Source organism: Toxotes jaculatrix, chromosome 6, assembly GCF_017976425.1.
Source record: "Toxotes jaculatrix isolate fToxJac2 chromosome 6, fToxJac2.pri, whole genome shotgun sequence".
Lineage (NCBI taxonomy): Eukaryota > Metazoa > Chordata > Actinopteri > Toxotidae > Toxotes > Toxotes jaculatrix.
Window position 1 is genome coordinate 13,997,569 of NC_054399.1, and position 144,179 is coordinate 14,141,747.

The 144,179-nt window shown below is 37.6% G+C and overlaps 6 protein-coding genes and 3 non-coding genes across 18 annotated transcripts; 2 read left to right on the forward strand and 7 right to left on the reverse strand.

Moving 5' to 3' along the window:
* Positions 1–40,612: 40,612 nt before the first annotated feature.
* On the reverse strand, positions 40,613–49,183 carry mfsd8l1 (major facilitator superfamily domain containing 8-like 1). Its single transcript, XM_041040562.1, has 11 exons — positions 48,872–49,183; positions 47,263–47,448; positions 46,997–47,059; positions 46,432–46,551; positions 46,097–46,176; positions 45,647–46,004; positions 45,014–45,087; positions 44,585–44,798; positions 44,267–44,389; positions 43,879–44,009; positions 40,613–42,283 (listed from the first exon to the last, which is right to left on the reverse strand). Exons 1-11 carry the CDS (start codon positions 48,945–48,947, stop codon positions 42,203–42,205), a joined length of 1,506 nt encoding a protein of 501 aa, XP_040896496.1. The 5' UTR covers positions 48,948–49,183; the 3' UTR covers positions 40,613–42,202.
* Positions 49,184–51,782: 2,599 nt separating this feature from the next.
* polr2h (RNA polymerase II, I and III subunit H) lies at positions 51,783–55,319 on the reverse strand. The gene is made up of 6 exons (XM_041040487.1): positions 55,127–55,319; positions 53,952–54,043; positions 53,588–53,671; positions 53,008–53,101; positions 52,757–52,840; positions 51,783–52,206 (listed from the first exon to the last, which is right to left on the reverse strand). The coding sequence occupies exons 2-6, from the start codon at positions 54,022–54,024 to the stop codon at positions 52,089–52,091; spliced, it is 453 nt and encodes a 150-aa protein (XP_040896421.1). The 5' UTR covers positions 54,025–54,043; positions 55,127–55,319; the 3' UTR covers positions 51,783–52,088.
* A 281-nt stretch (positions 55,320–55,600) lies between these two features.
* LOC121183846 (lisH domain-containing protein ARMC9) lies at positions 55,601–79,858 on the forward strand. 5 transcript variants are annotated; one of them, XM_041041131.1, is made up of 26 exons: positions 55,601–55,776; positions 56,074–56,236; positions 56,493–56,618; positions 57,058–57,228; positions 57,680–57,835; positions 57,971–58,063; positions 59,815–59,839; positions 60,214–60,371; positions 60,731–60,829; positions 61,656–61,691; positions 63,645–63,679; positions 63,789–63,900; positions 64,346–64,438; positions 66,445–66,535; positions 66,937–67,060; positions 67,693–67,832; positions 68,473–68,549; positions 69,102–69,176; positions 69,705–69,795; positions 70,082–70,134; positions 70,978–71,076; positions 71,826–71,941; positions 72,748–72,917; positions 73,515–73,620; positions 76,244–76,434; positions 79,145–79,858. In XM_041041131.1, exons 2-26 carry the CDS (start codon positions 56,162–56,164, stop codon positions 79,165–79,167), a joined length of 2,535 nt encoding a protein of 844 aa, XP_040897065.1. In that variant the 5' UTR covers positions 55,601–55,776; positions 56,074–56,161; the 3' UTR covers positions 79,168–79,858. The 5 variants fall into 5 exon arrangements, with proteins under 5 accessions (XP_040897065.1, XP_040897064.1, XP_040897067.1 ...); XM_041041130.1 differs by having other exon boundaries at positions 79,149–79,858; XM_041041133.1 differs by lacking the exon at positions 76,244–76,434.
* A 7,775-nt stretch (positions 79,859–87,633) lies between these two features.
* b3gnt7 (UDP-GlcNAc:betaGal beta-1,3-N-acetylglucosaminyltransferase 7) lies at positions 87,634–91,762 on the forward strand. Its single transcript, XM_041039521.1, has 2 exons — positions 87,634–87,893; positions 89,329–91,762. Coding segments are annotated over exons 1-2 (1,257 nt in total). The 5' UTR covers positions 87,634–87,891; the 3' UTR covers positions 90,584–91,762.
* A 6,505-nt stretch (positions 91,763–98,267) lies between these two features.
* ncl (nucleolin) lies at positions 98,268–106,794 on the reverse strand. Of its 6 annotated transcripts, none has more exons than XM_041040453.1 (16): positions 106,647–106,794; positions 105,486–105,584; positions 105,279–105,399; positions 104,610–104,713; positions 103,947–103,959; positions 103,706–103,855; positions 103,369–103,455; positions 103,059–103,182; positions 102,420–102,556; positions 102,134–102,260; positions 101,673–101,809; positions 100,955–101,084; positions 100,392–100,534; positions 100,002–100,128; positions 99,321–99,607; positions 98,268–99,020 (listed from the first exon to the last, which is right to left on the reverse strand). In XM_041040453.1, the coding sequence occupies exons 1-16, from the start codon at positions 106,662–106,664 to the stop codon at positions 98,956–98,958; spliced, it is 1,869 nt and encodes a 622-aa protein (XP_040896387.1). In that variant the 5' UTR covers positions 106,665–106,794; the 3' UTR covers positions 98,268–98,955. The 6 variants fall into 6 exon arrangements, with proteins under 6 accessions (XP_040896387.1, XP_040896386.1, XP_040896384.1 ...); XM_041040452.1 differs by having other exon boundaries at positions 103,947–103,962; XM_041040450.1 differs by having other exon boundaries at positions 103,369–103,452; positions 103,947–104,207; positions 104,609–104,713.
* On the reverse strand, positions 100,711–100,844 carry LOC121183986. Its single transcript, XR_005894259.1, has one exon. It is a non-coding gene; the product is annotated as a small nucleolar RNA SNORA75 (small nucleolar RNA).
* On the reverse strand, positions 103,261–103,327 carry LOC121183988. The gene has a single exon (XR_005894261.1). It is a non-coding gene; the product is annotated as a small nucleolar RNA SNORD82 (small nucleolar RNA).
* Positions 104,309–104,446, reverse strand: LOC121183976. Its single transcript, XR_005894249.1, has one exon. It is a non-coding gene; the product is annotated as a small nucleolar RNA SNORA57 (small nucleolar RNA).
* A 4,616-nt stretch (positions 106,795–111,410) lies between the features above and the next one.
* Positions 111,411–115,062, reverse strand: nppc (natriuretic peptide C). The gene is made up of 3 exons (XM_041040761.1): positions 114,847–115,062; positions 113,440–113,733; positions 111,411–111,889 (listed from the first exon to the last, which is right to left on the reverse strand). The coding sequence occupies exons 1-2, from the start codon at positions 114,937–114,939 to the stop codon at positions 113,461–113,463; spliced, it is 366 nt and encodes a 121-aa protein (XP_040896695.1). The 5' UTR covers positions 114,940–115,062; the 3' UTR covers positions 111,411–111,889; positions 113,440–113,460.
* Between the last annotated feature and the right edge of the window lie 29,117 nt (positions 115,063–144,179).

Below are 144,179 nucleotides of genomic sequence, written 5' to 3' on the forward strand. Positions count from 1 at the left end.
CTCAAAATGTCATAAAAAACGTCATAGTATAGTATGGCGTTTTTTTCGGGCAAAAAAAGTCAAAATTTTTTTTGACCTCAAAATATCATAAAAAACGTCATAGTATAATAAGGCGTCAAAATCGGCCAAAAAAAGTCAAATTTTTTTTTGACCTCAAAATGTCATAAAAAACGTCATAGTATAGTATGGCGTTTTTTCGGGCAAAAAAAGTCAAAATATTTTTTGACCTCAAAATGTCATAAAAAACGTCATAGTATAGTAAGGCGTCAAAATCGGCCAAAAAAAGTCAAAATTTTTTTTGACCTCAAAATGTCATAAAAAACGTCATAGTATAGTAAGGCGTCAAAATCGGCCAAAAAAAGTCAAAATTTTTTTTGACCTCAAAATGTCATAAAAAACGTCATAGTATAGTATGGCGTTTTTTTCGGGCAAAAAAAGTCAAAATTTTTTTTGACCTCAAAATGTCATAAAAAACGTCATAGTATAGTATGGCGTTTTTTTCGGGCAAAAAAAGTCACAATTTTTTTTTACCTCAAAATGTCATAAAAACGTCATAGTATAGTATGGCGTTTTTTTCGGGCAAAAAAAGTCAAAATTTTTTTTGACCTCAAAATGTCATAAAAACCGTCATAGTATAGTAAGGCGTCAAAATCGGCCAAAAAAAGTCAAAAATTTTTTTGACCTCAAAATGTCATAAAAAACGTCATAGTATAGTATGGCGTTTTTTTCGGGCAAAAAAAGTCAAAATTTTTTTTGACCTCAAAATGTCATAAAAAACGTCATAGTATAGTATGGCGTTTTTTTCGGGCAAAAAAAGTCAAAATATTTTTTGACCTCAAAATGTCATAAAAAACGTCATAGTATAGTAAGGCGTCAAAATCGGGCAAAAAAAGTCAAAAATTTTTTTGACCTCAAAATGTCATAAAAAACGTCATAGTATAGTAAGGCGTCAAAATCGGCCAAAAAAAGTCAAAATTTTTTTTGACCTCAAAATGTCATAAAAAACGTCATAGTATAGTATGGCGTTTTTTTCGGGCAAAAAAAGTCAAAATTTTTTTTGACCTCAAAATGTCATAAAAAACGTCATAGTATAGTAAGGCGTCAAAATCGGCCAAAAAAAGTCAAAATTTTTTTTGACCTCAAAATGTCATAAAAAACGTCATAGTATAGTAAGGCGTCAAAATCGGCCAAAAAAAGTCAAAATTTTTTTTTACCTCACAATGTCATAAAAAACGTCATAGTATAGTATGGCGTTTTTTTCGGGCAAAAAAAGTCAAAATTTTTTTTGACCTCAAAATGTCATAAAAAACGTCATAGTATAGTATGGCGTTTTTTTCGGGCAAAAAAAAGTCAAAAATTTTTTTTGACCTCAAAATGTCATAAAAAACGTCATAGTATAGTATGGCGTTTTTTTCGGGCAAAAAAAGTCAAAATATTTTTTGACCTCAAAATGTCATAAAAAACGTCATAGTATAGTAAGGCGTCAAAATCGGGCAAAAAAAGTGAAAAATTTTTTTGACCTCAAAATGTCATAAAAAACGTCATAGTATAGTAAGGCGTCAAAATCGGCCAAAAAAAGTCAAAATTTTTTTTGACCTCAAAATGTCATAAAAAACGTCATAGTATAGTATGGCGTCAAAATCGGGCAAAAAAAGTCAAAATTTTTTTTGACCTCAAAATGTCATAAAAAACGTCATAGTATAGTATGGCGTTTTTTTCGGGCAAAAAAAGTCAAAATATTTTTTGACCTCAAAATGTCATAAAAACGTCATAGTATAGTATGGCGTTTTTTTCGGGCAAAAAAAAGTCAAAATTTTTTTGGACCTCAAAATGTCATAAAAAACGTCATAGTATAGTAAGGCGTCAAAATCGGCCAAAAAAGTCAAATTTTTTTTTGACCTCAAAATGTCATAAAAAACGTCATAGTATAGTATGGCGTTTTTTTCGGGCAAAAAAAGGCAAATTTTTTTTTTGACCTCAAAATGTCATAAAAAAACGTCATAGTATAGTATGGCGTTTTTTTCGGGCAAAAAAAGTCAAAATTTTTTTTGACCTCAAAATGTCATAAAAAACGTCATAGTATAGTTTGGCGTTTTTTTCGGGCAAAAAAAGTCAAAATATTTTTTGACCTCAAAATGTCATAAAAGACGTCATAGTATAGTAAGGCGTCAAAATCGGGCAAAAAAAGTCAAAAATTTTTTTGACCTCAAAATGTCATAAAAAACGTCATAGTATAGTAAGGCGTCAAAATCGGCCAAAAAAAGTCAAAATTTTTTTTGACCTCAAAATGTCATAAAAAACGTCATAGTATAGTATGGCGTCAAAATCGGGCAAAAAAAGTCAAAATTTTTTTTGACCTCAAAATGTCATTAAAAACGTCATAGTATAGTAAGGCGTCAAAATCGGCCAAAAAAAGTCAAAATTTTTTTTGACCTCAAAATGTCATAAAAAACGTCATAGTATAGTAAGGCGTCAAAATCGGCCAAAAAAAGTCAAAATTTTTTTTGACCTCAAAATGTCATAAAAAACGTCATAGTATAGTATGGCGTTTTTTTCGGGCAAAAAAATTCAAAATATTTTTTGACCTCAAAATGTCATAAAAAACGTCATAGTATAGTAAGGCGTCAAAATCGGGCAAAAAAAGTCAAAATTTTTTTTTGACCTCAAAATGTCATAAAAAACGTCATAGTATAGTATGGCGTTTTTTTTCGGGCAAAAAAAGTCAAAATTTTTTTTGACCTCAAAATGTCATAAAAAACGTCATAGTATAGTATGGCGTTTTTTTTCGGCCAAAAAAAGTCAAAATATTTTTTGACCTCAAAATGTCATAAAAAACGTCATAGTATAGTAAGGCGTCAAAATCGGGCAAAAAAAGTCAAAAATTTTTTTGACCTCAAAATGTCATAAAAAACGTCATAGTATAGTAAGGCGTCAAAATCGGCCAAAAAAAGTCAAAAATTTTTTTGACCTCAAAATGTCATAAAAAACGTCATAGTATAGTATGGCGTCAAAATCGGGCAAAAAAAGTCAAAATTTTTTTTGACCTCAAAATGTCATAAAAAACGTCATAGGCGTTTTTTTCGGGCAAAAAAAGTCAAAAATTTTTTTGACCTCAAAATGTCATAAAAAACGTCATAGTATAGTATGGCGTTTTTTCCGGGCAAAAAAAGTCAAAATTTTTTTTGACCTCAAAATGTCATAAAAACCGTCATAGTATAGTAAGGCGTCAAAATCGGCCAAAAAAAGTCAAAAATTTTTTTTGACCTCAAAATGTCATAAAAAACGTCATAGTATAGTATGGCGTTTTTTTCGGGCAAAAAAAGTCAAAATTTTTTTTGACCTCAAAATGTCATAAAAAACGTCATAGTATAGTATGGCGTTTTTTTCGGGCAAAAAAAGTCAAAATATTTTTTGACCTCAAAATGTCATAAAAAACGTCATAGTATAGTAAGGCGTCAAAATCGGCCAAAAAAAGTCAAAATTTTTTTTGACCTCAAAATGTCATAAAAAACGTCATAGTATAGTAAGGCGTCAAAATCGGCCAAAAAAAGTCAAATTTTTTATGACCTCAAAATGTCATAAAAAACGTCATAGTATAGTATGGCGTTTTTTTCGGGCAAAAAAAGTCAAAATTTTTTTTGACCTCAAAATGTCATAAAAAACGTAATAGTATAGTATGGCGTTTTTTTCGGGCAAAAAAAGTCAAAATTTTTTTTGACCTCAAAATGTCATAAAAAACATCATAGTATAGTATGGCGTTTCTTTCGGGCAAAAAAAGTCAAAATTTTTTTTGACCTCAAAATGTCATAAAAAACGTCATAGTATAGTATGGCGTTTTTTTCGGGCAAAAAAAGTCACAATTTTTTTTGACCTCAAAATGTCATAAAAAACGTCATAGTATAGTATGGCGTCAAAATCGGCCAAAAAAAGGCAAATTTTTTTTTGACCTCAAAATGTCATAAAAAACGTCATAGTATAGTATGGCGTCAAAATCGGCCAAAAAAAGGCAAATTTTTTTTTGACCTCAAAATGTCATAAAAAACGTCATAGTATAGTATGGCGTTTTTTTCGGGCAAAAAAAGTCACAATTTTTTTTGACCTCAAAATGTCATAAAAAACGTCATAGTATAGTATGGCGTTTTTTTCGGGCAAAAAAAGTCAAAATATTTTTTGACCTCAAAATGTCATAAAAAACGTCATAGTATAGTATGGCGTTTTTTTCGGGCAAAAAAAGTCAAAATTTTTTTTGACCTCAAAATGTCATGAAAAACGTCATAGTATAGTAAGGCGTCAAAATCGGCCAAAAAAAGTCAAAATTTTTTTTTGACCTCAAAATGTCATAAAAAACGTCATAGTATAGTAAGGCGTCAAAATCGGCCATAAATAATGAAAAAAATTTTTGACCTCAAAATGTCATGAAAAACGTCATAGTATAGTAAGGCGTCAAAATCGGCCAAAAAAAGTCAAAATTTTTTTTGACCTCAAAATGTCATAAAAAACGTCATAGTATAGTAAGGCGTCAAAATCGGCCAAAAAAAGTCAAAATTTTTTTTGACCTCAAAATGTCATAAAAAACGTCATAGTATAGTAAGGCGTCAAAATCGGCCAAAAAAAGTCAAATTTTTTTTTGACCTCAAAATGTCATAAAAACCGTCATAGTATAGTAAGGCGTCAAAATCGGCCAAAAAAAGTCAAAAAAATTTTTGACCTCAAAATGTCATGAAAAACGTCATAGTATAGTAAGGCGTCAAAATCGGCCAAAAACAGTCAAAATTTTTTTTGACCTCAAAATGTCATAAAAAACGTCATAGTATAGTATGGCGTTTTTTTCGGGCAAAAAATGTCAAAATATTTTTTGACCTCAAAATGTCATAAAAAACGTCATAGTATAGTAAGGCGTCAAAATCGGCCAAAAAAAGTCAAAATTTTTTTTGACCTCAAAATGTCATAAAAAACGTCATAGTATAGTATGGCGTCAAAATCGGGCAAAAAAAGTCAAAATTTTTTTTGACCTCAAAATGTCATAAAAAACGTCATAGTATAGTATGGCGTTTTTTTCGGGCAAAAAAAGTCAAAATATTTTTTGACCTCAAAATGTCATAAAAACGTCATAGTATAGTATGGCGTTTTTTTCGGGCAAAAAAAAGTCAAAATTTTTTTGGACCTCAAAATGTCATAAAAAACGTCATAGTATAGTAAGGCGTCAAAATCGGCCAAAAAAGTCAAATTTTTTTTTGACCTCAAAATGTCATAAAAAACGTCATAGTATAGTATGGCGTTTTTTTCGGGCAAAAAAAGGCAAATTTTTTTTTGACCTCAAAATGTCATAAAAAACGTCATAGTATAGTATGGCGTTTTTTTCGGGCAAAAAAAGTCAAAATTTTTTTTGACCTCAAAATGTCATAAAAAACGTCATAGTATAGTTTGGCGTTTTTTTCGGGCAAAAAAAAGTCAAAATATTTTTTGACCTCAAAATGTCATAAAAGACGTCATAGTATAGTAAGGCGTCAAAATCGGGCAAAAAAAGTCAAAAATTTTTTTGACCTCAAAATGTCATAAAAAACGTCATAGTATAGTAAGGCGTCAAAATCGGCCAAAAAAAGTCAAAATTTTTTTTGACCTCAAAATGTCATAAAAAACGTCATAGTATAGTATGGCGTCAAAATCGGGCAAAAAAAGTCAAAATTTTTTTTGACCTCAAAATGTCATTAAAAACGTCATAGTATAGTAAGGCGTCAAAATCGGCCAAAAAAAGTCAAAATTTTTTTTGACCTCAAAATGTCATAAAAAACGTCATAGTATAGTAAGGCGTCAAAATCGGCCAAAAAAAGTCAAAATTTTTTTTGACCTCAAAATGTCATAAAAAACGTCATAGTATAGTATGGCGTTTTTTTCGGGCAAAAAAATTCAAAATATTTTTTGACCTCAAAATGTCATAAAAAACGTCATAGTATAGTAAGGCGTCAAAATCGGGCAAAAAAAGTCAAAATTTTTTTTTGACCTCAAAATGTCATAAAAAACGTCATAGTATAGTATGGCGTTTTTTTCGGGCAAAAAAAGTCAAAATTTTTTTTGACCTCAAAATGTCATAAAAAACGTCATAGTATAGTATGGCGTTTTTTTTCGGCCAAAAAAAAAAGTCAAAATATTTTTTGACCTCAAAATGTCATAAAAAACGTCATAGTATAGTAAGGCGTCAAAATCGGGCAAAAAAAGTCAAAAATTTTTTTGACCTCAAAATGTCATAAAAAACGTCATAGTATAGTAAGGCGTCAAAATCGGCCAAAAAAAGTCAAAAATTTTTTTTGACCTCAAAATGTCATAAAAAACGTCATAGTATAGTTATGGCGTCAAATCGGGCAAAAAAAGTCAAAATTTTTTTTGACCTCAAAATGTCATAAAAAACGTCATAGTATAGTAAGGCGTCAAAATCGGCAAAAAAAGTCAAAATTTTTTTTTGACCTCAAAATGTCATAAAAAACGTCATAGGCGTTTTTTTCGGGCAAAAAAAGTCAAAAATTTTTTTGACCTCAAAATGTCATAAAAAAACGTCATAGTATAGTATGGCGTTTTTTCCGGGCAAAAAAAGTCAAAATTTTTTTTGACCTCAAAATGTCATAAAAACCGTCATAGTATAGTAAGGCGTCAAAATCGGCCAAAAAAAGTCAAAAATTTTTTTGACCTCAAAATGTCATAAAAAACGTCATAGTATAGTATGGCGTTTTTTTTCGGGCAAAAAAAGTCAAAATTTTTTTTGACCTCAAAATGTCATAAAAAACGTCATAGTATAGTATGGCGTTTTTTTCGGGCAAAAAAAGTCAAAATATTTTTTGACCTCAAAATGTCATAAAAAACGTCATAGTATAGTAAGGCGTCAAAATCGGCCAAAAAAGTCAAAATTTTTTTTGACCTCAAAATGTCATAAAAAACGTCATAGTATAGTAAGGCGTCAAAATCGGCCAAAAAAAGTCAAATTTTTTTATGACCTCAAAATGTCATAAAAAACGTCATAGTATAGTATGGCGTTTTTTTTCGGGCAAAAAAAGTCAAAATTTTTTTTGACCTCAAAATGTCATAAAAAACGTAATAGTATAGTATGGCGTTTTTTTCGGGCAAAAAAAGTCAAAATTTTTTTTGACCTCAAAATGTCATAAAAAACATCATAGTATAGTATGGCGTTTCTTTCGGGCAAAAAAAGTCAAAATTTTTTTTGACCTCAAAATGTCATAAAAAACGTCATAGTATAGTATGGCGTTTTTTTCGGGCAAAAAAAGTCCACAATTTTTTTTGACCTCAAAATGTCATAAAAACGTCATAGTATAGTATGGCGTCAAAATCGGCCAAAAAAAAGGCAAATTTTTTTTTGACCTCAAAATGTCATAAAAAACGTCATAGTATAGTATGGCGTCAAAATCGGCCAAAAAAAGGCAAATTTTTTTTTGACCTCAAAATGTCATAAAAAACGTCATAGTATAGTATGGCGTTTTTTTTCGGCAAAAAAAGTCACAATTTTTTTTGACCTCAAAATGTCATAAAAAACGTCATAGTATAGTATGGCGTTTTTTTTCGGGCAAAAAAAGTCAAAATATTTTTTGACCTCAAAATGTCATAAAAAACGTCATAGTATAGTATGGCGTTTTTTTCGGGCAAAAAAAGTCAAAATTTTTTTTGACCTCAAAATGTCATGAAAAACGTCATAGTATAGTAAGGCGTCAAAATCGGCCAAAAAAAGTCAAAATTTTTTTTTGACCTCAAAATGTCATAAAAAACGTCATAGTATAGTAAGGCGTCAAAATCGGCCATAAATAATGAAAAAAAATTTTTGACCTCAAAATGTCATGAAAAACGTCATAGTATAGTATGGCGTCAAAATCGGCAAAAAAAGTCAAATTTTTTTTGACCTCAAAATGTCATAAAAAACGTCATAGTATAGTAAGGCGTCAAAATCGGCCAAAAAAAGTCAAAATTTTTTTTGGACCTCAAAATGTCATAAAAAACGTCATAGTATAGTAAGGCGTCAAAATCGGCCAAAAAAAGTCAAATTTTTTTTTGACCTCAAAATGTCATAAAAACCGTCATAGTATAGTAAGGCGTCAAAATCGGCCAAAAAAAGTCAAAAAAATTTTTGACCTCAAAATGTCATGAAAAACGTCATAGTATAGTAAGGCGTCAAAATCGGCCAAAAACAGTCAAAATTTTTTTTGACCTCAAAATGTCATAAAAAACGTCATAGTATAGTATGGCGTTTTTTTCGGGCAAAAAATGTCAAAATATTTTTTGACCTCAAAATGTCATAAAAAACGTCATAGTATAGTATGGCGTTTTTTTCGGGCAAAAAAAGTCACAATTTTTTTTTGACCTCAAAATGTCATAAAAAACGTCATAGTATAGTATGGCGTCAAAATCGGCCAAAAAAGGCAAATTTTTTTTTGACCTCAAAATGTCATAAAAAACGTCATAGTATAGTATGGCGTCAAAATCGGCCAAAAAAAGGCAAATTTTTTTTTGACCTCAAAATGTCATAAAAAACGTCATAGTATAGTAAGGCGTCAAAATCGGCCAAAAAAAGTCAAAATTTTTTTTGACCTCAAAATGTCATAAAAAACGTCATAGTATAGTATGGCGTTTTTTTCGGGCAAAAAAATTCAAAATATTTTTTGACCTCAAAATGTCATAAAAAACGTCATAGTATAGTAAGGCGTCAAAATCGGGCAAAAAAAGTCAAAATTTTTTTTTGACCTCAAAATGTCATAAAAAACGTCATAGTATAGTATGGCGTTTTTTTCGGGCAAAAAAAGTCAAAATTTTTTTTTGACCTCAAAATGTCATAAAAAACGTCATAGTATAGTATGGCGTTTTTTTTTCGGCTAAAAAAAGTCAAAATATTTTTTGACCTCAAAATGTCATAAAAAACGTCATAGTATAGTAAGGCGTCAAAATCGGGCAAAAAAAAGTCAAAAATTTTTTTGACCTCAAAATGTCATAAAAAACGTCATAGTATAGTAAGGCGTCAAAATCGGCCAAAAAAGTCAAAAATTTTTTTGACCTCAAAATGTCATAAAAAACGTCATAGTATAGTATGGCGTCAAAATCGGGCAAAAAAAGTCAAAATTTTTTTTTGACCTCAAATGTCATAAAAAACGTCATAGTATAGTAAGGCGTCAAAATCGGCCAAAAAAAGTCAAAATTTTTTTTTGACCTCAAAATGTCATAAAAAACGTCATAGGCGTTTTTTTCGGGCAAAAAAAGTCAAAAATTTTTTTGACCTCAAAATGTCATAAAAAACGTCATAGTATAGTATGGCGTTTTTTCTCGGGCAAAAAAAGTCAAAATTTTTTTTGAACCTCAAAATGTCATAAAAACCGTCATAGTATAGTAAGGCGTCAAAATCGGCCAAAAAAAGTCAAAAATTTTTTTGACCTCAAAATGTCATAAAAAACGTCATAGTATAGTATGGCGTTTTTTTCGGGCAAAAAAAGTCAAAATTTTTTTTGACCTCAAAATGTCATAAAAAACGTCATAGTATAGTATGGCGTTTTTTTCGGGCAAAAAAAGTCAAAATATTTTTTGACCTCAAAATGTCATAAAAAACGTTCATAGTATAGTAAGGCGTCAAAATCGGCCAAAAAAAGTCAAAATTTTTTTTGACCTCAAAATGTCATAAAAAACGTCATAGTATAGTAAGGCGTCAAAATCGGCCAAAAAAAGTCAAATTTTTTATGACCTCAAAATGTCATAAAAAAACGTCCATAGTATAGTATGGCGTTTTTTTCGGGCAAAAAAAGTCAAAATTTTTTTTGACCTCAAAATGTCATAAAAAACGTAATAGTATAGTATGGCGTTTTTTTCGGGCAAAAAAAGTCAAAATTTTTTTTGACCTCAAAATGTCATAAAAAACATCATAGTATAGTATGGCGTTTCTTTCGGGCAAAAAAAGTCAAAATTTTTTTTGACCTCAAAATGTCATAAAAAACGTCATAGTATAGTATGGCGTTTTTTTTCGGGCAAAAAAAGTCACAATTTTTTTTGACCTCAAAATGTCATAAAAACGTCATAGTATAGTATGGCGTCAAAATCGCCAAAAAAGCAAATTTTTTTTTGACCTCAAAATGTCATAAAAAACGTCATAGTATAGTATGGCGTCAAAATCGGCCAAAAAAAGGCAAATTTTTTTTTGACCTCAAAATGTCATAAAAAAACGTCATAGTATAGTATGGCGTTTTTTTTCGGGCAAAAAAAGTCACAATTTTTTTTGACCTCAAAATGTCATAAAAAACGTCATAGTATAGTATGGCGTTTTTTTTCGGGGCAAAAAAGTCAAAATATTTTTTTGACCTCAAAATGTCATAAAAAACCGTCATAGTATAGTATGGCGTTTTTTTCGGGCAAAAAAAGTCAAAATTTTTTTTGACCTCAAAATGTCATGAAAAACGTCATAGTATAGTAAGGCGTCAAAATCGGCCAAAAAAAGTCAAAATTTTTTTTTTGACCTCAAAATGTCATAAAAAACGTCATAGTATAGTAAGGCGTCAAAATCGGCCATAAATAATGAAAAAAAATTTTTGACCTCAAAATGTCATGAAAAACGTCATAGTATAGTATTGGCGTCAAAATCGGGCAAAAAAAGTCAAAATTTTTTTTGACCTCAAAATTTCATAAAAAACGTCATAGTATAGTAAGGCGTCAAAATCGGCCAAAAAAGTCAAAATTTTTTTTGACCTCAAAATGTCATAAAAAACGTCATAGTATAGTATTGGCGTTTTTTTCGGGCAAAAAAAGTCAAAATATTTTTTGACCTCAAAATGTCATAAAAAACGTCATAGTATAGTATGGCGTTTTTTTCGGGCAAAAAAAGTCAAAATTTTTTTTGACCTCAAAATATCATAAAAACGTCATAGTATAGTAAGGCGTCAAAATCGGCCAAAAAAAGTCAAATTTTTTTTTGACCTCAAAATGTCATAAAAACGTCATAGTATAGTATGGCGTTTTTTCGGGCAAAAAAAGTCAAAATATTTTTTGACCTCAAAATGTCATAAAAACGTCATAGTATAGTAAGGCGTCAAAATCGGCCAATAAAAGTCAAAAATTTTTTTGACCTCAAAATGTCATAAAAAACGTCCATAGTATAGTATGTTTTTTTTTTCGGGGCAAAAAAAGGCAAATTTTTTTTTTGACCTCAAAATGTCATAAATAACGTCATAGTATAGTAAGGCGTCAAAATCGGCCAAAAAAAGGCAAATTTTTTTTTTGACCTCAAAATTTCATAAAAAACGTCATAGTATAGTAAGGCGTCAAAATCGGCCAAAAAAAGTCAAAATTTTTTTTGACCTCAAAATGTCATAAAAAACGTCATAGTATAGTATGCGTTTTTTTCGGGCAAAAAAAGTCAAAATATTTTTTGACCTCAAAATGTCATAAAAAACGTCATAGTATAGTATGGCGTTTTTTTCGGGCAAAAAAAAGTCAAAATTTTTTTTGACCTCAAAATATCATAAAAAACGCTCATAGTATAATAAGGCGCCAAAAAAAGTCAAATTTTTTTTTGACCTCAAAATGTCATAAAAAACGTCATAGTATAGTATGGCGTTTTTTCGGGCAAAAAAAGTCAAAATATTTTTTGACCTCAAAATGTCATAAAAAACGTCATAGTATAGTAAGGCGTCAAAATCGGCCAAAAAAAGTCAAAATTTTTTTTGACCTCAAAATGTCATAAAAAACGTCATAGTATAGTAAGGCGTCAAAATCGGCCAAAAAAAGTCAAAATTTTTTTTGACCTCAAAATGTCATAAAAAACGTCATAGTATAGTATGGCGTTTTTTTCGGGCAAAAAAAGTCAAAATTTTTTTTGACCTCAAAATGTCATAAAAAACGTCATAGTATAGTATGGCGTTTTTTTCGGGCAAAAAAAGTCACAATTTTTTTTTACCTCAAAATGTCATAAAAACGTCATAGTATAGTATGGCGTTTTTTTCGGGCAAAAAAAGTCAAAATTTTTTTTGACCTCAAAATGTCATAAAAACCGTCATAGTATAGTAAGGCGTCAAAATCGGCCAAAAAAAGTCAAAAATTTTTTTGACCTCAAAATGTCATAAAAAACGTCATAGTATAGTATGGCGTTTTTTTCGGGCAAAAAAAGTCAAAATTTTTTTTGACCTCAAAATGTCATAAAAAACGTCATAGTATAGTATGGCGTTTTTTTCGGGCAAAAAAAGTCAAAATATTTTTTGACCTCAAAATGTCATAAAAAACGTCATAGTATAGTAAGGCGTCAAAATCGGGCAAAAAAAGTCAAAAATTTTTTTGACCTCAAAATGTCATAAAAAACGTCATAGTATAGTAAGGCGTCAAAATCGGCCAAAAAAAGTCAAAATTTTTTTTGACCTCAAAATGTCATAAAAAACGTCATAGTATAGTATGGCGTTTTTTTCGGGCAAAAAAAGTCAAAATTTTTTTTGACCTCAAAATGTCATAAAAAACGTCATAGTATAGTAAGGCGTCAAAATCGGCCAAAAAAAGTCAAAATTTTTTTTGACCTCAAAATGTCATAAAAAACGTCATAGTATAGTAAGGCGTCAAAATCGGCCAAAAAAAGTCAAAATTTTTTTTTACCTCACAATGTCATAAAAAACGTCATAGTATAGTATGGCGTTTTTTTCGGGCAAAAAAAGTCAAAATTTTTTTTGACCTCAAAATGTCATAAAAAACGTCATAGTATAGTATGGCGTTTTTTTCGGGCAAAAAAAGTCAAAAATTTTTTTTGACCTCAAAATGTCATAAAAAACGTCATAGTATAGTATGGCGTTTTTTTCGGGCAAAAAAAGTCAAAATATTTTTTGACCTCAAAATGTCATAAAAAACGTCATAGTATAGTAAGGCGTCAAAATCGGGCAAAAAAAGTGAAAAATTTTTTTGACCTCAAAATGTCATAAAAAACGTCATAGTATAGTAAGGCGTCAAAATCGGCCAAAAAAAGTCAAAATTTTTTTTGACCTCAAAATGTCATAAAAAACGTCATAGTATAGTATGGCGTCAAAATCGGGCAAAAAAAGTCAAAATTTTTTTTGACCTCAAAATGTCATAAAAAACGTCATAGTATAGTATGGCGTTTTTTTCGGGCAAAAAAAGTCAAAATATTTTTTGACCTCAAAATGTCATAAAAACGTCATAGTATAGTATGGCGTTTTTTTCGGGCAAAAAAAAGTCAAAATTTTTTTGGACCTCAAAATGTCATAAAAAACGTCATAGTATAGTAAGGCGTCAAAATCGGCCAAAAAAGTCAAATTTTTTTTTGACCTCAAAATGTCATAAAAAACGTCATAGTATAGTATGGCGTTTTTTTCGGGCAAAAAAAGGCAAATTTTTTTTTTGACCTCAAAATGTCATAAAAAACGTCATAGTATAGTATGGCGTTTTTTTCGGGCAAAAAAAGTCAAAATTTTTTTTGACCTCAAAATGTCATAAAAAACGTCATAGTATAGTTTGGCGTTTTTTTTCGGGCAAAAAAAGTCAAAATATATTTTGACCTCAAAATGTCATAAAAGACGTCATAGTATAGTAAGGCGTCAAAATCGGGCAAAAAAAGTCAAAAATTTTTTTGACCTCAAAATGTCATAAAAAACGTCATAGTATAGTAAGGCGTCAAAATCGGCCAAAAAAAGTCAAAATTTTTTTTGACCTCAAAATGTCATAAAAAACGTCATAGTATAGTATGGCGTCAAAATCGGGCAAAAAAAGTCAAAATTTTTTTTGACCTCAAAATGTCATTAAAAACGTCATAGTATAGTAAGGCGTCAAAATCGGCCAAAAAAAGTCAAAATTTTTTTTGACCTCAAAATGTCATAAAAAACGTCATAGTATAGTAAGGCGTCAAAATCGGCCAAAAAAAGTCAAAATTTTTTTTGACCTCAAAATGTCATAAAAAACGTCATAGTATAGTATGGCGTTTTTTTCGGGCAAAAAAATTCAAAATATTTTTTGACCTCAAAATGTCATAAAAAACGTCATAGTATAGTAAGGCGTCAAAATCGGGCAAAAAAAGTCAAAATTTTTTTTTGACCTCAAAATGTCATAAAAAACGTCATAGTATAGTATGGCGTTTTTTTTCGGGCAAAAAAAGTCAAAATTTTTTTTGACCTCAAAATGTCATAAAAAACGTCATAGTATAGTATGGCGTTTTTTTTCGGCCAAAAAAAGTCAAAATATTTTTTGACCTCAAAATGTCATAAAAAACGTCATAGTATAGTAAGGCGTCAAAATCGGGCAAAAAAAGTCAAAAATTTTTTTGACCTCAAAATGTCATAAAAAACGTCATAGTATAGTAAGGCGTCAAAATCGGCCAAAAAAAGTCAAAAATTTTTTTGACCTCAAAATGTCATAAAAAACGTCATAGTATAGTATGGCGTCAAAATCGGGCAAAAAAAGTCAAAATTTTTTTTGACCTCAAAATGTCATAAAAAACGTCATAGTATAGTAAGGCGTCAAAATCGGCCAAAAAAAGTCAAAATTTTTTTTTGACCTCAAAATGTCATAAAAAACGTCATAGGCGTTTTTTTCGGGCAAAAAAAGTCAAAAATTTTTTTGACCTCAAAATGTCATAAAAAACGTCATAGTATAGTATGGCGTTTTTTCCGGGCAAAAAAAGTCAAAATTTTTTTTGACCTCAAAATGTCATAAAAACCGTCATAGTATAGTAAGGCGTCAAAATCGGCCAAAAAAAGTCAAAAATTTTTTTGACCTCAAAATGTCATAAAAAACGTCATAGTATAGTATGGCGTTTTTTTCGGGCAAAAAAAGTCAAAATTTTTTTTGACCTCAAAATGTCATAAAAAACGTCATAGTATAGTATGGCGTTTTTTTCGGGCAAAAAAAGTCAAAATATTTTTTGACCTCAAAATGTCATAAAAAACGTCATAGTATAGTAAGGCGTCAAAATCGGCCAAAAAAAGTCAAAATTTTTTTTGACCTCAAAATGTCATAAAAAACGTCATAGTATAGTAAGGCGTCAAAATCGGCCAAAAAAAGTCAAATTTTTTATGACCTCAAAATGTCATAAAAAACGTCATAGTATAGTATGGCGTTTTTTTCGGGCAAAAAAAGTCAAAATTTTTTTTGACCTCAAAATGTCATAAAAAACGTAATAGTATAGTATGGCTTTTTTTCGGGCAAAAAAAGTCAAAATTTTTTTTGACCTCAAAATGTCATAAAAAACATCATAGTATAGTATGGCGTTTCTTTCGGGCAAAAAAAGTCAAAATTTTTTTTGACCTCAAAATGTCATAAAAAACGTCATAGTATAGTATGGCGTTTTTTTCGGGCAAAAAAAGTCACAATTTTTTTTGACCTCAAAATGTCATAAAAAACGTCATAGTATAGTATGGCGTCAAAATCGGCCAAAAAAAGGCAAATTTTTTTTTGACCTCAAAATGTCATAAAAAACGTCATAGTATAGTATGGCGTCAAAATCGGCCAAAAAAAGGCAAATTTTTTTTTGACCTCAAAATGTCATAAAAAACGTCATAGTATAGTATGGCGTTTTTTTCGGGCAAAAAAAGTCACAATTTTTTTTGACCTCAAAATGTCATAAAAAACGTCATAGTATAGTATGGCGTTTTTTTCGGGCAAAAAAAGTCAAAATATTTTTTGACCTCAAAATGTCATAAAAAACGTCATAGTATAGTATGGCGTTTTTTTCGGGCAAAAAAAGTCAAAATTTTTTTTGACCTCAAAATGTCATGAAAAACGTCATAGTATAGTAAGGCGTCAAAATCGGCCAAAAAAAGTCAAAATTTTTTTTTGACCTCAAAATGTCATAAAAAACGTCATAGTATAGTAAGGCGTCAAAATCGGCCATAAATAATGAAAAAAATTTTTGACCTCAAAATGTCATGAAAAACGTCATAGTATAGTATGGCGTCAAAATCGGGCAAAAAAAGTCAAAATTTTTTTTGACCTCAAAATGTCATAAAAAACGTCATAGTATAGTAAGGCGTCAAAATCGGCCAAAAAAAGTCAAAATTTTTTTTGACCTCAAAATGTCATAAAAAACGTCATAGTATAGTAAGGCGTCAAAATCGGCCAAAAAAAGTCAAATTTTTTTTTGACCTCAAAATGTCATAAAAACCGTCATAGTATAGTAAGGCGTCAAAATCGGCCAAAAAAAGTCAAAAAAATTTTTGACCTCAAAATGTCATGAAAAACGTCATAGTATAGTAAGGCGTCAAAATCGGCCAAAAACAGTCAAAATTTTTTTTGACCTCAAAATGTCATAAAAAACGTCATAGTATAGTATGGCGTTTTTTTCGGGCAAAAAATGTCAAAATATTTTTTGACCTCAAAATGTCATAAAAAACGTCATAGTATAGTATGGCGTTTTTTTCGGGCAAAAAAAGTCACAATTTTTTTTGACCTCAAAATGTCATAAAAAACGTCATAGTATAGTATGGCGTCAAAATCGGCCAAAAAAAGGCAAATTTTTTTTTGACCTCAAAATGTCATAAAAAACGTCATAGTATAGTATGGCGTCAAAATCGGCCAAAAAAAGGCAAATTTTTTTTTGACCTCAAAATGTCATAAAAAACGTCATAGTATAGTAAGGCGTCAAAATCGGCCAAAAAAAGTCAAAATTTTTTTTGACCTCAAAATGTCATAAAAAACGTCATAGTATAGTATGGCGTTTTTTTCGGGCAAAAAAATTCAAAATATTTTTTGACCTCAAAATGTCATAAAAAACGTCATAGTATAGTAAGGCGTCAAAATCGGGCAAAAAAAGTCAAAATTTTTTTTTGACCTCAAAATGTCATAAAAAACGTCATAGTATAGTATGGCGTTTTTTTCGGGCAAAAAAAGTCAAAATTTTTTTTGACCTCAAAATGTCATAAAAAACGTCATAGTATAGTATGGCGTTTTTTTTCGGCCAAAAAAAGTCAAAATATTTTTTGACCTCAAAATGTCATAAAAAACGTCATAGTATAGTAAGGCGTCAAAATCGGGCAAAAAAAGTCAAAAATTTTTTTGACCTCAAAATGTCATAAAAAACGTCATAGTATAGTAAGGCGTCAAAATCGGCCAAAAAAAGTCAAAAATTTTTTTGACCTCAAAATGTCATAAAAAACGTCATAGTATAGTATGGCGTCAAAATCGGGCAAAAAAAGTCAAAATTTTTTTTGACCTCAAAATGTCATAAAAAACGTCATAGTATAGTAAGGCGTCAAAATCGGCCAAAAAAAGTCAAAATTTTTTTTTGACCTCAAAATGTCATAAAAAACGTCATAGGCGTTTTTTTCGGGCAAAAAAAGTCAAAAATTTTTTTGACCTCAAAATGTCATAAAAAACGTCATAGTATAGTATGGCGTTTTTTCCGGGCAAAAAAAGTCAAAATTTTTTTTGACCTCAAAATGTCATAAAAACCGTCATAGTATAGTAAGGCGTCAAAATCGGCCAAAAAAAGTCAAAAATTTTTTTGACCTCAAAATGTCATAAAAAACGTCATAGTATAGTATGGCGTTTTTTTCGGGCAAAAAAAGTCAAAATTTTTTTTGACCTCAAAATGTCATAAAAAACGTCATAGTATAGTATGGCGTTTTTTTCGGGCAAAAAAAGTCAAAATATTTTTTGACCTCAAAATGTCATAAAAAACGTCATAGTATAGTAAGGCGTCAAAATCGGCCAAAAAAAGTCAAAATTTTTTTTGACCTCAAAATGTCATAAAAAACGTCATAGTATAGTAAGGCGTCAAAATCGGCCAAAAAAAGTCAAATTTTTTATGACCTCAAAATGTCATAAAAAACGTCATAGTATAGTATGGCGTTTTTTTCGGGCAAAAAAAGTCAAAATTTTTTTTGACCTCAAAATGTCATAAAAAACGTAATAGTATAGTATGGCGTTTTTTTCGGGCAAAAAAAGTCAAAATTTTTTTTGACCTCAAAATGTCATAAAAAACATCATAGTATAGTATGGCGTTTCTTTCGGGCAAAAAAAGTCAAAATTTTTTTTGACCTCAAAATGTCATAAAAAACGTCATAGTATAGTATGGCGTTTTTTTTCGGGCAAAAAAAGTCACAATTTTTTTTGACCTCAAAATGTCATAAAAAACGTCATAGTATAGTATGGCGTCAAAATCGGCCAAAAAAAGGCAAATTTTTTTTTGACCTCAAAATGTCATAAAAAACGTCATAGTATAGTATGGCGTCAAAATCGGCCAAAAAAAGGCAAATTTTTTTTTGACCTCAAAATGTCATAAAAAACGTCATAGTATAGTATGGCGTTTTTTTCGGGCAAAAAAAGTCACAATTTTTTTTGACCTCAAAATGTCATAAAAAACGTCATAGTATAGTATGGCGTATTTTTCGGGCAAAAAAAGTCAAAATATTTTTTGACCTCAAAATGTCATAAAAAAACGTCATAGTATAGTATGGCGTTTTTTTCGGGCAAAAAAAGTCAAAATTTTTTTTTGACCTCAAAATGTCATGAAAAACGTCATAGTATAGTAAGGCGTCAAAATCGGCCAAAAAAAGTCAAAATTTTTTTTTGACCTCAAAATGTCATAAAAAACGTCATAGTATAGTAAGGCGTCAAAATCGGCCATAAATAATGAAAAAAATTTTTGACCTCAAAATGTCATGAAAAACGTCATAGTATAGTATGGCGTCAAAATCGGGCAAAAAAAGTCAAAATTTTTTTTGACCTCAAAATGTCATAAAAAACGTCATAGTATAGTAAGGCGTCAAAATCGGCCAAAAAAAGTCAAAATTTTTTTTGACCTCAAAATGTCATAAAAAACGTCATAGTATAGTAAGGCGTCAAAATCGGCCAAAAAAAGTCAAATTTTTTTTTGACCTCAAAATGTCATAAAAACCGTCATAGTATAGTAAGGCGTCAAAATCGGCCAAAAAAAGTCAAAAAAATTTTTGACCTCAAAATGTCATGAAAAACGTCATAGTATAGTAAGGCGTCAAAATCGGCCAAAAACAGTCAAAATTTTTTTTGACCTCAAAATGTCATAAAAAACGTCATAGTATAGTATGGCGTTTTTTTCGGGCAAAAAATGTCAAAATATTTTTTGACCTCAAAATGTCATAAAAAACGTCATAGTATAGTATGGCGTTTTTTTCGGGCAAAAAAAGTCACAATTTTTTTTGACCTCAAAATGTCATAAAAAACGTCATAGTATAGTATGGCGTCAAAATCGGCCAAAAAAAGGCAAATTTTTTTTTGACCTCAAAATGTCATAAAAAACGTCATAGTATAGTATGGCGTCAAAATCGGCCAAAAAAAGGCAAATTTTTTTTTGACCTCAAAATGTCATAAAAAACGTCATAGTATAGTATGGCGTTTTTTTCGGGCAAAAAAAGTCACAATTTTTTTTGACCTCAAAATGTCATAAAAAACGTCATAGTATAGTATGGCGTTTTTTTCGGGCAAAAAAAGTCAAAATATTTTTTGACCTCAAAATGTCATAAAAAACGTCATAGTATAGTATGGCGTTTTTTTCGGGCAAAAAAAGTCAAAATTTTTTTTGACCTCAAAATGTCATGAAAAACGTCATAGTATAGTAAGGCGTCAAAATCGGCCAAAAAAAGTCAAAATTTTTTTTTGACCTCAAAATGTCATAAAAAACGTCATAGTATAGTAAGGCGTCAAAATCGGCCAAAAAAAGTCAAAATTTTTTTTGACCTCACAATGTCATAAAAAACGTCATAGTATAGTATGGCGTTTTTTTCGGGCAAAAAAAGTCAAAATTTTTTTTGACCTCAAAATGTCATAAAAAACGTCATAGTATAGTATGGCGTTTTTTTCGGGCAAAAAAAGTCACAATTTTTTTTGACCTCAAAATGTCATAAAAAACGTCATAGTATAGTAAGGCGTCAAAATCGGCCAAAAAAAGTCAAAATTTTTTTTGACCTCAAAATGTCATAAAAAACGTCATAGTATAGTAAGGCGTCAAAATCGGCCAAAAAAAGTCACATTTTTTTTTGACCTCAAAATGTCATAAAAAACGTCATAGTATAGTATGGCGTTTTTTTCGGGCAAAAAAAGTCAAAATTTTTTTTGACCTCAAAATGTCATAAAAAACGTCATAGTATAGTATGGCGTTTTTTTTTCGGGCAAAAAAAGTCAAATTTTTTTTTGACCTCAAAATGTCATAAAAAACGTCATAGTATAGTAAGGCGTCAAAATCGGCCAAAAAAAGTTAAAATTTTTTATGACCTCAAAATGTCATAAAAAACGTCATAGTATAGTATGGCGTTTTTTTCGGGCAAAAAAAGTCAAAATTTTTTTTGACCTCAAAATGTCATAAAAAACGTCATAGTATAGTATGGCGTTTTTTTTTCGGGCAAAAAAAGTCAAATTTTTTTTTGACCTCAAAATGTCATAAAAAACGTCATAGTATAGTAAGGCGTCAAAATCGGCCAAAAAAAGTCAAAAATTTTTTTGACCTCAAAATGTCATAAAAAACATCATAGTATAGTATGGCGTTTTTTTCGGGCAAAAAAAGTCAAAATTTTTTTTGACCTCAAAATGTCATAAAAAACGTAATAGTATAGTATGGCGTTTTTTTCGGGCAAAAAAAGTCAAAATTTTTTTTGACCTCAAAATGTCATAAAAAACGTCATAGTATAGTATGGCGTTTTTTTCGGGCAAAAAAAGTCAAAATTTTTTTTGACCTCAAAATGTCATAAAAAACGTCATAGTATAGTAAGGCGTCAAAATCGGCCAAAAAAAGTCACATTTTTTTTTGACCTCAAAATGTCATAAAAAACGTCATAGTATAGTATGGCGTTTTTTTCGGGCAAAAAAAGTCAAAATTTTTTTTGACCTCAAAATGTCATAAAAAACGTCATAGTATAGTAAGGCGTCAAAATCGGCCAAAAAAAGTCAAAATTTTTTTTGACCTCAAAATGTCATAAAAAACGTCATAGTATAGTATGGCGTTTTTTTCGGGCAAAAAAAGTCAAAATTTTTTTTGACCTCAAAATGTCATAAAAAACGTCATAGTATAGTATGGCGTTTTTTTCGGGCAAAAAAAGTCAAAATTTTTTTTGACCTCAAAATGTCATAAAAAACGTCATAGTATAGTAAGGCGTCAAAATCGGCCATAAATAATGAAAAAAATTTTTGACCTCAAAATGTCATGAAAAACGTCATAGTATAGTATGGCGTCAAAATCGGGCAAAAAAAGTCAAAATTTTTTTTGACCTCAAAATGTCATAAAAAACGTCATAGTATAGTAAGGCGTCAAAATCGGCCAAAAAAAGTCAAATTTTTTTTTGACCTCAAAATGTCATAAAAACCGTCATAGTATAGTAAGGCGTCAAAATCGGCCAAAAAAAGTCAAAAAAATTTTTGACCTCAAAATGTCATGAAAAACGTCATAGTATAGTAAGGCGTCAAAATCGGCCAAAAACAGTCAAAATTTTTTTTGACCTCAAAATGTCATAAAAAACGTCATAGTATAGTATGGCGTTTTTTTCGGGCAAAAAAAGTCAAAATATTTTTTGACCTCAAAATGTCATAAAAAACGTCATAGTATAGTATGGCGTTTTTTTCGGGCAAAAAAAGTCAAAATTTTTTTTGACCTCAAAATGTCATAAAAAACGTCATAGTATAGTATGGCGTTTTTTTCGGGCAAAAAAAGTCAAAATATTTTTTGACCTCAAAATGTCATAAAAAACGTCATAGTATAGTAAGGCGTCAAAATCGGGCAAAAAAAGTCAAAAATTTTTTTGACCTCAAAGTGTCATAAAAAACGTCATAGTATAGTAAGGCGTCAAAATCGGCCAAAAAAAGTCAAAATTTTTTTTGACCTCAAAATGTCATAAAAAACGTCATAGTATAGTATGGCGTCAAAATCGGGCAAAAAAAGTCAAAATTTTTTTTGACCTCAAAATGTCATAAAAAACGTCATAGTATAGTAAGGCGTCAAAATCGGCCAAAAAAAGTCAAAATTTTTTTTGACCTCAAAATGTCATAAAAAACGTCATAGTATAGTAAGGCGTCAAAATCGGCCAAAAAAAGTCAAATTTTTTTTTGACCTCAAAATGTCATAAAAACCGTCATAGTATAGTAAGGCGTCAAAATCGGCCAAAAAAAGTCAAAAAAATTTTTGACCTCAAAATGTCATGAAAAACGTCATAGTATAGTAAGGCGTCAAAATCGGCCAAAAACAGTCAAAATTTTTTTTGACCTCAAAATGTCATAAAAAACGTCATAGTATAGTATGGCGTTTTTTTCGGGCAAAAAATGTCAAAATATTTTTTGACCTCAAAATGTCATAAAAAACGTCATAGTATAGTATGGCGTTTTTTTCGGGCAAAAAAAGTCAAAATTTTTTTGGACCTCAAAATGTCATAAAAAACGTCATAGTATAGTAAGGCGTCAAAATCGGCCAAAAAAGTCAAATTTTTTTTTGACCTCAAAATGTCATAAAAAACGTCATAGTATAGTATGGCGTTTTTTTCGGGCAAAAAAAGGCAAATTTTTTTTTGACCTCAAAATGTCATAAAAAACGTCATAGTATAGTATGGCGTTTTTTTCGGGCAAAAAAAGTCAAAATATTTTTTGACCTCAAAATGTCATAAAAAACGTCATAGTATAGTAAGGCGTCAAAATCGGGCAAAAAAAGTCAAAAATTTTTTTGACCTCTAAATGTCATAAAAAACGTCATAGTATAGTAAGGCGTCAAAATCGGGCAAAAAAAGTCAAAATTTTTTTTGACCTCAAAATGTCATAAAAAACGTCATAGTATAGTAAGGCGTCAAAATCGGGCAAAAAAAGTCAAAATTTTTTTTGACCTCAAAATGTCATAAAAAACGTCATAGTATAGTATGGCGTTTTTTTCGGGCAAAAAAAGTCAAAATTTTTTTTGACCTCAAAATGTCATAAAAAACGTCATAGTATAGTAAGGCGTCAAAATCGGCGATAAATAATGAAAAAATTTTTTGACCTCAAAATGTCATGAAAAACGTCATAGTATAGTAAGGCGTCAAAATCGGCCAAAAAAAGTAAAAATTTTTTTTTGACCTCAAAATGTCATAAAAAACGTCATAGTATAGTAAGGCGTCAAAATCGGCCATAAATAATGAAAAAAATTTTTGACCTCAAAATGTCATGAAAAACGTCATAGTATAGTATGGCGTCAAAATCGGGCAAAAAAAGTCAAAATTTTTTTTGACCTCAAAATGTCATAAAAAACGTCATAGTATAGTAAGGCGTCAAAATCGGCCAAAAAAAGTCAAAATTTTTTTTGACCTCAAAATGTCATAAAAAACGTCATAGTATAGTAAGGCGTCAAAATCGGCCAAAAAAAGTCAAATTTTTTTTTGACCTCAAAATGTCATAAAAACCGTCATAGTATAGTAAGGCGTCAAAATCGGCCAAAAAAAGTCAAAAAAATTTTTGACCTCAAAATGTCATGAAAAACGTCATAGTATAGTAAGGCGTCAAAATCGGCCAAAAACAGTCAAAATTTTTTTTGACCTCAAAATGTCATAAAAAACGTCATAGTATAGTATGGCGTCAAAATCGGCCAAAAACAGTCAAAATTTTTTTTGACCTCAAAATGTCATAAAAAACGTCATAGTATAGTATGGCGTTTTTTTCGGGCAAAAAAAGTCAAAATTTTTTTTGACCTCAAAATGTCATAAAAAACGTCATAGTATAGTATGGCGTTTTTTTCGGGCAAAAAAAGTCAAAATAGTTTTTGACCTCAAAATGTCATAAAAAACGTCATAGTATAGTATGGCGTTTTTTCCGGGCAAAAAAAGTCAAAATTTTTTTTGACCTCAAAATGTCATAAAAAACGTCATAGTATAGTAAGGCGTCAAAATCGGCCAAAAAAAGTTAAAATTTTTTATGACCTCAAAATGTCATAAAAAACGTCATAGTATAGTATGGCGTTTTTTTCGGGCAAAAAAAGTCAAAATTTTTTTTGACCTCAAAATGTCATAAAAAACGTCATAGTATAGTATGGCGTTTTTTTTCGGGCAAAAAAAGTCAAATTTTTTTTTGACCTCAAAATGTCATAAAAAACGTCATAGTATAGTAAGGCGTCAAAATCGGCCAAAAAAAGTCAAAATTTTTTTTGACCTCAAAATGTCATAAAAAACATCATAGTATAGTATGGCGTTTTTTTCGGGCAAAAAAAGTCAAAATTTTTTTTGACCTCAAAATGTCATAAAAAACGTAATAGTATAGTATGGCGTTTTTTTCGGGCAAAAAAAGTCAAAATTTTTTTTGACCTCAAAATGTCATAAAAAACGTCATAGTATAGTATGGCGTTTTTTTCGGGCAAAAAAAGTCAAAATTTTTTTTGACCTCAAAATGTCATAAAAAACGTCATAGTATAGTAAGGCGTCAAAATCGGCCAAAAAAAGTCACATTTTTTTTTGACCTCAAAATGTCATAAAAAACGTCATAGTATAGTATGGCGTTTTTTTCGGGCAAAAAAAGTCAAAATTTTTTTTGACCTCAAAATGTCATAAAAAACGTCATAGTATAGTAAGGCGTCAAAATCGGCCAAAAAAAGTCAAAATTTTTTTTGACCTCAAAATGTCATAAAAAACGTCATAGTATAGTATGGCGTTTTTTTCGGGCAAAAAAAGTCAAAATTTTTTTTGACCTCAAAATGTCATAAAAAACGTCATAGTATAGTATGGCGTTTTTTTCGGGCAAAAAAAGTCAAAATTTTTTTTGACCTCAAAATGTCATAAAAAACGTCATAGTATAGTAAGGCGTCAAAATCGGCCAAAAAAAGTCAAAATTTTTTTTGACCTCAGAATGTCATAAAAAACGTCATAGTATAGTAAGGCGTCAAAATCGGCCAAAAAAAGTCAAAATTTTTTTTGACCTCAAAATGTCATAAAAAACGTCATAGTAAAGTAAGGCGTCAAAATCGGCCAAAAAAAGTCAAAAATTTTTTTTGACCTCAAAATGTCATAAAAAACGTCATAGTATAGTATGGCGTTTTTTTCGGGCAAAAAAAGTCAAAATTTTTTTTGACCTCAAAATGTCATAAAAAACGTAATAGTATAGTATGGCGTTTTTTTCGGGCAAAAAAAGTCAAAATTTTTTTTGACCTCAAAATGTCATAAAAAACGTCATAGTATAGTATGGCGTTTTTTTCGGGCAAAAAAAGTCAAAATTTTTTTTGACCTCAAAATGTCATAAAAAACGTCATAGTATAGTAAGGCGTCAAAATCGGCCAAAAAAAGTCACATTTTTTTTTGACCTCAAAATGTCATAAAAAACGTCATAGTATAGTATGGCGTTTTTTTCGGGCAAAAAAAGTCAAAATTTTTTTTGACCTCAAAATGTCATAAAAAACGTCATAGTATAGTAAGGCGTCAAAATCGGCCAAAAAAAGTCAAAATTTTTTTTGACCTCAAAATGTCATAAAAAACGTCATAGTATAGTATGGCGTTTTTTTCGGGCAAAAAAAGTCAAAATTTTTTTTGACCTCAAAATGTCATAAAAAACGTCATAGTATAGTATGGCGTTTTTTTCGGGCAAAAAAAGTCAAAATTTTTTTTGACCTCAAAATGTCATAAAAAACGTCATAGTATAGTAAGGCGTCAAAATCGGCCAAAAAAAGTCAAAATTTTTTTTGACCTCAGAATGTCATAAAAAACGTCATAGTATAGTAAGGCGTCAAAATCGGCCAAAAAAAGTCAAAATTTTTTTTGACCTCAAAATGTCATAAAAAACGTCATAGTAAAGTAAGGCGTCAAAATCGGCCAAAAAAAGTCAAAATTTTTTTTTGACCTCAAAATGTCATAAAAAACGTCATAGTATAGTATGGCGTTTTTTTCGGGCAAAAAAAGCCAAATTTTTTTTTGACCTCAAAATGTCATAAAAAACGTCATAGTATAGTATGGCGTTTTTTTCGGGCAAAAAAAGTCAAAATTTTTTTTGACCTCAAAATGTCATAAAAAACGTCATAGTATAGTAAGGCGTCAAAATCGGCCAAAAAAAGTCAAAATTTTTTTTGACCTCAAAATGTCATAAAAAACGTCATAGTATAGTAAGGCGTCAAAATCGGCCAAAAAAAGTCAAAATTTTTTATGACCTCAAAATGTCATAAAAAACGTCATAGTATAGTATGGCGTTTTTTTCGGGCAAAAAAAGTCACAATTTTTTTTGACCTCAAAATGTCATAAAAAACGTCATAGTATAGTATGGCGTTTTTTTCGGGCAAAAAAAGTCAAAAAATTTTTTTACCTCAAAATGTCATAAAAAACGTCATAGTATAGTATGGCGTTTTTTTCGGGCAAAAAAAGTCAAATTTTTTTTTGACCTCAAAATGTCATAAAAAACGTCATAGTATAGTAAGGCGTCAAAATCGGCCAAAAAAAGTCAAAATTTTTTTTGACCTCAAAATGTCATAAAAAACGTCATAGTATAGTAAGGCGTCAAAATCGGCCCAAAAAAGTCAAATTTTTTTTTTACCTCAAAATGTCATAAAAAACGTCATAGTATAGTATGGCGTTTTTTTCGGGCAAAAAAAGTCACAATTTTTTTTGACCTCAAAATGTCATAAAAAACGTCATAGTATAGTAAGGCGTCAAAATCGGCCATAAAAAATCAAAATTTTTTTTGACCTCAAAATGTCATAAAAAACGTCATAGTATAGTATGGCGTTTTTTTCGGGCAAAAAAAGTCAAAATATTTTTTGACCTCAAAATGTCATAAAAAACGTCATAGTATAGTATGGCGTTTTTTTCGGGCAAAAAAAGTCAAAATTTTTTTTGACCTCAAAATGTCATAAAAAACGTCATAGTATAGTATGGCGTTTTTTTCGGGCAAAAAAAGTCAAAATTTTTTTTGACCTCAAAATGTCATAAAAAACGTCATAGTATAGTAAGGCGTCAAAATCGGCCAAAAAAAGTCACATTTTTTTTTTACCTCAAAATGTCATAAAAAACGTCATAGTATAGTATGGCGTTTTTTTCGGGCAAAAAAAGTCAAAATTTTTTTTGACCTCAAAATGTCATAAAAAACGTCATAGTATAGTAAGGCGTCAAAATCGGCCAAAAAAAGTCAAAATTTTTTTTGACCTCAAAATGTCATAAAAAACGTCATAGTATAGTATGGCGTTTTTTTCGGGCAAAAAAAGTCAAAATTTTTTTTGACCTCAAAATGTCATAAAAAACGTCATAGTATAGTAAGGCGTCAAAATCGGCCAAAAAAAGTCAAAATTTTTTTTGACCTCAAAATGTCATAAAAAACGTCATAGTATAGTATGGCGTCAAAATCGGCCAAAAGAAGTCAAAAATTTTTTTGACCTCAAAATGTCATAAAAAACGTCATAGTATAGTATGGCGTCAACATCGGCCAAAAAAAGTCAAAAATGTTTTTGACCTCAAAATGTCATAAAAAACGTCATAGTATAGTATGGCGTCAAAATCGGCCAAAAAAAGTCAAAAAAGTTTTTGACCTCAAAATGTCATAAAAAACGTCATAGTATAGTATGGCGTTTTTTTCGGGCAAAAAAAGTCAAAATTTTTTTTGACCTCAAAATGTCATAAAAAAACGTCATAGTATAGTAAGGCGTCAAAATCGGCCAAAAAAAGTCACATTTTTTTTTGACCTCAAAATGTCATAAAAAACGTCATAGTATAGTATGGCGTTTTTTTCGGGCAAAAAAAGTCAAAAATTTTTTTGACCTCAAAATGTCATAAAAAACGTCATAGTATAGTAAGGCGTCAAAATCGGCCAAAAAAAGTCACATTTTTTTTTGACCTCAAAATGTCATAAAAAACGTCATAGTATAGTATGGCGTTTTTTTCGGGCAAAAAAAGTCAAAATTTTTTTTGACCTCAAAATGTCATAAAAAACGTCATAGTATAGTAAGGCGTCAAAATCGGCCAAAAAAAGTCAAAATTTTTTTTGACCTCAAAATGTCATAAAAAACGTCATAGTATAGTATGGCGTTTTTTTCGGGCAAAAAAAGTCAAAATTTTTTTTGACCTCAAAATGTCATAAAAAACGTCATAGTATAGTATGGCGTTTTTTTCGGGCAAAAAAAGTCAAATTTTTTTTTTACCTCAAAATGTCATAAAAAACATCATAGTATAGTATGGCGTTTTTTTCGGGCAAAAAAAGTCAAAATTTTTTTTGACCTCAAAATGTCATAAAAAACGTCATAGTATAGTATGGCGTTTTTTTTCGGGCAAAAAAAGTCAAAATTTTTTTTGACCTCAAAATGTCATAAAAAACGTCATAGTATAGTATGGCGTCAAAATCGGCCAAAAAAAGGCAAATTTTTTTTTGACCTCAAAATGTCATAAAAAACGTCATAGTATAGTATGGCGTTTTTTTCGGGCAAAAAAAGTCAAAATTTTTTTTGACCTCAAAATGTCATAAAAAACGTCATAGTATAGTATGGCGTTTTTTTCGGGCAAAAAAAGTCAAAAAATTTTTTTACCTCAAAATGTCATAAAAAACGTCATAGTATAGTATGGCGTTTTTTTCGGGCAAAAAAAGTCAAAATTTTTTTTGACCTCAAAATGTCATAAAAAACGTCATAGTATAGTATGGCGTTTTTTTTCGGGCAAAAAAAGTCAAATTTTTTTTTGACCTCAAAATGTCATAAAAAACGTCATAGTATAGTAAGGCGTCAAAATCGGCCAAAAAAAGTCAAAATTTTTTTTGACCTCAAAATGTCATAAAAAACGTCATAGTATAGTAAGGCGTCAAAATCGGCCAAAAAAAGTCAAAATTTTTTTTGACCTCAAAATGTCATAAAAAACGTCATAGTATAGTAAGGCGTCAAAATCGGCCCAAAAAAGTCAAAATTTTTTTTGACCTCAAAATGTCATAAAAAACGTCATAGTATAGTAAGGCGTCAAAATCGGCCAAAAAAAGTCAAAATTTTTTTGACCTCAAAATATCATAAAAAACGTCATAGTATAGTATGGCGTTTTTTTCGGGCAAAAAAAGTCAAAATATTTTTTGACCTCAAAATGTCATAAAAAACGTCATAGTATAGTATGGCGTTTTTTTCGGCCAAAAAAAGTCAAAATTTTTTTTGACCTCAAAATATCATAAAAAACGTCATAGTATAGTATGGCGTTTTTTTCGGGCAAAAAAAGTCAAAATTTTTTTTGACCTCAAAATGTCATAAAAAATGTCATAGTATAGTAAGGCGTCAAAATCGGCCAAAAAAAGTCAAAAAATTTTTTGACCTCAAAATGTCATGAAAAACGTCATAGTATAGTAAGGCGTCAAAATCGGCCAAAAAAAGTCAAAAATTTTTTTGACCTCAAAATGTCATGAAAAACGTCATAGTATAGTATGGCGTTTTTTTTGAGCAAAAAAAGTCAAAAAATTTTTTGACCTCAAAATGTCATAAAAAACGTCATAGTATAGTATGGCGTTTTTTTCGGCCAAAAAAAGTCAAAATTTTTTTCACCTCAAAATGTCATAAAAAACGTCATAGTATAGTAAGGCGTCAAAATCGGCCAAAAAAAGTCAACATTTTTTTTTACCTCAAAATGTCATAAAAAACATCCCAGTCCCATGAGTGACAGTCCGCACCGATGACCAGTACCTAAGGACCTATGCACTCAGACATCGTTATGCAACTGCCACACAGCAGCAGGCCCGTTTATGAGATGTGAGGGGTCCTAGGGTTTCCAGACAAACCATTCGCAACCAACTCCACGGCTTTGGCTTGAATGCCAGACGACCGTTGCGGGTGACTCCACTGACACCAAGACACTGCCATGAACGTTTGCAGTGAGCACAAGACCATGTGACCTGGACAATGCAGCAGTGGTCTACCGTCCTGTTCACTGATGAGTGTCGGGTCACCTTGCACAGAAATGGTGGTCATCAGCGTTGCTGGAGAAGGCGAGGTGAGCGATACGCCAAGGTCAACATGGTCCCCAGGGTTTTCTTTGGTGGAGGAGGTGCAACAGTCTGGGCAGGCATCACCAATCAGTGCAAAACAGATTTGGTGATTGTAAATGGCTCAGTCGCTGTATATTCTTACCTCAGAGACATCATAGAACCCATCATCATCCCCCAATTCCGCTAGCACACCCCCAACTTTCTGTTCATGGATGATAACGCTGCACCACATCGTGCCAGAATTGTCACAGCTCGATTTCAGGAAATCACCCCCATGTGACCTGGCAGAACTGCGTGTAGCACTTGTGGAAGAGTGGAACACATTGCCTCAGAACAACATCATGAGGCTAGTGAGGAGCATGAGACATTGCTGTCAAGCTGTCATTACAGTAAATGGTGGAAACACCTGCTACTGACATTGTCAATTTTTGTTATTTGGGGCTAACCTTGTTATTGTCTAAATTTTTGGGGTAATAAATATTAAACTAATGGAAATGGTGTTTCTTCTCATTCATTATTAGTAATATCAAAGGGAACTTTTACTTATTTCATTAAAATTCAGGCCAAATAGGAAAAGCACTCATGTAAATAACAATATTTTCAATTCAGTTCAATTCAATTTTATTTATATAGCGCCTTCCACAATCAAAATTGTCTCAAAGCGCTTTACAGAGACCCAGAGCCTGACCCCAGAGCAAGCACTTAAGGCAACAGTGGCAAGGAAAAACTCCCTTTTAACAGGAAGAAACCTTGAGCAGAACCTGGCTCAGATGGGGGACCCTCCTGCCGATGGCCAGGCTGGGTGAAAGGAGGAAAAGGAGGAAGATAGGACAGCTAGGAATGGAGGAGAGGGGGAGAAGGACATGCAGCATATACAAACAGGGCTGGAAATGGACAATGTTAGAGGGCCAGCATTTACATTACAGTTAGTGAACAGTTATTGGATAATGTGTGCTCAGCAGATTACAGTTATGATAGGAAACAGAGCACAGAGGCAAAAGCTGTCATGACTGGTAATTATTTACATTACAGTTTGAAAAGAATATTAATCCAATATCTATCTGTAGCAGAATGGAACATTAAACGTGTTAGAAATGGATCATTGTAGACAATAAACAGCAGCAGGTGGGCGGAGCCGTCCTGGCTCCACCCACATGTTCTGTGACCTGCTGCTGCATGGTCACAGAACATGCAGGTCCGGAGCCAGAGATACCTGCAGAAAGGAACAGAGAAAGAGAGACCACAGAGAAACAAACACAGGACTACGGGACAGAGAGGACACAGAGTTAATGACATGTAATAAAGGCTAATAAATTTGAGTATGTGGGTCTGAGGAGAGAAAGAGAAAGAAGAAGAAGTGCGCAGTAGATCATGGGATGTCCCCCAGCAGCCTAGGTCTATAGCAGCATAACTAGGGGATGATTCAGTTGCCTGAGTCATCCCTACTAAGGGCTATATCCTTAACTGTAACAGTGTCTATAGAGATAATTGTGACTAACTATAAGTTTAATAAATAACTAGGACTGTAACTACAACTAACTATAAGCTTTGTCAAACAAGAAGGTTTTAAGCTTAGTTTTAAAATTAGAGAGGGTGTCTGCTTCTGGAACCCAAACTGGCAGTTGGTTCCACAGGAGAGGGGCCTGATAGCTAAAGGCTCGGCCTCCCATTCTACTTTTAGAGATTTTGGGAACCATAAGCAAACCTGCATTCTGGGAACGAAGCAATCTGTTGGGATAATATGGTACTATCAGCTCTTTGAGATATGAAGGAGCCTGGCAGTTGAGGGCCTTATATGCAAGGAGAAGGATTTTAAAATCAATTCTGGATTTTACAGGAAGCCAATGAAGAGAAGTTAGTACAGGAGTAATATGATCTCTCTTGCTAATTCCAGTCAGTACTCTCGCTGCAGCATTTTGGATCAGCTGGAGGCTTTTTAGAGAGTTAACTGGACACCCTGATAATAGGGAATTACAGTAGTCCACCTAGAAGTAACAAAAGCATGGACTAATTTTTCAGCATCACTCTGCGACAGAATGTTCCTAATCTTACTGATATTGCGCAGGTGAAAGAAGGCGGTCCTAGAGACTTGTTTTATATGTGACTTAAAGAACAAATCCTGATCAAAAATAACTCCAAGGTTCCTCACAGTCGTACTGGAGGCTAAATTAATGCCATCCAGAGTAACTATATGATTAGATAAACTGTTTCTGAGGTGTTTGGGACCAAACAAAATAACCTCAGTTTTGTCTGAATTCAGAAGAAGAAAGTTACAATAAGTTCCTTAACTTGTTGTGAGTAGTGTACTTAAAACTGAAAATAGGTCTAGATTAGTGGAAACTTTTACAGAACTTTTAGTCCTAAGTATTTCATGAAGTAAGTCCTGACTGATTAAACAAATTTCCATTGTAATTTACTAATAACTAGATTCTCTATACATAGAATAGACTTGACAGGTGTCACTTTGATGTCATAAGCTTTTTACTTAACACTGTACTGTAACACCATGCCACGTGTATACAAAATTGTTTGCTGTCTAATGCAACTTAGCTCTTTTTAATATTGTAACCATTGTTAAGTCAGTTATACAAGGATTAGGTCCACTCAGAAAGAAAGCATTTTCTCCAAGTTGAGGTCTTAGGAAGAGGGTAAAATACCTTTGACAAAAGGGCACAGGATTTTGGATTAAAGAGGACAGGCAACAAAGATACATGACGCATGAATCGCAGATAAGGCACAAACACTGGAACAAGAGTTGGAAAAACAATGTGCATAAGAGCAGCAGTGTTGTGACAGTCTGGGAAGTAAACAGGAATGAACTCACAGATTACCAAACCAAAGCAGACTTCATGAGGAGAATGACTAAGTTGTCAAAGTCTCTCGTAATCCATCCTTGTTTGTTTGTGCCTAAAACCACTGCACTCAATTTCTGAGACAAAAACCTTATAAACCATGAAAACTAGAGAAAAAGATTTAGTTGGGAAGAAAGTGAAAGGGAGAGCACCGGACACTGTGGATGGATTATTAAATCCAGGAGGGTTAGGGGCATTTGTCCATGGTTCATGTTGTTGTGAAAGTTTTGGAGAGAGGTTATTGAGAGGCCACAGCAGGGTGGTGTTATGCTGTGTAATTGTGTGGCATTTGTCTTGGCACTGCTCTGGTGTGATTGCACTATCTCAGCACCACATGAGAGCAACACTCAGACTGCAGTTTTCTTTAATATGATGAGACATTAATTGGCTTGACAGTCTATTTTATGTGTAAGGCCGGTCAGAGTGATTGCTCTTTGACATGTCAGCTGTGTTACAGGATGTCCAGCAACCTCACACCTCACTGTAGCAGCGCAAAGACAGAGAGGTCACAGGTGAAAGCTGTGAGTAGTCAACTGAGAGAGAACAAGGGGAGGTGAGGGGTGAAAAGGAGCGAAGAAGTGGGAGTCCCATGGCTATGTCAGGAGTTCAGAGTTGGAGTTTGCCACCTGCTTGACTTGGCACGAAATCTTCCCGCCCCTACACACACTCTGTTCTGTCTCCCTCTACCTCCCCCTAATTGGATTTAATGAGCGATTTAACAACACAGCACTGGCCGATCAAATCAAACTGCTACTGTCTGCCGCACTTAATCCTGGGTCACTGCTTTGTAACGCTAGCATGTCCCAGAACCCTCCTTCCTGCATGGCTCCTCCGGCCTCCTCGCTGGCTCCTGCTTCACACAGTCTCTCCCTCCTTCCTCACCCTTCTGTCTCTTTCTCTTACCTTTCACCCTGTCTAATCCAGAACAAGCTGGGAAACCCCCTGTCCGAAAACTGCGCCAACAAAGTTAGCAATTTTCTCACAAGAGTAGTTGTATTTGGAGGAGGGTGTTCTTGACTGTTTGTTGTTGAGCTCAGGGTGTGATCACACCTACAGGTCAAAAGGAATGTGATCTCTGGCCCTGCAACTTCAGCTCAAGAAGTATGAGTCGTCTATGAGCTTTTCTGTTACTGAACTTTTTTACATTATGATCAGAACACATTGAGAAATAGTTCAGTGCAGGATTGAGGGTCTTCCTTTTGTTTATTGTTCTACAGTATACTATCTAGGGTAAGTGTAGGTAAGACACTACAGACTTGCATAACCACATAACTATAAAGGAACTATACTGGAATCACTGCAGATTTGATGTTGACTGTGATAGATTGCGCAACTTAAGCAACTTTCAAGAGTCTGCAAGTGATTTTAATGCCATGTGGTAATGAACGGAAACCAATGGCTGCCTAAAAGACAAAATACATGCCTAAAAAATGTGTAACACTACTGTATAGTTTGCAGAAATGTTAAATGTTGGGAACAGTTTGTTACAGCATGTACAATCTAAGCACTAGGTCCCCCATATATCCATCTTTTCTACTTTTCTTTGACTTTGTTCCAACTTTAATGACTGTCAGTAGATACAAGCCTCTGATACAGCACAACCACAACTTATATGTGTAGTCAAAGCTGCTATTTTCTTATTTCATTAAAATTTCTCACATTTATGACATTAAATCAAAATGGTCAGTTTACGAAACATGCTCAGAACTGTTTATGATAATTTTGTACTCACAGATTCAAAATGCAGGATTACTTTTTGAGTGGGATGATGAAAGATTTTGGTGTTAAAACGATGGAGCTCAGAAGCATCCATGCATTGCAATGAAGACGGTGGCAGCCTCCACAAAGCAGTGGTTCAGTTGAGAGAGATTTGTCACTGCAGGTTGGCAAAGCTGCTTCTCAACTTATAATACCAAAAGCAGCTTAATTATTAGGTCAAAGGAGAAAGGCCCACAAGCTCAGAGAGGGAGGGACCTGTTGGGGTCGTTACAGGGTTCAACATGTTATTATCTCTGCATTTGTTTGGGGGTCTTGTTGCGATTGCACAGGCGTATTATTTTCTTAAAGCACCCTAATCCATAACATCCCCATCCCTCCATGTAGACAGCTATGTTACCACAGTGGAATCCTATATACCTCTTGTTTTACACAATAAAACTTATTTAGTTTCGTAAAAACTAAATAAAGCATTTTCTGCCTATCCTTTTGGCACAAATGTTATTCATAGATTTATGTTTTATATAAATATATTTGCATATTTGAATGAAAATATTTCAATACATTTTAAAAAGTTTTAAAATCAACGCAAATGCAATGTGATTAAATCTAACACAGCTTCAAATTAAAATTCTGCACTCCCCTAATCCTGAGGGTGAAAATTTTCAAAGTATCATTTGGGTTTAATGGAAACACCTAAACTGTAATTCTCAAAATTGGGCCTGTAAAATTAAATAGGAATGGATTGACAAAGTAATGGTAGGTTCATTAGCCATTTGAGTGCTTAAATTCATTTAGATGTAATTTTATGGGGACATGCCGCCCCCAGAAATTTTCCATAAATAATTTGTCCTCCTCAACTAACTCTATGCAGTGTCAGTGACAATTTCACCCTGCTTTAAATGAATGAGATGTAACAACGGATAAAGAAGGAGGAAAAGACGCTGCAGTCTGTAGTCACAATCTTTCACAGGTCACAGCCATTCACACTTCTGACAAACACAGCTGCATCGAGGGCCAGTGGGTTAATCAGAGAGAAAATGTCACTTGGTCGTTCAGTCAACACTGGATGTGGCATATGGCATGCTTAACCACGCAGCTATGTTCAACACAGTATATGCATCATTTATTCGTTTAACCAGAGCGGCATGAGCAGTTCCCAGCCGTCTCCCCTAAACATAAAATGAAAGCCTCTTCCTTACCCTTACATTTGATTGAAGAATAAAAATAATTGCATTGCCTTTCAACTGTTTGTGCAAAAAAGTGTCACACTAGCCAGTATTCTATTTTTGGTATTTTAACATTCTAAGGTTGCATCTCAACACATAAGCTGAAATCCTGCCAGACAACCTGGTGGTTTGCTGCCAAATTGGTCCTACAACCAATATGTCAGAAGTGAAATATCAAGACTGGCATTACTGTTGACATATGATCTGTCTTGACCTTTCAAACGGGGTCACTGGCAGTGATGCATTTGTAGGTACAAAACTAGGTTTTCAGATGCATCTTCGCAAACAGTAATAATTTCAGGCTCAAATGTAAGGAATCCTCCATAGTCCATCAAACTGAAAAGCATATAATAAGAGCATAATCCCTGGCACAGATTAAATAAGAAGTATTAAATGGAGTTAAAGCTAATATAAAAAGTTGAAATGTTATCTGACAAGGAATTTTATTGTATTTAATTATTTAACTAAATATTTACAAATATGGCTGAATAAATGAAGTACTGCTGCACTGCGATGTTTAAAAGAATACACATCATCGGAGTTTCTTGTCCTGTTTAAAATCCAAGCAAAACCAAAACAAGCATAGGTCTCTTGTGCCTTGGAGACAAAACATGAATGAAATCTTAATTCATGAAGTAAAATGAACAGTGTACGCATTTCCATCTTTAAACTATGCTCCAGTTCATACTGTGCAGCAAATATCTTCACTGCCTTCTATGTGTAATGATAATCTTACTATTGTAGTTATAACTGAATCTTTAATGTCCTCTGTTGTAGCTAGCAGCTCTGAAGAAGCCCATCGAAGGGGCACTGAAAGTCATGCCAATTTATGCTGTACTACAGGAGAGTGTATTGTAACTGACACCCCGTTTTCACTGCACTAAAACAGAGGAAGATATTTATGTGCATATTTCCTGTGCAATCTTTGGTAGAAGCCTCAAGCAGCCTTAATCTCTCTGCCATCATTCTGTCTCTCTTTTTATTCTCTTTTCACTCCTCTCTCTCTTTTTCCTGAATCCCGTTCTCATCCACCCTCCCCAAGTTTGCCCAATTCCCCCTCGGTTCAGCGGCAGGGCACTGGGTCACGGCACAGGCTTGATTTTCACACTGTTCCCTCAACAGAACGCCACATCAAGTTAATCAGGGTTAACAACTGCGGCGGTGCCTTGCTGAGCTGGGCTCCCATCGGCTTAGCGTGGCCAGGCTCTGGTGATACAGATGGGCTAGTAATCTCCGTTCAGGGAGCGGAGGGGACGGTTGAGGATGGAGGTGTATTGTGGTTAACTGGGTGGGTGCAGGTGTGGGATAGCTGTGGTCAGAACACAATTAAAACAGTGACACCAGACTGAGGAAATTTTGTGGTGAAAAATGGTTAGATGGAAGTTTAAGATATGATGATATTTCATGGAGACAGGGCTGCAGAAGTTAAACTTGAATAGATGATAACCCTCATTTTTTAAAGAAATGCTATAAACTAGCTTTGTAAACTTGAATGGTAATGAAAGACCACCAGGCATAGTATAAAGCAATGATATACTTTTCGTGTTCTCACTGTTAGGTAGCTCCTTTCTCACCTTGTTTCTTCATTTGCAGGTCTTGCTGTTCTGCCAGAAAAACTACTTTTTGGCTCCATTCCCCAATGCTAACCTCAACAAATAAGTTTATTTATATGCCTCCAAAACATTTCTCTGAACAAAACATTTCTGACTCAATTTTTCATAGGAGGACACATAGAGATGAATCTGAGAAATGGAAGAAAAGTGCTGTAATAACAAGTAGAAATTAGTATTCTGTTCATAGACTTTGAAAACTAATTAAACCATCTGAAAAAGTGTAAAAAGTGACATAAGTATACTTAATCCCTCAAGTGCCGCTCTCATCTCATCAACCACACAGGTCGAGACTTGAAACAGAACTAGTACGATGTCAAAGGTCAAAAAGACCATCGGAATTACAAATCCAGAGTAAGTGTATGATGTCTTAAGATCAAAGAGAAGTGGAAGAACGTAGTTCCAGCACTGAAGAAGGCTGAACCGTGACCCAAAACAGAACTCTGTGCAATAGCAGCTGGCTAGCTTGCACAACACAGCCCAGGGTGCCCCGGCTATAGGCTACGTAGACTTAATTATTCATTCAGTCAGAAGAAGCATTACACAACCCTGCTTTACAGATAGGACCAATGAAGAAGAAGAAAAAAAAAATCCTCTGCATGTCACACAGCCCTAGGTGACAGAAATGGAGCTCAATTTTCTTGGTAGAAGTTCCATTTCTTGCAGTAACCAAACAAAACTAGATTCTTCAGATGACCTTTTAAAGTAACGAAACTAGGCTACACTCTAACTTTGGCATGAGAATGTCTTGTATTTTACCCTTTGTTATAGCAGACTTTCTGTCGCAGTGCATCCTTTTTTTCCCCCATTATACCACAACTCAGGCACTCTGCTTCTCCCATTTTTTTCCATAACCGCCTTGCTTTCAAGATGTTGCACCTCTTCGGAGTGACACATGTATTATTAACATGGGATTCAAGTGCGATCCATGCAGGGACACTCACAGACTTTCACAGGTTTCTGTCGGTGCCACCATTTTGATTTGACTGTGGCTAGAGCAGTCTTTGCACAAACATTAAGAATCCGTGACACCAGTGCACAACTGAATATTTCATATGCTTTGCAGTTCAAAAGCTCAGAAGTTCAAGCGTGAGAGCACTTTCCATTTATTACCCATCTCAACTCGCTTCATGAAAGTCTTATAATGACCAAGTCGAGGGCATTATTCCTGAACTGCTAAGTTGTCCCATCAACAGGGAAAGGGTCTTGTAAAGTGCACGTGAAAGGGCAAGAAAAAGAAGATATATACGTAGGAAAAGTGGTGGCTGATGCTGCGGTGTGGCTCTGTCCACATTCACAAGTGTAAAATATGTATGTTAGGCTAAGCTGCAATGTCCCACAAGCCTCAGTGTCGCAGTGAATCATCCAAATTCATCCCTACACTACACCAGCCCAGTTTGTGAGTTTCAATCTGTGATCAAGCCTGGGGAATGAGACTGAAGAAAAAACAAACAAAAAACAAAACATTTAAGTCCCACTGAACTCCACCTGCCCTTGTTTCCCCCTCTCGTCGAGGAAAAATACAGTTCACCAAAAGTTCACATGTCCATTATCATCATCGAATTTGGCTGTATATGCCTCGTAACCTATCCCTGTGATTGGAGAGGAAGGAGGAGGAGTAAGCGTACCGAATGTACCCCGACAACTACTGTTAATATGACACACGACGTGTTCTACACTTCTGACCCTGATATGTAGGGTCGCTGTTCGGTCAGGCTGCCGCTGCGGGCCAAATCTGTTTGGGGTTTGTGTGTGTGTGTGATGAGTGGATAGGTGGGGGGGGTGTCCAGTTGAGAAAAAAAAAAAAACAACAAAATATCTGTGTTACTGACCCTGTGTCGTAACATTTTTGAGCTTGCCCCGCCCAACATCAAAACGGGTTCAACCAAAGTTCACAGTGCTGGCCCCGCCCCTTCGCCACCACGTCACCAGGGAGACGTGTCATCATGAGCACGAAATACCTCGTTACGTTCTAGTTTCAGATTCTGTCCTCAAGGTTGCAGCGACCCCCAGTGGGGCAACGTCCACCTGTAGCTTCAGAAATGTGCTGCTTTCTGTGTCACTCCTAAAAATAAATGTTTTACTCTTCAGCAAAAAAAAAGCCTGTAGCCAGTTTATTTAACTGAATTTCTTGTCAGCTAACATTTATTTCCTCTATATGAATATTTATAAATTTAGTTATGTTTTCAACAGCTAAAATGTTGAAAATGATTTTTTCATATGAAATGCATATTTTTATTTATAAATATGATTGCAAAAGCACTTCTAAAATATTTGATTTTACATGGCACAAATGTGACTGTTTCTTAAGTGATTAAAGGATTTTGGAGTTTGTCATTAGAATTTCTAAAATTTTCATTAAATTTTTTGACTATTTTATTTATTTTCATTTTATTTACCATTTTATTTACATTATGTTTTTATATTGTATTTCAACAAAATGCATATTAAATTAGTTGAAAGAAAAACAAAACAAAAATAAGTGCCTGAACTGGTGAAATCTATTCTACCCAGTTGTACAATATATGTTTGGTATATCCTTCACACAAACATATTTTTAAAGTCAGAGTTTGATTACTTTGTAAGGCATGATCCTGTTATGCAAATTTTGATTCATTTTATTTCATACTTAAACTGAAAAGTATTTTTTAAATAATATTTGAATACAAAATCAAGCATTCCTGGGCTCAGAGCTATCCCTGACACAAAATAACATTTATGTTAATATTTCACAGTTTCTTGAAAATTGAATAAACAAATATTACAAATATTTTTAAATACTGAAATAATAAATGATCAAAACAACTAATTTCAGAAATGGTTGACTAGTTGAACTATACTGGCATATAATAAATAAAATAAATAAAAGATTTTTTTTAAGGCTAATTGCTTTATTGCTAATTGTTTTTTTTTTCTTATTAATTTTATTTTGTTACTTTTATTTATAACTATCAAAAAATACCAGTCATTCTAAATTGGATAAGTAAATAAGTATTTTGATTATTTTATAGTAATTAACACAAATATATTTAAATTATGTTTTTAACCATCTTATAAAACAATGCTTTACACATATTTCACCAAACTAAGTTGAAAAACTTTTCTGATAAACCAGTCAGAGGTCTGATTGTTCTGTGTGTTTTAGTTTGTGGGTCTCCAAGGATAAAACATGTAACCTACCCCCCCTCCTAAAAAACCATGCAAATAAAAAAATATCTCATCTCATGTGAATTCTATTATTATTATTATTATTATTATTGATATTATTTTTGCTCTGCTGTCATCTCTCATGATTACTGCGCACACACACCATAGAATAACAAAACACAAGCCAGGGAAGAATGGTGAAAGTTTATCTTATAGAGATAAGGAATACAAAAAAAAGTTAACATACATGTTAGGTACCAACAAAAGATCTCATAAATAAATACACAATAAATAAAGAAATAAATACTCTGAGCTCATAACATGTTTTTGGTGTCTGTGAATATAAAATCTAAACAAATTACAAAGACAGAGAATTATCCTTTGACAGATGTGTGTTTTCTGTACTATCACCTTGCAAATTTTTGTGTAACAAAGTTCCAAATGAAGATGTTTTTCCCTAAATGTGTTTTTTTGTAATAGTGCACTTATTGAACTTTCAGGCTGATGTGGATCACACGTTAACACATTAGACTCTTCAGGGGAACATGCATTTTGGAACAAAGGCTAAGAGCACCCACCAGTGTTGAAAATAAGTACTGCATCACCGTCAAACTATCACAAATTTGAATTGCTGGTCTCTTTTTATAGTGGGAAACTTATTGAATCATTTAACGGTCTTTACACCAGTAAGTTTTTAAAAAAAAAGGCAGATTCCAACATTCGTAGAATGAATTTACTGATCAATGATACTGAGTCAAAGTGTAATATCTCCTAATGTGAATTTTCACACCAAAGACTACAAGTTGCCCTGAGATATCTATTACTGCCAGGTTGTAAATACATTTGAAACAGCATTTTTATCACCGTGTCAAAACGAACAGTTAAAACCCACATTAATTCAACTCTTCTGTGTTAATGTTAGTTCTTTTACAAAGTTTAACCCAACACAGGCTTAGGCTTATGTAGAGGCAACTCTGAAAAATTAAAATGAGTGAATACAACTTGCAAAGAAAATCAAACATAGTGTTTTTGTAAATATTTAGATGTGTTCAAGGAGAAACCTTGTATTCAACCTCAGTATTTCAGACGCAGCTGAAATGGATGTGAATAAAGAAGAGGACTGAAATGATATTTCATCAAGGTTGAAATCCTTCTGATGTAAAAGTCTGGTCAAACCTTTGAGTATTTCAGTTAGAGGACAATAAATCCTGGCTTTCTACCTGCCAGAGAAACTCTTCACAGATAAAAACATTGCCATAGGTAATGTCACGGGTTGTGTTCAGGGAGGTGATAAATGTTACGAATGCTTGTTTTTGCAGAAGATGAGGTAAGAAGTGTGAAGACTAAACAGCTCAAAGATTCTCCTGCAGCACAAGGTCAGAGGTCAGCTAAATCCATGACCATTTGGCATGTTAATTAATTTAACAGTAATTTAACAGTTAAGCAGAATGTGTGATACACCTATTAGTACCGCAGAGCACAAAAGGACGAAAACCATTTTCAGCCGAAGCTTGCATGTGTGGTGCCATCAGGATTCTATATTTCCATGGGAAATATACATATACACCAAAACAGTACTTTCATCTGCCCTTGCACACAAAAACAGACAAGTCCCCTTTAGGGAAGCACTCCGGAAGAGGGGAGGTGTGCGCTGTTAGGTTACTTTACTAGCCCACATTCCAAAAGCTAACAAACTAGCTAAAAACAATAATTGTATTGTATAAATCTGGTACAAGTCTATAGGAACTTGAAGCATTATATTTGCAAATAGCTACCTTTCATTTCCATTTTTCCTGTTGGATCAGCCACAGCTGTCTGGGCTGTCTGCTTCCTCCTCAGCAACAGGCTCAACCAGACGGTCATATGAGAAAGCCAGCATCATCTGCATTAAAAATATTGGATCAGTATTAATACAAAATGTGATAAGCTGTTCAGTAAGAAAGCTCTGAGAGGCAAGGGAAATGAATGCTTAATTCTCTTCGATAAATTCTTCTGTTGTCTACATTCTGTTTTTTTCTCTGACATTTCTGCTAATCCAATCAAAGGCTTCTTTTCCTCTTGGATGTCAAGGTTTTGCAATTTTTGCATGATTATTTGTCTGACATAATCATCCTCTTTATCTCTTAAATACACTGCAACACAAAGTTACAATGTATTTAAGAGAAAGAGCCGAACAAAAAATAAGAAAAGTTAACCAAAAAAAAAAAATAAAAATCAGTTGCTAAGTAAATCCTGAAAACTGATTTGGAGCATGATAATCCTTCCCAAAGTTGAAATATTTCTGAACTTGAAATGTTTGCTGCTGTGAGCACTGAAATCCTGCTTCAGACCTGTCAGCGGCATACAGCAACATGTCCTTTCCAATGAAAATAATGAAAGAAAGAAAAGACAGGGCTGTGAAGGGGGTTCCTTGTGGACCCAATTTGGAAGAAAATACTGAAAGGTGGACTTCCTCTTACTTGTTTTTAAGTGCACAGTCTGAGCCCTTCCCTCACAGGCACACAACCAGGTTTTGTTTTCTTATTTGTCAGTGATAGTGGAAACATTTGTTTGTTGGGCTGTGGTTTCCCCACGCTTCATTACAAGCTTTACAAGCATTTTGTTATGCTTGTTTGTTCCCTAATCTGAAAGGAGCTGCTGGCTATAAGATGTCAACATGCATCTCCTATTCCTAATTTTAAACCCTTTTCTGTGGTTTGTTTGTTTCTTATTTGTTCCAATTAGAGTCTCATTGTAAGTTTTTGCTTGGAAAAGGAACAAGATAAACATTTACACAAATTATGGGGTCTGATTTTAAACATTGCTAGCGCTGTGTCTTGTGCAAATGGGCAATGAGGGCAAATCAAAGAGTAGTTACTATTTTTATTCATGAGTATGTGGCAAAAGGGTTGGGTGAAAAGAGGGCGTGGTGATTAATTATTATGTTCTCAGCCAGTCACATTACTCAGACCTAATAAATGATAATGAATAATCTACTAAAGAGTGGAATTTAGTGAATTTAGTGAATGTTGAATGCACATTAGTGGTAATAGTGAGAGTTGTGAGAGAACTATAGGAGTAACTGTGTAGTACAAAGAAATTTGTAAAATTAAAGTAACAACAACAAAAAAAAAAACATCTCAATTTTCAGCGTTTTCCCATTTTTCATTTAAGTGGTTGACGTGGTTGGGGATAGCTTGAAAATTTACAGTATTGGTGCCATTAAACATCCTGAGTTTCTGTTCCTTTTCCCCCCCCAATATCTGCACAACATTGGTGCACAATAATATGTCACAACTGCAAAAACAGTGGAGAAAATAGTCATTTAAGTCTTCACATGGTTATATAAATTATAAATACTCCAAACTGTAACAGCCACGATTCCATCTCAATCCTTCGTCCAACCCTTTCATGTAACCGCAGACATGCCGACTGGGGACATAGACACATTCTCTGTCTTATTTGATTTCTCTCTCAATCTCATTTTCCTTTGCTTACCGTTAGCAGTGCCAGCAGTGCCATCATCACCCCCATCATGATATAAATGTTGTCCGTAAGACCACCAGCCCACAGAGGGCCCAGGATGGTAGCTAGACCTCCCACTGAGCGACGCACTCCCTGACTGAAACCTGCAATACCAAGACAAGACACAAAGACACAAGAGCTCAACCAAAGGCTGCATATACAGTAAAAGCACACACACAAAAAACAAAAGGTACAGGACTTTTTACAATTACAAAAATCTGCATTTTGGTGACACTATATTTAAACATGATGATTTTCCATAAAACACCTTGAATGAGCTATAAAAATACCACGCAGTTGCTCATGCGTTCAAAAAAAGAGCAATACTTGATTGTGTCCACTAGATGGTGCAATTTCCCACCTTGTGTTCTCTCAGCAGTGACTTTGGAAAAGAGGGAAACCTGGGCCACAGCTACAAATGGCAAACCCAAAACCTGCAGAAACACCCCAATGATGAACTCAGTCAGCTGCCACGGAAAGCCACCTACAGAAAACACAAAGTGCAATGGAAGAGAAAATACCAAAACAGTTAATATGTATGACACACGTTCTACTGAGGTGTTTTGTATCACCAAGATTCCTATTTCCATTAGCCTGCTTGTCAAATTCTTTGGATCTACTGTATAAATTGTGACGTGCAATACCAATAGCAAGAACTTAATTTGCAGTGCTGTCTGACCTAGTGGGTTAGCCAGGAAGATGAGGCACCAGACACCAGAGATATTGCAGATGGTCAAACCAATGGCCAGGACCACCCGCTCAGCAACACGCTGGCTCAGCCAGCGCACAAAGAGGAAGCCAGCAACCACCTCAACACCACAGAGACAGTACATCACACTGTTCTCCAGCTCCCCGTAGCCGAAATACTTCTGAGTCAATGGAGTCACCATGGTCTGAGGAGAGAAAAATATTTTATTCTTAGTTAGAAGTGTAATTTCGTTCCCAGTGTGGGTTTGTTTGTTTCAAAAGTTTCCAGGAGTCAGTTGAAAGTCTTAAAAAACTGGAACAGAAAAAAAGGGCACTAGATTAAAAAAGTGAAACCTGACTAAGAAAATATAAAGGGGACATAAAAGATATTTATGTGTGTGCCTGTGTGCCTTTACTGCACCTCCAGTGCTGTCTGATTGAAGAGGGTGATGAACTGAGCAGCCAGCAGCACAACCACCTCTTCTCTCAGGAACTCTACAGAGACAAAGAGAAAATCAGAGAGATGGACAAAGGAGAAGACAGACGAAAGAGTTGGAGACCAACCGCAAGGTCAAAACAGAGTGAAAGAGAATAGGGAGCCAAGAGAGACAGACAGGTTTACTTTTGTACTGGTATTTCCAACATTTTCTTTTTAACAACCATGCCTCTTGGTTTTATATCGCTGAATGTGCTTTTTTAAAACCGATTTTCACCTTTTTATAACTCAATTAAAGCCAGTTTTCTAATCCTACTAGTAGACTTTTACTGTACAAAATAAATAAAAGTCATGAATTGGTTGGAAACCATAAAAGGGAAACAGATGCAAAAACCTAAAACAGCCTATACAGCATGTATGAAAATGGTTAAATTGCCAGCAAAAGTTAAACTATATATGGAAGGAGATAAAGCTTGCTAACAACTGGTTTTGTCCTGGAAGAAGAAAAAAAAATTTTATCTAATTAAAGTTCTGTAAAGAGACAGGGCATCCAACAAAAACCAAACCAAAGCCAAACTAAAATAGATACACAAACAGATAATGTCAAATGACACCTACCTCGGGATATGCTGAAATTCTTAAAGGGGCTGGAGGACTCATGGGTCTCTGATGGCAGTGGAGATGGAGGTGGGGAGATATGATTCAGTGTGGCATTGGAGGCAGCAGAGATGCTGTTTCTCAGAGGGTTGGGTGTCACCACTGAGCCGTAGGATCCCACCAGCTCCTGGGACCTCATTAGCGGCTTTCCCTCCTCATTGTCCTCTTCCTCATCTTCCATTGGCCCTTGCTCATTCTCCTCTTCCCCACTCTTCCTTGTTAAACTCTCCTGTGCCTTCCTTTTCTCCAGAGGTGGTAGGTCCCAGTACATGAAGATCACTGCCAGCTGAAGGAGAATCCACAGCAGGCACATGAACAACTGCAGGGGATGGAAAAGGGAGTGTTTTAGATTTTCTTTGATGGTGCAAAGAATGTATCACAAAGGTAAAACTACCATATTTTGGTCTTTACCCCAGGTGCAGTATATTTATTGACCACAAAAGGACCCAGGTGGAAATCACACAGCCTCAGGAAGATATTAAATGCTGGACCTGTGTTAAACACAGAGTTAAAACGTGTGTTCATTATACATCAACCCTTGGTAAATCATTCTATATAATCTAGATGAGGTGAGGAGCAGAAAAAACTCTAGAGCAACTACAATTATACAGGCTATTTCATCAGGAAGCTACATGGCTCGTTATCTCTGCCCACTCAACTCATCTAGAAAGGCCCAGGATTCTTGTGATATTTTCTGTGTAATACAGGCCTTGATAATTGCAAACAGAGAGCAGGGGAGCACTGACCAATCAGGAGGCCAGCTTGTCGACACGCCATAACAGCAGCAAATACTGTGGCGCGGTCCTCTGGAGCAGTGCTTCTGGTCAGGAAACCAAAAATAGATGAGCCTGCACCTGTGCCAATGCCTGAAGAAAATACATATAACAGCACTGAAACACTGAGATTGAAACCTGGAGCTCTGCGTCCTGGTCAGAAAAGATATGCATCATCATTACATCATGTGTACTATCATATTTTATCATTTTCTTAGAATACATAAGACCACAGTTAAAGTGATTTACCAACGTATCAAAGTTGAGTTTCAACACATCATTAATAAGCTGGAATTCAATCCGTCATGTTTGGTAGTTCAATATTCATCATTTTTTTGGTTTAAAAAGCAGCTGCAATTACACAATACTGAGCTGAAGCCACCAAAACAATTCAAATTCATAGCTGTGTCTTTTCAGACAAGAGTCCTTGATGATCTTGCCAAGCTATGCTGTTGACAGGTGTTTAACAGATGTACTCTACAGACACCCCATCTGCAAAATGGATTACCAGTTCCAGTGTTACTTTGTACACACTCACCTGCTACCAATCTGCTTGACAGTAAGAGCCACTTGGAGTAGCCCATGAAGTACATGAAATTACCTGGAGAGTAAGAAGGAGCAGAAAAATAAGGGTAATGGTTAACAGTCAAATAGGTGCTTCAGATGGAGCTTGTGTTTTTGACATGGGAAGTCAAGTACATACTTTGCTTTACAATCAAAACACTCCAACATTACCATGTTAATCTAGCTATACCTACAACTGTAAATAAAGAAAATTTGAGTGGAGGAGAAGAACTGACTCACCAGCTACCTCAAAAAGGTTGGCAAACAAGATGATCTTCTTGGTGGTTCGTGTTCTGTCAGACCAGTGGCCAAACAGCGGTCCTGACAGGAGGCCACTCAAGCTGAATGCTGACAGAGCCAAACCCAGGAAGTAAGGGGCTGCATCTAAAGTCTGCAAGTACCTCCATATTGTGGGCAGTATCACAGCTGGGGAGACAGAGGCAAGGGCAATTAGTTTTCTAGTTTATTCTTAAAGTACAGTTTCTTCTCAAATTCTGCTTGAAAAACAGCTAAATGTCTGAGTCAAACACAATTCAAGACACAGAGATCAGTCATCTGATCTTTGTGGATCCAGGCAGCCCCTTTGGAAATACATAAGCCATGCTATAGCTCTGTTGGACTGCCTGTACGTAAGCACAGTCACCTAGGATCCATTACCATGGCATCGCACCTTATTGCAACCACTGTGACTCCCCTGAGCAAATCAGTGACAGACTGAATTAAGCTGTGCAATATCATTAAGAAATAAATGACTACAACTTCACATATTTTCTTTGATAACCATACCTGTATGTTAACTGAGTATACTGGCATTTGCCTACTATTAAAGCTTCCTATCTGCGTCTAACTATGATTTGCATGCTCTTTCTCCCAGTTAATGCGAATCTTGTCATCACATAGACAAAGGATAGTGCTGATACAATTCAATCCAAATTCAATTTCAGGGTCAGAAGACACACAATAAAGCATGCCCTCAGAAAATTCCACAGAGGAAATAATTGCTCAGATTTGTTACTTAGGGGAGGGCCATAGTTGCATCTCCTATCTATGGAGGGCCATAGATAGGAGACATCAGTATGTGGGAGTAATAAAACTAGTTGTGATGCTAATGGACTCTTGCTTGCTTCTTTTAGAACCTTACAGCTACGCTGAGTGTAAGACAGATGCTGACATAACTCTTCAGAAGATTTTAGGGTGGATTTTAGAGTGGTTAGTGATGCTGATCTGTGGGAGAGCATTGTATTTTTAGGCGTTTCCATTCCGTGCATATCTGCAAGTTACTGTGAAACACCTTTCAAAGTAAAGCCACCAAATCTTCAATGGAATCAAGTCAAACACACAATAAACAACAAAAAATGAAAATTTCAGAAAATTACATACGTTTTTTTGTTGTTTGGGTGTGTGTGGGGGGGTAAATAACATTCTAACCTCAAGACCATGATGTACAGTTAAAAGTAACTAACAACACAATGGAACAGGTAAATTAATTTATATAGGGTACGGGTGGCTTGGTTGAAGTTTGACTCATTTCCGTCCTTAGTAGATCTATATAGCATCATGGCCCAGGCTCTTATGTCTGTTGAAAATATATCTTCAAAGGTACAAATACCAGATTGTCAAACAACTTTTGGTACAGTATGCCCCATAGTCCCAAAGTGTGACAGTGAATAATAAAGTTTACTCAACATGGTATTAACTGCTGCCCTATAGTACTAATACTCAAAAATATATCTTTATCTACAATAATAACTTGACCTATGTAAGGAATATGCCTACCTTGTAATCACATGAATTTAAACATTTTACTTTCATGAGAAAGCCTCTATAACAGCCCCAAAACAGTTCTTACCATATTCCACACCGCTTAGAAGGAAAATAAGCCCAATGGTGAAGAACGTCAGCTTCTTTTTCCGTCGATTATCCATCGTATTCGGTTGCTATAATCTTTTTATACTTCGACTGACCACGTTCATTCTTCAAGATACATGCTCGTCTCTCTACAAAACACCACATCAGACATAATCCCGAGTACGGTGCTTCCAATTAGAGCTGACAGCGAGGACATACTACCAATCCCGTCAGCACCCAGTTGGAAAAAAATGCATGCAACAGGAATGCATATTGTTCTACTTATCCTAACAATGACAATGCATGGCGCAAGTTTCGGTCCGTCAGGCGTAGCACAGTCCTTGTGCAGCTTATTCTTTAAACAACTGCCCCGACCTGCAAACACGCTCCTGCGCAGTTAAATCCAACCTACATCACTTCCGGTCGACTCAACATATACACCTTGGCCCACTCCCAAGCACCGAACCTAATTCCTCAATCTTCCACGAATTTAAATCACATTTGTCAAATTAACGTATGCGTTCAGAGGCGCTGTCATTCAGTAATAATGTAATTTAGGTCGACTGTGCGTTGCCATTTTTGAACTGATTTGATTTTCACAGCAACACAGAAAATGAGACAAGGCATGTTCTAAGATCTAGTTGTAAAGTGCCTAAGGAAATCAACAAAGAGATTTACATTACAGCAATCTTATAAACTGCACAAGGTCGTACACTGCAAAACCTCAACATATATAAGCTCCAGAAAGTACACCTGAAAATCCTGTGGTAACGTAATATGCCATATGAGATTAAACAAACTTGCTTCGTTGTGGTGCAGCTTATTTGCAGACTGTGTTATTCTACATGACCATGACCATTTACCTGGTCGACATGTGAGCAAAGAGCTCACAGTGTTTGCGGTTCATGATGTATCAGGTGTCTGCTGCCAATCTCCCTTTCTACCACATCCCAAAGGTGATCTTTTGGAATCAGATGCAGTGACTGAGGAGGCCACTGAAATACAATGAAGACATTGTCATGTTCATAAAACCAGTTTGAGATGACTTTTGCTTTTGCTGTGGAGCATTATCATGCTGGATGTAGCTATTAGAAGATGGTAAATTGTGGCCATAAATGCAAGCACATGGTCAGCAACAATACTCAGATAGGCCATGGTGTTCAAACAATGATTGATTGTGAATAATTAACATTCCCCACAGAATTCCACTACCACAATCAGACTGGACTGTTTGCATAAATCAGGTTGGGTCCATGGATTCATGCTGGTGATGCCACATTCTGACCCTACCGTCTACAGCCTCAGCAGAAATCCAGTCCAGTTTTGGTGAACCTGTGCCCACTACAGCCACAGATCTCTGTTCTTAGCTCACAGGAGTGTTAATCAACAAGGTCTTTAGCCTCAAGGTTGGATGTGTGGGTTCAGATCAGCAGTTACAGAAATACTCAAACCAGCCTGTCTGGCACCAACAATAATGGCACACTCAAAGTCGCTGAGATCTAACTTTTTCCCCTGTTCTGATGTTTGATGCGAACATTAACCAAAACTCCTGACCTGTATCCACATGACTTTATGCACTGCAATGCTGCAGCATGATTGGCTGATCTGATAATTTCATGACTAAGCAGGTGTACCATTGCCCCTTATAAGTGCTCAGTGAGTGTATATATTCCTGTTATCCTGGTACTCACAGAATCTCTTTCTTAAAGACTATATATCACTGTTGGTACTTTTTCTAAGGCTACAAGCTCATTCTACAGTATCTCTACATACATTTCCAGACACATACCAGGAGCCTGTGCGAGTCATTGGCAGTGTTCCTTCCCATCCTGTGACATCCATTACCACTGACATTGGGAAGCCTGTGTTTTGCACAAAAGAAGCTTCTTCACCCTTAATTCAATTTCATCTCTCCTGAGTGTCCACATTTTAGTTTGCTGCCATCCAAGCAAATATAGAGCAGTTGCCATGGCATCCTGGATAATAAAGTCCCATCTGTGAGGTGGGAGCACAATAATTTAATTTCCTAAAATACTTGTCAGAGCATCAAATCAACACAACAGTTGAAATGTTTTCAGTCCTCAGAGGCTGTTTGGTGTGGGGATTGTTCATGAATGCAAAGCATTTAACAAAAAAACAAAAAACAAAAACAAAGATTTATGAGGGAAAAAAACACAGGTCTTTAGCTCTTTAACTTCTGTGAGCTAATGGAGAACAGTCCTCTCAATAAAGACATACAATTCAAACCTTGCATATAATGTTCCTGTTACTCAACTGTCCTCACAGTGAACACTATTCAGTGAAACTGTAATTACTACCCATAGTCCCTTATCTGGGACCCTGTTTCTGGAAAGAGATGCTGTCGACTGTGCCATTGCTTTAAATACACCTTTTCAAAGCTGTATGTCGTCAGTCTAAATCCTTCTGGACTGGAGTGTGGGAAGGACACCTAAATGAACACTAAGAACTAACTTAATTAGAGCCGACAACTAAAAAGTCATATCATGTCATCATCTGCCGCTCATCTGGGTCCGGGCCCAGGTCGCAGGGGCAACTGTTGCCATCCACAATAAACAAATCATTTCTGGCCTTCAGAGTAGGACATCAATACCACTGCCCTAAGAGCTATATGGCCCAGTTAGCACTAGCTTCTTTATGAAACCTTCTTCCGCTCTCTTTATCATAATACACAGCTTGCCTACAGCCCAAATATTGAGAAATACTGTAACAAATTAACCCCCCTTTCTGATTGATAAGTAAATAATAAACCTAACTGAAAATGTCTGAAAGAGCACCTAAGCAATTGGTGCTCTTTATTTTGGTATATGGTTGTTTTCTGACAACCATATACCAAAAGAATATGCCAAGACAAAAAATTAAAAAATCATCCAAGGTGACGGAGTGTCAAAGAATCATTTTATAAAAAAGAAATCTTTATTTACAGTTTGCCATCAGATGGAGGCTGCAGTACTTTTTAAGTGTCACAGTCGTTAGTCTGTAGTCCATATCCCTGGAAATATTTCATAACTATGAGAGTAAAAAAACAAAACAAAATATGTTTTCTGCAGCCTCCATTTGTTCTGTCTGTTACCTGCTCTTGGAGATGACCACATGCTCCAGACTTGGCAATAAAAATGTTTTCAGTTTGCAGCTCAGTATGACTTTAAGGTTGACTGTGGCAGAAGAAGAAGCGTGGTAAGTGGGAGAGCAATTGGATTTTAGAAGGCCAGTTTCTTCATGAGGAGGTAAACCCTGGAGTCCACCTCAAAGCCGTGAAGGTTGTTGGCATCTCCCTGCAGCCTCATAAGAAGGCCACCATAAGACACATAGGCAGAGCTGAAAGGATTAAAGATAACAAATGACAAGATAATGTTTTTCAAATCCCAAGCTGCTACAAATGTCTGTACAATGTATCTAAAAAGGTTTTATGCACACACATTCTGTGTTCACTGTAATGACTTTTAAAAAAAACAGGGTAATAATAATAATTCATTTACAAACCATCGATAGTGCTTTTCTCAGGCAACACAGTAAAATATAACCTCACTGGATTTTATTTCTGTAAATGAAAATGGAGGCTGCAAAAGCAATTCTGCAATGAATTCTGCTTTATTTATGTGAGTGTAACAATAATTCTAAATTACTATGGTAAGGTGTGGTTATATGCACAGCACAATAAAGAAGGTGCAAGGCTGCTAGAAATCAACTATTAAATTACATTATTTGCAGATGTTACTTTTTAATATAGTAATGCAGCATAATGATGGCAGGTAACTAATCACATGAATGCAAAATTCATTACCAGTCACTGATAGTTGTTATTGTAATTATACTAATGGTATTTCTGGCTGAGTCACTGTATTATCACATATAAAACATCACTCACAGGCGTGTGGCTGCTTCTGTTGAAGTCTCATCGCCTTCAATCTTGTAAACCTTCCCGTACATCACATAATCGAACTGGTCCGCTCTGGAAATTTGGACAAAGTGAAATGAGATCTCAAATCTAAACTAGCAAAAAACAAAAACTGCAAACCTCAGGGGAGAGTTACACTAAGAATGTACAGACAAATGTTTTCCAAAAAAAATGTGTTGGCAATATTACATGCATCAATATGTGAAGAACAAATGTCGTACCTAGACGGTCGATCATCCTGAGGATTATACTCTCCGTCATCTGGTGTTCCATCTTCGTATAATGTACTAGCAATAACCAGTCTGAACTTGTCACCTTAATAAAATGGACACATAATACCACACTGGGTTTATCACACCATTGTGCACTTGGAAACCTTGGGTTTGTGTTGAGTTTTTTATGCATGGCTCTTTGTGCCTTTATTTAAAAGGTATACTCAATTACAATTTACAATTTACAGCTCAGCTGGTTTCCTTTTATTTGGAATTAGAGAGGAATATTGGACAGCTCACCTAAATGTCTGACAGAGTTTGCAAATAGATGTCAAATGTAATGGAAGCCGGTCAGTATACCCAAAACACTTATGCAACCCCCCCCCCCCCCCCCCGCCTAAAAGCAGAATGATGGCTTTACTTTTAAAAAGTGCATATTTATTGAGATGAAATGTGAAAAGGAACCGATTTGGCCACCTCTTCTGGTCATAGTGTAGTTTACATTATGATTATGTTACCAACAAAATCAAACATTTAATGACTTTCAGTCTCTAACTAAAACAAAGGAACAAAAAGATTACTTTCTTACCAAGATCAACAGGATAGATCTGAATGTTCACATCCAAAATGAGGTCCATCTTGAAAGATTCACTTTCACAATGTAGACGAGACACTGTAACAAATAATCAGTACCCTTTTACATATGTTTTGATTTGCACTGACAGTAAAAACATCTGGGTCTTTAGCTTGTTATACTCTTGACTTTATTTATGATTTTTTTTATTTATTTATTTTTAATTAGATGCATGATAGTTGATAATCTGAAGTAAATCCCAATATATTAGTAAAGACCAGTGACGATTACAGTCTACAAAAATTGGCCTTTGGCTTGTACACGAAACCTATTTTACCCACCTTCTTTAACCTTGTTTAATAAAACACATTTCACACACCTCTGTCAAACTTCTTGCCATCTGGATCAATGTCTTTTACATCAAAGATGTCCTCAAACAGAATGCCAGCCATCTCTGTTTCGGTCTATGAACTTGGAAGAGAGAGGAACAGAAAGCTTTATTTAACTGAGTTTTCATTAAAAAAAAAGAAAAAAATTAACAACAACATGACATGCCTAGAAAGCATTTGATTTCAAGTCAAGTGTCAAGTGCTTGCATTTTATCTTGTGACAAGAACGATATGATTTTACAAACGTGGTGTTTGCAGGTTTCATGTAGTCTTTCATAAAGACCTATCACATTCATATCAATATAAACATTTGTCATGACAACAAAGTATAAATGATAATAGTACAGTATACAGGTTTTATTACAATACAAATGATAATAGTATACAAATACAAATGATAATAGTATAGTATACAGATTTTATTATTGACAACAAACACAAGGAAGATTCTCTTATGGTACATGGATTAGAAGCATGTTGGTAAATGAACATATATCAGCAGAGACTGAAAGAGAGATAACCAAAGACCAAAGTTTTCATGTTTTAAATGCACGTTTATGATTGGAGGCAATGTAATGCTTGTTAAGAATCTGTACTGTCAGAGACAACCTGTACATATTACCTCAATCAAGATGCTGAGATTAAGAACTTTTTAATTGAGATAAACCCTTACTTGACTTCTTATTTAATATTTTAAACTACTCTGTCATAGTTCATATCTGTGTCTGAAGAGTCGAATAGCAAAAATGACCTCTGAGATTTTACAGATTGCCAGCTGCTTTACTGACCCCATACGCATTTGTGACAACCTTTATCCTGTACCTAGCTAAATATCGGCAAGATACCAGTGAAATCGAGCTTAACGAGATAAAACTAATTCAGAACACTGGCTGTAACTGAATGAAGATTAAATTAAATTCAGTAAAGCCCACGCGGAACATGAACATCAAGTCGTATAGCTGAAAAATGTTGGCGACTAAAATACACGCACTCGACATTTATCTAAAAAGGTTACTGCCTCGCATTGGACTTTTAGACAAAGTAACAAGGTCTCGTTCTTCTTAGTACACCCATGGTAGAAACGTTAACCACAACATTAGCAGTATCTCCTATTCGAGCTAGCTGTTAGCTTTAGCATGTTGTTCGCACAGTTCTTTAAGCTTACCTCAAATAAGACGAAGAAGTTCTTAAGTTGTATTATATTCTGCACACACTGATGTCACAGTCGCTTGGTTACTCGCTGTGGTTGTGCGCTAGAAATTTTATTTGATTAAAACTTCATTCATTACTATGTGAAACAGACATTACCGCGCCGGAACAATGTGCTCGACCTTTGACACGTAAATCACTTCCGGTTGCAGATACAAACTCGTTGCTAGTTATTCTAACAATGTTGATATTGAAATAGACGAAACAAAACACATTATAGTGCTTGTTTATAAAAAAGGAGGAGCATTTTACCCAGGACTCCGAGCAGTACCAACAATTTCACATCTGACTCTTGTTAGTTTCTCTAAGACATAAGCAGAACAAAATGCTTTCCGGGATGCTTTCCCGGTGTGTACATTTACGACAGTCGCTTCAACTTTCCAGCATGCATTTCCCAACCATTTGGTTGCTAGGTGTTTTAGCGTCCTCTCTGTGTACGGTTGCTAGCTAATAGCTAGCTGACTAAAATTAAGTATAAGTGAAATCCTTCAAGCTCATAAGCTTTGATGAAAATGGATTGCATAGGTTTCAGTTGCGGGTGAGGACGTTCAAAGCGATATAAGCCTATATAAGCCGATATCAGCAAGTAAATGATGTGCGATTAAGGTGAGGATGATGTTCCTGTGTACTCTTAATGTCAGATGATTAGCTTGTCAGCCAGTAGCTAATAGCTTGCCAGTTATATGATAACATTGATGCTGTCGGTGAAGCTGACTTTTGAAGATAATGTTAAAATTCAGAAGCATAACAAATATGACTTCTGTGTTGAGCTTTTTTCCGTAAGATGTGTGTGCCATTTGGTTAAGTGCATTACTGCTACATTACAGCCTTTGTATTGTTAAGAAAAACATTTGTGTTCTACACTCCCTATTTATAGTATCATGCGCTGTCCTCTCCTTGCAGGCTCTGCAGAATGCTCACTTAACGTACGTATGAGAGAGAGAAGAGGTATTTGCTGTGAGTAGTTGATTTAAAGGGTTTGGGCACTCACATGAGTTCCAGGGAGGCAGCCAAGATGGGTGACATCTTGGCAAATGAAGCCGATCTTCTTGGGATGATCAAGGAGGTAACAAATTCAAATTTTGTGAATGGAGCAATATGCAAACTAGAGTGAGCATCAATAGAAGTCCATTAAAATTAAACAAGATGCACAACTTTTCTCCAACACACCATGTTGGATATAGATATATAGAGAGACAGCAGTTGTGCTGCATGTTTAATTTGGATGACTTGAAACAAAGCTCTGTTGTTCACAAGCTAAGGTGGAGTTAATATAACCTGTGCTTGTTTTGTGTTTGGTTTTTTTTTTTTTTTTTTTGTAGTACCTTAGGTTTGAGGAATTTGAACAGACTGTTCAGAGTTTCGACAAAGAGTGCAAAAGCAAAGGCAAGCTTGTTTCAAAGCCTCAAGGAAGTACTCTCAGAGACTCAAAGACTCGTGTCACTCAGGTAAATGGTACAATTCTAAAAACCTTTTGTCCCTGCAGGTTGGTCAATTATCTGTGGAGGTGACAGTTAGAGATGGAGTAGTAAAAGTCAGAAAGGACATTTGTCCACACACTGCCAATTATTAACATCCAGCTGATGGAACGTGAGAAATATTATTCTATGTTTTTAATATTAGCTTTCTGAAATTCAGCAGCTTGCTTTATCGTGTAATCCCTAAGCAACTGACTTTGATAATCCAGAGTTATGCTTTTTGTAGTTTTATTTCTTTTTGATCCTATCTGTAAACACTGTTGGGTCTTTTTAAGAGTCTTCAATTATCATAGTGTTATATTCAAATAAAACGATTATAGAAACTACCAAGTTGCTCTTCTTGTGGATGACGTCTTGCTGGAGTTGTAGTTTTTCCCAACCCATTCTTCTTTAACTCTGACTTTTCTAGAAAGACCTCCTCAGTTCTTTTGATGATGGAGATTACAAGGTGTTCTTTGAACTGTGGACGGAGAATATTCCATCTGAGATAAAAGACACAGATGCTCAGGCCCAAAGCCTGGAATTCTACCTTCACATCCATTTCACCATCTACCCACTGAGGAGGCACCCTGGTAGACACGTATGTAGATACAACTTTTTTTTGGTTTTGTTTTAAGTTTAAATGGATTTTTAACAAGAGCACTACTTTTTTTTTTTAGTTTACTTGCAAACAAAATCTAACTGTGTTCTATAGCTAAATATCATTATGTGCTATTTTTCAAAATGTCCACTAAGCTGTGCTATAGGCTTTTTCTCGTTGGGCTCTCTATGATGATGTTGTTGTACTATGTACCTTTCATTGTGTATGCCACTGCAGTTTGAATTTATGTATTTACATGTATGTAAAGTTGTTTTTTGTTTTTTTAAAGCTTCTTTGTTTTTTGTTGTTGGTAGAGACAGAGAAACAATCATAGAATTGAAGAGAATGTGTCTAGACAGCAGAGGATGTGTTTTAAATAATGTAAGGAGCCTTACTGACACATTGTTAAGCCACTATATCAATTCACTGGAGTATTCAAATCTGTCTCCAGGACAGAGCTGAGTTTGAGGAGAGGATTTCCTTCTTCAGGCAATACCTGGAGACTCGAGGAGCAGCACTGAGCCAGACCACAGAGTTTCTGCCTTACTATGCCTTGCCTTTCGTTCCCAACCCCACTGTCCACCCCTCCTTCAAAGATCTTTTCCAGGTGCTCAACTGATTATAGAACATTATCCAGTTGGTCACTGCCAACTAGCTGTTACATATCCAACATTATTACCCAGTGCTACCTTCAGAATGAACATAACCGCATTTTCTTCCAAACTACCTCATGTATAATTAGGAGTCCTGGATACCACATTTGAAGAACAAGCTGGAGCAGTTTCTGTCAGTGACACTGAAGCCGTCCAACAGCCCAAGGCTGCTGAATTTATATGTATCCTTTATCATGTCACACTCACATGCCATTGCTGAGACAATCATCAGAGTACAGCTGAGTGACTTTACATGCATGTAAAGTCACATGCATACTTTTTTACATATCTATTTTGTTAAGTTTAAGTTTAATCCTTTATTCGTCCCTCAAGCTGGGGAAATTTGCATTTTACCCACACAAAGTGAACGAAACACACAAACAAGAGACGCACTAGAGACGCTGTGGCAGGGGGCTTCCCTGGGAGGAGCCCGGGGAACTGGGGTAGATTGATGCCTTGCTCAGGGGCACCACGGCCATGGTCGCAGAGGCGGCGGGGGTCTCCTTCACCACCACCCAACTTGCTGCGCCACGGCCGCCCCCAGATCAAGCGATGACATACTATTTATGTTTCAATGACTCTGCTGCTTTCTGTGGCATGATATGAAAAACACGTATGTAAATTTAACAGTCAGAACTTCTCTGTAAACAAATGACACAAACTGCTGCTACAACTGAATAGTTATAGTGGGAAAAAATGCTTAATCCATGAAATTCTCCATTCAACTTTTGACACTGCCATTGAATTGGGTCCTTGGCAGTGGTATCCTACTAAATTGCCAGTTCTTAATTCTCTAGAGCTCTGGTCATACAGCACCTGACAGCTCTCACGGAGGTGGCTTACAAAACAGCACAGCATTAAGTAAAAGTTGTGTCAACTCATCAAAGGACACAAAGGTCTCAAGAAAGTGGCTTTACATAATAAATCAGCTGGTGGGGAAAAACACAACAAAATCTGGAGGGAAATAACTCAGGGGTTTGAAACAAGTACAGAGTGGTTTCCATTCCTTCTCCTGGCTGGGCTGCACATTTAAATCTGAAATAAAAAGCCTTTATGTAGGTGACTAAAGAATTCTTTAAAAGTCAAACTGTCGCCCAGATTTGGTTGTTTCATATCCTGTAAGAAAATCCTGTCTGATCTGCATTCATAAATGACGACGTTTGAGCATGGCAGGACCTGAGCTGACACTACCTCACCCTAACTCCTTCAGAGTAGAAGGACAACTGAAGGATAACAAGACTCGTCGCTTCTACTGGAAACCCAGTGGATTGACTTCTGTCCTTCTACAATCAGGAAACTAAAGCCTATCCGTACTGGCCAATGATCAAAGCATACAGATTAACATAGAAGTTATCATCTCAAGGGCTGACCGAAGAAAATGTGACTTGTTTGCACAAATATATAAAACATAAAGGAGAGAGGTTGTTTAACGTGTAATCTTTCAATATGCAAACACTTCAACAGGCAGCACTTTTGGCAGCTGGCGAAACGTGCTCAGACATTAAAGTTAACTGTGGGCCGAGTGGGGACACATGAATGATTACAAGAAATTTTAGAAATCAGTGTGATGTGGAAAGTTGGCTACAACCCGGCTGCTTAAGTGCATATAGACACACTAAATAAAAGCTGTGTTTGCCCAGGGTGTTGGTCCATTTCTGAAAGACATCTGTCCTCCTTCTGGAACAAACAAGTATTGATTCTATATCAACAGTTATATCTCTTCAGACAATAAAATGGATTAGCTTAATTCTAAACAAATGGTTTCTTTGAAAGGTTTACTCACTTAAGTCAGGATACGTCACACTGTGCTTATGTCATTTCAAACGTGAGCAAGACTTAACTTCTTTGCATACTCTGTGGATTAGAAATGTTGAAATGTTTGATTGATGTTCAACTGGGTTTTAGTGTGTGTTCTTTAACAGACATCATGCAGAAGGAGGGTGGAAGGAGTACTAAAGGTAAATATCCCTCTCAAATAATCTGTTCTAAACATTGAATTGCAAATATTAGAACTGCTCCTCCACCATATTATATCTATCATGAAAATACAGACACCCGCTGAAGACTGTCTATAAACAACTTGTGTTTTTCAGTTCTAGTTACTCAATGATTGCTTGAGTAGTTCCTGTAACTAACTGATAAATAGATTTTCCCTGGAGATAAGTTCTGTCATTGTTTCAGTTGACTGTAGACAGAGATTAATAAAGATTAATAATTTCCCAGCACTCCCTTAAAGAACATTGAGTAATATTGACTGGCAGAAACTACTGTCATTATTATAATTGTTTGTAAGCAACCTTCAACCTTTGTCTATGTGTTTGTGACTGTGCAGAAGCCATGCAGCAGTTACAGCTCCAACTGGCCGAATCAGACCGGCGCATTTCCAGCTACGTACGGAAGTTCAACAAGATGCAGGCCGACTACCATAACCTGATTGGAATCACTGCTGAGCTGGTCGACTCTTTGGAGGCCACCGTCAGCGGAAAAATGGTCGGTCAGCTTGACTGTTGGGGCAAACAAACACACACGCATTCTCACACACAAGCTACAGGCACAAACTACATAGAGATGGGCACAAGGTAGACACACACAAGAAGACACTCACACTAACACTAATGAGCTAATGAATGGTACATACAGACACTAGACAAAGACACTTTAAGCTTTTAATTAGGCTCCTTCTCACATATGCAGTCTGTATACATGTACAGTCGTACTTTATATGAAAACACTTTTTATGCACATTGTTTAATTACATGACATGCCTGTTAAACAGAGACACAAAAATGGCAAGTCTGCTCTTCCTTCCTCTGCCCACAAAGCTCAAGGGGCATGCCGTGTGTTTGCAGATCTCCCCTGAGTACCTGCAGAGTGTGTGTGTTCGCCTGTTCAACAGCCAGATGAGGCAGAGCGTGGTACAGAGCACTGACTTCACCAGACCTGGCACTGTGAGTGAGAGCACACAGCCACCTCTCTTCTCCCTCCTTCTCCCTCACACCTCGCTGGTAGAAGAATCACAAAACACAGGCCTCCACCAGCCACGATGCTTTTAGTTAAAGCATGGAAAATGCCAAACAGGGGTACTGCAGCTCTACAGTCTTACACCTAAATACAGGCAGAGAAAACTGCTCTCAGGGCCTTACATCACACATACTAGTTAGGTTGACATTGCGTTTGAAAAGGAATTTTTAAAAATGTTTTAAAAAGTGTTTTATCTGCCATAAAGTGTCCCTTTGTCCTCTGCACATTGTGCAGCCAACTTTTAGCAGTGTAGTCCTCCCACAGGTTGTATCCTGGAAAAAGATGAATGGATCCTGGTTTGATGCACACTCATTTGTAATGCTTGTTGGAAAGTTAAACACGCATGACACAACTCTTAATGCAGGGAATGAACAAAGCCAGACACCAGACACAGTGGCTCACAAAATCAGAAGTTCATCAACCACCTTTGAAATGTACCTTTAATTATAATGATTAGAATAGAAATTATCTTTATGGTTGCTGGTGGAGTGGAAATATTTAAATTAAGCAGCAAATGGCTGGTGAAAAACATCCTTGTGGGCTTTCTTTGATAGCTGTTACACAGATAAATAAGACCAACTGAAGAATTACTCCAAACCCTAACAGAACTATCTGCTCTGATACCTCGACAACCATGCTTACTGTCAGGAGCCTTCATTGTGGTGTTGAAATCTGGTTTCTTTCTGTTTTGAACTGAACAACTTCTTTCTGTGTGTTTGTGTTTTTGCGTGTGTGATGCTTTTGTCCACAAAGGGATATTACTCTATGAGTCCTTATGATGATGGCTATGTAAGTTTCATATGTTTTCATCTTTACTTCTTGTCATCGCTCAGGTCCCCACCTCTCATCTTGCTTGTGCCTCGTCGTGTCTCCTCAACCTCCTCCTCTCCTTGTCTTTATGTCTGAATCCCCTTCCTTTACTACAGTTATACATTTCTTTGCCTGCCTTTGTGTTCTGTCTATATCCCCTGCCATATTCCTCTCGTTCCCTCTAGATTGTCCTAGTTTGAAGGGATATTTGGCCTCGTTTGTAGTTTGAATGACAGCTCTTGTCAGGTTAGTACAGTAGTTAAGCGTCTCTTTCGGGGCATGCCTGATCATTAAATTCCCTTGTTCCCAAAGACTACAGTCATTGTTCTTCCTCTCAATTCTTCTTATTGGCTCTCAGTATTTTTTTTTTTTACTGTCAGTTTCAGTTCTCTGTCCTTACTTTTTGTTCAGTGGTTTTTTGAAAAAATTGAGACACTGTGACAGAAAAAGAATGGCCAACACAGGGTGCTTTGATCACGCTCAGGTTGTCAAACGGGGTGGATTTAATTGCAGTCATTTGAATAGACTGTTGTATGAGAAAAAGCTGAGGAACATTTGCTACCACCTAGTAGTTCATGTTAATAGCTGAAATAGCTGGTGTACAATGGTCAATATTCCTGGCAAACTGGATAAAATATTTGCCTCAGTTGTAGCTGAGAGCTGAATTAGCATTTTTGTCCTCATGTAGATAAGCAAATGTTCCACTTATTGCAACATAACACCATAATTGACTGTAATTATCAGCCTCTTTATGTCCTTACAATGTTGAAGTGACCTTTTTTTATTTTTGTACTCCGCTATGGTTTAACTTTCTCAAGATCTAAAACCTGGATGGGACAAGGAAGCAGAAGCAGACAATAACATCAAGAATAGATGCCCTTAAGTTGTCCCCATGGTCATAAAGGAGTAAATAGTGAGAAGACACGCCAAATGGGTTATGTAAACTGTGCATTGTTAGAGAATTCAGGTCAGGCCTTTGCTTTGTGTAGGTGTTCAGCTAAAATCTGAGAATAGAGTTGACTCACTATTTATACATGCACTGCCTCTCCTGCTTAAAATCTGTGATGACTAAGAATAATTGTAGCCTGTAATATATAAATATGTGATAGACCTTAGTTGGATGCCATTCTTAATCAGACCCCCTAATGCCAAATGTCTCAAAGAAACATATCTCGTTATCCTTCGACATTCTTCATTGCAGCTGAAATGTTTAGAGAGAAAGGAATTTGGGAAAGAATCCAGGTTTCAGTGTTCTCCTCCACCTCCATATTACCTACTGCACACCAAAGCAAAAATGTGGCCAGACTACCCGATACCTCAGACGACATGGATCACTCCCCTGACCTTACACTGCTCCCGCTACAGGCCTAACCACCGAGGCTTCGGTTTCAACCTTCAAAATCCCTTTTCAATACTGAAAAACAGCAGTAATTAGTTTTCTTTCACACACACACATACTCCCACAACAATAATTGTTGAGAAGCCTCCATTTCCATTTTTCTCAAATGACTACATACTGGCCCACAGTACAAGTGAACTGAGGTGTGAAAAATGTAGGGATGGCTGTTTCACACTAACACACCCACTCTTTAGCAGGTTATTTCCTGTTTGTCACTAACTGCATGGACAATGTTACCAAACAGTACTATATTGTATGTACGGGGTTTCAGCATGTACCGAAGCATGATTTTTGCATGTCCAAAAAAAAAAAAACACTAATGACTTGTTGACAGTGGCTAATGAGAGCACTACTGGGTAAGTAGTGTGACCAGACAGACATGATGATAAAAGATTACAGGACTAGTCTGAGCAGTCGCGTGGGTAATGTTTTCCACACTTTGAACAACACACAAAATGTGACAGTCTGAAATAATCAAATTCTGAAAAATATTCTGCTTCTCTTTGTCTTCTCGATTTTGCTCTCTCTTTTAGGCCTCCTCGATGCTACGAGCATCCATTGCACCACAGTAAGTGTGACATTTAACAAGGTTATCTGCTGCTCAGGGTTTGACGAGTACTTTGTCAAAACATGGCTGACATCTTTTTTTTTTTCTTTTTTTTTAAATGAATCTCTAGGAGATCCAAGGATGTGCCGATGCTCCCCTCACTGGACTATGAGAAGCTGAAGAAAGACCTGGTTGAAGGCACAGACAGACTCAGGTCCCTGCTGCTTCAGGCACTGCGCTGGGTGTGTATTCATAATCCTATCCCTCCTATGCCATGTGTCACATTTTGTACACATTCACAGTCTTTTGTATCTAATGTCTACAACAACTGATCCTTAGAGAAGCTTTTGTGAATCATTCCTGGCCTTGGAAGTAATACTAGCTATCAGGTTACAGAAAGGATTGTGTGATGTACAGTAGGTGTAGGTGCTATTTTTTTTTTTTGAATATTTTTAAGCTAGGCTAACAAGGCAATGCGTTAGCAGCCCAATCTACCAGTGGCCTTCTACATAGCAGTTTCATTAGAACACTGTGCGGAGAATAATTTAAAAAATGGAGATTTCCTCTTAAAACTCCACTTAAGTACAGAATTTTATAAATATGAAGCATGAGAGTACCATTTATTGTCAGTTTGCATGTCTATTGTTTTGAATTTTCATTGTTGGATCTGTATCTCACGGTATTTAGAGACTGACTCGCTCACTCCCCGGTGAACAGAGAGACACCGTGCTTCAGGCCTATATCAGCAATGATCTGCTGGAGCGCTACAGCACTAAACAGGTGGGACCTAAACCTTCTATTGTAATCACATTGTGTGGTGTTTTATTGTTCATTGTAGTTCATGTTATATGTATAAATTGTGACTACAAAGCAATTTCTAAAGCTTTTTTCTCCTAAAATGGCTTCTGATATAAACTGAAAATGACAGTGGCTATGATTTTCCATTACTACACAACCAGCTGTCATGAAAGTTAACTAGTTAACTTGAAAATGTATTTTTCACACAACCATATTAACATCACTGAATATATTTTGTTGTTATTTTGAGTTTTCCCTCCACATCTCAAGGCCCAAACTATATTTCATGCAACCATCAGAGCCAAAGTGAAAAATAACTTCTTGTCAATTGGCCACACCGTTTAATTAATCCCAGAGCTCTAATTTCATGCAGGTCTGAGTTGGTGAATTGGCACCTTTGCTGGTTGCACGCAGGTTTGTTTCTCACTATTGACTTGATGCTGCAACCTGAGTGAAAGGCATAGACTGGAGGCAAACTGGACATAACATCTTAGATATCACCCTGGATGCATCCCCCCTTAGATGGCAAGGACAAGCCCTGTCTATTCCTTTACAAAAATCTGTATAGAAATATTTGCCATAAACAGTTTTATCAATTTACAACAGATATTTTATTTCAACAAAACCCTGAAAATGATGATGTTAACAGAGCTGACTGGTATGAACACTGAAGTAATCAGATATGAAATGCTTTGGCAGTAGTTTCCCACCATTAAAAAAAAAAAAAAAAAAATTGGTACCAGCAATTCCTTTTTCATCAGTACATTCTACAATCTTGATAAACTTAAGATGAATGGGATAAATTGATAGGGCATGTATGCTATAGTATAGTATAGACATATATAGTTGGAACAACTCTTACCTAGTGCGACTTTCCTAATGATTGTCTTGGAAATTAAACCAAATTGATTCCTGATTTCCAAGGTATATTATCAATGTAAGTATGTAATATCATTTCATTTCAGTCTGAGTGGAGACATATTATGAAATGTTCCCAGCCTCAAATTGAGTAGCATTCTTGAGTAATTTCTCTCATTTACTGAACAAAGGCCCGAGTAGGAAACATTATATTCCAAATTTCATCCTCTCAAAAGGCTTTCAGAAGCCTTAGAGCCACATGTCTTCCTTACACACTTTATTGTTTTTTTTACTTCTTTTATTTTCTTTTCACGTTCCCGTCACCTAGCCTTTAGCCATGGGGCGCCATGTTAAAGATAATCCCTTTGCAGAAGAGTAAATGATCCTCACCTCACAGGTCGGTTCTTTGTCTATGTACTTGCCACGGTGCTCCAAGCCACGTCTGAATGACACCAGAGTCACTTGCTGTAGAGAGCCACAATAACAGTGGTAGGGTGTCCGTTTCTTGTAATCAAATCACAGCCATAAATGTTGCGTGTTCGACAATGGCCAAAAGCATAAATGACTTGTGAGAAGTGAGTTTTCCCAGTGCGATGGGTCTTACATCGCGGGGCCAACATCCCCTGATCGGTTTGATCCGGCCAGCTCCTTGCCAGCTTTATTTTAGGACACTCTAATTTTCATACCTTGCTTTTTGTGCAAAAATTCTGACTGACAAATTATCATCATGTTGCCTCTTCTGCCCTCACTATGGATGTAGGAGCACAGCAAGCTAACACAGTTCTGATAAAAGCAGCAGCATCCCTTTGGTGTTTTTACAGGAAACAATCGTGAAACTGTGAAAAAAGTACTGGACAAAATCAATGGTAGTGATTACAAATCAAAAAAGTGTCAAATTCCATAAACAAGAGTTTAACCAAAGGTGTTGTAAAAATGAGTTAGTACTTTAATAAGAAAGCCGGATCCACAAAAGTACAGGATAGGAGTCGTGCTTCTTGCCACAAAGAAATACAGCATAACCAGTGGAAGATCTCAATTTATTTTGTTCAAAGTACCAATGAAATATTATTGATTGTGCCTGTAAGAACCAGATAGAATTATAAACAACCCTACATTTTGTGTTTCCATAGAAAACTGTGCTTCATTTAATGAGGTCGAGGAACGAGATTGTCCGCCAATACATGGCTCGTCTTATCAATGCGTTCGCTTCCCTTGCGGAGGGTGAGTGCTCAGTTGCCATTACATTTCATCAACCATAAACATTTCTTTGTAAGATGAGTCATTGTCTAACTGGATGCATTCAAACACATATAGATTAATGGAAGTCCTCTTTGGCTTTTACCATATCAAAAAAGCCACTAATGATCATTCAGAGCAGCATGCCAGTAACTACGGAAGACATCTTGTAAAGAGACAGTGTTCTTAATACAAATATCATTTATATTTGCTGAGCCAGATGACTTGCTGTATAGTAAGTGGTTGTGGTAAGAATATTTTGAAAGAAAGGGATTAGTTTACCAGTACATTCATTCTCAACAGCGAGGTAAAGTTGAAGTGGTTGCATCAGTGGAATGTCTCATCAGAATGAGAAAGTCATATGCATATTGTGGTGATGCTTACAGGTCGGGTTTACCTCTCCCAAATACCCATTCTTCTGAAACTTCTGACAGAGGCACTCAAGAAGGAGGAAAAAGACTCTCTGACTAGAGAGAATGTGCTAGTGGCCCTGCAGAAACTCAGCCTCAGGTAAGTTTTAAAATGACCAGTGTATTTATACACCCTTGCCTTTCAAGTTTCCAGCATCACTCTTAGGCTCAGGCAAATTTTAACCTAAACAGCATGTTGAAAGTTCAAATGACATACCAGTTTTTGAGGTGAAAACAGGTTAGAGGCCAATCTTAGTGACAAAAAGTTGATATGAGTGGAATTTAGTTAACTAGTTTTAAGTCTCCCTCAGGCTAGATTTAAATTCGTTTTCAGTTGAGTATGCATGTTTGAAAACTACATGATTCCTAACTCTCCCTTGAAATGGGGACTTCTCATTATTTCGATTTGTTGATGGGCAAGAATCATAACAAACCTAAATTAGCATGATATTAGGAGCCCAACAACATTACCTAGAAGATGGAACAGATAATTGAAATCAAATGGAAATTTGCATTTGAAATAGTTTTCATGATAAACTCACACACATAAAAATGTTTAATTCAGTCAGCTAAATTAATGATTACATCTTCTCATAAAATGTGATGAGACATCAGGAAATTCACACCTTTTTGAGAATGTTTTTTATCCTTATGCATCAACCAAAATTCTTGTCCTGATGAGGAACACAAATATTTGCTTTTCATCCATCGTTTATCATCATGTTTTGGTAGGAGGAGCCAGCAGACGGCCATGATAACAGACGATCTGATAGGCTGGCTGGTAGATGAGTTGCAAGACTCAGACTGCCTGACTGACTACACCCTGGAGTATTCTGCAGCTCTGCTTATGAACCTGTGTCTGCGAACGAAAGGTAAAGGCTAACCAGCCCCCAGCTGCAGCCTAGTATTTTCAAAACATGAGAGTGGTATTGGTCTTCTCATCAAGCTCTCCACCAGAAAGTGAACAAGTGTATGTCCCAAAATGTGAAACTATTTCCTTAAACAAGTATCTGTGCATATTAATAGTCCATGATGTCATTGTAAATCAGTTTTATCTCTTCTAAAGATTTGTAAACTATGTGTCTAACTGTTCCTTTTGGATGATTTTATTGTGGGCAGAGTAAAGGCAGCTTGTTGCTTTTTTCCTTTTATATCATATTGAGTGGATCTTTGTTCACATCAGCTCCCCTTTACTGCACAAACGCAGTGAACAAAGGTGCACTTTCTCACTTCCTCAATACTGTCTTCATTTTTTTCTCAGTTCTCAGCAGGGGCCTACTTTCTATAAAAATGCCACAGCAAGATAATGAACTGCATTTGATCTATCTTTGGTTTTATTATTTTACACACAGAAAGAAGAAATGCAAGGAAGACAAAAAGAATTTTCAGCTGGAGGGAATTATTAATTATTAATCTGAGTGAAAGGTTATCCAATCTTTTTGGGTTCTCAGATTGTATCGTGTGTATGTTTGTGTGCCTGTGCGTGTGTATTGCATGGCTGTCTCTGTACAGGAAAAAGGAAGTGTGCAGAGAACGCAAAGCATGTACTAAAGGTTCTAACTGACCTCCTTGGACATGAGAACCACGAGGTGATACACACATCCGTCAGCACTTGTATGCAGATGTTACATAATAGGCACACACACACACCCGGGCAACACAAACATGGGCAACTTCAAGCATTTACATAAATACACAAATACTTTTCTAACTTTATTACCTGTTGAATGGTTGAATGTACTTGTCCATACCATTGGAGCTCAAGCAGACAAATCCAGGCTTGCTATAAAGCTAAGTTTATGATGCCCTCCAGTATGTTTTGCAGTCTTGATTGAAATGAACAAATGAAAAACTAAAAAATAGACAACACTGACTTCATTTTTATCAGATAACTTCCATTGCCAAGCTGTTGCAGCATCACTATTGCTTTTATCTTTCTATCCACTATGATTACTATTTTAGCAGCCAGGTCATTAAAAATATACTGAATGCTGGTATTCAGATCAATTGTATAAACATTCTTTCCTCTTTGTATCCATGTTTCCTAGTTGCTGCATGTTCATACAAGCTGTTACCATGTGGCCTGACACCATAAAAATAGAGGTTGTGTGTTTGCGTGTGTGTGTCTTTGCTTTCCTCAGATTCGACCATATGTGAATGGTGCCCTGTACAGTATCCTGTGTATTCCCTCTGTGAGACAGGAAGCTAAAGAGATGGTGAGATAGCAAAAATGTCTTCAAATGCTTTGAAGCAACAAATGCAGATTGTGTTTAGCTTTGCATTTGTCTTCCTTCATGTCATCTCACAGCCAGTGTTTAAAGAGGAAACAACAGGTGTTCACAGTCATGAGATACAGGAACTGTACCCAGACTTTTGAGCTGGTGGTTTTGTGTTTGTGTCAGTGCTTCAGACTGACTCAGAAATGACATTTAACTGTTGCATTGTTGTCACTGCAGGAGAGTGTGGACGGAACTGGGTCCATCTTGTCCAGCAAATATCATATTTAGGCAGAAGCCTTAGACATTGTTGATCACACATTCATAATACCTTATAATCATCTCCCTTGCATGGCTTACAATGAGCACATTTAGCCTGCAGCTAAATGTCAATACAGTGTAGATCGCTCTTGAAAATTGAGTCACTGATTTGGATTTTGAAGCTAACTATAAAAACAGCCCTTGCTGTGTTTCTGCTGTAAAGTTACATGCATACTCTGGTGTGATGTGTTTCCCTGATGTGTGTAGAGCGTAGAGGAGATTCTTCGCTGCTACAGCAAAGACGAGAACCCGGACCTCAACAGACAGATTGAGTTCATCATTAAACAGCTGAACTCAGGTGAGTGAAGCCAGATTAACTGTTACAATAGATACTTAATGAGTATGTATGCATACAGTCTGTGATGACTTATGCATATTTAAATTGCTTAGGGTATTGGACAGCTGATGTTACTGACAGTCATAATGGGCTGGTAATCAAAGCTAATGTTACGAATCATATACACCATATATGTCTTTGGAATTATATTCCAAAGTGAAGCTGTAAGTGACACATGCTGCTGTTGTTTTTTTTGGAAATTTTACTGACTTGTTTTGTCCTTGGCTTGTGGCTACATTCCACCCAGCTGAGGAAGAAGGACCAGAATCAGATGATGAAGAGGAAGAGGACGACAATGATGTAAGTCCTTCTCCCTTTAGACACTGTTAAGTTGATGCTTTTCACCGTTGTAGTATATGTCCATTTCCACATGAATTCAGCAGAACCAGAGGAATACATTAACAAAAAACAAAATTTGAGTGTAGAAAATTAGGGTGAGAGGAAGCACGACAAGAAAAGAACACCTCATATTTGACACCTTTCCCAAACCTGTAGATGGCAATCTCATCATGACACAGATATTGGGTGTCTCCCACCTGTGTATTTGTGCATGGATATATAGAGGGTGATGAGTCTGGCAGATTGGACTTGGTGGGAAAGTGGGTTATCCAGATAAGGTAAATGTTAAAGTGGGAATGGCTAGAGTCTCTGAGGTGAGTGTGAATGTGTGTCCCCTTACTCCCTGTGTGGTCGCATAAGAATTGCTTGTGTGTAAATGCCCTTATTCCTTTGCCTGTGCTCTCAGATCTGGTGTTTTTTTGTCCCCCCTCTCCAGTTACCGTGGCTATAGCAAGTAACAGATATATGTTGCCCGTTTTTGAAAGTGAGCCCCAAAAGTGTAGACGAAACTGTTCTCTCATTGGTACTTTGTGAACTGGTGTCAGGCATTGTATTTGTGTGGTGTGAATTGGTGTGAAATGGTGGGAGGCTTCTCATAAAAGTTGCAGAGCCCAGGATGTTGGCTGTGCTGATTTCATGATTTGATTGCCCACTGTCACCAAATCCAGACAGTTGAAAAAGTCTGAATTACTAACACCGCACATTCAGGTAGTCTTTTGTGACAGATAATGTTTCAGTTCACACGTTATGTCCACCATAAATTACGCCATTTTTAACCAGTTTATTACCATTATTTTGCGGCAGGAAGATCTAATGGAGACAGACCTTGACAAAGAGGAAGTTCTCCAACCGCAGCCCAGAGAACTGTCTGGGGAGAGTCTGCTTACAACTGAGTACCTGGGAGTAAGAAAATATATACTCACTATGCACAGTTTAACTAAGCATGTTGTTGGTAGCTAAGAAGACACCAAATTCAAACCTTGACAGCATTAAGGGAACAACATCAGTTACTCATAGTAAGACAAGTTTCTTATTAAAAGCTAGTAGTCTGCAGACAAGCCTGTTATACAAGTCTTATTGTTAGAGTCTACTTAGTGTGTCTTCTCTGTAATTTCTGTTGATTCAAGATGCAGCAGCTAAAGTAAACAATACCTGAGAGGAGGAAAACGCAAAAATGTTTGTACTTCTTTGTGTGTGTACATGCACATTACAGGGACATTAGACACTGTGTTTGAGCCCAGAAGGCTCAAAAGCAAAATTTCATGTTATTGTGCTGCTAAATTCTTGTGTGGAGGAGATCATCGTCATAAACAGTATATATTTCTGACATCTTTGAGCATAAAGGGGACATGCAAGCATGACCATTGTAATTATTTAATGGAAGGAATATCCTCCCTAAATAGAATTCTCATTATGCAGTACCAGTAATTATGCCATATAGGAAGCTTGCTTGAGATGTTCTATTCAGTGAGTTTAAACTGAAAGCAAGGCTTCCAGGTGTTCATGTTCCAGTAAAGTCAACAATACTCTTATCTACTCCACCCAGTCTCGTACTCAGGCCCATGCCACAGGGCTTGTTTCACATTCTCGATATCCCTGTGTCAAACCTGTGTTGCTACTACGCTACCAGTTTTGTGTTTGTGGTTGTGTAGATTATGACCAACATGGCAAAAGGGAAGAGGAAGTCTACCCCTCTGCCGCAACCAAGTGTTGATGAGCCTCTACAGCGGCCAGTCACACCGAGTTCTCATCGCAGTGTCAACCCAGTGTAAGTTAAACACACACACAAGGAATGTCAGACGATCCAAATTAGTCTTCACTCTAAAACTGACACAGTATGCCTCAGCATCAGTGAGTGTTCTAGTGTGCACAGGATGTGTGCAGGATACGGTTTCATTTCTTGTTCAAGGGAATTTTGCACTTAAAAGCTGACAGTTGGAACCACAGAATGCTATATTTAGATAGAGACACCAGACAGCCGTCCTGTTTTCTCTCAAGGCTGATCAGTTTACAACGGCACAGAAAGCTCAACCTAAAGGTCATTTTAAGAATGATTGTGCTTTGCCCCCTTTGTTCATGGATAATGAAGTGCCTACAGCCATTAAAACTAGCGCAGTAGGTCAAAGCAAGAATAGGTGCAAATACATTTTGCCATTAATCATCACAAAGCCTGACAGAATTGTAAAGGTAAAGGAATGAGTCAGCAGAAGGAGTGTGGTGCTGGGATTGTACTGAGAGGCAGATCATTGTCAACACAAACTGTAAGCTAGACAGCAGGGATAAAAGAAAGAGTATTATTTTAGAGTAATGGATGTGACAGCAGTGAGGGATCAGTGTCCTACACATGACCTGGCCCTGGAGATAAGACTGCATCAGCTCACATCAAGTAACCGATACGCTGGTTTTACAACTTTCCGATGATAATAATGATTGCTAATCTTTATTTATATAGTATCAAGATCAAGGTTTTAAGATGTGATAGAAAACATTATACGAGCTAACTAATATGAACATTTTCATTTAAATTCTTACAAAACCTGAGCTATATTGTTTGTGTTTATGTGTTATGTGTAGGGATTATCGAGCTGGCAGTCAGGGAGGTGAGGTTAGCAGGGACAGGGAATACCCTCTGAGCAGACAGAAGAGTGAGGAAGGAAGCCTGCCTCCTTCCCGATACAACTCCAGACCTCCTACGCGCTCTGGCAGTCGCCCCAGCACTGCTGACTCCCTACGCCACAGCATCGGTAGGTTCGGTGTGTTTATGCACATTGTGTACACTTTCCAAATTACATGTATCAGTAGTTTAGTACTTTTTGAACATTTGGTGGAAACAGAACTTCAAATGAGTAAAATAAAGCAGCTATGACCATGTCTAAATGGTGTGGCCTGTTCATCAGATGTGTGCAATCAGATTTCTCATACTTAATGCACTTTGTGGGCCCTGAAAATCAGCTGCATATTTGTCGGACAATTTAATTTCCCTTCCACCTGTTGCTCTTTATTTGGTTTACATTGGATTTATTTGATGTGCTGCCCAGTGTCCACAAGGAACATAAGGCACTTCCAGACAAGGAAGCTCTAGCAACTTCCTCTGAGAGCAGAAGGGATAAAGACTCAGCAAAATGGGCACCAAATGACTAGTGACCTATTTTGGTTTTCCATAAAACAGATCAGTCAGCATGGCATCAAGTTGTTGCTTATGTGTTTGTTAATGACAATAAGTGTGTAACTGTATTGTCATGTTAAAGTTTTGAGTTTAGATTACATTTGGCATGAATCCAAAATTACAGTGACAAAGTTCTAATACTTCCTTCCTCTCTTCAACACATAAAAACACCTAGACTCAGAGTGTGGCCGGATGTCCCAAGAGTCAGAGTTGGATGGGCCGTATGAAGGACGAGCTACAAAAGGACATTCCCGGGAGGAACACAACGGACACTCTGCCAGGTAAACAGATTAGCCTGACACCGTCACCCAATGATTTCCCATCATGCTGGGAACAACACAGAAGTTAGACACTGTGCTTTTCAGTCATCCAAAACTTGAACATAAAGAGAGCAGTGAATTCCCTTAGGCACCATAATGAATATGTAAGGTTCCTCATAAAAATGGCTTTAGGCACCAGTGAAGAGCCAGGCGAAAATCATAATAATTAAAACTACTTCACATTACACGTTTGTTTGTATGTTTGTGCTCTCGCTACCTCCTGATGACACATAACATGAAATATACAATACATTTGTAGAAGTAGCCCAGCAGATGTCTGCATTGCAAATGGAATGCTGCTGCAATAAAACTCTAGCAAGAGGGGCATCATCACCTCAGAGTAGGAGAGAAGGCCTGGATGATATGTTTCGTTACAGTGGCCATATACACAGCCCATCCTCAATGGGGCTTGTTGTAAATGCCAATTATTAGTTCAGTGCCCAGCAGCAAGTGAGAGAGCAAGCCTATAGATGGTTTGAGCCATCCCTTTGCAGCGCCATGTTTTTCCATTGAAGAAACAAGAAAATGTTTGAACAGAACAAAGAGCAAAGCAGTACAACAAGTCTTCAGCTTGCAGGTGCATTTAGTCAGTTGTTTGTTAGCAGCTACGTCTCATGACAGGAACTGAGCCGGAGAATGAGGGAGTGATGCAAATAAAAATAAACATCATAACTCAGCTGAGTTTCCTGGAAAACTCTGGGATGCGTATCAGTGTATATGTGTGTCTGTGGAGAGACTTGGCAAGAGTGTTGTTTGACACCGATCGCTGACTCAGCACTGCCAAGCTGGTCTGTGAGACTGTGACATGTGTTTAAACGAGCAGTGCCCACAAAGAGACCCATTCAATCGAACCTCCCCTGCTTCTCCTCTCCTTTAAATCCCAGAGGAACTTGACTCCTGAATCCCACTAACAGTAATGAGTCCCAGGAAACCACTTCAGTTGTCCCCTCCCATCCCTCCATCCCCCAGGAACGTAAAACACCTCTACAATACAGCCTCGCTGAGGCTGACTTCAGTAGCCTCATTTCACCCCAGTTTGATTTCAGGACAGTCATTGATATTTAGGTGAATAGTATCTTAGCAACATAGTAATTTGGCAAATTACAAATGAGCAGATTTGTATTATTTAATTTGTTTTTAAGTTAATTAACGTGTTGCTTTTTTTTTTTTAGCAAAGCACTGCTTCAAACTCATTCAGTTACACAAAACTCCTTTTCTACAGTCTGTTCAAGGTGGAGAATGTATATTCCACCCTGCCATTCTGTATAAAAGGTATGAACATGGGATGCTGAAGGCAAATTTATGCAACACTTATGTCACTCTTAACATTCAAGTTCATAGAAGCTGTTAGACCCTACACCCTCCACATCAGTGGAGCTACAGTTTGTAACATTCAGTCATACCAGATGATGTCTGTTGGAGCCAGTATGACTACTATGAGCAAACAAGAATGAGATGACTGAAATCCATCCATTTATTATTGTATGGGGTTTCTTCACAGGATGTAGGTAATTTGGTTCCTGGCTGATTACATTGGGAGAGTTTGGGCCTTCACTATGTGACTGGCCACAGAGGAGCCATCTTTTCGCTCTGATCCTGTTTCTCAGATTCACATGGCATGAGACATGCCTACAAATTGCACTGTTTGTGGTTTTAGCAACACAATACGGCCTTTTTCCAGTGCTTTTTTATCAGCTGATGTAAATCACCTGCAAAATACTTTGTAATTTGCATGATAGGAAGCAACTATGAAGTGTAAATACATATTAGTATTACATAAGCGTGCATAATACAATCCGAATAGAGTCAGTGAAAATTTTTACCCCAGTGTCCTTAATTTTCCTATTTGCATTATGCAGTATTTCACAATATGACTGATACTACTCCACATCCACGACTGGCCCAACCTGAACTTCAAAATCTGAAGGAAAGAAAATGAAACACATTCTTACTAAATACCATACACAGTGAGTCACTGAGGCGAGGAAGAAATAATGGACTCTTCAAACATGCCAACAAGATCTGTTTTGATTATTCATAAATATGTAGCTTCATCTTCAAAACTGAAGACACATTGCCTCTCATTTTAATCATCTTACTTATGATATTGATTATCTTGCATAGTATAAATGACCTGCATTGTCTGTAAACAAAAAAACATAATATAAAATCACACTATTGTAGAATTGCAATACATAATAACCACACCTAAAGAATTGTTATGCTGTGTATGATAGCTGTCCCTTCTGGGTATCTCAGAAGCATTGATAAAATAGTTTGGCACGCTATCAGCAGAAATGAAGGCGACTGACTAATACAAATGAAATGAAAGACTGTCAATTGTCAAGAGCAAGAAGCCTGTGCAAGGTTGGCGTGTACCCAGGACAGTCATGATTTCTGTGACATGTGATCTTACATGTCTCACAGCTACTGAGCAGCTTATCAGATAAAAGGATGACCTCTCACTGATCATTTTTACTGTAAGCATGAGAGAAATCAGAGAGGGTGTTTGAAAAAACTAATAATAAAGCATGACTCATCATTTATTTCTTTTCATTTTTCCTCTTCTTTTGCCTGTCAACAGTGGTGATTATATCCCTGCATTTGCAAGCCAACCCAAAATTCCCCGCACACCTGACACAGCAACCAGCCAGAACAATGCTCACCGGGGTCGAGGCCTGGCTCTGGCACCTCAGTTTTCCCAGTCAGAGCCTCAGCAGAGCAGCCGGCCAGGCTCTGCCAGTTCCACAGGAGGAGGGGGAAGCCAAAGTGGAAGTAAGCATGTGTTAAGGGTGGGAAATTAACACCGGCTGCCAGCCAGTGTTGGTGAATTTTGGTTCCAGCTGGTTACTTTGTCTACTCTGCCAGTAACATTGGAAGATAGCCAGGCGCGATTTGGAGGTCCAGTGTTTTTCTAAAAATCAAGTTGGCTTAAAAACACTCAGTTGTAATTCAAGATGAACTAAGGAGCCTGAGTAGATGTAAGAAACTTTTCTTTAACTGTTTATCGGTCCCTGCCTCATTTCGATCGGTAGGTGTGGGTAATATGAGTGAAATCTGACGCTCTATTTTACATTAATTCTATTACATCAATTTCTTCAGTTTCCTGCTTCCTTACAAACCTGTTTTACCAGAATTTCCCCTTTAGTTGTTCTCAAAACAAAAGTTGATCGTCCGTGGAATTTACAGCAAATCACGATCATATCGAATCATTCTTCACTTTCCCCTCAAGCTCACATCTTGAGTTACACATGGGGATCCAGTTATAACTAGAAGCCTGTAACAAAGTCCGCTGCTACTTTGTTCAAAGCTTTTGTATAACTGTGTTTATGCAGTTGCCAGCTTTTTGCAACTCGCTTGGTGACAAAAATAAGAGCATCGCATAGGTCTTTTAGAGACACATTCATTCACTCACAGTTGCTAATTTTCACAGGTTATGTTTTTTTTTTTTTTTGCTCTGCTTGAACGTTGTACTTTCAATCTGTACAGTCTTCCTTGGTTTTTTGACTTTCGGCCACAAAAGCACTGTGCAGTGACTACCATGAGTCACAGAGGTGGACCTGGAACATACTGTAGCTCTCACAAGCACAAGGCTTAACTCTGTAGGCCAGCAGACTATGGAGATATCTATGAAGAAACTCTGCTAAAGTCCGTTCAAGACACATGTGACAGTTTCTTTCAACAGCTCATCAACTCATCACTGCATTAGCACAGCATTAAAAAAAAACATTTTATGAAAATGGGAAAAGCAAATTGTTACTTTTTGTTGAGCAAAGGCATCAGTCAGACCAAGCTGACCATGGTACCATATTTATTTGCTGTCTACTTCACATCTTAAACACAGAAGTTGAGTCACTGCAGGGAAGATGGCCTGGTCCTCTTAGTTGGGTGATAACATCTCCTGATGCTCTCATGCATCTTAATTGCATTTGATGAGCGATTACCTCCGGCTCTTACGCCGGGTGCCCTTACCATAAAGCCTGTAATAGCGCCTAATGGTCACTCAAAGCTTCCTTCTGTGTGTGTTGTACTTTTGAGGTCTGGCAAGTGTCAGGCACTTATTGACCCATAAGGAAGTCACTTAATCGTAGCTCAGCTTAAAAGGCAATAAGCAGAAGCACATGACATGGAAAACAAAATCTCAAGGTCTAGTTTTACTTTGAGCTTCCACAGCTTTTATTGGTATTCTCCCTGCTGGCTCTTGCTCGTACTTGTTTTCTTTTTTTCTTGAGCCATCTATGGGCTCAGATTAGGGTTGATAAGGTTTTGAGCTTGTAAAGTGATGTTCACAAAGAATTCTAATGTTTATAGTTGTAGATCAGCCTTTGTAAACCTGTAAAAATAAACCTACTTGAGAAATTCACGTTTGCTCATGTGTAGGAAAGATTTGTTTAAGAAAAAAGTGAGCGGTATTTGATGTTTCTGTAGAAAGTGATGGTAAACATTTAATGTGCTGTGTGTGTATGCAAACCCACCTGGGTCGCACAAGAGTCCCTGCAGCCTTCCATCTGGAAAATCTACTACACCTTTCAGGCAATGAAACCATCTGCCCACTGCTTTCTGATTGAATGGTAATTGTCCAGTCAGATCCAGACGTAAAGACGCGGTCAACATTCATACTTCTAACTTCAGTCTCTCACACAGTGAGGGAACTTTGAGTGCTGTTTCTCACCTACAGTTTTCTGCTTTGTATCTGTACACATATATTTACAAAAGCATTTCTTTTTTCACGGTGTCTTTGTGTAACCTCACCACTCAGATTTTATACACTAGTACACATCACTTTACAAGCCCAAAATCTTACTGAGCATAATTTAGTAGCTTCTGCTGACTGTCAAGGGTCTTTATGCCTAGTATTTGTTCTGTGGTGGAGTGTGGCTGCAGGGAAGGAACACCATCTACACGCTGAGGCAAGATCCCCTTTAGGCCCACATTTGGTAAACACATCCGCTGTGACTGACACAGACACTCTTTTTCACTGAGGAGAGATAGAGGGGGCGTTTGTGTAGCTGACTGGGCCACCCACTCAGCCAGCGCGAACCAGGAGGGGAACCACTGCTGCCCCGCCATGTTGAGAGGATGGAAAAAACTGCATTATTCTGCCAAAGTCGTGTCGACAACACTGACTTCACGTGATGACAGATCCCTGTTATGTGGATGTTAAGAAGGTGGAGGAAGTGCACATAAGCCATTTAGTGTCCAGTAGATTTTGTATTATTATTATTATTGCAATTAGATTTTGTTTTAAGAGCCTTCCAACAAGGTACCATATCAGACACAAATAATTATTCCAGAGTATTTTCCGATGTCTTAAAATATATCAGGAGGATTTTTTCTTTTTATTGATAAGTTGAGATCTAAATGTCCTCTAACTGCTCTTCTCCTTGAACCCCCTTTAATCACCCAAATCAACCCTACACACATCCCCTCTTCCTTTCCTTTCCTTTCCTTTCCTTTCCTTCCCTCCTCTCTTCTTTTCCTCTAGGCAGTCAGTCAAAGAGGCGGTGAAGAGGGAGCTGTCACCGTGGAGTAGCGCTATCTCCCCGGGAGCATCAGGCTTCCTGTAACATCATCCCCCCAGGTTGTGATCAGGGTCAGGGCAACAGAGATGGTCGAGGATCAGCAGAGAGAGGAGGAGGAGGAAGGGCCGGAACAATGTGAAGGATTGTGGCTCTGGCTTTTCTTTCTCCCTTCGGCTTTAGCACAGACTTCCTTCTGTAACGTAATATGAGGTCAGACAATAATCACAACCCCCAGTCGTGCAACCCTGTGCACCTTGTAGCCTTAGTTAGCCCTCGGTTTCTCTACTCTGTCATCAAAGTGATAGTTGGCATACCTAAATAAGTTCAACCTCACAGAGATGCCTCTTTTTGTGGATAAACCCTCAATATCGTCGATTACATGTGGATATGAGCTGACGCAGTCAGACATAAGCACAATGTTGTTTTAGCTGTTGTTAACATGTAACATGTAAATGGGGGATTAAGAGATAAGGAAATGATCAGGTGTGGAGACAGAATGCTTGATAATCTTTCTGTGATTATCACAAAGTTTAATTAATTTAATATGAGGCATGTCAAGGACTTTTTTTGTCCTTGAATTGATTGTACAGCTATTTAAAAAAAAAACTGACACAAAACCTCATTTGTAAAGTTCTCATCTTGATTCAAAAAATCTATAATCTTCTGGATTTCACTACGTACTGTATATATTGATTTTTGACTGTGGTGGACGATATCCGTCCACATGAATAAATAATACCAGCTTTACTTCAAATATAAAACATTAGCTCACATTCGAATAGCTGCTCTTCTTTACCTTGTACTCCAGAGATGAGATATAAGAATGACACAGGGCCTGACATAACTTGTCAGGCTAGTGCATGTTTTTAAATGAGATTATGAATGGCTTATTGTTATTAGTGATCTGCCGTACACTATCATCCATACATCTGAGAAAAAACTTGAATTTGTGTGAATGTCTTAAATCCAACAGTTTTGCATTGTACATTTGAACTGTTTTCCAGGTGTCGTAATGTGCAACTACATTTTCGTTGTAATGCCTTTTGATAGTAATTGATTTTGATACGTTGTCAGTGGTTTTGAATAAACGTTACGTCGACTGTTTTCTTCTTCACTATAACATGCAATACAGCTATTGAATTTCTCAGTTTGATTGCTTTAGTTGAAACATTCTTAGATCAGTACTACATCCCAGCTGGTTTGCTGCCACCATCTGCAGCTCAGTCTCGAATGATAAAACACGTCCCTTTACATAACTTCTCCTGACAAGTAGTTAGCATATTGTGCCCACAAAACATTGAGTGCTCACCTTTGTTCTCCACTGGCCAGAGAACAAACTCTTTGTGGTTCATCTCACCAAGATTTCACACAGCAGGAAGATTTCTGCCCTCATATGTTGTGCTGTAATCTGAAAGTTGCAAAAGTATGCAATCCCTGACAGCTGCACCCTTTCAAAAGAGTTGGGGTTTGGCTTCATTAAAGTTATTATAAACGATTATCATTATCATTCTTGACATATTCTTAAGATCTGTTGTCTCTCAAAACAACATAACAAACAATTATGGGATTGTCTCATCAATTTACAAGTCAACAGGGGTAAATAATGAAATGAATGTTGGCTGAATGCCATTTAGTTTATTCAGTTTCATTGTCCTGGTATTGTGTATGCTGGTTTACTGTCACACTGTCATGATTGACTTGAATAGGACAGAAAAAAGGCCTGTCCTGCCACAAATGATCGCATCTACCGCATTAAAAGACTCACTGTACGTTATATCACAAGTAATTACGAGTGAAGTTCCTGCAATCAAAACCACCCAGCAAACAAAATACACCCCCCCCACCCCCCGGAAAATAAAGGCTGCAGTTTTGGCTCAGCAAGTCTTACAAATTCTCCTGTAATCCCCCAAGAGATGACATATTCAGCAATTAATATTGCGGAGGCTGTCAGTGAGCAGCAGCACAATGTGAGGAAACGGGCTGCACATGAAACACTGACGCACTTGCAGCCAGGTGGCTGTGTAACCCCGAGCTCGAACCACATTGGTACTCTCCAGCTGCAGCAGCGACTAAGAGGAAGCTCCTGCTTTCTTTCAAAACAAAATTGTGGATAAAGATTAGGGGACGGGCTTTACAGATATGGAAAAATACAGTTAATGTGGCTCTTTTTCTAAGGCTGTTGTATCTATCTAGTCTTCAGAACTCTTAAGAACCCTGTAGATTTCAGGTTTACTTCTTTCTTTTTGTCTAATTGCGAGTTGAGACATTAGGGGCCTTTAAGTGGGTCTGTCTTACTAACTAATTTTGAGGCTCTGTTTTGGATAAGGTCCCTTTCAGTATCCCAGACCAAGTAGTATTCTGTCATTAAAAAACTGTACAAATTGTGTAGAAGGAACAGTCAATAAACACAACAAAGACATTGTCATGTATTTTCATTTCTTTAAAGAAAATGAATAGAAGTGGATTTCCACCACATCCTCATATATCTACAGCCAATCTGGTGAGAGAGGGGCATCTCTGAAGAGCCCAGAGTGTCATCAGGATCACTGGCACCCTTTTCAGATGTGTTTATCAGCAGACAACCATGTGGACGACTGATAAAAGGTGACGCCAACCAAGTAGAGACAGTCTCTCTGTCTCCTGAACCTCCTGTTTCCTCTTGACCACTACTTTTGAACAGATAGATCAAAATGACCCCCCCATAGCTGCCCTTTTGTCGTAAACACCTGAAGCTGTGTGCCTTTCCTTTCAGGCCATGTTTGGTAGTTTTGGTAAGTGCACCAAACTCAGTAAAAGACAAGACACTTGCCACAAAAACCCAGTGGAACGCCCATTACATATATTTAGATACTGCCAAAAGCACTGAAAGTTAAAGGTCAAAGAGGCCACTCATTAAAGAGACTAAAGTCTAAAGCATATTTGGAATCCTCCTTTTACATTTTTGACCTTCTCAGGAATGTCCTCTCAAAGTGCCCATTAACCTTTACCATGAATGCAGCTACACTTTTTCTCTATGTACACTAGTGCAAAGCCAAACTGTGGAACATTTTGTAGTATGTGGTAAATGGCAGTTTGAGGCTGCTGGTTCTTCAGCAGGAGGGGAATACAAGACTAATCACAATCACAGATGACAGCTGAATCAGTTTAACAGCAAGCCACGCTAGTCGCCTTCCTCTGGGCTTGTCTGCACGCAGCGAGGGAGACTTATTGTGGACGACACCAACGTTTCTCAAACTGAGCGTGACAGTTGGTTTTCGACATTAAAGAGCAGATGACAAAACAGTCTCAACTCATGAGCCACTCATTTGCTTGTTGTGGTGCTTTTGACCTGATCAAGTCTTTCCTCGCATAAAACCAAAAAATACTGTTTAAAACTTTTCAGATAAAGTATTAATCATATTTTGGCGTCACTTTTTGAGGTGTGTTTTAAAGGGTCCGGGGGGCAGTAATTGGACCATTACGGCCTGGCATATCACAATGAAGCAAAATAGATGCTACACTAGAGGAAAGGCTAAGTTTGATAGCTCATGCTAGGCCTTGAAAACAGCAGTTGAGAAAACAACCTGGTCAACAGGTGTGGAAAAGTGAGAGTGGACCTTGAGATAGTTCTGTCAATTTCTCTAATTGCTCGGGATGCTGTGGTATACTAATCACTCAAGGACAACACCAGGTTTCCCAAAATAACATCATGTAAATCATTGACATCATTCTTGTGACTTTGCCTGTGGGAGACTTAAGTAGGCCTAAATCAGTAATGTATTTCAAACACAACAGGAAGGTGTGTCAGCACTACCAAAGTCAGAAAGGCATGCTGAAAAAAAAACTATTCTTGAGCAAGAAGGGGTGTTTCAGATTGTGCTGTGTAGCTGAGTGCTGGTAACCTTACTAGAGCACTTGACTAAACCAATAGGGGCCTCTGGGTGTTTCTAAAGGAAGCAGGTGTTTACCTATAACCACAGGAACATTCATAATACAGCCTGATCACATCTCTTTTGTTCTAACAGCCTTGTCGGAGAGGAATATCCTTGGTTGACAGCCTAGTGGAAAAGGAGGGAAAGGAAAAAATCCTTTCAAGTCACTTTTTCTACCCCAACTGTAAATTCTTTCATGGTGACTAAGGAATCAGAAGCCAGGGGCCCTTACTTATCAAAAGGAGAAGAGACAGGTGAATTTTCTGAGGTTCATTCATTCCACTTAGACAGTTGTCAGAGAGTTGGACAGAACAAAGGTAATCCTCACCCAAGCCCCTCAGGTGTGCTAAACCCAACAGGTGATTACCCAATAAGATTTCCCCTGAGCCACAAGTAGCAGCAAGGTTTTCCATCTCTTATTAACAGTGTTTTTCTTACTACCCCCCAACCCTCCAAGCCCCAGCTCACCTTGACTTTCTTATTGTTGCATAAGCTACAATAAAAAGGTGAAAAGGAGCCACTGAATATAAAATGATCATGCATGGAGTGACGGAGGGAGGGCCAAGTGTGACAAGGGTGGGTCAAATTATGTCGTTTTGTCTGCTGAGGACAAAGATTTCACAACTCGGCCACCATTTCCCAGCATACAGGTGCTCATTTATCAAAGGACTGAGAGGTTGCATAAGATAAGGAAACAATTCCATAAAATATGTAATTATAATCATAAATGTAATCTTGGTCTTGATCATTAGACTTCTGTTGGAAGAGCAATGTCTCTTAATCTTCCCTATTAAATCACATTTTTCAGGGATGAAATACACTTCTATTGTTATGACTACCGCTGCCTGTCCAGGAACACGAGGGAGAGAACCCAAGTGCAGGCACTACCAGGCAGGAAGTCCTTCAACAAAACACAGAGATGTCCATAGGGACCAAGCTCAGGCAAAAATCAACACAAAAAAACTGAGGCAAGAACAGGTACAAACTTGGGCATAACAACAGCAAGAACAGACTAGGGCATGACAACAGACAAACACAGACCCCAGGACAAGAACTGAAAAAGGGGCGCAACAAGGCTTATATACACAGGGCTAATAGGCAACAGGTGAATCACATAAGCTCTTAAGTGATTGATGAGGGCAGACAATCAAATACAAGACAAAGAAAGGAACAGATACACAAGGCTACATAGCTACAAAATATAACAGGAAATGCAGGACCAGGAACAGAAACACAAGTAAGAGGATTTCAAACAAAACAAGACATAATGAACAAATCGAGAACCAAAACAAGAGTAAAATGACTTAAATGAATGACTCAACAAATTTGGAGTCGGTACCTGCCATAAACAGGAAATAGAGAACATACTCAAGAAACAGAAACAATAATAGCCATAAAAATTTAACAACAATCCAAAAAGAACTCCAAAACTCACCCAGGGTCTGGGTTAGAATAAGTCATTTAAGGTTGTCAGTTACACAATATTCCCCTCCAGGCGCGTTTGAAGCTATATTTAAAAAATACTTGACTACGAGTTGACTTTTCAACTCGTCCAGGACTAATTTTTTAAGTTAAGCATTAAAAATCAACGAATATGCAGTAACAAAGGTCATATCTTGACACAAATCATGTTACAATGAGTCACTGTGTTCACAGTTTGTCCCCACTGGACATTTGCCCCTGTCACACAACAGTTGACAATATGTTGCCTTTCCAGCAAAAGGTAAAGATGACTGTGGTAAAGGGACAGCGGTGTCCATCACCACTTCATTCCTCTACAGCTCTTGTGGAGTGCAAATCCACAGAGAGGGAAAAAAAATCAAAACGGGAAAAAACACCGCCAGCAGGCAACAGGATGCACATGGCCCTGAGAAGGATAGCTGGCTGTATCCAGGAAATGGAGAGAGAAGGAGAGGAAGGAGAGATTTTGGATCGCAGCTGTGTTCAAACTGAAAAATTCCTGTTTTGAAGCACAGAGAGACACCAGACCATAAAGAGGCGGAAGAACATAGTTTGCCACAGCAAGGGTTAAGTGCAGTTGTGGCGGTGACAGCTGTGCAATCAGCATTTTAGCCATCACCAGTACTCATTTTGTTTTTAAGTTGAGCAACCATAAGAGTTAAAGTTAAATCAAGTTTTTCCATGACTCATCTGTAGGTGATAAGGCACAACAGTAGCTTTATTCTTTCTCAGACTGTATCACTTCAGAGAAAACATAACTCTTGCTTTGCTTTCGGTTTCAATAATTGCAGGAAAGACTTGCATGTCATCTTGAAAGTACTATTCGTCAAACAACGACTGACAACAGACTGACTTCTGTTTGCAACTGAAGCCGGAATATGAATGTGAGATCAATATGCCCCTTTTATCGGCCAGGTCAGGTAGCTGAAATCCTTAGTCACACATGGCTGTGAAAGGCTGGTGAGCCGATTAAAAAAAAAGAAAAAACGGTGGAGTTTTATCTCTGACAGCTCATTAACACCAGGAGTTCTTGCTGACGTCAGTAGCATACCGGAAAGTTCTCTGTATGGACTGAATAATATCACTAATAGTTTAGCAAATCATTATGGTACAGTTAGCTATTTTAAACCGTTCCCTGAAGGCCAATATTAGAAGCCCATGGTTTATTTAACCTAAGAAATTCTTAATGCCACATCCTCCAAGTTTCCCTTGTGCAAACATAGAGAAATGACACACACTCAAATTTACACATCAATTCTTCCTTTGTGTTAGATGTTTAAAGAGCTTCAGTGTTCATGTTGTGTCCTTTTACACTCATGACAGGCCTTTCAATCCAATGTGGTTTGGTCACTTTATATATTTACCTCTACTTAAAGCCATATTTATCAAATTTTGTTTTCTAGAGAGTGTAGCACAAATGAGCTGAAGGATGTGTGGTCATAACCATATCCTTGCTTTTTATGGCAAATTTGTCAGCAAACAATTGCCTACTTACACATTCATCTGAAAGACATGGGGCAACATTAGCATTCACTTGGATTCATGTTTCTGGCCACCTAATGAACATCAGTCATCAAGTATTCATTTGCTGTTTTGCTCTGTTTTGGCTTCCACCATCTTTCTGTGTGCTCTGTACAATATAGTACCTTCAGAGATTATTTTATTTGAAATAGGCAAGGGGTTTGGAAAGCAAGTCAGGCTTAACTGTACATCAAATGGGACAAAAAAAGAGCTAAAAGAGGCTAAAAAGGTAATGCATATGGAGCAGCAGAGGTGAGTGTTAATTGGCAAGTCCTCTGTCCTGAGTGACCATATAGGTCGTTTGTCCCCACCCTCTGATACGACCCACTGGAGCGTCTCCTGAAATAGCGCCCCTAAAGTGGCAGGTGTACAGGATCTTGATCATAGTTAAAATAATGGAAAAGGATCATGGTGTGAAAGTTAAAATTTGGGTTAAAACCACCTCCTTGCACAGGTGACCAAGGGGCTTGTTCTTTTACAGGACAGTGTTGTAAGTAATGGTGGCAACAGTATATTGCTATTTAACAAAGTCATCTGTTGTTATACATTGGCTGTGTGGTTCACTGCTAAATGTAGGACAAGTACTGTTGTTGTGTTGTCTTTGTGTTGTGAATCTGGTGTAACATAAGTGGAGACTGGACAATAACAAAACAGTATTTATGGTTTCAAAAGGCATTTCCTCAGGCCTTCCACACTGTATGAAAAGAAGGTAAGGTTCTTCTTACATAATCAGTTTTGTGTTTGTTGATTGGTTTTTACACGTGAACATGTCTGGAACAGCAAGGTAAAATGTTAACAGTGGTGGACGGTAACTAAACACATTCCCTCAACTACAACAGGCAGCTTAAGTATCGGTACTTGTACTTTCAGCTCCACCAAAATGAACCTAAAATTATCTTAAGGTTTAGTAATCAGTTACTTTACAGGAGATTTTACAGATAAAATACATAATTAGCTTATAAAATATGAAACATTGTCATTGACACACATTCATGTCACCAATCTAATAATATAGTATGATAATCTAACGGAAATGGTCCTTTTTCAGTAAGCACTTTTTCTTTTGATGCTTAAAGGACATTTTGCTGAAAATGATTCTGTGCTTGAAGTAAAAACTGGCATTTCACCTTTTTATAAAACAGGAAGAAGCAGTTCACTGAAGCAGTTCCCTGAGGGGGGGTGCGTCAACACAGGATATTTTACAGTGTTATATGCAAACATTGAGCTCTTAATGTCTCCGCGGCTTTTTGGAAGCTGAAGTTGAGTTTGTAGTGAAGTGAAAGTTTGCAAATACGTTAGAGCTCAAAAATGACGTTCAGTTAAGAACCTGCGCTAGAACAAAATTACATTAGGTTGTTTCATCCCACAAACTTTAGAGATGTAGAAGAAAGAAAAGAAATGCACGCTGTCTGTGGGGCGATCGTCTTGTCTTAGAGGAGCATTGTGCTTGTGTAAACGACGAGCTCCTGCCTCCCTGTTCATTGATCATCCGAGTCGTGTGTGCGTGCGCGTGCGTGTGAATGTGGTCTGCGTAACTGCTGCAGAGCTTTTAAAGCGGATCTCAGCGAGGGAGTGAGAGCAGCCCACAGCAGCGCAGGTTGCGCGGCACACATCTACATCACCGGAAAAAGACACCTTCAAGATCCTCTGTTTGCAGCAAGACTATTTGGATGGAAAGGATTATTTTCTTATTTTACCCGAAAGCCGAGGAGATATTAAGTCAAGCAACGTTTTTTTTAATGCTCCCCCGATAATCAACACTCTTCATCCATTGCCTCAAAGAAAACCTTCTCGGATCGTCGAAAGCATTAGAGAAAATGTAAGTGGTACTTTTCATTAAGTTTTCATCACCTCATGCTACATTGCTATCTTTTTTTTTTAATCTAACAGTTTCCATCCTCTTTTGTTTGGTTGAGTGTCCATCCAAAGGTAGAGAATAACTTCAGATATTATAACTGTTAGTGAAGTCACTCATCAAGATTTTAACTTAAAAAAATAATAAATACTTGGAATGAATCTTGCAGTTAAGTGAAAATTGTGCAGACTCTGCTGAAATAACTAATTTTAGGAAGAACAAGAAAGTCCAGAACGAATGATCAGGCACATTCTTTTAAATCAAGTGTGGTAACCTATCATTCCTTTGTTTCAAGTTGTGACTGTTTCTGACTGATAGACTGAATTTCTCTAAGATGACTAATTTCGACACGGTGGCTTTGTCTGGTGCCAGAATCGACTTGGATTCACCTTGTTTGTTTCCTGGAGGGAAAAAACTCTCCTTCAAAAGTAGAGGGGCCCTCTCCCCCACCCGCGGGAGTGTCTCTGGGGTCGTGAATGTACGAGCCCTGGCATGACATGATGGAAATTTGAGAATCTGAAGTGCAGGGGTTACTTCACTTTCCAAGTACATTCCACAGATTCTTCCAGAAGTGACAATGGTTAAATAAAAATTGAAAAAAGGTTTTATTTTCTCCGACTGTGATAATGTTAAAAACTAAGGGAACTACATATATCTTCTGCATGTGACTTGTTTTAGGGGAAAACATAATGGTCACACTGCTACAACTAAAGGGGATAGATAGGGAAGAAACATTTACATTTTAGATGTAGTATCCTCTATTTTTTTCTTTTTCTTTTTTTTATGACCCATTATACTCTCTGTATGCAAAAGCTACAAACAAAGAGCACCTTGCAATCATATTTATATAATAACATTCCCTTAGGCTGTTCTGTGACTGCAAATATATCTCTGGAGATCATGTAAACATTTGGGAACCCATTATGTTGACAGTCTGTGCTTTACTGGCTATACATCAAACTGCAAACATTCCAGTGTGTGTAATGTAAATGGGCTTTCACCTGCAAGGGATCATTTATCATGTATTAGACATGTATTAGAATTTTTGTTCACACTTGTTTTTTAAACATCAAACTTAATAAAATAAGAACACAGTAAACATACCCAATGGTATCATTGAAAAAAATCGGGGTGATTAGGTGGCTTTGGGGTGTGTTTTTACTCCCAGACCTATCGCCGTTAAACTAGTGAAACTAGTTAAACTAATGAGGGTGAATAAATAAGCCCACTGTTCCATATTTTGAGTAACTTGTAGGAACAGACACTATGTGGATGTGAACTCCCTCAAAACAGGGCGTCATGATATTAATAAAACAATTCAGTATTTAGCTCTCTTTCAATCCAAGAAATGTGTTTGGGTTACATATTTCTGACATCTGTGATCTTTATCTTTACCCAGGATGAACATCAGAGATCGCTGGAGGCTGTACAAGAAGGTGAGTGTCATGTTTTTCCTGGCCGTGGTGGCGCTGACTGTTGTCCAGAGAGGGAGCATCAATATGGGGGCTCCCTTCGAACTCGAGAGGCAGGCTCGCATGGATATCTCTGAGGAAGTGGAGCCTGGAGCTGCTCTGGCAGGGAAAAGGGACTCAAATGTGAAGATAAAAGGCTTCTGGAAAGCCAGTAAACAGCAGTCACAGCCTAAAACCAGGGCCCCCACTCAGGAGCCCAGAATCACTAAAAGCAGCAGCCCCAGAACCTGGGATATAACCAGCTCCAACTGTAGCTCCAACCTCAACCTCTCCAACCAGGACTGGTTCAGAAGCCTGGAGGGCAATTTCAAGCAGTTCATGCTTTATCGACACTGCCGTTACTTCCCCATACTCCTCAACCACCCAGAGAGGTGCACAGGAGAGATAGATTTGCTCATGGTAATTAAATCAGTGGCCACCCAGCATGACCGCAGGGAGGTCATCCGAAAAACCTGGGGCAAAGAACAGGTGCTGAATGGCAAAAGGATAAAGACTCTCTTCCTTCTTGGTAAACCGTCCAATGAGGCAGAGAGAGCGAACCATCAGAAGCTTGTGGAGTACGAGGACTACATCTATGGGGATATCCTCCAGTGGGATTTCTTGGATAGTTTCTTCAACCTCACACTTAAAGAGACTCACTTCCTCAAGTGGTTCAACACTTACTGTCCCAGTGTGCGATACGTCTTTAAGGGGGACGATGATGTATTTGTCAATGTGGAGAACATCTTTGAGTACCTGGAAAGCAGCAACCATAAGAAGAACCTGTTTGTGGGGGATGTGATTTTCAAGGCTAAGCCCATTCGTAAAAAAGAAAACAAGTACTACATACCCCAAGCTCTGTATGATAAGACGCTGTATCCTCCATATGCTGGTGGAGGGGGTTTTCTGATGGATGGGACCCTGACAAGGAGGCTTCACTCGGTCGCCAACACCCTGGAGCTCTACCCAATTGATGATGTCTTCTTGGGAATGTGTCTGGAGGCGCTTCAGGTCACTCCTATAAAACACAATGCCTTTAAGACGTTTGGCTTGGTGAAAAATAAAGCCAGTAAGTTGAACCGAGAACCTTGTTTCTTTAAGAGCATGATTGTGGTGCACAAGCTGCTTCCACAGGAACTCACGCACATGTGGCATCTGGTTAACAGTGACCTGGTCTGTGCACAGAAAGTGGAGATCCTATAGCTTGACGAGAACACCAGGTAAGGACAGCACCAACAAGCTGAGCTACACCTTGGTGGATGCCAACAGGAAGTACAGTGCAACATATGAGAGTCGAATGCAAACTTTCCAGTAATATCTCCTTTATGTGGAGAGGGACCAATACAATATTTGAATTTCCTGCTTCTGTGCAGTACTGCCAGCTTTGGAGGCCAAGTAAATTATAGTTTTTTCTTTCTTTTTTTTTTTTTTTTTTTTTTTGTTTGTTTGTTTTTTAAGATTTTCCCAGAGCTGTGTATTTATATTGGCATCTGGAAGGACTCACACTGTAAGCATGCAGATTCAGAGAAATCAGTCAAAGTTGGTGTGCTTCATCAGTGAGCACACTAAGGAGGACATTTACTTGCTCTGCAATTACAGACTTTATATACTTTTGCATAATAATCTGTTGTGGGCACTGGTGCAAAACATTTAATGGGTAGCATACAAACACCCTCCTCTTCCTCTCTTCTATGGCCAACACCTATTCCTCCCATTTGTCTTGCTTCCTGCATTGGCTTCTCTTGCACCAGTTTGGCATGCTGCAGTGGCTTCAGATAGCTTCAAGAAAGAGAAAACAACAACTCTCTCTACCTCAGCGATTTGGTCAAAAAACTCTTAACTCTTAAAACTCTCTTTAATAATTGGTGACCTTTTCTGCTTAAATATATCCATGATACCATTATCTGCATATATAGTACACGTTCTTAAAGAATGATTTGAATCACATTTTGGATCATAAAGGTCCTTGCACTCTTTATTTTGGAATGTGATGAACTTGATCTGGGCTTCTACGAATCCTATACTACTGGAAACCTTTTTTAAAAAACATGTCTAAACTTATTACATGTTTGCTGTCCATTGATTTGAATGTGCTGATATACTTGACATGAATTTGGTAGAGGTTTGTACTATGACACTGTGAACTAAAACTATTGCCGGTACGAGCATATGACATGTTAAGTTAATTGCCCCCCAACAAAAGGGGGAAAATGTGGGGTTCTTATGTTTTATTTAAAGCAACAAATGAGCATATTAATAGGATGTTCAATGATTATAAAGCTGAATATTGTGGGTATAGTGGGTGATGATTATATCTGGGTGATGTAAATATATGTAAAAATCAAAATGTACATAGAATGTCATTTGTAAATAAACGTCTTGACAATACAGTTGTCTTTGGAAATCTGTCCTACATTGGCTGTTTTTGTGTTAGGCCTTATCAGCATCGAACATCTATGTGAAAATCCATATCAGGTCACCCAACAATAGTGTCCAGTGTTGACATACGGGTATCAGTTACACAACTAAACAGTAACAACAACATACATGTTTAAACAACCTTGAAAGTAATAATGCTGTACAATATGAACAATATGTGAAGTGTTCATTTGATCAGTGCTCAGCACCTTAGCCCGAGATTATGTCCTGTTGTCTACCCAACAGTAACAAAATAACAAACTGTCACTTGTGTATAATTTTAAGTTTGAACATAAAAGATTTCTGCATTATAGAGTTTACAGAACATTTATGATACTAGAGCCAAACTTGATAAAGAATCTCAAAAGACATATGATACAACTTTCTCCAGTAATGTTTTGTTATGTGGTCTGGAAAATATTTCTTCAGCCCACAATCGATTTTGCATTTATTTTCAGAGAGTAACTGTACAGGCTCCTGTCTTGGTGTGACATTTCATACTGTTTATGTTAAGTGTCGCTGTCAAATATTCTGTGACTTTTCACCAAGTAGAAGTGTTGAGACTGATACTGCCAGTTCACAGTGAAGATATTGTTTAGAGCTTTAAGTTGGCCCAAAAATACAAAGAGGGCATCGCAAAACAAAATAAATACCTTCCTGTTGTTCTTCACAATCTCTTTCAGGACAAAGACAAGAAAGCTGCAGAGAAACAGGATCCTTTCTGTATTGTGTTTCATGAGGGGTGCACTCGCCAATACAGAAGCATAGCTTAATAAGGTTTATCTCTTTCAACTTTCCTCTGTTAAAAACAGTGTACAGTGATAGGGAGTCAAACGTATTGTGAAAGTGAGCTGAATTATCTCTAGTTGTACACTAATTGTACACTGATCAGTGTGGCTCATGCAATATGACCTGACAGAGAATGTACCGATCATCTGAGAAAGTTTAACAAAACAGACAAAACAAGTGAGCACAGCAATTTATTAGCAGCTTTAACTCCCTGGTTCTAATTTCCTCTGTTGGGGATTCGAGGGCCGGTGGTGCAGATACTGGCATCATGGGGGTGAGAATAACAGGTGAAAAATAAGTTGTTGTTAGAAGTGAATTCTTCTCTTATATTGCTGCATTCAAAGAAACTGAAACTACACAAGGATGTTACTGCATGGGAAGGAAATTGTACTTTCATTTTGAAAGTGGCGAGCAAATTCAAAATTGGCAATGGCAGAAAAGTCTTTGAATTTTGGGCATCCTTACCAGACACAGTGTAATACAAGGTCAATAAGGCAGTCCAACCAACGTCGTGCTTAACTTTTTTGAACCATTGCAAAGTTGATATCTAATTCAACAGCCTTCTGAACTAACTAATCTTAACACCCAAAAATTACCTCAGAGATGCGGCAATAAAAGGATTCTCAGAGAAACCTCCATTTTGAGATGTAAATAACAGGGATGAAAATTACTATTTGAGGTTCACTTTGCACTTACTCTGAGCAGTTCCTGTGTGTGTGTTCATATGAAACTACAGTAAACAAATGAAGGTTAAAAAAGGTTCATCAGGATGTGCTACGTTTTATGGTAGGAAGTCATAGTTTTAATGGTTATTGCTCAATTGTGTGCGGCATGTGTCTCTGCAACACTAAGAGTGGTTGCCCAAATATACATACAATACCAGTCAAAAGTTTGGACACACCTTCTCATTCAATGGTTTTTCTTTATTTTTATTACTTTCTACATCGAAGATTCACTCTGAAGACATCAAAACTATGAAGGAACACATATGGAATTATGTAGTAAACAAAAAACTGTTAAACCAACCAGAATATGTTTTATGTTTTAGATTCTTCGAAGTAGCCACCTTTGCTTTGATGACAGCTTTGCACACTCTTGGCATTCTCTCAAACAGTTTCATGAGTCCAGGCAGTCACCTGGAATGGTTTTCCAACTGTCTTGAAGGAGGTCCCAGAGGTGCTGAGCACTTGTTGGCTGTTTTGCCTTCACTCTCCAGTCCAACTCATCCCAAACCATCTCAACTGGGTTTAGGTCAGGTGATTGTGGAGACCAGGTCATCTGACGCAGCACTCCATCACTCTCCTTCTTGGTCAACTAGCCCTCACATAGCCTGGAGGTGTGTTTGGGGTCATTGTCCTGTTGAAAAACAAATGATGGTCCAACTAAGCGCAAACCAGATGGGATGGCGTGTCGCTGCAGAATATGCTGTGGCAGCCATGCTGGTTGTGTGCTTTGAATTTAGAATAAATCACCAACAGTGTCACACCATCACACCTCGCCCATGCTTCACAGTGGGGAACCACACATGTAGAAACCATCCGCTCACTTTTTCTGCGTCTCACAAAGACACGGCGGGTGGAATAAAAAATCTCAAATTTGGACTCATCAGACCAAAGTACAGATTTCCACTGCTCTAATGTCCATTTCTTGAGTTTCTTGGCCCAAACAACTCTCTTTTTCTTGTTGTTCTTCCTCAGCAGTGGCTTCTTTGCAATTCAGCCATGAAGGCCTGATTCACGCAGTCTCCTCTGAACAGTTGATGTTGAGATGTGTCTGCTACCTGAACTCTGTGAAGCATTTATGTGGGCTCTAATCTGAGGTGCTGTTAATTTGTGGTTTCTGAGGTTGGTAACTCTGATGAACTTATCCTCTGTAGCAGAAGTAACTCTTGGTCTTCCTTTCCTGTGGCTGTCCTCGTGAGAGCCAGTTTCATCATAGCGTTTGATGGTTTTTGCAACTGCACTTGAGGATAAATTTAATTAAAGTTTTTGAAATCTTCCGGATTGACTGATCTTCATGTCTTAAAGTAATGATGGACTGTCATTTCTCTTTACTTAGCTGAGTGCTGAGCTTAACTGTGTACAAACCCTACTTCTGCAAAACACAACTGATGGTCTCAAACACATTAAGAAAGCAAGAAATTTAACAAATTAACTCTTGACAAGGCACACCTGTTAATTGAAAACCATTCCAGGTGACTGCCTCATGAAACTGATTGAGAGAATGCCAAGAGTGCAAAGCTGTCATCAAAGCAAAGGTGGCTACTTCAAGAATCTAAAATATAAAACATATTCTGGTTGGTTTAACACTTTTTTGTTAACTACATAATTCCATATGTGTTCCTTCATAGTTTTGATGTCTTCAGAATGAATCTACAATGTAGAAAGTAATAAAAATATGTGTCCAAACTTTTGACTGGTGATATATATATAAAAAACACATGAAATGTGAACGCTCATTCAGCCAAAGTGAGGGGGGAAAAACAACCACCAGCCAAAACTGACCATTATCTAGTGTAAATGTCCCACTTAGGTGATGATATCTGAGTGTATGTCAGACACACCCAGCTTTCTAACCAGCCTGCAGACCAGGAACTGCATATTTGTTGACACTAATTGGATGAAGCTTTAGATGTCAGTTTGGTCAGTGGGTCAGCTGGAAGGGGCTGCAAGCTTTCACACTAGCCCTTGATTTTCTTCAAAGGACTCCAGACCACCATCATTTGCATGGCTAAAAATGGGAATGTTGTGGCTTGAGGTAAAAAAAATAAGAAAAAGAAAAAGAAAAACATCACTCAAGTCTGCTGAATACAGCCTTATCATCTAATCTCATACAGCATGCAGTACTAATTATTAGAAATCATGTATATGGTACATTAGTACTAAATGCAATTTTCCATTAAATAAAAATAGTTTAATGGATGAATAATGAAAAAATTCAAGCAACTTACATCCTATGTTAAAAATCATTTGGAAACACCAAGATTGAGGGGCTAAATAATCACCATAAATATCATTTTAAAAAATGTAAATGAGAAAGGATGAGCAGGAACATCATTCATTACAAATTAATGAAAAGGTTGTGTCCAATATAGAGCTTAATGGTAAAAAAATAAAAACAACTTAATATTACCAGCCAGCTGCAGTTAAAGGTATAGTTTGACATTTTGGGAAATACAAAGATGTAGTTTCTTGCTGAGAGTGGCATCAATCTTCTACAAGCTACAACAAGATATAGTGAGTTAATTAGTGAACTTTAGAAGTGCAGGTTGGTGGGTTTGGTTTCTCTCAGATAGAGACAGGCCATTGGTTTACCATTTTGAGTCTTTGTGCTAAGCTACGCTAACAGAGTGCTTGCTAATTAATTATTATTTGTTTGTTTGTTTAATCTGTACAAAAAGCAAGGTTGCATTTTTACTGTGGGTTGTGTGACTATTTCTTGGCTGGGTGCAGTTTAGCTAAAAACAAACAAACATAAAAACAAGATATACCATGTTAGTGAGTGAGTTTTGAACAGAGCCAAGCTAACTCTTTCCCCCCCATTTCCAATTTTTTTTTTTTTTTTTGCTAAACTAAGCTAACCAACTGCTGCCTCTCGCTACATATTTATTTTACAGACATGAAAATGCTATCAATCCTTTTATCTAAGTCTGCAGGAAAGCAGATAAGTGTGTGTACAGTGTGTTTGCCAAAATGTGGAACTATTTTTTTTTTCAGATGGGTGAAATGACAAACTATACCATAATACCTTTTGTTACCCCATACTGCTTTCCTGCATCACTGACCACAAGAAGAGTGAGTCAGTTGAAGAGTCAGTTCTGTCAGCAAAGATCACATATGCAGCGCTCTAAGAAAATAAATCATTATTTGTATGCCCACTCAGCAGATAAAGACACAGCAGCCCCTCACTCCTGGAAAACAGGTTGAGGCAATGTGACTTCATAGTACAGCCCTGCTATAGGACACCATGTACCTGACAAAGATCCATTGTGAACAGTATTCTGAGCAGTATACTCCCATTTAAAGAGGGCCCTTTTTTGACCAGCCACTAAACAAATGAGATTAAGTATCAATCTCTGGTCTTTCCACTTCACAATGCCTTACTGACTCTAGAAAACTGGAGGGTAAACCAGAGGGTATATTATTAGCACCCTCACCTTTCTCAATCATCACCATGATGTAAAAATATTCACAGAGCTTTCTTTCAGCAACTACCTGCAAGTCCTGTTTTTCTATTACTGGTTGCATGTAGAGTGACTCAGCTAGAGCTAGATATCAAAGCTCTAGAACAGAACATAGAGCCAAATCCTATCAAAGCTCTACTGTATGTTGATGTGGATAAATGTGTTTAATAAGAAGAATACACACAAAAAAAAGAAAAACAGCAGGAAAGGAGAGGTGACACAGCAATATGAAATTGAGCTGAACTGAAAACCGCACTCAAAGATGAACTCAGAGATAGAATTGAAAGCACACAGGTCATTCTAGACGGCTGACATAACGCCACAGAGAAAAGCGAGCACGACCTCTGTCACTGTTCAAGGCGGGGGGCAACGAATCTCTAAAAGGAGGTATTCAGTGGTGCCATCATCAGTGCCTCCCGCCCAGGCACCTTCAGGAACAAAGGTCCCTGTTCAGCATACTGCTGTCCCCTGTCTGGTAGTGTCACTGATAACAGACACCCAGCAGCTGAGGGTCAGTCCTCTTACCAGCGACAAATCAGAAAGCAGTAACAGTGTACTGCTACTGGAGATTGCAGTCTGCATGCCTAAGCATACCTTTACAATTACAATGACTCTCAGTCTAACGTTTGAGGGGCTGATATGGCTGCTGACAAATGCCAAAGCCTTTATCATTATTTACATGAGGTGTGATTTGCCTTTCAACTACCTATTCAGTTACAGGCAACTAACAAAACATCTGTAAGAGCCCTTGCATGCTTGCTGATTTTTCAGTGTAACAACTTCATGAAAATTTCAAAACTGTTGCCTGTGTCCACAGTCACCCCACTATCTGTAAGATTTGAATAGGCAAAGTTCCACTAACAAATCTGCATGTAACAGCCTTTAGAGTCAGCATTTGGAGATGTGTAGGAGACATTTGCTCTGAAATGGCAAGATGACATGAACCATTATAGCTGTTCTTATGTTGAACTCATGACTGCTAGTGCTTAATTTAGTATTACTGGCATTCAGGCACTCTGAATGCATTTCCTCCCTGGCCATTGTCAGAGGTGTCAGACAAAAAGGCTACCTGATGGACACTGCCACCTAGTGGACAAAGTCTGCCATCCATCAGCTATCTTCAGTTTATCTAATACACACCTGTCCATTCCCATTTATGCCACGTGTGTTGGATATTGTTATAAATAACTTTCAACATAATGCAATACAATTCAACAGCACCGTAAATTAAAGTCTCCATAATTACTATCCTTGACTGTCTTGACAACAGATCTGGACAAGCTTCATAAAGGTAGAATTTATTACAGTGACATTGGATTGCATTGCATTAGATCCAGAGATGTATTAAATAATGCAGGAACTCAGTAAATGTACCATGCTTTACAACTGTGTCAAACATTGACTGAAACTATTGTTGTCAGAGAATAATTTAAAGCTGTGTGACCCTGCTGATACTTCATTCAATGCTCAGATTGATGAGTGCAATGAGGGCAGACATTTAAAAATCACCACCTACGAGGTTTTATTCAATCACATGAAAATCTTGAGATTCTTGAGAGGCATGGGAAAAAATTAATCAATGCACTACAAATATTTTATGTTACATAGATAACGTCATTTATCCTCTGACTCAAACGGACTGTGCCCCACTGAACACGACATGAACATCTTTGCCATATTCTTAACACCCAGCTGTCAAATCTATCAAAATCTGCTTTGCACATTACAGTAAAACATGGCACCTAAAGCAAACTAAATGACAAACAAAATAAAAACAAAACACATGGATACAAGTGTATTTTTTTTTTTTACAAAAGGTAAAATTAAATCATACAAACTGCTTAAATTTACACAATGTATCTGACAAAGACGCGCATATTTTTCACAGCAAACTTGTTTGCCAGACCCATTCAATTTTACTCCTTCAGAAAAGCAAGTAAGCTAATGAGGGCAAGAGGTGCAGGTTTGCATTTGGGACATTCAGTACTCACATGTAGTACTTGAGCTGAGGAAAAAAAAAAAGTACCAGTCTGGCACACAAGGGTGGGAGGTTGAAGGATCTAAATAGAGGGCTAAAATGCCCATTAACAGTTAAATATATATCAATGACGCTTTCTGGAATGTCCAAAAGCTCTGAAAATTGATGAAACCAGAGTCCATTCGAAAAGTAAAATAGACTAAGGATTTAGTCCTCAAACTTGATTTTCTTCCCCTGGGGTTTGGCTCCAAATCCACCGCCGCCTCTTCCACCTAAAATTAAAAACACAGACAAGTCAGTTTACCAGCCAACAGCACCAGGCATGCAAAAAATATCCAGAATATTCTGCTTTAAGCCTGAAGAGAAAGATTTCCGTTTTCGCAAAATAACATCAAAGTCTCTTGCCATGAACAGATAGTAAGGTCATTGATATCAGCCCCATAACTTTTGCTTGAGGTGTTCTGATCATCCCTTTTCAAACAATATTTAATAACCTCTTTATACTTACAGATCTGACCTAATACTTTTTAATCACTGTTTTGTGGTTATGTGCATAAGTTAAGTTCCTTTACCTCCAAAGCCTCCACGGAAGCCGCCTCCGCGTCCACCTCCACGAGGGCCTCCCCTTCCTCCTCTACCACCACCGCGACCGCCAAATCCACCAAAACCGCCGCGACCTCCTCTGCCCCCGCCGCGGCCACCAAATCCACCACCACCACCTCGGCCTCCACGGAAGCCGCCTTCACCCTTGGGCTTGGCATAGTCCAGGGTCACCTTGCTACCATCGATCTCACCGTCCTCCATTGCCTCCTTAGCTGCCTTGCAGTCGTCCTCGTTGTCGAAGTCCACAAAGCCAAAGCTGCAGGGCGAGACAGAGGGCTTACTTATCCTTCATCAAAAGCAAGGTGGAAACTTCAGAATGGATTTTAGACACCAAAAACAGGAATTCCTACTAACAATGTGTGTCCTGAAGCTTGACTGAAAAAGTCATTAATTTAAATAATCAAGTTAATTTTGAAACTGAGACTCAAGTGTGATTGGCTTTCACAATACTTTAAGTTCCAATCAGCCATTTTAACGTGTTGCTTTTGTTTCACATCAGACATGGGCAACTTCCACTAAGGAAGCTGCCTGTTTAACTGTGGGTTTGCTCTGCTTCTCATGCGAATCTGCACACTGTCACTAGTGGACAGAGCAGTGCTCACAAGAAGTGTGAACAACCAGGAGGACGATCTACAACTCCACAGACTTACCCTTTTGATGAGCCTGTGTCTCTGTCTGTGACTATCCTGGCTGCCACAGCACCCTCAAACGCATCTTTCAGAGTTTGATCTGTTGTGTCCTCAGAGAGACCCTTGACGAACAGGGTTTTTGTTGGACCTGGGCAAAGAGAAGCCATCAGTTAATCTGCAACTGTAAGGGCTTGATTTGATTTTTATCCAATACAAACATTATTTGGACCAATACAAATGCCTCAATGAGCAAAAGTCTTATGCACAGACCAGATCAGTACTTGACTATCTTTGAATCTTCACAGAATTTCAGGAGGTCAAGTTTTCATCAAATCTGGTCAAGTCAATTTGGGATAATACCCAAACACAGACCACTGTTCAGTTTTACATCAGTAAAGTTTGAAAAAGTACCTGTGTTTCCTCTTCCTCCATCTCTGCCACCGCTGTTCTGGCTGTATTCCAGTCGGATCAACCGGCCTTCGATGTCTGTGTTGTTGAGGTTTTCCAAAGCTTCCTTAGCATCATCTGTGCTCTCAAACTCCACAAAAGCAAAACTAAGGAAAGAAGCATAATATTAGGAAAGGCCAAAAAAAATAAAAGCTGGAAAAGCATTTGACCATGGTAGAACTTCTCTTGTTTACCAAAGCAGGTGATATCAAAAACATGAAAGTGCAAAACATACTCCTTGCCGATCTAATCTTTTTAAATAATTCCTCAATTAGACATTTCTACTTGTTGCACAGCAGACATAGGCAACACCCATATGAGTCTAGGGCAAACCTGTTCTAACTGTGCACTGGCTCTGCTTCTCGTGCGAATCCATTCAGAATCATGGGTAAGATTAAGAGGAGCTCATGAGAAGGTGTAGCAATATGAAATTTAATGCTACAGTTGATGAGGATGAAAGTCCTTCTTGGACTTAAAACAATGTTTTACCAGTTAATACAGTGGCCAGATGCAACACGGCTACTTACCCTTTGGCTCTGCCATCTTTCTGTGGAATCCTTATAGACACAGCCTTCTCAAATGTAGATTGTAAGACTTCCTCTGTGGCACTGAAGGCAAGATTATTCACCACCAGTGTTTTACTGGCTGCTCCTGCCACTACAGGAAAAGCAAGAAGGAGACTAGAGTGAGACAAATATGAAGATAAAGTGGCATTTTGCTTCATCTCTGGTTTTGGATCAGATCTGGACTTGACCATGTTGAAGATCTACTCATGTCTGGATCAAGTCTGGCCACATTTAAATAAAGGTTCTTAAAAGATTAAATGAGAGCCTCAACTGCAAGTGACTACAAGCTCAGACCTTTGTAGTCAACATACTAATAATAATAGTTTTAGATTTATTAGCTTTGTTTGGAGGAAAATTAAGACCTTCTATTGCATGATACAGTTGAGTCAGTGATCCAGCTGCTAATACAAACTTTTAAATACAGCTTCTAAGTTACCAATGTACCTGTAGGAGCTGTTTCATACTAATTTCAAGTGGCCCATGCCTGCCTAATGTCTAACAATGATCTGAACGACATCTTGCTGCTAATAAGCAATATGATTTGACTGGTACATTCTACTCCTATAAACATGGAGCAATTGATTACAAACAACACAGACAACCTTTTATCAGTCAAGTCTCAGACAGATTCAATACCAATGCAGCTGTAATTGCTTTACAAAATATTTGATGATTTTACCTGCCACCTTTGCCCCTTTCTGACTCTTTTCTCCAACATAATCAACCATGATGGACCTCCCCTGTACATCAGCTCCCTGGGCTTCCTCCAGCATCTTCTCTGCTTCAGCCTCAGTTTGAAACTCTATGTAGGCAATGCTGTCAATGAAAAGGGGAACATTACTTGACTAGAACAACCTGCATATGGATGGCAATTTTGAGTATGAAGAAATAAAACTAGATGTTTGTATTCTACAATGGCAGCTTATAAAACTGTGATGAAAAGTGGTAGACAACTGATTTCTCACATCTATAGCCTAAAGGCAAGTCAGTGTGCTACACTGTCTAGGATTAACATCTATGTGTTAGCTTATAGGATTCAAGCTGAGTTTTCTTGTACTTTCTTGTGGCTCTCCCTTGCAGTGTCACAGAGGCAAAAACACAGCAGAAAAAAATGAAAGTTACATTCTGGCTTGTTCTTACCCTCTGTTTGAACCATTCTGGCCTGGAGGTAACCTTACATCAACCGCAGCTTCAAAGACTTCCCTCAGGTCATCAGCCGTCGCAGAGAAGGGAAGGTTTTTTACAAACAGTGTCCGTGCATCCCTCTCTGTGGGACAAATGTCCATGTCAGCATGAGTGTCAGGACCTTTCTTTCAATCTTTGAGGAAATGTTTAATATGCCAAAGCTGACTGCCTGGAAATGCATCACTTTTTTAACTTTTCAACTTTACCAGATGTGTGTAGGGACTCTGATCATGTCATTTACCTTTCTTGCCCTCCTGTGAGCTGTCTTTGCTGCGGGCCTTGTCCAACTTCAACTCCTGACCCATGATTTTTTTGCCGTTGAGCTCCAGTGCCTTCTGCATGTCCTCCTCAGAGGCAAAATCCACATAACCAAATTTCCTGTTGAGGCAAGTCATGGAAGAACAATTAGACATTCTTACTTTACAAAAAAAAGGAAGCCCCAAGAATTTATTTAAAGCAGAGACTCAAAGATCCATGACTTGGGCTGCATCTGCAGATCTTTTTCCACTTCTTACTGGAATTGTTTATGGATATTGAAATGTCAATGTTACTGCCAAAGTGTCTATTTTGAATTAAGCTATGAAAAAAGTATTAAAATTTAAGATTTTTAAATGTAAATGAAACTGTACAGGTATTTAGTTTCCTTGGGTGACATCAGAGCTGATGGTGGACAGTGGAGATGCTGGCCTACTTTAACACAACAGCCTTCAAAAGTCACAGATCCACACTTAATACAAATCCACACTTCCTAACAACAGCATTGCATCTGTACCTGTATTTGACAAATTCCTGAGTTTAGGTGTTGGAATTAATATCAAGTTGGAGTGATACACTTTTAGTAGTTTTCCAATATTTATGCACTTTTTTAATGATTGCTTACTTGGATGCTCCTAATCGGACATCAGCCACCTCAAGGCTGTTCTTGGAGAAGAATTTCCTCAAGGATGATTTGATTTCTTCAAAGTCTTTATTGGAGTTCAAGTTTCCAACAAACAGACAGAACCCTGGGAAATGGGAGAGTAAAGTTTCACAGAGGTTTATTTTTTGTGTAAAATGCTCTTAATTCATCAAATCCACTGTATCAGATTCAGAATAATAAGGTGACATCACAAATCAGTATTAAGTCCCTTGTTGATCATCATTATCAAATGCTGAAATTGAACTGATGGGGCCAATGCTTTTGTTCTTACCTTCACCCTCTGACTTTGCCTTTTTGGCAGGAGGTGTTCCCTTCTTGCTCTCTGCCTTCCTCTTTGCAGGGGTCAGTGGAGCTTCTGCTGAGATACAAAACGGCACATTTTAATTCACAGATAGTCACCCAGCAAATAAAGAGAAAGAACAGGCAAACAGTCTTAAAACTGTGGGAGTGAAGGCTCTACCGCAGCTGTGCTACATGGGTCATTTAATACTGTTGATCTCATTTTAGAAAACACCAACCAACAGACTGTGGAGATGTGTAATTACTATCTTGATTTAGCAAATTTTGGCAGATGGCCTACATTCAATTTTTCCAGCGATAAAACTCACCCTCTTCTTCCTCATCATCATCATCTTCGTCGTCGTCGTCGTCATCATCATCTTCATCATCCTCTGACTCCTCCTTGGCCTTGACCATGCCTGCCTTCTTTGCCTTGGTGGCTGGTGGAGCTGGAGTGGTATCCATCTCCTCTTCAGAGTCTGAAAAGCAGACATTGTTAAGAGTTCTTCAGATGGTCATTGTGACAACCTTCAGAGGCTACTTCACATGAAACAAAAGGTTAAGTCTTACCATCTTCATCATCGTCGTCATCATCATCAGATTCCTCCTCTTTAACAGGTTCGGTTTTCACAGCTTGTTTGGCTGCAGGTTTGGCTGGAGTAGCCTTCTTGGGAGGTGGTGCCTCTTCTTCTGAATCTTCATCGTCGTCGTCATCGTCTTCATCAGAGGACTCCTTTGCAAGCTGGGCCTTCACTGGGGGCTTGGCAGCAGCTTTAGCAGCAGGCTTGGCTGCTTTTTTGGGTGGTGGGGCCTCTTCTTCTGACTCATCATCTAAACACAACACACACATTTAAAAACGTGAATTTCAACAAAAAGTACATGGCATACAAGGCAAAACCACTTTAGACTCCACCAAAAGCCATTAAAGGCAAGAATGTCACAGCGATTGAGGATAGAACCGGCAGACGATAACACACACCGGTACCGAAGACATAGCGCTGCATTCACTTTTCCTCCGTACATAACACACATGAGTACTTAACAACCACATGTATGCCAAGAAATAGAGGGTATGTATTCATTTGAACGTAAAACTATTTCATTTTAAGTCGATTAAACAGCACAAGGCTAGGCTAGCCTTGTGTCTTTCAAGCTGTAAAAGTAAATGCAAACTGGTTTAACAAAAAAGGAAACTTCTATTTCTACAGTCAACATTAGGCTGAAGGGCTTACCATCATCATCATCATCATCATCAGATTCCTCAGCCTTTGCAGGGGCTGCCTTGGGTTTAGCAGGGGTCTTCTTTGGTGGGGGGGCCTCCTCTTCAGACTCCTCCTCTATAGGTTGAGTGACAAAGGACAAGACTTAATCACACATTTTTACAGTAACTTCGATGACATAAGACAAATCTGTGGTCACTGGCAATACACAAAATGTGCTATCTGACCCGACTGGGACCCTAGTAGGTACTTTAGTTGAATATGCATGTCAGGCTGCTCTATTTGAATATGATATGGGTGGAAATGTGCCATTATAATGTTAACAGTTTAGAAAATATACCAAAAGCTTGCGCATTAGAGTGTGATTATCTCTGGTTTAGCATTTGAGTATAAAACTAGAGCTGCAGCCTTATGTCTAACATTCAGCCTACAGCTTTCCCACTCGAGTTTAACCCGCGAGTCCTACATTTCGGCTGACTCATGTCAGAACTTCTCACCAGCAGGTGTGGTAGTACTGAGCACAAATTATACTGGTTCACTTTCATGATATGAAACTCATTCAAGGGTCATGTGACATGCAAAATCCCCATGTTAGTGAAGCAGCTCCACTCCTGAAAATCTCTAAAAAAATTTTTTATCCTTATAACCAGTTGTTGGAAATTTGTCAAATTTCACTACTTACCTGAATCATCGTCGTCGTCATCGTCATCTTCACTTTCTGCCTTTTTGGCAGCTGTGCCATTTTTAACGACTGGGGTAGCTTTAGCTGGCGTGGCTTTCTTTACCACTTTAGGTGGAGGGGTCTAATTTAAAAAAAAAAAAGACAATTTTATAAAGTCCACTTTATAAAGTACTTTCGATGTGCAAAAATACCCACAAACCCACATACCTCTTCTTCCTCATCACTGCTGTCCTCTTCACTGGATTCCTCCACTTCTTTAGGGGGTGGGGGGGCCTTTTTCTTCTGAACTGCTGGCTTGTTTGCCGCCTGCAAAATGATGGATAAAATTACACAAAACCACTAAATAATGAATTGTGCTAGCACAAGAACAGGTTTAACTACAAAATAAAATCCAAAGGTATGGTGCTACAGGCATGCTTCTTCAGCATGCTTGCTGAGGTCCGGGGAGGGGGGGGGGGCACCATGTGGTGCTTCAAAGTGAACACCACTACCCCCACTTTTACCAAAACTTATTTTAGAAGATTTATACATTTTATTAATTATTTTACGTGGCCGCATGGACCAGGTTTTGTGAAAGCTTACTGTGTGGACGGTCAGCTCGTTTTGGTTTTTCACCTCGTGTGCCACTCAGAGCAAGCGCACAACCCACGTGGAGCTCAGGAGGTGGGGAAGCTAGCGTGCTGGCCGATTTTTACCCTTTGCAAACGGTTTTTTAAAGCACGCGGTGAAAAAGAGCAACAGACTCTGATTCTACTAACTATTAACGCCAATTAATGAGGAAACATCGTGATTCATAATTCAATATTCACTAACTTGAAGGGAATAGACTTAAGCTCTTGTATTTAGACTGTTAGCCGTCATGCTAGTGCTAACAGTTAACCAACTATATGTTAGCTAATGCATTACAAACCTTTCGGGTCTTCCAGTATTTACCTACATATAGTTGGTATTAGTTCATTTCATGCATCCTCTCTTCTACGTACCTCTAAACTCCGTGCTTAAGTCGAGAGCGCGCATGAATGCCATTTTGAGTAGACGGTTAGCGTTAGCAGGCCAGAAAACCATCAGCAAGGAACAAACATGGCTGATCTCGACCGAGAAGAAACGTTTAGCACGAATGCGTTTTCTCCCACACTGTTTCGACCAAGCAGATAAGTGCGGAAACGGTGTAATAAAAAAAACAAAAAAACAACAACAACAGAAAGGACAAGCTGCGGTACACGGGGAGACATTTTCCACCGGTGTCAGTTTCCCCTTTCCCCACACACGCAGTAACTTCTCCGTTAAGGCCTCGCGCGGAAACACAGCTTCATTTCTATCAAGAAACCAACACACTTTCACGGTAAAATAGATATCATTTGGTCTTACCTTTGCTAACTTCACCATGGTGTTGTCGTGTGTTTCAGTGAAACACAATGAACTGGACGTTTGGAAACGACTAACGAAACGGCTAACACATGCACGTGGCTCAGCCGACTCTGTGGGACATTGGACAGGAAAGACAGTTGAGCCGGAGACGAGCTCCCTACTCTCTTGCTCGGCGCGTTCACGCCGACCCGCCCACATGACTGTACCAACCAATCACAAGTTAGAATATTTACCTCGTGCCCGCGCTTCGCCTACTCAGGCAAGTGACGTGGGTTTTATTACTGCACAAAAACAATCGGCTAATTGTTCTATATGCGCACATGGAAGAATTAAGGTAATGTATTATTGTTAAAGATCCTATGAAACAAAGTAAAAATAAAATAATTACTATGAAATTATCAACAAATAGTCTAAATTTATTTTCACAGAGTAAGCATTTAACTTTACTTGTTTCGAGAAATTTTCATAGATGCTACTCTTTATTGGTCAAGTCAGTATAAGTATCTTTATGTACTGTGCAGCTGTTTATATGAACCACGTGGTCTGGGCCAGCTGCCATCAGCCATCAACCACGTGTAGCCTACCACGTGGAGTACTACGCTGTCGGTTGTGTGTTACCCCGAATGAGCACGATTTAGCACTAGTATAAGGTAGCGAAGTACATTTAATCAAGTACTTTTTTAATTCATGGGCTACTTTACTTCAATGCTTCCACTTTGCTGTCGTATACGTTTATCTCTACTTTTACTTCTACTTCAAAGAAGAAAACGCTGAACACTTATTTACCATAAAGTTACCAGTTACTTTTGCAGATTTTTACATATCAAATTGCTCATACTGTGTACTTTTACGTTCAAGTTAATTTTCAACAGTATATCTGTACTCAGTGCTCAAGTAAAATTCAAATGCAGGACTTTTACATTGTAGTATCTGTACTTTTACTCCATTGAAATACTATATGTTCTTCCATCGCTGATAAAAATTAACTACACAACGATAACTATATAATGTTTTTCTGAGCCCTTTAAGGCCTTGCTATCTGATGTGTATTGGCATGAATGTTGAGACTGAAAGTTTTCTCACGAAAAATGAATATGGTTCAACCAGTCAGTTGTGAAATATCTATTTATTTATTTTTATTTTAATTACTTTATTGATCCCCTACCTCTCTGCATTTCACCCACACCAAGAGAACGAAACACACACACAAGCATGCACATGCACTAGAGACGCTGGGGCAGGGGGCTGCCTAGTGAGGCGCCCACGGGGAGCTGGGGTGGATCGGTGCCTTGCTCAGGGGCACCACAGCCATGGTCACAGAGGCAGGGGAGGCGCGTCTCCTTCACCACCACCGTATCCGTTTTTTTGCGCTTGGTCGAGGGATCGAACCCACGACCCTCCTCAGGCCGGTCCAAAGTCCAAAGCCGCACTCTTAACTTTCTGTGCTACGGCTGCCCCTGTCTGTCTGTCTGTCTGTCTGTCTGTCTGTCTAGGTTTGTGTTTATGTGTATTAAGTATGAGTCAGCCAGTGGATTCCCAGGGGATATGAACAGCACATTTGAGTAATTAACCCGCGACACCACACAGAGGCAGCATTGCATTTTACATCCCTCCCTTATTTCCCAAAGCACTGGGTAAAGAAAACTATTCCATCCCAACCAGCACATCTCTTTCAATGCATATACTGTATTACTCACAGTGAGTAATACAGGGTAACCCTAACCCCAAACCTACCAACAATTTTTAATGTTGTCGAATGCTGACTATAATAAAATGTTGTATACATAAAGTATTTTGTGCCGTGTAAACAAATTAAAACTGCTGGTCTTGAACTGTTGTGATGGGAGTTCCTCTCAAAGAGAACAGGTTATCTCTTCTAATTTTCCCTTTTTTGTCCATCGCTTCCATGCTAAGTATAAGGTAACTATTTACAAGGAGCTGTGGACTGAATGTTTATTTATGTAATGGCACACGCACACAGGGATATTTTTAAAAAAGAAATACCTGAGTTAAACAATCTGATGAATCACTGGGTGATTGGAGAAACTATGATCCTTAAAGAGAAATCTGATTGGTTGTTGCAGCAAGCAGTAGCTTAAAGTGTCATGTTTATATAGTGTTACAGCAAATGTGATTTGAACCATATAGTCATCAGGAGGGTGTTTCAGCATTTAAATTCCCTCACATTTCAGTGTTTATTTGATATGAAAATTAATCCCTAAGTTATATTCCTCCTGATTGTGTAACTCAACATCTGTTTTTTTTTTTTTTTTTTGAGTCCTGTCGACACACACACACACACACACACCTTGTCTGCACCTGTTATTCACTGCTGTTTTCAGGGATGATTAAACCGAGTAAATCCAATGAATGAATGAAAATGTAAGCACATAGAGGGAAATAGATGCACTGTGGGATTTAAGGTCAGAAGGGATGTCCTTTATCACAGGAAAATGCACATTTATTTCTGGGCAACCACCCAAAATGGTCCGTGGTAAGATTTAAACACGCAGTGGCAAATCCTTGGTAATGTTTTATCAATGCCAATATTTTTTGCCAGTGTCTGCAACCTTGCAAATGGAGCTCAGTACTAAAAAGTCTTGTCTGGTGTCATGCGTTCATTGACTGGAGTAGTTCTACACATGAATATGAACTTACTATTAGGGTTCAAACAGGACAAATCAACAGCATCAAAATTGCATAATGCATTTTACAAAATAATTTAGCCCCAAGTGCTTAGAAAAAATGGTACGGAATAAACTAGGATAATTTAAAAAGGGAATAAGATAATTGTAGATGTGGAAGACTAAAGAGGTTTGTTTTATAAAAGTGAGTTGTGACACTAAGATAGAAAAATAAAAGATGCCCAAGCATTGCAAGAAGGGTCATAAAAACCTCAGCAAAGAGGTATTGTTGTGGTGTCAATGGCTGAGGCGTTCAGTTTCATCCTGGTGTTTACGTGTGGCTTCTGAATGGTCTTATTGGAATATGGGAACATGGGAGGGGGGTTGTTTGTGCGTTATAGGGAGAAACCGGTCCTATAAAATACTACCTATGTACTTTTTGTTATGAAACCATTTAGAGCAATCTTGTGAGACTCTAAAGTTTGTGCTCTCATACAAGGTTATTTATCGTTGTACTCTGGCCTTTGATGCAAACTTGTAATGAACATAAGCTCGACGAATTTCACGACATGGAGCATTGGTGATGATTTAGTTCTGTGGGGCACATTTTAGTAACTTCCCTGTTCAGTGCATTCCCTTCTCTGTAGGTGGGCTTCAGCTTGTGAGAAGCCTTTATCCATGTTTGGCAGGTGTTATCATGATTGCCCACATTGCCTCCTTTCTTTTCTCAGGTTTTTGTGACCAGTGTTCAATTTGGGCACCTATTATATGAGGTGTGTGTGTTGCCTGCCACAGTCAGATAACCAGTCTGTAATGAGCAAGCACAATGTTATTTTTGTTCTTTTCGGTTAATACCACATCACGTCCTTCCGTGTGTGTGTTTAAGTTTCTATGCACATGAATTTGAGCCTCCCACATTAAATAAAATGGGTTTTCTTGTCCTGTTTGTCAGTAACCCCTTGATGAGAAAGAGATGTGTTAATCATAATAAATTGTATTTTCTTGAATAAAACCTTGTGGATAAAATCTCACTGCTGTAATATTATGAAGATTTCCTTTTGTGTTCTTCAACACAAGGAGCAAAAGTAATTGATTTCTGGAAATAATCATCAGCTGAGTCACTCAACCTTAGCAAATATAATATTTTTCATAGACTGCTAAATGATATTTTATTTTATGCCTTTTGCTTTTGAAACCCTTTTAGACGAGTGCCATTTAAATAGACATTTATTATTATACCATTTGTCATAAAACTTTAAGCTGTGGAAGCAAAGGCTTGACTTGGATCAGAATTCCAACAGTCACTGCAACAAAACCTGAAAACTTACTGCCTAGAGAATCTATTAATCTCTTCTGCTTCTTTGTGTGGATCAAAAGAACATCATGAACATGTCCGCTATTGAGAGACTGTCCCACTGACTTCCTTACTATTAGATGATTGGTGATTTGGAAATTAAGCTTTATTATACTGTTTCACAGTCAAAGGCACTCTAGGTCACATTGTGACTATAAAGTGTAATGGTGCAATGTTATATTTCCATTTTTTGTGTATTATTTATCTGTGAACACCCTTAGTAAATGATTTGTTTTCAAAGTGGTTTGAAACTTTGTATGGTACTTCATGTTGATTAAAGGAGCTTGCTCTGAACCAACTAAGAGTTCCACCCAAGAAGGATATGATTATCTATCTATCTGATCCATACAGCTTCAACTTTCAGGTTCAGGTCAAATGCAGAAAAAAATTAAGTATCCAACTTAAGCCTTATCCATAATATTTAACTCTGAGTATGGCATGTAAACACTCCTTCACTGTACATGTCATTCCTCAGGTTGGCAATTTTACTGCTACATGTGCTCCTATTGGTGTAGAAACCTTCGTTACACTCCATGAAGAAATCTTTTCAAAATCTGAACTGCATAGAAATGAACGGTGGTCAAGGTGAAAACAAGGCAGCTTTTTCCTCACCGCCTGACAAGCTGTTCAAGATACCATTGTTTTACCCAGAGACCTTGCAAGAAAAGTTCGACAACTAGAATTTACCACTTTCACTGAAACATAAATCCCCAAGAAGATACATGTAAGTGCACATGGAATGTTCTTTTTATCATTTTTGAAAACATTTACAACTATTTGAGACAGAAGAAAAAAGTCACAAACAGAATTGACCTGCAGTTTGCGTCCATTTTCAAAATGTTACATAAATAAAACTCATATTTATAAATATCTCTTTTTTTATAAACATATAAATAGTTTTTTTTAAACATAAATACATTTATGCAGGGGAAGATGAAGTACATGAATGTACAGCAGCAGCAACAATATACAGCTTTGCAGTTTGTAGTTTTTACACCTTTGCCTGCCATCTTGTCATATGCATCTGTGTTTGTATCTTTACCATTTTGTATGGTATACATATATGTATATATGTATATATACCTGCATATTTATTATATATATTTATATGAGGGTTTGTAGCATTGTCATCTCAATCTTTGTTTATGCTGGTCGTGGTGACTTTCGTACCGAACATCTGTCACTTGATGAGTTTTTCTTTCCCCCCCCCCCCTCAGTTGAGAACAAACTGAATCTTTTGTTGTCCAAAACTATCGTCCAGAGATCTAGAGAAAGACAGGAAAAGGGAGAAGTAAGGTTAGACTGAGTGTTCAGAGTAAACATTATGAACACGAGCTCATTCATTCTGTGATTTAGCACAAGTGCCTGTTCACCAGTCTCTCATCATTCTGGGAATCTCCAAATTTCCTTGTCACTTTTATGCTCAGTTAAAATTCTCTCCCTGACTCTTCACCTAACCATTTCACCTCTCACAAACACATGTCCAACACAGACTTTCACATTTATGATGCGCTGCAGCCCATGGGGAGGAAAGGTGGGTGTCAACTGATGAAAAACACACACACTCATTAAAGTTAGTCACAAAAAAAATCACACTCCCCCATCAGGATTTCGCAGTTTGCCACAACCACAAAAAGGCCTCAAGCCTCAGGACTAATTGTGCGTCACCTAGCTTCTTCATTACTTTATTCACCACCACAGCCCCTTTGTTGTTTTTGTTAAAATCATTTGGGTAAAGAGAATGGATTTCCCAGAAAGGTCCACACAGGGTGCTGTGTTTTCAAGTGTGTGTATAAATGTGTGTGGGTTTGCCTGTCTGCGTCCCCAACTTCCTTCCTCCGTGTCTCCCTGTCTTTTTTTTTTTTTTTTTTTTTTTAACTTGATATATCCTTGTTGTTTTCTAGATGAAGCAGATGGGACCATTCATGATGATGTGCATAAATACAAAAGTGGACTTCCTAAATTCCCTCTGGACTGTTTCCCATACATCAGTTTACATCACTCTAAGTGGGCTTTCCTGCTGTCTTCGGGGGGTTCCTGTCTGTGAAGGGAACACTGCCTGACCCCCGCGTGCAGCTTCACATAATCTCAAGTATCAACTCCACTGATAATGAGGAGTCAGTGAGACATCTGAGGACTTTGAATTAATCACATGACAGAATACAGCCACGCATGGTCATCAGTCTCCACTTGCTGTACTTTATAGTGATGCCAGTAAGACCTGATTTTTATTCTAAACTGGCCTAACTGTGGCTGCAAAGCACACGGTGTCCTGAGATGACATCAAGAAAAACTATAATCTGATTTTCATATATTTTCTTTATTAGTTTTTCTTTCTTTCTTTCTTTCTTGCTTTCCCTCCCTTCCTTCCTTCCATTTGTCCTTTTTCTGCCTCTGTACACTTGACCCATTATGGACCATTGATAACAATGAAAACGGCTCCAGCGTTTTCTCTCTTTCTTTTTCTCTCAATTTCACCCTCTATTCTTCATCTTTGCTCCTTTCCCATCTATCCCTTCAGGCTATGAGAAATCTTTAGACAAACAGAAAATTTAAATTTGATGTGTTCTTCTTATATCATGCCTTCATTCTTTCTTCTGTCCTACCATTCTTCTGCACCATCCTTCCTACTCTTACTCTCTTAAGTGTTTCCTTTCTTCTCTTTCCCATATTCCCATCATTCATTCTTCCATTTCCATTTCTCTCTTACTTTCTGCCATGTTGGTTCTGGTTATATATCATTATGTCAGGTTGTAGCGAATCTATCTACGACTGAAGTGATTTGAAGTGATATGTGGTTTGAAGGACCACTCACCATCACAGCGCTGCTCCGACCCTAGCAACCCATGCCACTGATGGTTCCTATCCTGTCCATCTTGTGTCCAAAGCAGCCACTTCGCGAAGTGGAGCCCCCTTTCTTGTTTCCGGATTTGTGTCTCCTCGGTACGGGTTGGTCGTTGAGGAGACGAGCCCACATCCCTCTGGCACGGGTGTCCATGCGTAAATCTCGCAGTAACCGTATCCGAGAGCGCACAGCATCTAGCCGCCTCTCCCTCTCCTCCGACTCCAGAAACTCTGCCAGCTCCTCGCCCAGCAAACTTCTAAGAGACTGGAACAAAGATCGAGAAAATAAATAAAACGATGTCTCCCTTAGGCAAATACGTTGGGCAAAGAGATATGCTTTTGATATAATTGAAATACATGCTTGCTGCTTGGTGCTTGTTTGAGCAGATCAGCCGTTTGCATAACGTTTGATTTTAAATTTTGGAAAGCACCTCCACACACATTGTCCAAGAAGGAAAAATTGAATGTTTTTGCCTTTTTTTTTTTTTTTTTTTTTTTTTTTAACGCAGGGCGCTATAGGACTCACTGAGTGTTTCTGTCTGGCCAAAACAAACTTTCGACATGATGCTGCAGTTATTCGATTCAAACATCAAAAGAAATTCTTAATGGGGTTAATTTCCCGTAAGGATTCTTAACTTTTATTTTCACTATGTCTGTAGATGAGCTGTGAAACGTTAGACGTCGTTGCTGCTCTTAGTGAAGAATCATCTAAGGCAGGTGCCTGTAGCCCCGTTCCTCTGGTCTCAGTGTTATGGCACCAACTTGCTGTGATTCTAAATTCTAGGCATGTAAACTAATAACTAAAATTCTTATTTTAAATGCTTCTTTATGAAATCTCGGTCTTATTCGGCTGCTTTTACGCACGAAAACGTTTAGCTTGCAGTAGTTTCATTTTGGCAAACAACTGGAAAAGATTCATTCCAAGTTTAACCTGAATTGCTTCATCCTTGTCCTTGAAAGAAATGTTGAATTTGAATGCTTTCCGCCTAAAGACTTCAATTTCTTTTTTTTTTCTTTTTTTTTTCTTTAGAGCGCTTGTCCGTTAACTTAAATGTGCGCTTAAATGCTAAAACTTACAAATGATGCTGGAGAGGATGTTGCCTATCATGGTTAGACTCAGTGAAACATGCTGTCTCCTTAGAGATAAAGTGCTCGAAAAAGAAAATTCATTGGAAGCTTTAAGTTCCGAGAATGGAAAACACTGCCTTTGCTGAATTGCTATGCATGACTGAAATTATGAAATATGATGCGTAAAACAAACAGTCTTAGGCGCCTGAACAGCTGTTCACTCTTGAGGCAGCACTCAGCTCCCATCAACTAATAGTGCGAAGCCTCAGTTCTCAGTATTAAGAAAATAATATAAGTAACTTCTTCTTACCTTCTGCTGCGCCTGAGATAAAGGTTTTGCCCCCATCCTTACAGAAAGCAGGGTGACCATAAGTCCACAGGCTACCAAGTACGACAAGTTCATTTTAACAAGTATTGTTCTGCTTTTTAAGAGATTCCTCTGCGCTTAAGTTCAGAAAGACGGACGGTAACAGTAGCCAGTCAGCTGTTAAACATAAGAGGCTTCAGTCCGTCCTTTACTCCAAAGCTCCTGAAGTGCTCCTCTAACTCGGTGTATCTGTTCTCACCGCTTTATAGCCAGCCCATGGTGATGTCATGACCAACCTGCGTAATGGTCTTCCTTTCTTCCAACTGCCTGTTTTCTCTACCTGCCTCTGAGCACGTCATGCCAGGGATTAATTAAATGATACAAGCTCCGGTCATCTGGGCTTTAGAGGAAACAAGATAGGCTACGAGGCTATCAAAATGCACGGTTTTTCAAACTTTGAGACCTCTGGCTGAGACGCAGCAGCTGAAATCGAAGGTGGTTTCAAAGGCTGCGCGTTAAGAGCTGAAGAGCGACTTTGGCAGAGAAATGATTTTTAAGATGCCAGCCGCCTGCCCTGCGAAACATCTTAGCAAGTCATATATTCAACTGTGCGAGTGAGAATGACATATTTTCTTGAAGGAGCAAGTGAAAATTCTAAATCTGCCCCATGGAAATTATTGAATAATTTCACTTATTTTCAGAGAAGCTCCAGGAAATCTATTTGATCAAGTGTAGTTTTCTTAATCTAAACACTTGAATACATCTTAAATAAGTGAAATACAGCTAGGAATAAATGGATATGTCTTTGCCTCATTACAGACCTAACATTAAAGAAAAGGGAGATTTTAACTCTCAACATGAAACTGAATGACCGGTTGGTCAAGCCTTGTCATCAAGGAATCATTAATGTGTCCTGATGGGAACACGTTAATTCATTTGTGATATTTCTGGAGATATCTTGTGGATTGGCTTTTATTGCAGTGAGACCTGTCACATCGCACCAGGTACTTACTAGAGCCACAGAGCAAACTCCTGCTGCAGCTGAGGCTACACTGAGGCGCAGCCTCAGAGTGATGAGGGTTTTCACTGAGGTTGCCTTGGATATGTGTGTGCCTCTGTCCAGACAGCCACCTGCCCACACAGAAACAGAGGGTTGACTGAGACTCCGTTGGTTAGTAACCTAGTTATATAAGGTAATAGTATTACAGCTCTATACAGAAACAGACACTTGAACCCTATTTTAATAATAATTACTCCTGGACTTTCAGTCCAGAATATATATTGCATCAATTCCTTTTTTTTACAGCACAATAAAGATCCAGAACAGAACCTTTTGAGGCCTGGTGGTATAAAATTCTGTCTTGAAATATTTTGATGCTAAGAGAACCTTCTGAAAAAGATTGTTTTTATTACAAAAGGCTGAACTTTTCTATAGCACCACATAGGGTTCTTTGGGCTCATGCTACACTTTTTCATTTCAGGTATAATTAAGCTTATCAGAAAAAGTCTTTGCAGCACCAGAGAGGTCCAGTAAAGAAGACGTTACAGTTAGTTGATGCTGAAGCAAGGAATTTGTTAATCTGAGGCATTATCATATAGTCTCATCTAATGTTTGGAAACATATTATGTCATCATATTATACTACTTTATTTTATTTTATATGGAGTTGGGATGGTTCCACTTCAATGCAATGTTTACAGCTGCACCCAGAGCAGTAATGTTCTAGAAATGTGTTAAAATAAGTCATAATTGGCACATTGTTTAACTGGTGTCACGAGATCGACACCTTATTGAGTGAAACCATCTCAGAGACTGATTCAATTGTTTTAAGTAATTAACATACACACAGTTTGAGGTGAAACAAAAAGTTTCATTAAAACAGTCTTTTTTTTTTTTTTTTTGTTTTTTTGTTTTTTTTTTGGCAGTGTGGAATGATTCTGGAGCTGTCTGAATCCTGTAGAGCGGAGCTGCAATCTCAGGCAGCACCATCTGTTTTGGAACACAGAGTGGCAGTATTTGCTGTGCCGAAAAGTGAATACCCCTCATAGTCGCATGTTTACTGGATCAATACCCTCCTGTAAAAAATAAATCACTGATCACAGGAGATCATGACAAAAAATCCCAATGAAGCTGTGTGAAGCAGATTAGGCACATGCAATGTGATGAAAGAAAATCAATAAATCCCTTGTTTTTTTGTGTGATGTATCATATTTATCTCTGAAACTTAAATGTAGAAAGTGCACTGCCTGTACTGAATTCTCACTGTGCAACAAATGTGATATTTGTATGATAGATGGCAACAGTAATGTCACCATTCCCTTGCTTAGCCCATTATATTTATGGTAGCCTTCCCAACATACACTGCTCCCGCTCTTTGGTTGCACACCAGGGCATGACTGACAAGGACAATTCACTATTTACTGTATATGTTAAAAGATTACACTAAATGTCTATGACCTATGATGGACGACTGGCCCATATCTAATATTTACCGTAATTAGCATGTGTCCAATATGTCACCAAGAAAGCACGTTGCCTTTTTTTTTACTGACACACACAAACACTCACTTAAAACAAAGACTTCATTAGTCTTCACTGTCGCTTTACCCCTTGTACTATAAGAGCTGTTCCGAGTTCTTATTTGTCCATGAAAGAAAAAAAAAACTACATTCAGAAATGCCTATGCAGTCTGTCTTATTTAAGAAAATGTGATGGATTCAGACAGTGTCCCAGCTGTGGTTTGTGACAGAAGTAGTGGCACATTCTTCAGTCTCTATTACTGGGGGGGGGGGAAACCAACTATGTGTATTTTCTTGGTATGGACCAAATAACGTCATTTTGTCTCTCTCACACCCATGTGCTCTTCTTCCTTCTTCCTCAACATCATTGTTTTTCAGCAGTTGGTGTTTCTGCAGTGCACTTCGAAGAGCTAATTTCTGAATGAAACAGTGTGTCGTGCTGCTTGTAATTCTTTGAATAAGTTTGAGTTTTAGTGGCTGGCGCTCTTTTCTTCTGCTTCTGCTCCGCCATGGTGATTATCGTTACCCAGCTCTTCTCTTCATTCCTGAATGCCCAGGAATAAATAGAAGAATTGCTGGCCAGAATTTTCCCAGGAAAGAGCAACCAGACACTACAACAACAGACTCAAAACCTCTCATGAACTGGGGAAACACTATTGTGCTATATCAATCAGCAACAGTATGTAGCAAACCAGGCTGATATGAGAATACTGCGACGTTTTACTGTAAATGATTGTGTAAAGAAAATTCAACTTCCAAAAATTGCATGTGTGTGTTTGTTCACTAACTGGGTCTGTAAGGACAAAAGAGTTCACGTCAAACAGCTGATTAGAGGTGAATTTATTAATTCAGAGAATGTTTACTGAACATGCATAGTTTTTTACTGCACGCTTTGCCCTTTTCAACAGCACAGTGGCACAGTTTGATACGTTTCCCTGCTCAGTGAAAGCAGTCCTTTACCTATCAGCCACCCCAATGGAGAATTTTGAGGGTGATGGACTGAGGGCACACCGACGGTCAGCGATGATGGTCAGGGGCTTTAACCAGAGGCTATTTTTCTTGATCTAATTCATCCTTATTTTGATTCAGCAGTTGCCATAAAGACATTTGAATTGTCCCCCAAAGGACAAATAAAGTTCTTGATTGATTGATTGATTTACTACTATTTTCTAAAAATGCTGCTGGAGCAAGGTAAAATGAGAGTGGAGAGTGGTAATGGTCAGCAAGGCCAAGAGAGTAAGAGGTAGTGAAACACAGAAGAAACTCTCTCAAAAACTGTTTTTTGTGGCCACTCACTGACACTTTCTATCAGAGTTCCTCTGCTGACGGAAAATTTTTTACATTCAAACTAAACTAACATCCACACACCTTCAAATGGTGCTTTGTTGTGTGAAAAAAACAAGTAAAATGCCATGAAAGAGGATTGATTCCTCAGTCACCAACAACATGTAGCTGTCTGACATGAGTCATATATCCCTACTTCTGTGACACACTCTGCTGTGACGCCGGAGCTACTTTCACTGACTCACCTGTTTGTTGTCACAGACACAGTGTATGAAACATTTTGGATGTGTCTGATGTTCTTGTTCACTTTCATGGGAGTACATAGGGGAGTTTGATGTCTTCTTCAAGAACAATTCAACCAATCGCACAGCTGTTGCAGGTACTGAACTTGTGACATTTTTGGCACCTGACTGTCTCTTACAATGCACAGCAGCTGCACATGTAAGTTTGTTGCTCTTTTGTGTTAGCCCAGTCTAACAGCAGTTTGTGAAGTACTCACGAAATGTATTCTATCAATTCATATAACTGGACACGAATTTTCAATTTTTTCCTAACACTGTGCACGACTTTCAAGTAAATAAATAAGGCACGGCATTCATCAGTGCCAGGAGAGTTGCAAGGAGGTGGTTGGGGTAGATACCTGAAGTCACTGTAAACTTTTTAAACTTTTAATTAAACCAGACCATTGCTTGTCCAAGAATATGCTGTGAAAATGGACAGTTTATCAGTCACCACATTGTATCCCTGTATATTTAATTTACAGGGATACAATGTGTACATTTAATGTATAGGGATAACTGACACTCATACTGTATGTTTGTGGTGAGCTGGGAAAGTTAGATACAAAGGGCCATAAAAAATTCTGATATGTTCAAGTACAAGTTTCCAGACCTGGGCTTGCCCTGTCATCAAGATTTTGTCCAAAAATGACAGACTCAATGCTCTTTTGAAACTTTTTATGGCAGTGGGGTGCCGCAATGCCAGCTATCGTCGTGAGAGATGCTTTTGTTTCCCATACTTAAGACGAAAGGAGTCCCATTGAGCTCTTTCTATGAACTAATTGAGGGTTTGCCCCTTTCAGCAACTGGAAAATCCCACTCACGCTCTGTGGTACCTGTAGTGAGAGGGAGTAGAGGATGCTGGGTCTCATGGGAGAGCCGCTTCATATCTCAGCTAAGCTGAAGTCAACTTCGCTTTCACAGCAACAACGATGTGAAGCTGGTGAACTCTGCTGACCCTCTGTCCGTGACGACTCCTCTGGTTTTTGCAGGGCATTTTTCTCGGATTGCTAATTCCTTTATTTTGAATTTTAACAAGTGAGTGACACATTCTTTCTTAATGCCGCAAGTGTTGTGTCACAAGTTTGTCTTTTTTTGTATAGTTTAACAATGTTACACACTTTTCCCAATGACATCACACGGGTTACTGAGAGCACCTATTTTGCTCTGTCCTTTTGTTCCTTCCCTTTCTCGCTCTGCCTTTGCCGCAAAGTCTTATTCGCTTAATTTTCAATAAATTTTTTTAGCTTTAATGTGGCTGAAAAAAAAAAATGAAGCAACTTGACTGGTTTGCATCAGGAAGCCATACAAGCCAGCGGAGGAGCCATGTGTTGCAGTAGCCTTTGCAGTGAGTGTCTATGGGAGGATTGAGTGTCTTGGTTCCTCCTCTGGGGTTTGTGTAAGACAAACTACAAGGCTGTTATGGTCCTATAAATAACGGTTTTATTGCGTGGGGAATTTTAATGCTTTTTACACAAGTGCTCTGAAGGCTTTCGCATGTGCCAACAACAGGCTTGCCTTCAGTGGCGAGGGACGGTTACTTAAGACTCATGTATACACTCAGACCAGAGTCAAGAATGAACTTTTTTTCCGGAAGTAGGTTTTACCATCTCGATTTGATGTTTTGTGGCCTTTTTTAGGTGGTAGATTTAATGAACTAAGAAATGATACATTTGTTTTACTGTGGAGTGAAAATTAGAGCATATACTAGATTTACATGGAAGATTTGCAAATGTAAATGATGTTCTGTTAATTGAAAAAAATTCAACTGGATTGCCCAAGTACAAAACTGGTGTTGTGAGTACAGTACCTTTTTGCATTCTTCATGTATGCATATGATGATCCAAAATGTGGACATTTGTTAGTATCATTCACCATAGACACATTTACACAATTCCTCTTCTTGGAAAGTGGTGAAAAATTAATTATCAGATGGAAACTACAGTGTTTCACAAACACAAGACTTGTGATGTAACAGGTTTGTATATTTGTCAGTAGATGGATAAAACCCTAACCCTTACTCACACCTTTATTGTACAATTGTTTCACTGGAAAGTGTGAAAAAAACAATCCAGTCATACCGCTGTTGCTATAGTTACAATTTACTTTTACATTTGTAAATCTTAAAAAAATGCATCTGAATAAAATTTGCACTATTTTCACTCTGTACTTTACATATTGACAAATTACTCTCTGCTTTCACTTTTTTCCCCAACACACTCTTCTTTGCCACTGGTGGACAGGAGGCCTCACAAAATTGTGAGCTACTGACTCTTTATTAGTGGTTGTATTACATTCTGGTAAGGTGGTGGTTTGTGTGGTGTATGTTTTGTCTTTATCAGTATGGCATATGGCTGTATGGTGTCAACATTTTCTGTTGCATCAGCATATTAATTAAATTGTTCTTTGGTTGAAATCAGTTCTTCTCAACCAGGATAATAAATTGGAAGGAGCTCTAATTAAAGACACTATCACAGCACAGATGTGATTGCCAGGGAACCCCCATCAATCAAGCAAGGATGCCTGGAGATCTTCAGATCCTACTTTAGGAATTACTGTACTTTGAATAACAGAGGAATCCCTGTTATTGTAACCACAATACCACATGTGCTTTGATGGATATTAAGACTACCAGTCAGTTATACGTCACTGACCCAGCAATGCAGGTGCAACTGTCTGGCAGATGACTTTTCCTCAGAATGGTGGAACCCCTCCAAAATATTGTTCAGTGTTGGTCATGCATGAAGCCAAATACAAAGGACGAAGAAGCCACAAGTGGAATATAGTCATATGAACAATAGAGTTTTATTGCCCGTTCCAAAACATGCACTTGTGTTTTTACTTTATTGTAATTCCATAACCAAAATATACTGATGATTTCTGAACAGACTCTGAGATGACTAAAAAGAGGAAAAAGTTCAGTCATCTACAAAAAGCTCAACATTTAACATGTTGTAATATCATAAAACAGCCATAGCAATACAAATGAAGACCACGATCAAATTCCAAGCATGCCAATAGACATCCGAAACTGTTTCCTTTGAAGATTTTAATTTAGAAAATGCTTTACATGTAATGGCATGACACTGCTGACTATTCAACCTACTCTTCACATATTTAACTCTTTGGCCAAAAATACTCCACAGATTGTTTGCCGTGTGTGATTTTTCACTCTCATGGTATATTGCCTCAGTCGGAAAAACATTCCAATCCGGAGGCACGAGGAAAGAGCAAATGAAAGACGCTCTTAGGTCAGAAGCTATTCTTGTGCATATTTTGTTTTCTGGACCACAAGAGATGCTGTCTGGCTCTTGTTTTACTGGGTTTGTGTTTAGCAGTTGAAATGACTGTTACGGCACACGCACAAATTTCTAACATTGCTAACATTGCTAAATACTGAGCCAATGGTATTGGTGTGGTGGCATGTTTCTCCTAATGGCATCATTTTTATAAATAGTCACGATCATCATTATAGTTATTCAGATTTTAAAATGGCCCGCTATTATTGATATCACTGCCAATGTCACCATTACTATAAAATCATAAAAGTGAATAATATAAAGACTGTTTTAAGGGCATTTATTCCAGTGTTCACAGCATTGCCACACATACTTGGTGGCAGAAATGTTTTTCTAAGCCACTCTAACACTGGTGTGTCACTTGTGTTTTTCAAACCATGTGGAAAAACGCGTGTTTGGGGTTTGGGTGGCACAAGCTGTGACAAAACCACATGGAAACAGGACATTTCATCGCAGATATATAATCTTGGATCAAGGTTCCAAATAATTTGCTTGACTGTAAATTAAGTGTCCTTTTTGCTGGACAAATGCTGCTGCACAAACACACTGTAACACACTGTTTCCCTAATTATATTTTTATTTGAGAACAGTATTTCCCCAGTATCTAATTTATGAGTAATTGCTTTTAAAACTTGCAGTGAGTCATGAGGATGTAAAATATGTCATTTACAGAGTCCTATCTGCTGCTGTGCTTAGCTGCTCACCATTCCACTGATACACGATCCTATAATTGGTGGTATAGTGCAAGGTACATACAAGTAACTATGTGTTACAGGCTATCAAACAGTTTGTATAGATTATCATTATTTGCTGTTAGTTGCATTCTGACAGAGATGTCTTAAATAAAGACAATATAAGAAGACCCCAAATTATGTGCTAAACAAGTGGGTGTATTCACTTCTCAAGCTGTACTGAAACATACAGAAGACAAATAAAGACAGCATCATTACAGGAGAAAACAAATAGAGCCAGCCAAGGCAGAAGAGATGTGATACAATCACTTGACCTGTGAATTAAAAAACAACTTCTTACTTAGTGTGACGAATGATTTATAAATCATTCCTGTTGTAATGTCTGAGGACAAACTGAATGCAGGGTGTGATGTAACCCAACATCAGCTGAACTTAAAATCCAGAGCTGCAGACGTTTCACGTGAGGTCACTACTTTACTCCACTTGAAAAACAACAAGGAATGTGTGTCACAACGACCACAGAGGAAATTCAAAGGCTTGGTAAAGGGTTTTAGGGCATCTAGCTAATGTTCCCAACCAGGAGCCGCTTAAAAGGAGTCAACAAGCAAAGACTCTTGGACAGGGTAATTTACCAGTGCTTTTATTGAATAATGAAAAATAGGTATTAAAAGTTGCTCTTGTGAACTGAAATAAAAATAAAAATTAGACCTGAAAATATAGAACTGGGTGTTTAGACCCCCCAAAAAGATTTTTTTTCTCAATTAATCTCAGGGAACTATATTTTCTCATAAAGGAACAGAGTTCAAGGTGGGGTCTTCAAATTCCTTGTTTTATCCCACCATCTGTCTGAAACACAAAACAACAGCTACAAGTTTCCTGTCAAATATGACAAAGAATATCTGTAGATCACCGCATTTTAGAAGATGAAACAAGAGAATCTCTGGCATTTTTGGTTGAAAAATGACTCAAATGATAAATTGATTGTTGAAATAGTTACTTTTTTTGATCGACTACACAATAATCAACTTATCGTTTCAGCTCTAGCTGCAAGTGCAATACCTTTTCCATATGTCTTTAACTGGAAATGAAGACACGGGACGGTATGCGACGTTTCACTTGGCCACTTAAACCCTTTATCTGAACATATTTTTGCCCTGTCCAGTAACCAACAGTGGCATTCCCAACTGAAGTATCCTAAAGCAAAGTACAAATGGAGAGTTCTGTGCCCTTACCTCTCAGCTAATATACATTCATGCCATGTATTTGAGTCGAGAAAAAAAAAAAAGCTTTAAGCTGGAGTGTAGCAACTGTCAGCCTGTGAATCTGCATTGCTGATTTATACCCTGGAAGGACAGAAAATAAATCAGTGTCTGGAAATTGATTGAAAAACACTTTCCCTCCTCAAGGACGGCAGATAAGGTGCTCATGTGTAAAGTTTATCCTAGCTTTACCCCCAAAAGCAGCTGTATATCAGGGGTACCTAGAATAGAAAAGCAATTTTAGGCAATGCTGTACCTGCAATGAAAAACACCACTATCAGACTTTCCTAGCTATATATGCTGTAAAATTCTTTGCACAATATGTTCCTTATACGTTCTCAATCTCTGAAAAATGATCAACTGTACTGTCATGTTAAAAGACACCTATTATAATCACCACCAAAAGATTTTTCTTCATGTCACCGTAACCTACACTGCCAGATGCCAGATTATCAGATTCTTTTGGTGATAAAACTCTGTTGGAAAAGTGAGGGAATGTTCCGGCTGACTGGAAATGAGGTGCCATTATGGCTTTGCCTTTCACTGAAACCTGCATTTAGGAGTCTAGCTGCCACTTGGATCTGTGATAGCCACTTGCACACCAGAGTAATTTCAAACCAGTGGCATGGTGACAATGTGAGGTCTAACCCAAATCAGACAAACTAAGCCAGTCTGGTGATGGGGTTTTCAAAATAACCCTCACTCCTAACTTCCATGTGCCTCCTATTTAGTGGGTGATCTCTGACGTCAAGTTAGGTAGACCTGCGCAAAGGCCACACAGGTCTATAATGAGCAAGTTAGTGTTGAGCAAAATGCAGACTCTTTATATTTACAATATGTGTGTATTTACATGTTCTGCAATTTTTGTGTTCTTTTGTGGAATGAGTGTTGGAGAATGCAACACATTCAAAGTGTTTAGGGTTCTGGATTTGGCTCATAAACTAATTTGCCTCAGGTTTAATTGAATATGCAAAGTTTTAATCTTGTATGATCTTGCAGACGTATTATTGTTTAGTATTGTTTATTTTGTTTAACTGTATAATTTACCTAAGTGAATGCCTCATTTGCCTGTGTGAGACTACACAAAAAAGCACTCCACAATCACAATGCAGAGGTCTGGGATCCTTACCGATCAAGAGAAACCTGTTGGCCTTAGACCTGAGAAAAAGTTTCTAGTTTGACGGCAGTTAACTTTACAGTCAGGAGCTAATTCAATAAAGATCTTTTTTCACCCAGTATGCCTCTACAGCTGAGCCCAAAATGAGAGAGGATAGGAGACAGTAACCCAAGCGCTCTGAAAGGGCGTCTGATTTGCTACATTAAAGGAAAACTCAGGCTGCCATCAAGCAGCGTTAAGCACCACTTTCATAAACTTCTGTCACATACTATGAATGAACTGTGAATGAACTGTACCATGACCTCTAGGTTTTCCTCTGTATTATAATTCAGAGGTCAAAGACAGTTACAGAGAGAGTGGTCAGTGTCCTTTCACAGACATTATGTTAATTTATCTGACTGCCACATACTGAATCACAAATTTTCTGTACCCACATTAACTGTAACCATTATATGGGCTAATAGTCACAAACATGCCATCAACCCACAAGTGATGTCATCTAGGATTACAGTTAAGGCAAACTGCGGTGGGGCTGTCAATAAGACTGGCTCAGTGAACAACTAGGCAGTACAGATTTGTAAACTGACATAAATTCACACACACAGCTGTGAAGGACAGTCCATAGTAAAGAGATGGGCATAATTAAACAAGTAAACAGTTGGAGGCACTACACTCCATTGTAAACAGGAATAAAACATCATCAGGAATAACCTTAACCACTGAAGCATTACCCAAGAATACAGGTATTCAACCAGCTGTCCTACAGCGTTGTAAAAGGCATGGCATTGTCAAAGTAATGTGGCAAAAATGTATATGTAAGAACAAAACAATATTTGATTAAATAGCAAAACAGAACTTAAACCAGTCATATTTTCCTTGCTCTTTGAAACAATATGACAATGAATGTGAGAGGAGTTGGGAAGTGTTGCTGATCAATACCAGTTTTCTAGAACAGGAGCATGTCAGCCTCTGTGTTTGATTGGCAGCAACTGGTAGGCGGAGCCCCAGCGATGGAACAACAATCAAAGTAAACAAAGTTGTCCTGTACCTTATAGGTCATATGCAGCGCTGTTCTTTTATTAACAATGGAGAAATCAGTCACAATTACTTGTAGATCTGCTTGTAAAGTTACGTCTCCTACTATCCGTGACGAGAATGATTGACAGACTGACTGAGTGATGAAGTTACACGATTGGTCAGCCGAATGCCGCGTGACTGAGTAAAGTGACACCATTGGTCAGCTGGCTGAGTGTTCGATTTTCCCCACTGGCTGTTGCTCTTTCAAAATTAATTGGCGGAAACTGTAATACGTCATCAAGGTGGGGGCCGTCAGTGTCGCCAATGTAGCGCATTTGTTGCTGGATTTACCGACTTTTCAGGCCGTTTTAGCGATTAAAAAAAAAAAAAAAATAGAGCACCTAACCAAAACATCGAGCGACTTTTTGGACAAATCTCAGCTACTTTCTGCAGAAGAAAGACGCCAGTGTTTCCCCGCGAGCACTAGGTCGGGCTTTCCCACTAGCATGCGCATCTGCACATGTCTTGTTCAACTAACCGCACAGTTGACATAGACGTGAATGAGCCTCAAAATTTTTTTCTGAGTTCTAATTTTACAAGTAAATACAGCCGAAATCATTTTTGTACCACAACCATTTTAGTGTTATTTAGGCTTAATAAATTAGGGCGTGGTTACGTTGAGTGACAGCCCATAGACAGTCACAGGCAATTAGCTCTTTGCTAAAGCATCGGCTGGGCTAGGCGGCTACATCCAGAGGCCTCCGGCGGTTGACAAGGGCTGCAGTGTCCGTGTTTGTTTGCCAATGTTCGGACAGGTTTTTGTGACAGTATGGCTTGTTGTAGTGTAGACCGTCTAAGGAGTCTGTGTTGCAGTTTTTTCGGTAAGTAAATTTCTCACTATTTTACCTGGATGTTTGCACTAATTAGCATGTACCGGCATAATTTGCTGCTGGCTTATGACTTAATTGCGGATTTATGGTCGCTGCTGATACAGATAGAGGACCGGAGCAGCTAATGTTGGGAACGCTGCTGCTGTGTGTTCCGTGCTCTCAGAGTCCGTTTATTGCGGGAATACTAGGCTCCAATTTCCGACATTGCATGGAAGGAGCAGCTCCGTCAGTGAGCGGCTGCTGTTTGTGTGCTGCTGTAACTGTAAGTGGATAGTGGGTGGAGGCAGCGGTGAAAACCGGTAAATATTAAATATTAAATATTTTAATATATAATTGTCATCATTATTTTTTTATCGTTGTCATTAATAATAATGACAATACTACTACTACTACTACTACTACTAATAATAATAATAATAATGTTTTTTAACTTTTTAATATATTTTATCAATATGAAATAATGATTGTTTCACAGTTAAATAACAGGCTAGAAATAAATTTCCCCCCACAACTCCACCAAACCCTGCAGCTCCATCTAAAACCTCTCTATCTGAAACAGTCATGTTTAAAACAGCAGCAACATTATGATCTCTGTTGTATGCTGTGTGTCGCGGTCGTAGGGGGTCGAGCTAGTCGGGACGGACTCGGGACTGTCCTGTGGTGGATGTAGCTGCGTGTAGCTGCCGCTTAGCTTGTTAGCCTAGCTGATTAGCCTTAGCCTAGCTCTGTTGAACATGAACATTTGACAGGTTACATTAGGAAAGCACAGGTGTCAATTGTCAAATTAAAGATGGCCGATTTTCATTTAGCTGCTTCAGTTTCAGGGGCCTGGTATTGTGCATGCTGACTGTCATGCTGTCATGGCTCTCTTGCATACTTGAATACAACTGAGCTGTCATTATTTTTCTTATTAACACCTGTGCTTTTCCTGTTAGGACAAGTCAATAAGTCAGCTGTTAAAAAGGCCAATTTATGAGTGATGGCGAGCTGTGTGTTGGTTTCCTCATCTTTCTATCATTATTTCAACTGTTCAAGGTAATTACTGTAAACAGAACCCTCTAAACTTGTAAGCAAATGTTTATGCATTGCACATTATTTAAAAAAAATGTGTCTTTTGTGCTTTTATGTTGTTTCTGGCTAACCAAGTTAGCATTTTAACTAGATACTGGAGACCTCTTGGTCCTGCTGTTGAGTTAATGATTCTTTCCTGCTTACCAGGTGCAGAGCAGTTTACACAAACAAATCCATGTGTATGTATTTTTTGCTGATTCATGGCTGCTTAGTAGGAAAAATTATGCAAGATTCAAGTTATCTTGAGATTAAAAAGGAAAAAGCTTTGTGAAAACTATCATGTCCTGAGTGTATTACCATGAAAATGCTGCTTTTTGTTTGTTTCTTCATCCCTCTCCTCTCATGTTTCTCCCTGTTTTAGGGCACAACACACGAAGCTAGCACATCCTAGGCAAAGGTCTCTGCTGACTGCACAGAGACCAAACTCCTGGTAAGACAGCTAGCAATCCGCAGGTGATGGAACATTACCAGCATTAGTAATTTTAAAGTAATTAGATGTCACTTAAATTGCTAATTACTGGAGAGTACAGGAATCACATTACTGTAAACCTTTATTACACTGTGACACCCTTTATTTAAATACCAACTTTTAAGTTGAATAGCCTCCACCATCTGAGTGCAAGCTAGTTATCCTAGCTTGGCTGGTGCCACTTCCCATGTACAAGAAACACTTATAAGCACAGTAGGTCTGCCTAAATGCTTAATGTTACAAAGGGACTGATGTAAAATGCTAACAGTACATAACCAACACTGCATGGACTTGTTGAGAAAAGGTGGCCTACAGATATCAGTAAACTGCTGCCAAGCAAAATACCCTCTCAAAGGCTCAAAGCTTCAACAAATATCTCTGAAAATTGTTTTATTATTTTTTGAGAAATGGGAAATATGCCCAATAGTTGGTGTCTAATACAATGTTAATTTATATTTCCTCACACAAAGAGTGAGGAGAATTAAAATTTTTAATTTATTGATTTTTTTTTTCAGTGTACAAGCTCTGAATCACTGTAGACAAGCTAATGGCAGAAAGTGAAAGGTAAGAACCACTGTCTTACTTTGCTGTTACAATATGTTGTCTCCCCAGATAGGGAACACTTTAAGTACATTACATAAGTAATTAAGTACATTAAGTGCTTTTATTCTTATTTAGAAAGCTGAATGAAGTACTGTGGAGATATTATAATGGCTTTAGGATCAATTGTGGTTCTAGCATTAGCACCGGGATGAAAGTAAAGCATTTGCTCCAGCTTTAGCATCAGGTTAGAGATGCAATATTTGGCCAGGGAGGGGCAGGGGACTGTCTCTTCTTAGCCAGGCCTGACGCCTTAACCATGCTTTTACAGTAGGAAGGAGTGAAGCACACCAAGGTTTACCGCCATGCTGGGATCACCAGTTTAATGGAGGCTCGCCCTAGCCCACATTCAAACCCTGCATCTCTTGGCTCCCTTCCGCCAGCTGGGGTATACTGGGGAGCGTTCCCATGGAAAAGCTGTTAAACTGGCCACGGTAGTGAGGATGAGGAACAAGTTTCCATCATGTTCTAACTAGCTACCAAGAGATTCACGTGTTACACTGCCATATAGACTTCTGTGCTGCAAGATAGTCCTATTAATTGCAGTTTAGTGAGTTTTTAGTGGACAGTTTTTTCCCTGCCTTTTTAGATTCTAGTGGCTGCAGGTGTGTGCATTGTCAGGTCATTTTCTTCCTGATGTTTCAGCTGACCCATGAGGGATCTGAGCGAGCTTGTTTTTGCATCATCTCCATGTTGCTATGCAGACTGACTTTTCCATTGGCTGGGTTTTACCAGTCGCCCTTAAAGACAAGCCTGGTCCTGATTGTTCCGGATCATGAGGCCGAATCAAATTAGGGACTGTCGGTAATGGCCATAAAGTCCATGTCTGAGGCATTATACTCGAGGGCGTGGGCCCACCTCACATTTCCCATCCGCATTTCCTTTCGTCCCCCTTTTTGAGCGGGTTTGTCAGCTTTTCTTCATTACCAACAAATCTGGAGGATTTGTAACTAAAACAACAAACACATGAAAAAAGCACAAATCAATGGGAGAGACTGATGTTCCACAAATGAACTGTATGTTCATAATTGGCCAACTCATACATCATGCTTGTTCTTCCATGAGAGGGCCCCATGTTTTGCTGTTGTATTTAAAATCCAATAATGTCGTGCATCACTTTGTCCTGCATTTTTTTAGGAGATATGAGAATCCCACAGTGTTAACCCACTTCAGGGCTTTAGTAACTGAAAAACCCCAAGTCTTGCATTCACTTTTCCGGTCTATATTAACTGTTATAATAACTTTACAGTATTAGTCACTTTACAGATGATATGTATCGCCATGTGGGAGCATTTGGAACTACTTAAATATGTAAACAGTAGCCACCTTACAATAACTAATTACTAACTATTGACTGTGGCTGTTGTTTGCTGAGTTTTATCCTTATATACCCTCTCACCTGGGCAGGTGAACACTGAATTATTGTTTGCTTTAAATATCGATTTTTAAAAAGAGCCAGCAACCAGTTTTGAAATGTTTCCAGACTCCTGCTTATGAAATACTGGAAGCTCTCTTGTTATCATTATTATTTTTTTCTCCTCTGTATGAGCCCTAGGCTTTGAAATTATATTGTGGCATTTTGCTGGCACATTGTACTCCACACTCCTTCGCTTGGCTTCTGATGTGTAAGATCAGCACCGTAATGATTACTTTGTTGCTCAACACCTGTCAGTCTAGTTTAGGTTCTCACATATTCTGACTTGCAGATTTCCCTTGGAAATAAAAGCAGATATGATCTCTGTTTATTTTTGCTTCAGCAGCTGAGGCAGTATCGCTGCTCTGATTGCTCATTTTACATGTCTTCCTAAAGGCATTACAGTGACAGCACCACTTACGCTGCAGTCAAACATTCATTCAAGTAATACACAAGGGAATGGTTAAATCATTTTTACTTGATAGGAACCTTGCTTATTAAGAAAGACTAATTACAAGGGGTCTTGTCTGTTACCTTGTAAACAAAATGTTAATGTGGGGCTTTCCTCCTAGTGCTTTGTGTTATTTCCCACAGTCTGAAAATGTACAGATTACACACTAAGGTACAAGCAGTATATGTGTGTGTGTTTGTGTTTGTGTGTACGTGTGTGTGAGAGAGTACCTTCTTCTCCCCCATTATGCAGTATTCTACACAGTAAGCCCTACATTACAAGAGAAGGTAACAAAAAATCTTGTTCTTACGTAAATGGTGCTTCAGTTCTATACAAACATAATCTACAGTATGTATAACATTACATTAAGATCAGTAATGTGATTGCAATCTCCTTCATATATTAGGAACATTTACATTAAGTGTAAGGCAAGACCATGTCTGCTTTTGTTATTTTTGTTCCACTATGACATTGAGCTATGCAACATATTATAAAGACATTATCTTACTCCATCCAAACTCATGCCTACATTGTTTTTCTTATTCCTTCACCTAGTTCACAGCTGAACTCCAATTCCACAAAATGTGTCTTTCTCATCAATGAGATGTGGTATTAATATTTGGTGACCGCACGCGTTGTGATAAATTCTTTTTGCATGTTTATCTGCTCCATGAGTCACAATGTTTCTTTAGGGCCTGACGTTCTAGATTTAATATGAAAATTTCAAAAACACTCCACTTAATTCAGAGCATGTTAACATGTGGTGAGCAGTCATATCCAGAGTGACTTTCAGTGACTGAGTCAGTGGTTTCAGCATCTTGCTGAGGGGCTTTTGGCCAGGCCGTACGGCTGTTACTGCAATTGAACCCTTGTCCTCTACATGATGGGACGGTCACTGTAACCACTAGGCCACCCTGCCACCCTGAATAATCATTATTAGGTTCTCCAAATAAGCAATATACTTGTGGAGCGGAAGGGAAACCTTTCGGCGGACGTTGAGTGGGTGGCTGTAAAAGCAAGACTTATTCATTTTATAAGACCTGAAGCTGCACTCACATCTGGGAGGAGCTTTTTCCTAAATTATTGCCATCATTTGTCGCTGCACTACCAGCTGGCAGCGAACATTGGAAGTGGAAGTTTGTTTCCTAAAACAGTACAGCACCGGATGGTTGTGTCAAACACCGGAGTGGTTAGGTTCCTTCTGGTATGTAATTAGCCATGAAGCAGTTTGGTGACAGCATTGCTCCTTTGTCACTGTAAGCTAATATTAGCTTGCCTTACCTCACTGGCAAACTCACCAGTCACCTTTTACTGAGTTCACATTAACATAGGGCTAGTCTGTGACAGCACACATCACAGCACATATCAACTATATGTGCTGCAGTGTTAGGACACTGATCTGTCAGCTGCTCACTCAGCACTGTGGACAAAATATTCATCCTCTTTTGATTTTTCATTTTAAGTGTCTTTTTCAAAGCCAGTCACACTCACTGTTGCAAAACTGACGAAATGTGAGCAGTGATCAGTTTGGCCACCGTACAGCAACTTCCAAAAGCTCTGCTGCAGAGAAGCCATAGCTTCTGCCCTGAAGCTATTATTATTGCAGTTATGATGTGGAAAAAAAAAACAGGTAATAAGGCCAAAGGAAACTTATTTGGAGACATCGGATGTTTTTTTTATGGCTCATTTAAAACTCTTGTAAGAATTGTCACCTCTGTGATAAATTAAACTAGGTAACTCTAGTGTTTACAGTAGAGTTTCCTTAAAACTTAAAACTTAGAGGTTGAATCGGTAGAGCGTATTCAATAATTTTAAGGTAAATATTTGGAAAATTTGAGAGCTCATCTTTTTTGTACTCTTGATAGTATGTGCACAGCTAAGGTCAGCTGAGGTCTTGCATGACGTAGAGAGTGGTTATTTTTATTTTATATTTATTTATAGGCAGTGTTTTTATAAATGAGTTATTGAGTAATTTTGCTCACACTACTTTTCCCCATTTAATAGGATTTAAAGTATTCCTAGAAGGACATGTAAGAATACTGACGGTTTCCATTTTTCTCACAGTATTGCATAGTGTTCCCCTTAGCATAATATGAAATACATTGTTAGGACATTGTCAGACATAGCACAATTAGACCCTGGAATACTTGTAAATGTACCTGTTAATAACCATTTGCAGCAGAGGAGTTATTACTGTCATCACAAATATTCCCCATTACTTACTATTACAGCACTGACAGCATAAAACCGTCATAAAGCTGGCTTCAAACTGTGTTTTCCACCCGCCAGGAGATTAAGACTCGACTTATATAATCAAACTGTTTATCTTGTCTTGTCATGTTCACTGAAGAGATCTACCTGCAATGGCAGTAATTTTTCTAGTTGAGGATACACTGTACATGTGTGGTGTGGTATGAATGTTTCTGTGGATGTGTGTGTGTGCTCCAACAATTGTACACGTGGCTTGCATACAGTTATGAAGTACAGCACAAGTGCATAATGGCATATAAAATGTATTAAGATACTCATAGACATGCAAACAAAGTCACTTATACTGAACACACCGTATCCAAAATCACTTGCCTTACCTAGTGCAATCTCTCAGATCCCATAGGCCAGTACAACTACCTGCCACCTGCCAGTTTCATTGATAGGCTGGACTCTTGAAGTAGCTTGCAGGAAAACTGCTGCTCTTTAGTGAAAGCAACCAGTTAAGGTAGTTTGAGCATGTAAATCAGGGTGCTTTCCAGATACCTGGAGTAGAGTCCTAAACAGACCCGGGACATTTTGGGAAAGGATGTTGGACCATCTTAAGACCAGTTTATGGTTGGTGAGTCTGTAACCACGAGGTCCACGTGACGCAAATTTTATCATCTACCCAAGTCTATGAGGGCCTGTGTGGACATCTGTGTACAAGCATGCCGACTGCACATGAGCTAGAAAAGTAAAGTGGATGCTTGTTTCATGCACTGTGTTTATGTACTGTACTTTTTCATGTTCAGCTGAACTGAACAAACAAAGAAGCCCTTCTCCTTTCTGTTAGGAGGTCACCGTAATGTTTACTGGTGCGCATGTGGGGAACAAGTCTGTGTCCACATACCCCCAGTGAACTTGGACTGATGCAGATATGCACATGCATGTCTGCATCTGTCCATGTTCGTGTGTGTCTGCATGTTATTGTCTTTGACTTTTATATTTAACTAAATTCTCAAGCACAAGGAAATGTGCATTTGAGTGTGTGTGTGGTTTATTGTTTATTAGATCCTCATTAGCTGTTACAGTGCAACTGCTACTTTTCCTGAGGTTCAGCTATTTCAGTAGTCTGTATGCACGCTGTAGTGTGTGTGTACAGGGAAAGGTTTAGAGGTTGGAGAATGAACGTAGTCCATAAACGTCCTGACAAGATCACAAATTTGGGTGTGCTCGGTGTGTTTTTGTGTGGTCTGCCTAATACTGTCTGTTCTGGCCTGGATTTAGTTTACATGGCAGCATGCCTTGTGTTTGCATGGCGCTTTAAAAGCTTAATATAGACCCCTCAAGTGTGCACATATTGGTTTTGTGAGAGTATTGTCATGTCTGACTGCATCGGATCTTGATGTGTGTGCACTGTTTACATACACAGGAGGAGCTTGTTTCAGCACAAAACCCTGTAAGCCTTAACCAAAGAGAGCTTGTGTGGCCACTGCAGTGAAGTGCTGTGTCAGCCGAGGTCTGCCAAGCTTCTCCTGGCAGTTGGCCATGTGCTTCGAGTGTTCTTGCTGCCTTTGCCATGTTGTCTCCTGCCCTGCCGTAGCCTCCCTGAGGGAGATTCTCATGCCTCCTCCCCATTCCTTCTTCTCTCTTTTTGAGTGTGACAGACAGACCCTTGGGGCTGCACATTTCTGCACAATCACCATTGTTCAGATACAAGTTGTAGCTATACGATACAAACATTTTAAAATAATGCCACTGGCTTAATCAATCCTCAGTGGGCAAGCTAAAGAACTTCAAATTTTCTAAATAGCGTCAGACTGGCATCCAGGGACAACTGCACAAAGAAGGAGAAGACGGAGGAAAAATACAATGCCTGAGGCTGTAATTAAAAAAAAAAAAGTTTATAAAAGGTTACCTTGTTAGCCCATAATGGTTTCATGAATGAGTGATAGAAGAAGTCTCTTTCATTCAAGTGAATGCACTAGCTGACCTTGGCTCTTTGTCTGTCTCCTGTGGTTTTGAGGTTTTATTCATAGAAATTTTTTATAACTAACTTAACAGATTTAAATGACAGATATTGAGTTTGTGTTAACAGGTAAAAGCTAAGAAATAATGCTATGTCTACTATTCCTGCTACTAGTGATAATAAATACAAATGTATGGATGTAATAATCTATGTACTCGCTTAACTTCCCACATTCTTACCGCAGTGCTGCTATTTCATTTACCGTTTCCGCTCATTTTTAGTTGAAGTCATTTGGTCAACTGGCTGGACAGGAAACGCAGAGCAAAGATAAACATGAAAATGTTTGATCTGCCTTTCATCTACTGAAACACTTGACAAGGAGAGGCTCCTCTGAGGGCTATCAAAGGTTATAGGAAACACGGTTGGAGACCTGGGCTCATCCTGTGTGATCTGTTTAGAGAGTCATCTGAGGTAGACCATTTGTTCTGGGTGGGGATGTTGATTTGAACTAAATAAAGGGCTTGAAACCCAATAGTGGTGCCTCAAGTAGGAAGAAACACCCGAAAGGCGTCTGACTAGTTCAATTTGGCACTAAATAAAAGGCCTGGTGTCATTAAAATCAAGGCTATTAGTTTAGATAATGTAATTCTGGACTGCTCTGCACAAATAATAATCTGAAGGGCATTGTTAAAGAGGAAATTATCACTGCAAGAGATTGGATTGATATCAGTACATAGCGGGTGAAGGATTTTGCTGCTCAGCTAGTATCTGTTGTGGTATCCCATGATAGATGAATAGATACATTGTATGATGCGTCAGCTTGCCACAGAAATTTCACTCGTTACATCTGTTGAAAGACATGCAAATCAGCAGCCATAATGCCAAGCCATTTCTCAGTAAGGGAAAAGATCAGTGTATTTGTAAATACAAAAAAAAAAAAGGAAAAAGGACAACAGTAAGGCAAATGAAACTATGACAAGGCTTTGAAAACCACGAACCAGTCAAAAAAGGAGTTCAGATGGTGCTTATCTAATTTTGGAACTGATTTTCTCATTTGTTCTTTTAATGCTAAAGTGGAAATTCAACCACTGTCACTTTCCACAAAAACAAAATTTAACAAATAAGCTATGGCAGGGGAGTCTGAAGGCATGGTGGCATTTATTATTTTTTATTTATTTTTTTTTTTTTACAGCTGAGGAGTTGGAGCATGAGTCAACAAGAGCAATTAAGACTGCAGAGATTCAAAACAAACCTTTTGTTTTACCAGTTCTAGGTTTAATTACCCTTAATTCTTCCTTGCTATTTCCATTACTTTTTTTTTCTTTAAGAGGCAAATGTGTGTGGTGTGATTTACTGAAAATTGCCTAACAAAACTGCCAGGAGTCAGGTAATGTAGTTTACCTGAGCTGTTGATGTGGTCTTTAGTTAAGCAATTTGGCACTCAGCTCCTGCTGTTTTAAAATACTGTCACTGTGAATCTAGTTGCCTTTAATGAGGGTGACACATTTTCCTGTTAGTAGTTTACACTATTCCTCAGTCTCCATATTCGTGCCATTTGGTGATTTTCCACCCTCATTTGAGGGAAGAGACTCCTTGCCAAATATTTGGTGCAGAGGTGACATAGCAACTTGGTAAGTAAGAAAAATGTCTAAGCTGTCACTGCATAAACATGGGCTATTAACAAACAATATTATAATGCACAGGGCTGGTAGTTACAGTTATTGTTGCTTTATGCCAAGAGACATCACCTGCTTTACCAAACAACATAGAGTATCAGACATTTAGTGATCAAATCATGATGGACAATGGTTAACAATCATTGAGTGACAGAATTAGTGGAACAGTGGAATTGAAATCAATTAATTTCAACCATACTAACTACTCAGCAAATGCTAACTATAACATAGCAAACAACTGATTTCAGTGTACAGTGTGTACAGCAACAAAAATAAAAATTATATATCACTCTTTCAACAAATATCAACTGACCTCATCCAGGCTCCATGCTTGCACAATTTTGGATTCCCTTACCTACCTGTGATGTCGCAGATATGACATCAGTGTTTTTCTCAGTTAATGGCAGTGGTTCTGAACCTTTTTGGAAGGTGACCCATGAAAGCAAATTCTACTTGCGATCCCTTGTCACAGGTTGCGTTTGAGTTACAAGCAGTTTAAGCAAAGTGGATATTCCCCTCTTGAATCGATTCATTTGAATGGTTTTTAGAGGCCTGAAGAAAAACTGTTCAGGGTTTCATCAGCAGAAATATGCCTTTCTCCTTTCTTAGTGTATCTTGTTAATCAATGCAACCCTTAAGATTTATCCAGCAGCTCCTTGGGGAACCACTGGTCTATGGATATTACAAATAAATCCAGTAGTTTTGAGAGATAGCTGATCTGGGGCTAACTTGCTTTGCTTTGAATGTAGCTTTTAATTTTGTATTTACATGTGTCTTCTATGATTATTCAATATCAAAATGTTTGCTGTCACCCCTTTGCTGGCCCATACAAAACATTGATTGGGAAAGAAAGACTATAAATCTCTTATTCAAGAAAGAGGCTATTTTAGGAGAGGAAATGTTCGTGTGCCTCTGCAAATCAGCACGTATCCAGCCACCACACTCTTGGATGAATATGCCAGCCAGGACCACTTCACTTGAGTCAGTTGCTGTCGCAAAGAAATCAAACTCTCTGGTCCCGCCCTCCTTGGTGAACCACAACCTTTAGACAGGAAAACGGACAGCAGGAAAAAGCTCATCAAACTGCTCTTAACATCTCTGGAAACTGTTACTCAGACAATGATATTAGAATAATCCGACTTCACCGTCATCTGACACATAACCATACAGCTTACCAGACAGTTTCAACACTCAGTCTGTGAAGACATGGCTGCGTCAGGTTCAAATCATCTGCTGTGAGATTAACCATACTTGGCACTATGACTTCAGTGAAACTGGTGTGACTACCACGAGGTCTAGCCACAAGAGGCTAGCCCGACTGGCATGAGCTTAATCGCTACCATATGTGTGTAATCACAAAATGTGTAGCTGCACTCTGGTTTCATGACCATATGGTTATGGCAGCAATGATGATATAACATCCTGAAAGAAACACACTTCATTTGGTTTTTGTGTCTGTTTGTGCTCATCTGGTTAAAAGTTCAAGTGGTAATCCACAAGATCCTTATTTTGTCATTTTGGCAGCATCTTCGGTGTGAATCGTTCATTGCTGTGGTGTTTCTGTGCTGTACTTACCAGAGTTCACTTGTCAATCAAACAATGCGGCTTGTGCTGTGTTGTCTTTTCCTTGGATTCTCTGTTGATGCCAGCGTAACTTCTGTAGGTGGCTATAGATCTGTCGAACTGTGGGTCTTTTATTTTTCTATATTCTTATGTTCATTCTAAAGAAACCACCTCTGCCAGAAACATGAAACAAATCAAAAAGCTTTAATGACCCTGAATCACTGTACCAAATGGCAACAGAGCGTAGCCAAATGGAAATTTATGTCAAGTAAGGTGTTAGACCACAGCTGTACGATTGTAGATGCAATCAGTGTTCAAAACTGAATGCGAAAAATGCTGACTAAAGGCAGCTTGGAGTACAGCAGCATCAACCATTGTACCAAATGCCACAATATAACACATTTATGTTCAAGAGACAAAGAGCCTCTAGAAGCTGTAAGAATTAATTATTAGGAAGGCCTGGATCAAAGAAGTTGGTGATGGTACTGTAGAGCCACAAAGTCCATGTAGAGACGAGGTTGTAATGGATGGATGGGTAAACAAAATACAGGCACCGGAGACCGCCTGGTTTCCCTTTTCCTTCAACACTGATTTCTTTAAACTATGACCACGGTTGTTTCCTAACCTTAATATAGTGGTTATTATTGTAACCATGATGATGGAGATCCGCTAGCTTTAAAAGATAGTAATTTTAACCCTAACCATGATCTTTACCTAAATCTAACCAAATCATGTTTGTGTGTAAACCTAACCAAACCTTAACCATTGTGTTGTTGATTGATTTTGGAACAATTTATTTCCACAGGGATTTTCAAAGGCACGTCAGATTATTTCATCCTACTATTAGGGGAGCTATCATTCAGTCTGAAATTGCTATTGAATAGCTATGGTGGTGGTTTCTAGTAGCAGTTCACTTTTTTATATATGTATATGTTTATATTTATATTTAGTTCTATACTTATATATATATATATATACACACACACACACACACACACACACACACACACACAGCCTTGCGGATGTTACTTACAAAGGCCAGGAAAACAATTTATTTGAATCACTAAAAAAAAAAAAAAAAAGTGATGTGGGAAGTGATTCAGATTTGTGGAACCTGGCTAGACTGAAGGCTAATTTACAACTGACAAAGTGACAATGTTATTGAAAGCTTGGAGTTCTTTGGTAATCATCACAGAGTCATTGATACTGACACTGATACCTAATTGCTTACAATTGCCACATGTCTGAAAGATGAAGCCCAAATGATGAATGTGCACTGTATTCTTTCAGGGTGCTATTATCACTATCAAAGCATTTCTATCTTTCTTTTAACAGCTAACACCAAAAGTCAAGCTGATTTAGGTTGCGACACTCCATACACCCTTAAGGCAAAGAAAACTAAAAGACGAGTCTATCACGATTTCTCATGTCTTATCAAAACCGCTGAGTCAAGATGGATCTTTTGTTTTCCTACTGGCATGCTGTAACAGTCCCTCAGTGTAGGGCAACACAGAAATCCCATTGCACGCTGGCTGAAGATCAGCTTTCTTCCCGTTGGATTCTCTGAGTCTGTTTTGTGGTGGTCCTCGTTCATGGATGTAGACACCCCTCCCGCCTCTCGCCCCTCCATGTTGTTCTGTTCAGACGTTTCTGTTTTTTGTCAGCTTGGTTTTCCATATACCTGTTTTTGTGCAGCTGTGTTGCCCTCGGTACACTGTGGGCTCTGTGCTAATGTGCTTCAGAGGACTGTACTCAACTCCAGTTATGCTTGTGTTAAAAACCCCCCACCCACGCAAACACACACACACACACACACACACACACACACACACACACACACACACAGTGATGAAGGTAATGGTGGTCAGTGGTGTGGTGGGCAGCATGGAGGGTGTATGTGTATGGGTGTGTTGAGAAATATGCCTGGATAAACTGTCTTTTGAGAATTCTTTGGTCACTCTGTTGGTAATTTTGGATTAGCACAGAGTATTTTGTAGTGTTTCATTCATCTTGATGTCTCAGTTAAGAATTTCAAAAAAATAAAAAGTTTAATCATAATTTAATGTTTAATGTTTTTTTCCTCATTTATACATATATACATTTGAGGAGGAGGGGGGTTGTCTTGATGTCTTTGCATAGAGATGTCTTACTTATTACTCTCACTTGAAAATTTGCCATCTGCCTTACAGAAAGATTGCTGGTATCAGTTACAGTTTCAAACACAGTAACTTGTAAGAAGAAATGTATTGGATTTTGAGTAATATTGAAGTATATATACAGGTCATTCTTGATATGGGAGATTAGTTTTTTTTTTTTTTTTAGCTTTCTTTGGGCTTTCAGTTGCTAATAGAAACCATGTGTTTGAAATCTTGGGGAAAAAGAAGTTCATACAGCGTATGTTTCTGGAGTAATTTTGGCTAACTTTTTTTTGCCAAGAAAAATAACTTTTAAGGATTAAACATATATGATATTATTAATTTAATTAACAATCAAAATTATCCTTGAATAGCAAATCAATAACAATAGTATGTTGATCAAAAAGTATGTTAGATTAAAAAAAAAACTACCTAAGATTGCTATAAGATCAGAATTTGTGGCCAAAAAGCATTTGGCTTGGTTTAATTAAGATCATGGCAACATGAGTTGGAATAATATTCAAGCTACGCTACTAGGTGAAAGGTTATTGACATCTGTCACTAGTTCATTGAAAGTATTTTTACAGTCACGCAAGCAGAAATATCTACAAGCAAATGCAACACATGCACACAGTTAAATGTGAACTTTGGAAAAATATAGGAAGCTCATATTGATATTTTGATGCAGATGTAAATGATGATGACCATTACTTGCCTTACATTTAATCACTGTAATAGGTTGTGGCGAAATTACATAGTGATTTCTTTCACGCAAATCCTGAGGAAAGTGACAAGGTAAACAGTTGACTTGAAGATAAGTGCTTTCTCGCTGGGAGTGGTAAGGGTTTGCTTCCAGAAACAAAGGATGTGACATGACATGTGTTCCTGTTAAATCTTAAATGAAACATGAGTGATGGGAAATGTCTGCATGAGCAGCTTCCTGTACAGTAAACCCTATAGCTAAATATTCTATCACACTCATTCAGTTCAAGGATTTGATTGTTTTGTCTCAGAGGAAACAGCTGTTTAAAAAAAAAAAAATCCTTGCTGACTCTTATCTATTAAGGTCATATATTTTAAGTTAAATTTGATTTCCAGTTAGCTTCAGACTTTATAAATACCACTCCCAATTATTGTCTTAGAACAATGTTTCTACCCCTAATTTGTTTCTATCCCTAATTTTAGAATTCATCTTGCCAAGGCCTTCTCATATTTTTGGGCATTGCAATTATTAAGGGTGCTTCTGGGATCCCAGATAGAGGTCCTTGATCACAGTCTGCTGAGTAATGCCTGAGTAAGAGGAAATCAGCGTGGTTTCCTTTCTTAAAAGATACAAGACAGGAAAAACTCCACCACTTCCTTACACATCAGGAACCTTAACAATGCTGAGGAGGTGGAAAACCCTGGATCTCTTTGATAACTCACACCCAAAAGAAAAGCCCCTTTCCTCACCCTGTCCCACCTTGTTTTTCTTAAGTTTTAACCTCCTAAGATAAGAGTTTGACTTGCACTGTTGAAATCTGTCAGGCTGTTTGAACATTTTGTTCATCACTGAAAAAGAAAAATAGTCTTTCTTTGGCTTGCTGGCACACCAAAATTACATCATTTTCTACCCATCTTGTGTAAATATTTTAATTAAGACAGGAGTAATTAAGACAGGAGTAATGTCAATGTCAATGTTTTGCTAAACTTGTCTGGTTTGAAATTCAGATTTTTAAGTCTTAAAAGGAAAAATGAAAAACATAAAAGACTACGTCAGAAACCAAACTCAACAAAACTCAGCTTGCAATTGGTAACAGCAACCGCGAAAATTTGTAACAGTGACAACCTTTGCTTCAGATTTTCCCTGGTGGCCTTGTCGGGTCAGAGTCTGCATTCAGAGTCAATTTGATCCTATCAAAATAAACTTTTCAGAGTGCTCTGACTTCTGCAGCACCTGCAGCATTGTAGGTATGACTGGTCCAGTCATTCCAGATGAGGGTTTAATTAGCTCAAAACAACCACCACCCATGTGCAGTATACATATTGTTTCATTTTTGGGCTTGTCGGCATGTTTACATATCAAACCACTATACAAATTATACAAATTGTCATGTAAACAAACCACATTTGAGAAGAAATAAAATCCATATTAACACTTTCTCCATTACAGAATTTTGTATAGAGAAGTGAAGCCCAGTCCTGTTAAACTGGCGAAACCCTGGAGGGAAAAAAGTAGATAGCCACAGTATTAAATGTTATTATAGGACATAACAAAAGGCTATAGGCTTCAAAATGCATCCAAACCATAAAAACAAGGCCGTTGTCATGAAAAGCAATGGCCTGCACAGATATAGTCTATAAAAATCTGAATAGTAATTTTATTGGACACTCAGTTGGAATTCAACCTGTGGGTTTGCATCGTAATAGATGAATACTATTACTCCTCCAGTTGCTACATGTGGAAATGGGTGCAGGCACTGGAATAACGAACTGGACTATTCAAGATACAGATCTGTCTAAGAGATGAGAAATTTTAATGGAATCAGAAGGAGGGGTGCAGCTCTAACTAACCTGCCTGTGGTGATTTTTGACTCCATGAGATAAGCCAAGGAGACATAATGTTTTTCCTCCCCTTCCTGTGAATGCAGCATAATAGCCAGTGTTCACTTGGAGTCCATTCTACTTCTGCGGCTTGACACTGAATATTGGAAAAGCAATGAAATGGAGGGTTTGCAAATCACATCATAATGGTCATTATTCAATCTAAATTGCAGATGCTGCATAGTCTTTTCTGCCTTTAAACATTACAGTACACAATTGTAATCCTGAATAATAAACATATTACTCGGCCCACTTAATGAACTTAGACACTTAAACTATACACTTACAAGTTATATAACAACTGATGTACAGTATGCTTCATGACCTCTTGTGTGCTATGACAAGTTATGCTACTTTTAGACATTTTTTTAGACATCAAATATAGAAAAAAATTGCATGTGATCAGCTTCACCCACAGTCATAGGGGATTTGGTGATTTATGATGTGGTCCAGAAACACTTAAAAAAGCAAATGCAATGCAGTGTGACAACCAAAAGGTTTTTTTCTTTGTCATGATGTGCCGCTTATTTGACAACTTATGACCAGAAGGGCACATCAAAAAACATGGAAATAGAATGAGGAAGCGAATGCTGGACTGGAAAAATGAAATGTTAAACATTTGTTAATTGCAACAAATGTGTTTTAAGCACGATTTAAATGCCTCTGTTACCAACAGGGTGTAAGCTCCAGAGCTACACACAAGACGCTTAATGCCCATGCCACATTTAAGGATGCAAACAAACTTGCCTGTCTGAATGTAGTTATACACATCATGTAACCATGATAGAAGCATGTACTGTATAAATTGGTCTACAGTATCAAAATGTCAACATTGTTTTTATCCTTTACAAAGGAGAAAG

Excerpts from the sequence above, each read along its gene's own strand:
- ncl (XM_041040449.1), bottom strand. Across the intron at positions 104,208-104,608 it reads TGATGATGATGATGATGATG|ATGATGAGTCAGAAGAAGAG; the intron begins GTAAGCCCTTCA and ends TGTTGTGTTTAG. Across the intron at positions 102,261-102,419 it reads CTCACAGGAGGGCAAGAAAG|AGAGGGATGCACGGACACTG; the intron begins GTAAATGACATG and ends TTTGTCCCACAG.
- polr2h (XM_041040487.1), bottom strand. The coding sequence starts at position 54,024 with ATGGCTGGCATTCTGTTTGAGGACATCTTTGATGTAAAAGACATTGAT. Across the intron at positions 53,672-53,951 it reads TGGCAAGAAGTTTGACAGAG|TGTCTCGTCTACATTGTGAA; the intron begins GTGTGTGAAATG and ends TATTTGTTACAG. Across the intron at positions 52,841-53,007 it reads CAGGATGATCGACCGTCTAG|AGCGGACCAGTTCGATTATG; the intron begins GTACGACATTTG and ends CCAAATTTCCAG.
- mfsd8l1 (XM_041040562.1), bottom strand. The coding sequence starts at position 48,947 with ATGGATAATCGACGGAAAAAGAAGCTGACGTTCTTCACCATTGGGCTT. Across the intron at positions 47,060-47,262 it reads CAACCTTTTTGAGGTAGCTG|GTAATTTCATGTACTTCATG; the intron begins GTGAGTCAGTTC and ends CTTACTCTCCAG. Across the intron at positions 44,390-44,584 it reads CTTCCTGGCTAACCCACTAG|GTGGCTTTCCGTGGCAGCTG; the intron begins GTCAGACAGCAC and ends TGTTTTCTGTAG.
- nppc (XM_041040761.1), bottom strand. The coding sequence starts at position 114,939 with ATGAACTTGTCGTACTTGGTAGCCTGTGGACTTATGGTCACCCTGCTT. Across the intron at positions 113,734-114,846 it reads TATCTCAGGCGCAGCAGAAG|TCTCTTAGAAGTTTGCTGGG; the intron begins GTAAGAAGAAGT and ends TCTTTGTTCCAG.
- LOC121183846 (XM_041041130.1), top strand. The coding sequence starts at position 56,162 with ATGAGTTCCAGGGAGGCAGCCAAGATGGGTGACATCTTGGCAAATGAA. Across the intron at positions 57,229-57,679 it reads GGAGGCACCCTGGTAGACAC|GACAGAGCTGAGTTTGAGGA; the intron begins GTATGTAGATAC and ends ATCTGTCTCCAG. Across the intron at positions 64,439-66,444 it reads AGCGCTACAGCACTAAACAG|AAAACTGTGCTTCATTTAAT; the intron begins GTGGGACCTAAA and ends GTGTTTCCATAG.